This window comes from Strix uralensis, chromosome Z, assembly GCF_047716275.1.
Source record: "Strix uralensis isolate ZFMK-TIS-50842 chromosome Z, bStrUra1, whole genome shotgun sequence".
In the NCBI taxonomy this organism is placed as follows: domain Eukaryota; kingdom Metazoa; phylum Chordata; class Aves; order Strigiformes; family Strigidae; genus Strix; species Strix uralensis.
The window spans coordinates 27,616,333-27,760,511 of NC_134012.1; the positions used below are offsets into that span (position 1 = coordinate 27,616,333).

Below are 144,179 nucleotides of genomic sequence, written 5' to 3' on the forward strand. Positions count from 1 at the left end.
CAAGTAACTACATTCTTGCGGTTTGACTTCAGTATAATTTTAAAACAGAAGGCAAAACCCTCTACAAAATCACTGGCCACAAATGTTCAGAAAAAAAAATCCTTTCATATTGTAAGAAAAGGGTATCAAGGCAAACACTAATCCAGCCAGCCCAGTCAGCAGCAAAACTCAGAGGGGTTTCTTATTTTCTGCAGAGGGAGGAGGTATCCCACAGCTGACTCAAAGGCGTCTCGCTTTGACAAAGTTCTGCAGTTTCCAGCAACAGCATCCTGAACTCAACCTTAAGAGAGCAGCAGCATAGGAAGTGCAACCCTGTTTGTACAGAATATAACAGGGTTACAAGAGGAATTAAGAAACCATAATATTCATTCCACAAGGAGTATTTCAAGGTGGAGCTTTTCACAAGTGTCACCTTACAGAACAGATGAAGCACATTAGCTTCTATCCCAGACCTGTCACCAACTCACAACTACTGCCGCACACAGATGACATACATACAGGACATCACTTCATGGTTGGCTGAAATGACAGACGTGCCAGTCAGCTGTTTTACACTGTTGCTCTATTCTGCTGTATAAAATCCCTTCATCTGCAATGGTTCTCCCTCTTTAAAGGAACACATCCAAAAACTCTGCCATCTCCTCTGCAAGAAAATATGAGCACATTCAAATCATTAAGCCATGCCAACAGAATAATACCTATTCTTGGTCACTTCTGTCATATGACTATCTTGACCCAATAAACTTCTTTTGCACTGGACAATACAAACAAAATTCATTGGAGAGATGATGCCATCCTGACTTCAGCTGCCTTCACCCTTTGCTTGTATCACACTGTGGATCCCCTGGGAACTTGTGGGTTCGGAAATACTAAGTACTGAGCTCAACACGGGTCCTGAGTGGACAAATACCCCGAAGCTTTAGCTCATCGGAAGCAATCAATGTTTTCCATACAGCACTGACTAGAACCATGTTGAAATACAATCAGTACTTCCGACATGTGCTCCCCTGACAAACCAGCTTATAACAGTGTTTCCTGGATATAAAGGTGTACTTAATGGTCCTCTTCTTTGCTTCCTGCAGAAGAACCAATAAATGTCAACACACAGCACTAAATGACTTCTCCTGCTTTTCTCACACTCTCAAGAGTGCTGCTTTAGAAAAAAGTTTTACAGGAATGGCTCACGTCTTTCCTCCATCTGGAGCTTACAGTAACTCAGCTTGACTGCTGGAAGTGGCTGGGAGGGGCAGGAAGAAGAAGAGGATGCACATAGGAAGGAAACACACAGTGCTGGCTATGGATCAGCTCTTGTGCAACCTCCATATCAGAGCGAGGGACTGAAGGAGACACTGTCACATGTACCTTACCATTCACCTCCTCTGTACAGCAAAGAGCTGCTCAGCTCCCCAAAAAGCAGGATTCCCAGTGACCAAGAGGTGCCATGTAGACAACCACTCTCAGGTGCTGAGGAGCAGTGCTACTCTGCATAGCAAGGGGAAGGTCAAACTGCCCAACATCATGAATACACATCATTTCACAGAGAAACACCTGATCTCTTCCTCTGACATCTGTGCCTCTGACACAGAAACCAGCAGGATGGGCATCTAACAGACAAACAGGTCCAGTTTCAGGCATTGCCCACAAATACTGAGCTCACACCAATGTCAGCAGTAGCAGGATTCATCTATACACAGAAAAAATCCTTTCCAGCATCCACTTTAGCAGTAAATTTAATGGAAACATTTATTGTGATGTGCTGCAAACTGGAGAGACTTGCAGCATACATTTCAGTCAAGTAGAGGTAAATATACAAAAAAGAACAAATAATCTTGAAACTAACTTTAGTTAACTTTTTTTTCAATCTACAGTTTCCCTTTAAACCTAGAATCAAATGCTGTTGCCAATCTCCTGACCAGCTCAAGTTATTGAGATGAACACCAACAAGTATTTTGGGTTTTATCAAAGATGCAAAGACATTTCAATAATCCCTCCAACATTTTTCCTCACCCAATACTATATTTATTGGTTGCCAACTATGGGACTCTCATATATCCAATTTCTTTCAACATGACAAATTTTAGCATTTTATAGCATGGTTTCCCAAATTATCAAGACATGTTAGAAGGACCACAATAAGAAAATAAACCGATGGAAAATAAAACGGGTATTGACTTAACTGCATTTTAATGGAAAAGATGTCAGTTATCAAACTTTTTTGCTCTGTACACATGGAAGAAATAAGATAAGGGAAAGCATTATCTAAATCTCAGCAGAAAGGCATTTCTACTGGTTGACAAGGTGACCCTTCAGCCAACACTGTGACTACTATTTGGCTGTTTTAGCACCTATCGTGCTATCATCAGCATTTTCCTAAACACAAAAAGACACTTCTTGATCCTACATCAACATGGCTTACAACTCACAACCTGACTTTCTCCTCTTCCCTGTAAATAAAGGATATAACTTTGGGAAAAAGACAGAGAAGGGGAAGACAGGATTCTGGTTTCAATGCTGCTCTGTGATCCAGAAGCCACTTGTATGAACCTCTCTTAACTCAAGGCTCCATTGCTGCCGTAATGCAGCACCTGATCACAGTTTGTGCAAGCCTTGCAAATGACTGCAAAGTATAAGCAGTGGTATAAAACATATATTTCATACTTCTCTTACATGTATCAGTTTAAAGATAACAAAATGTGTGGTCTTTGGACCCTGCTCCCTGTATTCTCCTTTAAGACCATAATCCCACACCTCTGTGCCACAGACCACTACTGCTGTTTCATAAATTGTAAAGCAACTGACTGAATGTCAAAACTGCCAAACTATGTAAATAAACCCCCAATGATGTCTCACAGGTGCCTTGGAATTCAATTCTTCTGTTTTAAATTATATTTCTTTTTGATGATGGTCACATTGAAACTCCTGTCTATAAAATGCTGAGAATTACAGTCTTATTACCACCATAAGACAAGCACATTAAATCTTTATTTCTGATCAGCTGGAACAACAGGAAAGCAAGGATGCATCCCACCCACAGGCCATGGAAGGTAGGCAGGAATCCCCAGAGCATCATTTGTGATGCTTTAAAATCTAACAACTTTGTCTAAGCAAAATGCACAAGACTGCATTTTAAAAATCTAGCAGTACATGCACATTAAGAGGTCTTCTACTGAGCTCTCTTCTACTGGATGACTGTGTTACACATCACCATTATCACTGTTTTATTACTTTTTACCGTGCAATAGTCCATAGGACATAGGTGCTACATCAACCAACAGGACAGCCTCTAAAATGGATTTATTGTACATACTGTGTTTATACTTTTCAGATCTTAACACTCTCCAAAAACAGTGAGATTCCAGTGTGGTGCTCACAGACCAGCCAGTTTCCATTAATAATGTTCATCCCACTGCTTCCTCTCAACAAGCACAGCAACCGAACCAAACTGTATTTTTGAATTTACAGAATTAATCTGAATTAAGTTATGTATGTATACCTAAAGGCTCGCTCACAGCTTCTGAAGCAGCAGGAACCACATTGCAGAGCAATCAGGTCTAATGTGGTACAGAATGTTCCTTTACGTACAGATCCTTGCTCTGGACCTGATTAAAACACCTTGGAAGAATTAAAGGAAAGGAAAAAAGTAGCAAGCCAAAAATACCCACGTAATAAATACTACATTCCCAAAGTCAGATTTTTACACAGCCAAGGATTTTTTTGACATGATCTTTCATTTTTACACTTGGCTCTCCTGAACACCTAGAGCACAGGCGATAGGGAGGGGACACAGTAAAACCCTCAGCTAACAGTTTCTCAAGCACATTCATTTACAGCCTTCTAACAGTATTCAAACTGAGAAGTAAAATAAGCCCTTGCCTATTAAATTTATAATGAAGCAGCTTGCACTAGGGTTGATTACTTCACCACACATAAGTTGCTCTTGAAGGAAGTGAACAGAAGAAATTAATCTAAATGCCTTTTAAAATAGCTCTCTTTTCAACAATTGGAGACAAAAAAACTTAAATCTTCCTCCAAAAAACATCACTTCATTCATGGCTATCGTATTTCTTTAATTTGTTAAAGCCACAGTCATTTTGTGCTCCTTAGCAGGGAAAATATTTAAGGAGTCTCTAAAAATGGGTCACATTCTTTAACCTTTTAAAAATAGATTTGCATTTTAAAACACAAAAACAACTCTAGAAAAATGCCTCTTAGATAGAAGCCTGAGTTTGGCAAAATGTATTCTTTACACATTCCTGTAGTAACATTCCTAATGTAGCATTTTCATTTCAACTAAAAATAAAACAGGGCTCTATATGTTAGAAACCTTAGAAATGTGAAACATGGGTTATACCTTACTGAAAGACAAAAATAAAACTAAATGTTATATGTAAGGTCACTAAAACAAAATAAAATGTTTTGATACCATGGCCAGACATCAGTCTCACCCCCCTTACTCCTTTTAATGCCCGTTTTGACAGAGACAGTAGCTTTCTAATGATTAATTTTTTAACGGCTTTTAGATTTTACTACTTCCTAGTTTGGGCACTGTGAAGCCATGAATCCAGACCAAAAGCAAACGCTTTTAAGAGTTCATATAGCACAGTTGTACAGTTTACCAGCAACATTTGGTTCTCCAAATGCATTCAAATGCATGCTCCAATGCTATCTGTGATGCTTCATCATCACTCAGGCTTGGCCATCCACCAAACTGCTATAACTAATGAAAAAACTTAGGGGATATACTTACTGTGCATTTAATGACACTTTCGTAATTTGTATTCCACCTTCATGAACAGCTAGAATAGCACAACAAACTTCACAGCTGTTAAGAGCAAGAAACAAGTTTTCGATACCAGAAGTCATTAGATATAATTCTGATATTCATAGAAGCAGCTTCCATTGTGAAAGGCGGCGACTATTCCACCTCACAGCCCTTTTCTAATTATTAATGCAGTTTAGCAGTACCCACTTGTCTTAATGATGCTGAGCCTGAAAGATATAACTCCCACAGCTCAACTAGGCAGTAGGAAAATCTCTAAGTTTTTGAAAATTCTGAAATTTTTGAAGAATTTCAGCAGACAACATTGAGGAAAATACCAAAAACATTCATGAGACAGGGGGTGAGAAGATGCTACAGATGTAGTAATATTCAGGCTAATACAGAATGGAACAAAAGGAGTGCCCCAGTCAAAAAGCATGAAAAGTCCTGGTGCAATTGAAGATTTCTGTAGCTTCAATACTTGGGCACAAACAAGGTGCATGGTGATACAAATTCTGCTTACTGTTCTAGGAAGCACCTTAGAACCTAAAAGACTTATCTGTAGAAGGCACACAGAGTGTATGTTCCTCCCCTGGGATTACCATATCCCCCATCTATAAGCAGGAAATCGAGATGTGCAGGTGCCGATTCACAGATGTGTGGCCATGCAGAGAGCTGGTTTTTGGCTGGCAAAGCCAAAAAACTGGAACTGGATCTTCTGAGTCACTACATTAGTCACAGGCTATCCTTACCATATCCTGGTGCAAATTCTCATTCAGACCAAAAGAATGTCAGGCCACTTCACACACCATATCCTTCTGAAACTGCTCCACAAAGGAATTAGTCTCTGGGGAGACAATGGGAACTTCTCCTGAATAACAGCAGCAGTTTCAGATCGAGAAAAGTAATACTCCTCCCTGATATTATGCAACAAAATGTTGGCAGAAATGTCTAATTTACAAGTCAACGGAGAAGGCCAGATGAGTTTCCCAGTACATTGTTATGAAGATACTTCCACACGATCACTTTCTTTGTTGCACTCGATATTCAAACACCACTTTGGAAAAAGAAAAGTAAGTACTCAAATCTTTTTACCTTATTTTGTCCTGTTGATTTTTCACACCGAAGTCACTGCATACAGTTTATTTTTTATCTACCTGGAAAAATTCCTCTTACTCAAAAGCCTCCTGAAATCCTATTTCCACGAATGTGGTAGAAAGCAAATTATCTCCACAAAAGAAAAAACTTGTGTCATATTAGGCTTTCTGTCGCATTTGTGTGCCTTATAATGACTTATCAGAAGAAATACCTCCATTCTTTTATAGGACCAAATACAGAGGCAGGAATAAGACCATAAAAACGAAGAAGGATTTTAGAGCCTTTTTTCTTTATAATAATCACTGTGCAGGTTGAAAACTGGCGCAATTCTAAGCTACACACACCAGTGTCCCAACAAAACACTACCAAGAACTGCTTGTTTCTCAGAATTTTTCCGTTAGAAAAGTTTTCATTTCTTTTACATTTTCCGGTTAAATTAAACAAGTTAAAAACTTCTTTTGCTCCGACTGAGAAAGGCAAGCACACTCATCATTAAAACCAAATACTTTGTCCACTTCGGGACAAGAGCTGTAAAAAAACGCCACGAGCGGCTCTTACGGCAAAATAATGAACAAGAAAAAAACCCACATATGTAGAAAAGAAAAAATCCTCCCTCTCCCCACTTTTGGGACTTCGAAAGGTAACTGACAGCCCACGGGAACTGACAGTCCGGGGACACGCGTGGAGCTGTCCGGGCGTCAGCACCGCGTCGCCGGGCAGAACGGCCGCTGCCGCTCGCCGTCGCGCGCCGAGGAAGCGAAAGGGCATCCCGCCGCCGCCGCCCCCAGCCCAGCGGCCCCGGCACCGACGCCCACCCGCCCCGCGGGGCGGAGGCCTGCCGGGCAGCAGGTGCCGCCGGCCGGGCTCTCTTCTCCGCCTCGGGGAGAGCGGCCTCCTTACCTACGCCGGGCGTCCCGGGCCAGTCGCCGTCGCCGCCGCCGCCCGCGCTGCCGGGGCGGGAGGGAGGCGGCGCTGCCGAGCCGCCGCCGGGGCCGCGCCTGCCGGAGCTCGGCGAGGCGCGCCCGGCCGCCCGCGGGGCGAGGGAACAAAGCCGCGCTGTGATGGCCCCGGGCCACGGGAGGCTGGTGCCCGGCTACCGGGGGGCAGCCCGTGTCGCCCCCCCGCTCCTCCACCCCAGGCAGCCCGTCCCCGCCGGGGACGAGGCAGCCGCGCTGGCAGCCCTCCCCACCGGCAGCCGCGCTTGCTCGACGGGGCGGAGTGGGGGGGGAGGCGGAACCCCCCGCGGGGAGCTCTGCGCGGCCCCGACGGCGCCCCGGCGCCGGGAGGGGGAGCACCGGCCCCCAGCGCCTTCCGCGGGGGAGAGCTGCCCTCTCCCGGACAGAGCGCGGGGCTGGCGGGAGGGTGCGAGCCCGCCGCGGGGGCAGGCGGGGCCGGGGGCAGCCCCTGGCACTCCCGCACCGCAGCCGCAGCTCTCCCCTCGTCCCCAGCCCCCGGCCCCCAGCCCCCAGCAAGGCGCTGGTTGGTCACGCCGCTGCCCAGACGTGTTTCATGCGGCATAGGACTTTGATCCCGACAGACCACGCCGTATTTTGGTTTTTCAGCTGCTACATATACACAATACGTAACTCCAGCTGTTCTTAAAATCATCCTGTAGTGTTGACTCCCTAAACCTATTCTGACAACCTGCTTCACTAGTAAGGGCAGTGGAGCGCTGAAGATGTGGTGTTGAGTACCAGACTGGGAGTAGGGATTTACCAAGCTTCTGCTCACTGCACAGTAACTTAATTCATGTCCTGTTTGCTGTAGATGGACAGCATACTTTCTCTGTAACAGCAGCATTTTGGTATAATGCTGTGGGGGTGAAAAAAGTTTACCCAAATGCTGTAAGCAATGCATGAAAGAATTGGTGTTTTGCTATGAAGCAGTAGCTGGAACAGTATGAAGGTGTGTGTTTCCTTAGTATGCCCAATATCTAGGAAACAGAGGAGACTAAAAGTAATCAGAGGAAGAGAAAACATAAGAAAACTGGATCTGTTCAGTCCAGAATCAGACCTTAAATAGTGTCTAAGTTTTAGTTTATTGAGCAATGCTACCAGTTTAAAATTTACTAAGCCAATAGTAAAAAATGCGGTCCAAGTCCTCTTGAGAGCATCACCTGAGATGAAAGCATGCTCTATTCCCGTACCTCTTTTCCATCCTGTACTCTTTTCCCATACTCACAAGGATACTTTCAGGTCCTGGCTTTTAAACTGAAAACCACTTACAATGAGAATAGTAAACAGATTAACTTTAATAATCTGTGTTGATAGTTTAAAAAATTGTACATAGGAAACAGCAACAAAATTCAGGTTTTCCTTAGCTGATATTCGAAGGCCGGTATGTTTCATATTCAACTAATATAAAAGATGTAGCCAACAAAATGGAAAGCTTCACAGGCAAAGAGGCAGTGAGGTGGTTTCTTGAGCTTACTAATATTACTACTACTTACTTAATACTTACTTAATACTACTTTTACTACTCCTCACCCTCCCTGCCCCCCAAGTAGCACAGCTTGGAGGAAGTTCTTCAGGTGAACTTCTGAAATCACAGTCTTAATCAAAGCTTACTAAAATAAGAAAAATGCTGAAATAATTCTTGTCTGAAGACTAAAGGTGGTACTTGTTGTTGTGGTACAGTAAGCTCCAGAAAGCAAAGTAACTAATTGAAGACATGAAAAAAATGAAGACAAGGCACTTTAAGTCATCTTCCATCAGAATACGTAATTGTAAAGAACGATTAAAATCACAATTTTACACTCGAATCTTTTTACAACACAGTGTTTTGACATTTTCAGTATGCTTTTTCCTTCATTTTTAAAGGGGATTGTAAATTAAGAACTACTGAAAACTACATATTGGGGGGGGGGGGGTGTTTCTTTATTTTTGCCAGATTTTCAAGTGTAAAATGTGATTTTCGCTGAAAATTTGTTCTGTAGCTACAAAATTTGTATTTTAAATCATAAACTGCAGTGTCCTGTAAAATCTGATGCTTTTCCACAAAGCCTCTGACTTCTTTGCTTTGTAGTATTTCAGTAGTTTAGGTTATAGGCTCCAACCGTGGAATGTCAGTGAAAGGTAGACTGTGGTTATCCAGAGCAACTTGAAGACTTTTCAGCTTAGTATTGCAACTGTAACCTTCGCACAAACTCTGAACTCAAGTAAGTATGCAAATCAAAATCACATATTTGGCAAATTTGCTTGTGTTGCACAAGCACCCTTAGAGCCATTAAAAACCCTTTTTGTTTACTTTTAAATGCAGAGATGTGAAAGAGTCTGAAGACTAATGATGGCTATTTGCTGAAAATAGCAATGCCAAATTCACCATCCAGATGGACTTCTGCAGTATAAGGAGGTTGCTGTGTCTGGGAAGGGGCAGAAAAAAATTTTAATCTATGAAGGGATACATTTTATTTGTTTGTTTGTTTTCTTTTACGTAAGGGATGTCTCAGGCTTGCTTTAATATGCTCAAAATTTTTCTTAACACAGCCCACTCCTTCACACCTAGTCAACTCATGAGATTTCAAACCTAAAGCAGAAGTCTTTGGCAGAAGGTTAAATGATCAGAAAGCATAGAGAAACCTATTCTGCATCAAAACCTCAGATTTTAGATGTGTAATGTTTCCATTTCCTCTTGCGAGCACATGAACTGATTTATGCTGTCTCAACTCCAGAATTCCATCAGTGATTAAATAAAAGTGACAACTCTGTAAGTAGGAACCTATTTCATTTGAGGAGGGCTGGAGTAAGCACATACCTTGAGACAGTAAGAGAACTGAACCAACTCTCTTGTGACAGCTCACGCACTAAGACATGGGGGAACTCAGCCTGAAGCATACACAGCAAGAATACTTCTATCTTCTTTTATATCCATTTATTTCCAGCACTTTCTGCCACATCAATCAATCAGAAAGTGCTTGCTTTATTAGTCACTCAATATTACACTTCCACAGCATTGCTCATTCCCTTCACATTTTACTGGTTTCTCTGTCAAATTCTTTATGGTTTGTATAGCACCCTTCTAGCAACCAACATTAACATGACATTGACATTGTATCACTCAGACCCTTCCACTAAAGCCTAGTGATGCACAATGCCAAAATTAATTCAGGAACATTAACATTTTCTGCAACAAAAGAATAGAGTACTAATTTTGCATTCAAATATCATATTTTATCTTATTCAGCAAGACAAGTTTATTTTAAAAATATATATTTATTATATCAAGTACACTTCAAAAATCTATCCCAAGCTCTTATTTCATATGCTGTTGGCACCCTGATGGGAGCAACGATAAAGACAACCTGGTTAGAAGGGGAAACACACTGAACAGAACAAGACATCTGCTGAAATACTGACCAAAAAAGTGCCTGCCAGCCTGGGAACCAGAGTATCCTTGAGGAGCTCATCTTTGAAGTGCAAATGGTCAAGAAACTGGAGACACCCTTGATATGCACAAAACCATGGAAATGTAACAACTTATCAACTGCAAAGGTAAAAAATAGTCTGGGAAAAACAGGAAAAATCCTGAGAAAGTAGGAATTGGTAAATGCCATTGGCTGTTCTAACTGAAAAATCAGAAAAACAGCCTGGAAAAAAAAAAATTGGTCCAAGAAAATAGAAAACATCATTATCTATTGGCTGTCCCACATGATGGCGTCCTATGCCCCCTTATGTCTCTGCAATTATAAAAATGACTTGCTTTTACCCAAATGAAGCCTCTATGAAAACTTCCCATGCACGCACCCTTTTCTATGAGATCACCTAGATAGATCAGGCCCTCGCTGGGGACACTTGTCTGCCTCTAAAGTCCATGACGCAGATCATCTTTGAAGACATTGTCCATGGTCGACCGGTCCCATTTCTGGGATCTGTTTCATTAGCCCGAATTCTGCAATCAGTTTATATGAGTGCTGATAAGTAATTCATCATAAACATATGTGCTTCTTTACTAGTGGTAATTTTGTAAAAAAGCCTGTAATACTGAAATATATCCTTGCTTTGTTATTGATTGTTATTGATTGCTGTGACTGTTGAAATGTTTATTTTCTTTCCTGGTAGTAATTTTGTAGGAACTTGTAATATGTATCTATTTACTTTACTAACTACAAGTACACTTGCTTTATTAGTGGTGGTTTGTAGTAATCTGTAAAACAGTAAAGAAATGTAGGAAATAAAGCATCCGTATGCTTCAATATTAAGGAATCCCGCAAACCCACCGTTGCAATCTCTATGCACCTGTAGGACACATAACCCAATCAGGTCATGACACACCCCTAAGTTTCACTGATTGTTTGGGCTCCAGATAAATGCCCCTTTCCATGCAATCACTGAAATGTTTCATTTGCAATGAGTCATGTCCCCATTCACCTGGAAGTTAGTCTTTAAATAGTGTAAGAAAGTGAACATACACAATCTGTAAAAAAGCCACCTGGGAGATTCTATCTATGACTTCATCACTGAAATTCTTAATGGATTATCAAACACCAGGGGCCACTAATAATGCTAAATAAGAGAGCAAGCACACTCCATTCCCCATCCTGCTTGTCCTTCTCAAAACGTACTGCATTAAAATGACAAACCTCGTATTTTATAAATGGTGAAACAAGGACAGGATTGTGAAATGGTCACTCAACAGCCCCACATTACCTGAGAGCAAGCAAATGCACTTTATGACATCGTTATACAAGTTGCAGATTATGATGGCAAACAACAAGAAAGTGTTCCATTTAGGAAAGAGACAAGTATACCCCATTATTTTCATTTACACAGAAGACTGTAGTAAATTTTGTAACCATCTAAGAACAACTGAGTCTATTAAATAAAACTCTTTCAGATTCAAGAAGTCTTCCAAGACCAAACACCAAGTCTTTAAATGGAACCAGTTCAACTACAGTGCAACAAAAAGAACATGTCTAAGAACTAATAAGGGAGAAAACAATTTTTAATCAGAAGTTCAGAGAAAGCCAGCAATAGAAGCTGAAACCAAATACCCAATCAATACAGATCTCCAAGAGCCAGAGCTGATCATCAGCTATTTTCATTTCATTTGATAGTGAAAGATATGCAGGAAAAGATAGAAATGTGTATAACAGTTTCTTTGTAAGAGCAGCATTAACATCTTTTTGTAAATTCAGATGGTGATGCAACAGATCCTAAGTTCCCTTTCGACAACAGATCCTAAGTTCCATTTCAGCATCATAATTCACAAAATAGTTGAGGTTTGGGACCTCATCTAGTAGCCATCCTTCCCTTTCACTCCCACACATTCAACTCCCTGAACAGAAAGGCAAAGACAGGGTTGACAATTTAATACACCCACGGTTATCTTAGCACTCTACTCCTTCTGTCACATGAAATGTGGAACTACTGCCTCTCACCCACACTGGAGGAAGCATCTTCTCTTTCTCAGTGTATGCTGAGAAACCCAAGACTTACTCATGCAGAGAAGAACAAACTCAGCTGAGTGCAACTGCTGACGAGACCACATTTTGCCTTCTGAAGACCAGAAGGGGTCAGAACGACTTCTCAGAGAGACCACTCAAGGAAGCGTGTTCTCCTGAACTCCATTCCAGACCTTGTTGTGGTCCGACTAACTAAATCTGAGGGAGTCATCTTCAGAGCCACAGTCTGACTACATGTACTTTGTCTTCAGTAAGCCTTAACAAGGTAATTGGGGTAACATCAGTCTTCTGAATCCAAATATAAAGTACACACACAGAGACAACACATGGTTGCACTCAAACTGTTGAGTTTTTCCATAGAAACAAAGAATATCTTAACTTGGGAGGGACCCATAAGGATCACTGAGTCCAACTCCCTGCTCCTCACAGGACTACCTAAAACTAAACCATATGACTAAGAGTGTTGTCCAGATGCTTCTTGAACTGTGACAGCTTGGTGTCATGAGCACTTCCCTGGGGAGTCTGTTCCAGTGACTGACCACCCTCTCAGCGAAGAACCTTTTCCTAATGTCCAAGCTGAACTTCCCCTGACACAGCTTCATTCCATTTCCTTGTGTCCTATCACTGATCATCAGAGAGAGGAGATCAGCACCTCCCCCTCTGCTGCCCGCCTTGAGGAAGTTGTAGACAAGCAACGAGGTCAATCCTCAGACTTCTCCAAGCTGAACAAGGCAAGCGACTTCAGCCACTCCTTATAAAACTTGCCCTTGAGGTCTTTCACCATCTTGGTCACACTCCTCTGGACACACTAACAGTTTGATGTCCTTCTTATATTGAGGCACCCACAACTACACACAGTACTCAAGGTGGGGCCACACCAGTGCAGTGTAGAGGCGGACAATCACCTCCCTTGACCGGGTGGCTATGCTGTGCTTGATGCATCCCAGTACACAATTGGCTTTTCTGGCTGCCAGGGCACACTGTTGACTCATATTCAACCCAAACCCCCACATCTCTTTCTGCAGGGGTGCTCTCCAGGCTCATGTCCCCCAGTTTGTATGTATAACCAGGATTACTCCATCCCAGGTGGAGTATCTGGCACTTTGAACTTGTTAAATTTTACACGGCTGGTGATTGTCCAACTCTCTAGTCTATCCAGATTTCTCTGTAAGACCTCTCTACCCTCAACAGAGTCCACAGCTCCTCCTAGTTCAGTATCATCTGCAAGCTTAATTAACGTACATTTGATTCCTGCCTCCAGATCATTTATAAAAACACTGAAGAGAACTGGCCCTAAAATTGAGCCCTGGGGAACCCAACTGGTGACTGGCAGTCATACCAGGACTTACCTCTTGTGAATCTATGCTGGCTATGACCAATGACTGTGTTGTATCTCAAGTGTTTCTCAGTAACTCCCAGAAAAACCTTCTCTATAATTTTAACAGGCACTGAAATGAGACTGACAGGCCTGTAATTACCAGGGCCTTCCTTCTTCCCCTTCTTGGAAATTGGGACATTTGCCAGCTTCCAGTCAATTGGGATCTCTTCAGACTCCCAAGACTATGGAAAAATAATGGAGAAAGGTCCACGACGACATCCACCAGCTCTTTCAGCACCCTGGGATGAATCTCATCAGGCTGTGCATAGATTTATGTGCAGCCAGCAGTCTCAAACAAGTTCAGGGTCGGCTGAGAGTTTATCATCCCTCCAGTCACAGTCTTTCAACACAGGGCTCTAGAGATCCCAGGGCCCATCATCAGTGTTGAAGACAGACATAAAGAAGGCATTAAATGTTTCTGCTTTGTCTACATCCTTATTTGTGAGGTGACCAACCTCATCAAGCAATGGACTAGTGTTATCTCTGATTCTCCTTTTTAGAAGTTTGTTTCAGGTTCTCATTTTTGAAACACTCTACATTGCTCAATCAAAAAGTTAAACCATAAATATTTCAGTATTTTCTATTTTCTCATCATTAGTTACTCAGCTTTGAACAACTCGAGCAATACGATTTGGTAAATTCTAGCAGCATGGTCTTCAAAGTATATCTGTTGAAATACAAAGTTATCTACCCTCAAGAAGTTAGAATGTGTAAGTGATCTAGCAATAAAAGTTTCACTCATTAGCAGAATTAGTCCAGGGAAAAGAGATCAGTGTCTTTCCTGAGAAATGTCCAGTTGAAGGCTTGATAAAATCAACCAAATGATCAACGAGCTCAACTCCCCTTTTCTCCCATGTAATTCAGGTGGCCACAGAAAAGAGAAGTGCTGAATTTACTATTCTTTTTGAAACGCAGTCTATTTCTGATTGCATTCAATTAGAGAAGCCTCTTTTCTGGCAACCCTCCATGCCAACCATGCTCCTGAGCCATAACAATATTTGGGGGTAGGGATGTGTTCCCTCTTTCCAATAAACAGCTGCAAAAGTGTTTCCTATGAAAAGGACATCAAAAAAGCAGCAGACACACTTTTTGTCTGTAACTATCTGCTCTAGGAAAAGATAATTTATTAACTATATTTCAGAAGACAAATCAACCTGGTAATTCCCAAATGATTTAGAAGTCAAGGAAGATGCTGTGTGCAATAAATACCCACTTCTTTATAGAAGCAGAAGATATAGAATAAGGTATAAAGAATATCCTTTCCCCAAACAGGATACCCTGTTTGCATTACACCCCCTACAATCCAATGCACAATTAACTACTTTAACTACTTCAGTTCACAACATTTCATCTTAATGCTTCAAAACAATAGATTCTGAGACATAAGGTAATGCACTGCTGGAAAAATAATTGTATTTTCATGTAAATAAATTCAATTTTCACCTGTAGAACAAAAATATGCATGCTTGGCACTGCAGTAATGCATTTTAAACATTCACCAGCACAGAGACCACTGCAAACTGTTACCTGAAAGAACTTTTTCTCCTACTAATTTATTCAACCAGCAGCCTATTAAAAAGCCAAAATCTGAAATTTTATATTAACATTATAATTAAACAAAATCAGAACATGAACAACAGGCACCACAGTGGTAATAACAGCATCTTATTCTGGCTCCTCTGTAACTTAATTATGTAGGGACTGAAGAAAAACTTGTGTAATGAAAAAAAAAGTCTTACTAAATGGAAAGAAAAGAAACTACTAATTTTCATAACAGACAAGAGCAGAGAAACAAAGAAGAAGTCTGACAAGCAGACTAGGTGTCACCTGAAAAAATACTGTCTTTCAACACAGAAGTAGCGAATCCAGTAGAACAGGCGTTCTCAACCTTTTCTTCACCACAGACCTCCTTTAAATACCTTTTGTGGTCATGGACCACCAAGACTTAATTCAAGATTTAAAGCACTAGACTGCATCAAATATTTATTTCAATTTTCTCATGAAGGGCCTTCAAATTTGGAGAGAAGGGGAAATAAGTTAATCTGTTAATGCACACACTCCTCTTATAATATCTTTAATTGCAATGATTCCATATGAATTTAAAATAATAGCAACCACACTCTTCTTGCTCAAATGGCCCATTTTATGGTATTTTAACATGCTTATTCCGAATTTGATGCCAATTTTTACATTAAAATTTGATGAAAAGTTTTTACAATTCTTCTCACTTTCCCCCTTGTTTGTCTGTGTTCAGTCACCATATAGCTAAAGTGGGGCCCACCAACCATACTAGCACCAAATATATTATATTAGTGCATCAGGGCAGGCGTGAAGGGTGGAGGGTGGCTTGAGTATGACAGGAGCATTGAGGGGTGGGGGCTGTGGGAAAAGGAGACGCAGTGCTTGCCACGGGACAGACCGAATGTTTCCAGGCTGGACGTTCCCCACCCCTGCTTTAAGTCTTCCCAGACCCTGTGATGACATCACGGCCACCCAGGGGTCTGCAGACCACAGGTTGAAAACCATTGCAGTAGAACTCATAATACAACTGGTTCCTTCTACTCAAGTAGCAGAAAATCAGTTGGCTAGTCAGATAAAAGTTTTCGAAATTTGACTTCAGTAGTCTTGTTAGAAATTAAGATCTTAAATAGCATTTGCTTTTCTATGTTTTGATGAGATTTCCATTTGTGTAGATGCTATCTCGCACCTGCTTCCAGCTCTACCTTGGTAAACTCACTTGGCAGAATAACATGAATAGCAAACATAATAAATCAAATTACCATAAAATCATTAGTTTGTGTTGAAAGGGACCTTTAAAGGTCATCTAGTTCAACCCCCTCTGCAATGAGCAGGGACATCTTCAACCTGATCAGGTTGCTCAGAGCCCCATCCAGACTGACCCTGAATGTTTCCAGAGATGTGTGAGAGACTGAAATGTCCTATGAGTGTCTCAAAGCTTGCTTGTGTCTGTACAAACCTCCAAGAGAAGCTGCTGCAGCCTGTGAATTGGTCTGGGGGATGTCTCCCAGAGAAGCGGGAGTGTATTGAAGGATGCATCCCCCCACTTCTTTGCCGTTGGACTCTTTAGACAAGCCTCAAAGGGGCAGACCTGTACTGAGCTGGCCCCATCCTGTAGCCATCTGTGGCTCTATTGTGTAGGCCAGACCCCATGCCTGCATTGCTAATGAACTGACAAGAGGCAAACGTTCCTGCCCTGAAGCCAGATGCAACAAAACCTGTGGGACCAGAGAAAAAAAAACTAAAGGTGAGCAGATACGCTAATCAGGGGATACGATGAACTTAAGGCAGCAGAAAATTTTGCTCAGTGTGCATCCACCATCGAAGCCAGATCATGAGCACCCACCACCCAAGAACTGAAGACTGAGGACCAAGGGGACGCCACTGGATCCATGGTGGTGACTATTCTTTCAGCCCTATCCCACATCCTTGCTTTATTTCTGTCTTTTCCTTCCATTCTGTCCTATCGCTACCCCTCTTCACTTTTTTAATAATAAAAACCGGGTTTGGGCATACAGCATCTGACCTCGTTTGTGTCTTAATCTCGCTCTTGGGATCATATCGATACCTCCCCCAACACTGAATCGGGACAAAATGGAATGACCTCTCTGGGCAACCTGTTCCAGTGTTTCACTGCCCTCATTGTAAACAATTTCTTCCTTACATCTAGTCTAAATCTACCCACTTTTAGTTGAAAACCACAGGCCCTACTGAAAAGTCTGTCCCCATCTTTCTTATAAGCCCCATTTAAGTATTGAAAGGCCACAATAAGGTCTCCCCAGAGCTTGCTTTTCTCCAGGATAAACAATCCTAACTGTCTCAGCCTCTCTCCATAGGAGAGGTGTTCCAGCCTTATTATTTTTGTGAACCTCCTCTGGACTTGCTGCAACAGGTCTATGTCTTTTCTGTGCTGAGGTCTCCAGAGCTGGATGCAGTACTCCAGGTGGAGTCACACCAAGGTGGAATAGAGGGCAAGAATTACCTCCTGCTGGCCACACTTCTCTTGATGCAGCCCAGGACACAGCTGGCTTTCTGGGCTGTGAGCGCACGTTGCTGGCTCATGTCCAGTTTTTCATCCACCAGTACCCCCAAGTCCTTCTCCACAGGGCTGCTCTCAATCCCTTCATCCCCCAGCCTGTATTGATACCAGGGGTTGCCCTGACCCATGTGCAGGACCTTGTACTTGACCTTGTTGAACCTCATGAGGTTCACATGGACCCACTTCTCAAGATTGTCCAGGTCCCTCTGGATGGCATCCTGTCCCTCAGGCATGTCAACTGCACCACTCAGCTTGGTGTCATCTGCAAACCTCCTGAGGGTGCACTTGATCCCACTATCTATGTCACTGATCTTTATCTTCATATTAAACAGTACTGGTCCCAATATGAAACCCTGAGGGACACCACTCATCACCAATCTCCACCTGTGCATTGAGCCATTGACCACTACCCTCTGGATGCAACCATCCAACCAATTCCTCATCCACCAAACAGTCCATCTAGAAATCCATAGCTCTCCAATTTAGATCAAAGTAATCTGCTATTTTAATCTAACATCTATGTTTCTGCTAGCCACACACCAAACTTTGAGGCACTACAATGGATACATAGTTTAGACATGAATATTGTTAATAAGAACTAAGAATATGTTAGATGTCATGGTCAGTGGTTTTCAAGTCGTGAAACACTAGGATGCCAAGAGAAATGTCCACCTTCAACAACAAGCACTACTGAAGGGTCACGGAATAAGGAGGCTCTAGGAAGAGCCTCCCCCTCAGAAAACTCATTTTGTGTGAAGTCTCCTAAGAGATATTGCCTGATTAAGTCACACAATTAAAAACAGCACACAGATTTCCAAAAAGACAAAAGTTCAGGTCTACTAGCAAAAATAACATAAAAATAGTAAAGTAAGCAGCAAGGAAACTAAAAGTTTAAAGTTTGCATGTACCTTATTACCTATTATCCTCATTATTACCTATGCTCCTCATTATTACCTATTATCATCCTATGCCTTCAAAACCAGCAAATCCCAGTAGCCAGGAACATATATTGCTCACATACTAATTTAAGGGCAGACCAGATACCACGCCACAATTTTCAGTCCAAGATATGTTAAGATTTTAGATAGAACTTTCAAAATTGTTCAGGTTATTTCTACCACTGATACTCAACTTTCACTCCCAAACTTGAGCGAATTCCTTTTGCAAGAAATTCATATTATATCTGAAATAAATTCCAGGCCTGGCGAAAAATCCAAGTCACAGAAAACAGGTTAAGGACAAAAGTTCTACCCTACTGTCACCCTACATGTGTTGAGCAGCCTTTGGCACACCCATTTTTCCAAAGCATACCATCCTTCTCCAACAGTGCTTGAAGTTAAATAAACAGTTACCGCAGCACTCAAATATATACTGATAACAACGTAGACACAAATTGCATCTACTGTACATTGAAAGTGATAATTACACAAAATTGAGTTCTTTTACTTAACTGAGGATATTCTCACTCATGTGCATTTACTTACTCATTACATTAATTTTAATTAATTTCCCTTTAGAAGTAAGAATTGTAATTCATTAAGGTATATGCACTATTTAAAAAATGAAACTAACAAATTTTTCAATATACGTAAGGGTGCACTTGTTTTCTTGAGTGATTTTGCTGTTTCCTATGACTTCATGGAAGTCTGAAATGGAGATGAAGCAGGGAGAGAAAACACAACGTAGTCAAGTTTTGTCAAATGCATATGGGGTTTTATTCCTATGTCCGGTTACATTACATGGGATATCAACTTTAAATAAGGACAATGACACATCAAAATTGAACAGGGTGCAATTATTTTCTCATAAATGAAAATTGCTGACTGTTTCTCTAAATCAAATGATGACTTAGTAATGAATGAATAAAACATTCTTTGAAAGTTACGTAAGTTTGGAATAAAACTTTAAAATTCAATTGCTTGAAAAATATTGCATGGAAAATCTTGAAAACATCCTTCTTTCTCTGCCTTCAGTAATTCAGCCTATTCAGAAACACAGTTTGGAAGACAGAACATCAGCATAGAGGGGCTTATTTTGAAAGTCGCTATTATAAAAAGTTACTAGAACAGGTCATGTATTTCAAGTTCACATTATTTTTGTGACAATTTGTTGTGATGGTTATCAGTCAGTTATTCATATTTGTTTCAATAGTCTCTGTAAGACCATTACTTCTGTTCTCTTCTAGGTAAGTAGCTCTTTTCTTAGTAAAAGTAGCAAACAGTGCATCCATCATTCCTAAAACTTCTAGGAGTTCTTCCTGATAGTCAATCTCCTTTCCTATGGCTTCCTGAAGTCTCAAGAATTGTCTATCAACAATCGCTGACTGCCCAACCACAGGCTGATAAATGTCTGTAAAGAAAAAAGTTACTTCAGAATCCACACATCTATAAAAATGTGAAAATTGTATTAGCTGGTTAGAGATGCATTTAAGGAGTCTGACACAAGTCCAACATTGTGGACAAGTAAGACAACTTTAACGGTGTTCTGAAAATAGTCTTAATTATTGATATGTATTCACAGTAAAAGTCAAACTAACAGAAACAGAAGTTTTTACAACCTCAAATACTATTTTTACCTCACTGGAGAAGCAGAATTCACTTGTACTACGTAAGTATAGAAACATGAAGTATCAAGGGTATTTAGAGACCATGAGAAGCTTCCTGCAGTAAGTGCAAATCAGATACTGGCTGTGGTCAAAGTTATCTGGCCATAAAGGTTTTGTTTCTTTAAAATGTAGCACTTTTTACCTTCTTTCCAAACTAGCTATATGGCTTTCAGAATCTTTTTTGTATTGTACTTACCAGTGATGATATCTGCAACAGTCACCAGTACAGAAGTAAATCTAGGCTCAATCACACGCCTGCAAAATTAGAAGACATCCCAATTTTACTGCTTTTGCCAACTGCACTCCTTTTCCCACCAACAAGAAGCTTTCTCATGCAGGCGTACAGACAATTTTTTCTTCATGAAGAGACGTCACAGAACAGCAGTCACAGATGCAAGTCAAAAAAAAGCTACATATGTGGTATTTACCCTCCTCCTTTCAGTAAGGCAGTGGGGGTTGCAGGACTGGCAAAAGCCTCGGGTACATGAAGACACGAGTTTCATTGAGGAGACAGAAAATAATAGACTAAGGGTAGAATGTCTGGCAAAGAAGTAAAATATACTCTCTCATACTATCAGCAAAATTGTTTTGTGCTAACAGGTAAACTATTTCAGTACTATCCCAGACCTTGATATCAGCAAGCAGAAGACATGTGAGATTTCAAGAGTACCAGTGTTCCACCCACGATCTGTTGAGACTCTATGGCAAAAGCTACTAAGAAATACACATCTCAAAATAGTCAGAGAGAACTCAGGTTAAAGTAATACCTTGCCACAAAGGTAAGAAGGAGATTCACTTGCTTCTCATCTCGGCCTGCAAGTGCACTCCTCAGCGTTCCTCTGCGATGTAGTTCCTGCATGACTGCAACTGTAACTTCAGGACTATAAAGCCTAATGGGTGGCTGGACATAAATAAGAAGAGTTTAGTACCAAAGCAACATCTTTACACACAAAACAGGGCTGATACCAGCAAAACCAAAACAGAACTCACACAAGTTTAATTTCTTTCTAGTTATACACTAAAATAAAATCAGTTTGACATACAGAAAAAATCCACGTCAGATGACAGCACACAACTCTGACAAGACAAAAACCAATGCCTTACCTCCAGTACAGCATCAAGGGCCTTGGAAGACTGAAAGCTCTTCAGCAGCTTGTCGTATTTCCTCAAAACACGTTTTACAGGTTTACTGACACAGAAATCTTCCTAGAATTGAAAGACAAGTTTGGAATAAGACAGACACACACACAATGGATTAGATGTATTACTATGAACAAGCTTATATGTCTTTGTATCTTCCCTCCCCTCCTTTTCTTCAACATAGCACGCTCAAAAAAAAAAAAAAAAAAGTTTTGACGTGTGCTTCAGTATACATTTCCTCACCGCCCTATACCTGTTTTGGCATGTAAGTTCTTCCTTTCACATAGGTTCTATATGCTGGTTGTCTCTTCTTTTGAGACTTGACTTTCCTTTCTTCAGGTTTTCTGTGTTTAACATTTAGTACTCCATTGGTCATGCCTATGACTATGGTTTCATCTTCAGGCTGAAAAGAAGAAATCACAGTTAGGAACCTAGTGTTTTATTTGATGATGCATGCTCTACAATGCAGATTTTTAAATTTTTGTGCTTCATGATAAGGCTCTAATTGCAGTATCACAGAACAGCTTGTTGGAAGGCACCTCAAATACCTGTTCAAAACAGAGACAGATTCAAAGTTATGATTGTTAAGCAACATCACCCATGTAATAAACCTCTGACAAATACCTAGAGGGACTGCAGCCTGAGTAGCGAAGCAAGTTCAAATATGCATTAACATCCTTCTGCAAGTATAATCTATGACAGAATTTGTTTTTTTCAACGGTGTACAACTGCTTTTGGCTATTACATGCCACACAGCAGACATAAACACCATGAAAGCTATCATGGAATAGCAGGATTTTGAGAAAAAAGTGAAAGTTGTTCAAAATACCAGTCACTGGTATAAATTTCACCTACATAACACAGGTTACGTGTATTTGATGCTAAAGGTTTTAATTTTAAATGGTGCACATGAGAAAAACACTTCATAAATAAATAGTGAGTTCTGACCTGTTACTATTAACAGATAATTCTATGAAAACATTAAACATTAGCTCAATGCTCAACTTCTGGTAAGAATTAAAAAAAAGTAAATAAAAAGTGTTAGGAATTACTACAAAAGAAATAAAAACTAGAAAGTCATATCACTGTAAAAATCCATTGTTTACCCAAATCTTAAATCCTATGTGAGTCATTCTCAAAAAACAACAGAAGATTCAGAATAAAAGAATCAAAAAACTCCAAAGAGAATCAAAGATTGGCTTGATTTGAGACAGAATTCTTCAGCATGGGAAAAAAAGACAAGTGAGAAGGGATAAGATAAAAGCCTACAGAATTAGGTCAGGTATGGATAGAGATCAGCTGGTCAATGTCTCATTTAGGGGCATCAAATGAATCTAATAAAGGTTCAGATGGAATAAAAGGAGGCAATTCTTCATACAACAAGTAGCAGAAATGTTGAACTCCTTGTCAAGGATCTAGTGAAGGTTAGAAGTTTGTCCAAACTCAAGCAAAGACTGAGCAGATTTATGTAAGATAAATTATTTGACTTACACAGAAACTACACTCTGATGAGCCAATTTCTCATCTGAAAATGAGTTTGGAAGAATATCAGAAACTTATCATATACATTTGCCCTGTTTTTCATTTGTATGAATCTACTTATGGCTATAGTTGGAAGCAGCATCTGGAATTAGACCAGCCTTAGTTTTGACCCAGTAGAGCCAGTCTTATGTTCTAATATGACCATTTAAAATTCAAGTGGTTTAGTCAATAGGAAACAAAAGACTGTGTTTCAAAAGATATATACACAGCTCTAGAGATGCCAAACTACAGGTACTGCACATTTTGCAGCTGCTGTAGAGCCTTAAAGCGTATGGGTTTTGGTTTTTTTGTTCTGTCCTCTTCACCTCAAGCAAAATAATTCAACTCATTTAGCTCTAGGTCCCTAGAGAACAAGGTAGGCAATGAAGGGAAGATACCCCTTCAACACACACTTTCCTTAGGTTCCAGAAGAGCAGGACAATAGTAAAGTAGTGAAGGTAGTAAAGATCCCTCACAGTCCCTTTTACATGTCCTTCAGAGGTGATATGATTAAAAAGTGGTGCTAGCCTCCAAATTTCTGGCCAGCGGGTCACTTTCCATTGGAACTCAAATGTTTCAGAGAAATTAGAGTCTTTGTTTTCTGTTTCTGAGACAGTAAGATACATGCCTTGGCAAACAAGTTTGTGCTCATACTTCATGCCCTCTCCCCTTTTCTTCCTCAGAACAACCTGACACCAACCACTTTTAAGACCAGTTCACTCTATTTTAAATTTCCCAACAAATGAACTACTTTTTTTCTTTTATCACTGCCAGACAAGAGGACTTACAAGGTTCCTGGAAGGCAAAAGATGAGTACAATTTTCTTAAAGTCAAAAGACTTCCCTTCTAAACTGAATACTTTCCCTATGATATATACCGTCCTTGAAAAACACACAATTTTGTAGAGATCTAATCAGGTAACATCTGGCATCTGAATGTATTATGTTTAAAACCTCCTAATCCATTTTTAACTCAGAAGAAATATATTCAGTCATGCTACTTTGCATGTACAGCATTCTCCTGAAACCCAATAGCAATGAAAGCAAAACCAAATTATTCAGTGACTTAAAAGGTATCAGTAATTAACTTGCCTAGAAAGATTTGTAATGTACTTACCGACAATGCAAGACTAAGGATGGATGTTGCATAGTTAAAGCTGTGGACTACTTTGTAGGAAGTGGTACTGTAAATCTTCACATGCCTATACAGAAGAGTAATGATTAAAGCCTTATTAGTAATGCCTCATTGTAGACGCTTTACAGGAATTTCATCACTCTCAACTTCTATAGATCATTTATGGAAACTGAGTATTTATACAAAGCGTTCTTCAGACTACTGACCTTCTTAGTTATTACCTCGTCTGCAACAGAAAAGTTCCATTAAAAGATACACAAAAGTCAAAAAAGGATTACCCTTATCCAAAAAAGATTAAAATGGGGCCAGAAAAGAAGAAGAAATTGAACGTAGATGTACTGACTATCCAACTTTAGCAATGCTTATTAGGAAACACTAAGACAGCATTTTTTCAAATTTGTTCTTAAATTTTAAATGTGAGATCTATTGACAATTTCTGGAAGTAAAACCATAGATATTCTTGTATCTGATGGCTCTTTAATGATTTGGTTGAAGGTAGGACATATTTAACAAATGGGAAAACAAAACATTATCTTACAAGAAGTATGAACTTTAGTGTTGCAAGCACTGAAAATAGCTGCACAGCTAGTGTGATCCTTCAGCTTATGCTCTGTAATCATAAAGCCTGAGGAAGCCTAGGAAGTACAGGAGGGAGGGAGGAAGAAAACAGACCACTGTCATTTCAGACCACTTCATATTTCTAACATCTCAGAGACAACAGAATGAGTACTAGTACTCAACAACTTGACCCAAACAAACAAACAAAAAAAGCAAGTAGGACGTATTTCACCTGTGCACCTTGGGTACAAAAAGCAACAGCACAGGCTCTTTAAAGGTGAATACTAATAAGCTTTCAGTTATTTAAACTATATTAAAGTAAATTTAAGAACAGCTACTTTACAGAGACTGCAAAGGTCAGTTCAGAGATTCAGAAAAATGAATGCTTATTCAGAAATTCCCCATAAGTGTTCCCAAACAGCACATACAACCCGTACTGACATTCAGGCTAATAAGAGGGAAAGGTTAACGTATATCACAGTATGTACCTTGGCCCCAAGACATGTTTTCAAGTAAGTTATATCTCTAACAGTTAAAAGTGTTTAAGCCCCAAAACCACACACTGATGTGTAATAACTTTCAAAGGAAAAAAGTCCTAAAGAATTTAAATCACAATAAATCCACAAAGTATACTAACCTGTCCAGGGATCCTGACAATAACCTTTGTCCAGAGCTGTTCAGGCATAAACAAGTTACAGTTTTGTGGTGATTTTTAAGTGAAACTAGTAATTGTCCACCTTTTAGTACATCCCAAACTTTGACATAGCGACCTCCTGTGAGAAGGAAGCACACAAAACAGTTTGACATACATACACATTTACACTTCTCTGGGAAGTTTTCACAGAGTGATACAGTGCCTCCTTCATAACACAAGAGTTTTCTGTACCTACTCACCATCCCCATCCATTATGACTATCTCCTGGGACAAGACACGTTACAAGCCTGCTCTTTTTTAGGCCATTCTGTAGGCACAGATGAATGATTTAACATACTCCTTACAAAAAAAAATATAGATACCACTGGGTTACAGGACTTCTGATGCAATGGCAAGAAGAGACTAAAAAATCATGACATCGTTAAGAAAAAGATACAGTCACATCTTTTCAAAATTTCTTAAGTATGTTCACTCCTTCACTTTAGCACTGGGCTAATTAAAGTCTGTATCTTGTCATTCAATTTTTTTCTTTGACCATCTACAAGAAAATCAAATCAGAAGACAAAAAGACCCCTACTTCTCATCCTCCAGATCTTTGAGAAATCCAGCTGTTGCATCACTCACCACTTCATTACCAAATGAAAACACCACACAAGAAAGAAGCAGCTGAAGTATTTCTCAAATTAAGGCCACAGAAAAGAAATTTGATTTTATTAAGTACCTGCAGATACTAGAAGCCCACCAGAAGGGAACAGAAGCACACTCTCCACAGGATGGCCATGTTCTATTGTCATGACACTACTTTTTCTTCGTGCATCAAACAGTTTCACAGTGTGATCATAGGAACCTACAAACATAACCATAAATAGTTTCAGTTTCATAATTTCAATTATTTCAGGAATTAAACCAGCAACATCTTACAATCTATAAAGAGGCTCCTGCCAAACAGGAACAGTTTTAAACCATAAACTTGGAACACCTTGTGGTTTACCTTGATTAATTTACAGCCTTCAGGCAACGTAAGTCTTCTAATTCTAATTCGTGTCAGGCCTTAAAAGTAATTTAAGTCTTAATTTTATTTCCCTTCCATTAATCAAGTGTATTTATAACAATAAATATCAGGCAACCTGATGAAAACTTGTCTGCTGTACCTCCTGAAGTACAGAATACTATTTTTTTCATAGCAATTTACCACAAATTAATAGAAAGCTACTGCTAGGAAAACCAAAAGCAACTGGTTTCAAATAACTCCTCAGGCAACCTTTCATTTTTGAGTCTGCCAGTTTGGGGCTGTACAAACTACAATGGAACTAGTGTTCTCCTCCAGAAACCTGATAAAACACTTTAGTCAATCCCAACTAAAGGATACATTCACAGGATTTTCTCTTTAAAAGGCCAGTCAGAACAGTCCCATTAACTCTAACAGGCTAAAGCAGAAAGATGTTAAAAATCAATTTGCTCAAGAGTTTTCCTACAAACATCACTGTCAAGCTTAAAAAGCAAGCAAGAAGGAAACAACAAAGTAGGCACTGAGTAGGAAGACAGATCCTCCATGTTTAAAATATAATAAACAAGATCCTACTGTATCAAAAAATATCTGTCTGAACTTTTCTTCAACTCAATCCAAAAGAAACATATAAGAAAAATAAAATCAAACCTGTTATAAAGACATCTGCATTCACTTTACTTGCACAGCCGCATCTCACATAGTCATTATGTTCACTGTATGAGACGATTTCTGTAGCACTTGGAATATCCCACAAATTTGATGAATAATCATCAGCACCAGAAAATATTCGGTATTTATCAGACAGGAAGCCCACTACATGAACAGGTCTAGAAACCAAAGTCCACAATATCCCAAGTTAAAACATACTTGTTTCCAGAAGAATTAGTCTGTATGAAGAGCTTATTAAACTATTCACTCTAACTTAAAAGTGAAAAGTGTTTACTGTTGGAAGTTACAAAGCCTCATTTTTGAAGTTAAAAACACTTTAGTTTTTATATTTCCAGCCAGAAAAGGGCCATGCTGACAGATGCTTACCTAAGCACTGACATAATCTGCTTTAAAGGTTTTTTTCTGCATTCGTTACTTAGAGGTCTGTGTACTAGCAGAGTCATTTAGAAAAAGTTTATGAGTGAATTTTAAGTACAACTGGATTGGACACTCTTCTTGACCTTTAAAATCACTATTTAAATTTGTATTACCATTGTAACATCCCAACAGAGAACAACTTTGACAAAAAACACGCATACCCTAAATCTTATTACAGTTAACCTACTGGTTAGGACATAAGGTAATACCCGATCTACAAACACAGACCTCAAAGACAAACACTCTCAAGGCCTGCCTGTGTCCTTTCCAGTGAAAGGGGGCTTGCTGTTGTTGTTCTAGGTAGATACAACACATATTGGGTCTTCCACAGAACAGCAATCTGCTTAAACTACACATTATCATTGTTTTCTCCTCACCTGTACATCAGAACTCCTATTCTAACTTCTTTCCCCACCCCAACCCCATCATCATGCACTTTTTCTGTTATATTTTTAAGGGATTCCTGATCTTCCTGGCATTATTTCTTCACTGGGTTTGTTTAGTCACTTTTTAGAACTCTTTTCCTGACAACATCAAATAAAATGTGCTTATCAGTGCCATGTAGTCACAAGACTACGTCTACACACCATATTAATAAGACACCTACCTGAATTAGAAAATATATTTATTCTTACATGTACCCAATTCATATCTAGAATTTTTTTTTAAAAAATCACTCCAATTTTGAATTCAATTAAAAAAAAATCTACTTTTCAGTAAGATCTACATGAAACAGTTGCAAGCAACATAATCAGTATTATTCAGATCCTCAGCAACATGCAAAACAGACATGTTAATACACCAAACAAGCTTACGCACACAAATTAAAAACTGTCTTACTTAGCATGACCATCAAATTGTCTCAGTGGTGCTCTTCCGCTAACGTCAAAGAGGCGAATGCTACCTTCCTCACTGCCAGCAACAAGCAGATTGCCATCATCTCTGTATGTGGCACCATAAGCAGCATCTTTGAAGCGAGAAAACGTTTTGATTGGTTCCTGAGAGTAACGGCCATAAATGTGGATCTAGCAAAACGAGAAGATATTAAGTTTGCTTGTATGATACCAAATGAAAGACAAGAACATAAAAACCTCAGAAAAGCCACTTACCCTTGAGGAGGCTGTGACAGCATAGTTATATGGAGAAACTGGGGAGAAGTCAATTTTATTTACTGCTCCAAATTCCTTTATCTGAACAGGCGTCTGAAACAATTTCGATAAAGATAATTAAATACGCATAAGCACACCACCAAAGATGAAAAAGCAAAACAAAACCTATTCTTCTTACAGAGAGCTCAAAACTCCATTTAGAACCAAATCATTTTTTAAATACAATCCTGTTGTTTCTCTTCTGCCGGGCTACTTCTGCTCATAGAATTTTTTTCCAATTCACGCATTAAAACCGATTACGTGTTTTGAGGAAAAAAAACCAACCTTATTCACTCACGCGTGTTTCAAAATACTATTGATTAGTCGCACGAAAGCTGTAAAAAAAAAAATATTCTAGGACGACAACTACGTCTGTCGGGCCAGTTTGGGGTGCAGGTCCCCCCTAGGAAGCCGTTTAATAGGTTTCTGGACGGTATCAAGGAACCGCTTCTCACCGAAAGCCGCAAGAGCTGGCAGAACAAGCACGAACTGGAGCGCGGACCCCACGCCGCCCGTCACAGGCCCCAGGGCCCCGCGCCGCGAACCGCTGCCTCCTACCTTGTAACCCCGCCAGTACAGCGTGTCCTGCGTGATCCTCTCCCCGAGCTTGGGGAACGCCTGAACCACCACCGGCTTGTAGGTGGCCATGCCTGACCAGGAGCGGGGGACGCCAGGGGGGTCGAAGGCCTCCGCGACGCCTCCTCAGCGAGCGGTGGCCGCCGCCGAATCGCGCTCCCGCCTGCCGGCCCAGCCAGCCGGGTGGCCCTGCCGGGAGGAGCTCGGGGAGGGCCGGGTCGAACCGATCCACGCTGCCTCAGGGGGCGAGGGCCGCGCTGCGCCCCTCCGTCCCGGCCATCATGGTGAGCCCCACGCCTGCCTCGAGGAGAGTCACAGACCTCGTGGGAGAAGGACGTCATCAACAGGCGACTCTCCCTAGCCAGTCGCCACCGCGGCGGGGCGGCACGGCGTCACTTCCCCCTCTCGGTACGCGACCGAAGCGGCGGTGCTCAGGTGAGGCGTGGCCGCCGGAGCGGGGCCACGGGCCCGCTCTGCCGAAGGGCTTCCCGGGCGGCGGGCGCTCCGCGGCCTCCGTAGAGGCCGTCGTTGCCGGCCGCCTTCGGGCCTTCCGTCCCGGAGCCGGCGGTCTGTAGCGCGGGGGGAGGACCCCAGCAGTGCCCGGAGCTGTCAGGCCGCACTGCTTGCCAGGCGCTGCTGCGGAGCCCGCTCTGACGTGAGGCTTCTCGTGGTGCTGTCAAACAAGCCCCGGTATCGTGGGATGTTTTACTGTCGTCGGTGTAAAAAGGATTTGTCGTTTTCCTACGTGTATGGTGGAAGCCATTTGTTTTACTCAGGTTATGAAAAGATATAAAGGGACATAAAATCACTTTAACTTTTCATTCAGGTCTAATGTTTTTATGAAATAATCTTTTCCTTATAGCTTGTTCCTGTCTTGGTATAAATGTGGTTGGTTGTGGTGGGTTTTTTGTTGCAACCAGACTAATATTCTGAAATGTCACTTAGACGCCAGCTGGCTTCATTATGGAATTTGGCTTAAATATCCATGTGACAAAATTTAAACAGAGGATTTAGTCAATAGCTTGTGACAGCAGTGAGGTTGGTATTTCACCAGTTTTGATGTGATTACGAAAACCAAATGCCGTAAGCTTAAATGAAACCAAGTTTGGTATATTTTTATGCATTACTTCACCAGAATGCTGTTAACCTATGTTACATGTGTTCAGTTGCAGGTTGTTCAGACATCGAGATCTCTTTAGATACAGCTTGGTTGGCTGGAACTGGCTAGAAACTATGAAGAAACCTTTTGCATAAGACTTTTACATGACTGAGGCCATGGCATCTTCAACAAACTTAGATGTTGGGGCCCAGTTAATTGTGGAAGAATGTACCACTAGCTACAGCCTTCCACCCATGCCGGACATTAAAGTGGAGCATCAGCTTGACTCTAGCACAGAGGAAGGCCCAGCTCAGAATGTCGCCATGGGAATGAAATTCATTTTGCCCAATAGATTTGATATGAATGTCTGCTCACGATTTGTGAAATCCTTGAATGAGGAGGACAGTAAAAATATTCAAGACCAAGTTAACTCTGACCTTGAAGTGGCATCTGTCTTATTTAAAGGTTGAACCTTGTACAAATTGTTACGTGTGGACTGTGTCATCGTGTTAAGCTGTTATGTTTTTTTAAAAAAGCCTCTGCCTTATATGTGTGTTAATCAGTGATAGTTTTCTAAGATTTGTTCCCCTAACATTTTTATTATATGCTTAATGGATTCTTAGTGTAAAATTAATTTCCCCAAAGGTTATTTTTTAAATCATATTCTTAATATTTTTTAGATAAAAAAGTAGTGACACAAAAAGTCTCTAATATAATTTAGTAAGAGCTGATGCTGATTATGAAAACAAGTTTACTTCCTTTGTGGAACATGTCCTACAACATGCTACACATTGTTGAATAATGTATGTATCTTCACAAAACACTACTGAAGGCACCACGTGATCATTTCGGCTTCATTAGCTTTCTGCCGCACATTTTAGCTTTTTACTAGTACAATGACAGAATAACATAGATCATGTGGTTGACTGTTTTATCGGTATGACTGTACAAAGCCTGTAGTTGTTGTAGGGACTGGCTTGGCAATTTATCTTCACACTACTTGAAAGCAAATGTTGCTCCAATTGTGGATCCCTGCAGCTAATCTCTAGCCGTTGCTGGCTGAGCATATCGATGGAGAACAGAATTAGGATTACATCTGTTTCTCCTTAACCATTGTGGTTTCCAGCACTCACTGTCATATTTCAGACTGTTACTGATGTATCATTTCATGACGTTGAATTTGACATATTTCCTGTAACAAACACACACACCTATTGTGGATTTTGATGGTTTCTCTGATTTGTATTGTTTGGCTGCAGTTCAGCTATTGTAATTTTCAAACTTTTTTAATTTGCAGGCTATAAGTGGTTACTAGTGGAGCTGCAGATGTGAACAGCAAATTTAGATCCATCAGCAATAGGGTTGTTTTTCTTAGGTAATATTTGTGAACTCCTTAGAAGTAGTCCTGTGGATCCAGGGACTACAGGTCAAAAATCCTTGGTAGGTCTCTTAATTTGATCAAGTCAGCTGTAGCTATTTGAGTGACAAACAAAATGTAATTTAATTTTCATCCTGTTACCCTCTACTTTTCATTCTTTCCCCAGAGTTGCACTTGGGTTCATGATCATATGATCATGAAGTTCTCGATGATGTGAATTCAGTATGCATGTTAATTAGCTTGCAGTTGTTAATTACTAGTGCACACTGGTGTCAAATCAATTTAGCCAATAATGGAGTTTAATCCTTCCGTATGTCTTTCCAGTATTTAATCAGTTAGCATCTTAAAAGTTACTTGGTTTCTCAGCTACTTCTCAAAACCAAAAGCTAGTTTTAAGAATTAGAAGCCAAGGTAACTGACATACTCTGTAATAATATGCCATTAGATTCTAACAGAAAGCTAGAAAAATTAGTACAAATGAACACAGCAGCACTGAATGACTTCTTGAATTCTAAGTGATGGCCTCTGTTGCATTTTATGTAAATTAGTGTGGAATATCACTCTTCCTGCTAGGTAAATATTCATAATGCAGTTACAGTTTTATCCAATGGGAGTGGAAGAAGTCCTGGTGAAGAAAATTAATGAAGGCCATCTTCACCCGTGCAGTGGACTGGTTAGGGAGTAGGCAAAGGGATAAGCTGAGCAGTTACCTCATTGCATGGCTGTCCAGAGCCGCATCATGTCATTGCGCTGGAGAGTGTTAGTAAGGGTATGACAGGCTTAGTGGAGCCATCCTACTTAATAAATCCATGCCAGGCATGTTGAAAATCTAGACAAAGACTTACCTCATTTAGAAACCTGACTTGTCTCTGGGTGACATTACACCAATAATGAACGTGTGGGGTAGGATCATTGTTTTATGCTAGAAATGAATACAACCCTTTATTCAACTTACACAGTAGAAGTACATGTCACAAAGCTTACTTAACATGGGTTTTAAAGACCTTGTGATACTGGTGCTTTCTAGTTTGACTTAAAATTTGTGGCTTGCTTTCAATGCTCTTACTAGTACTAAAATCCTGTCTGTTTTCTCTGTTCGTTGTAGCTGAATGCAACATCCACACTTCTCCTTCCCCTGGTATCCAAGTAAGACATGTTTATACTCCATCAACTACTAAGCATTTCTCACCAATAAAACAATCAACTACCCTAACTAACAAACACAGGGGAAACGAAGTCTCTACAACACCTCTGCTTGTAAACTGTAAGTATCCTACTGCCTTATTGTTAATAATAATTTTTTTTAACTGCATGTTAGATGCTTGACAGATTTTTCCGATTTTTTCTTTGGTGTTGTAATGAACTTTAATATAGGAAGACAACATTGAGATAGTCTTGTCTAATTTCACATGGTTCCAACCATAAAATAGTAATCCACCTGAATACATGACTGAAGCATGTTTTCTGGAAAGGATCCAATTCTTGACTTAAAAAATAATAGGTAAAAATTTTTCTGATCCTTTCTAAGCTTTAAGTTAATGTGCTTCATATACTTGTTTTTAGAATGTTGTGGTTTGAGCCCAGAGGGCAACTGAGCACCACACAGCTGCTCACTCACCCCTTCCCCCCCAGTGCTGGAAGAAGAGAAATTAATCAAAAGGCTCAGGAATGAAGATAAGGATAGGGAGGGGGTCGCTCGCCCATAAGGTCACAGACAAAAGACAGGCTCATTAGGCCACAAAAAAAAAAAGACAAAATGAGACAGTGAGAAGCATTACCACGTCTTAAAAACACCTCCCCCCACCCCTCCCTTCTTTCTAGGCTCAGTTTTGTTCCCGATATTTCTACCTCCTTCCCCAGTGGCTCAGGGGCAGGGAATGGGGGGTGCAGTCAGTCCCGCTGCTTCTTCCTGCAAGGAGGGTGGAGAAGGACTCTTCTGCATTCTTCCCCCTGCTCCACATGGTGTCTCTCTCAGGAGAGACAGTCCTTCACAAACTCTCCCCACCGTGAGTCCTCCCCACAGGATGCATTCTTCTCGACATGCTCCGGCATTGGTCACCTCCACATGTTGCAGTCCTACCAGTGCCAAACTACAACAGTGGGGGCTGCTTCTTGCCACAGAGTCTCGGGGTCTTCCACAGGCGAATCTCTGCTCCTCCAGTGACCTCCATGGGTGACAGGGAGGGGTGGCCCTGCCCTCTCACCATGGGATACAGGGAGGTTTTCTGCTCCAGCACACCTCTGCCCCTTCTTCTGCCTTCCTTCCACTGACCTTGGTGTTCACATCAGTGTCCTTGTAACTCGTCCCCCAACCCCTCTCAGGTTCCCCTTCTTACATACATTATCACAAAGGGCCAGCCAGTGTTGCTAATTGTCTCAGCCTTGGCCAGAGGCATGTCCAACTTGGAGCCAGCAGAGCTTAGGGCCACTGCTGTAGCCCCCTCCCCTGCTACCAAAAACCCTGCACAAACCCAGCACACAGAACTTGTGCATCTTGTAATATTTATTAAAATTAGATGATTGGTGAGTGCTACAGACTACTGCAAATGCCATGATTGTCATGGATCTTGAAAGTCAAGAAGGCAGTATTATTTATGGGGTTTTGTTATTCTTAATTGTCAAGCATTTTCTTTATAAATTAATTATCTGCAATTTACTTCATCTGTAAATAATTTTGTTTATAAATTATAGGTCCAGTGTTTAAAAAAAAGCCCGCTTGCATGGGAAGAATTAATCTGGAGCTGCAACAAAGGCCTTCAAATAAAACACGCAGTCTTTCTGAAAGAAAAAAATCAAAATTTCATGTAGTGAATAGGAAGAGGGCAGTGAACATTTACATATTATGTAATCATTAACTTATTTTGTTATTACATAATGTGGAAAATTTATTATATATTCCCTCCTGAGGGACCTGCTTCAAGTTGTAATTATCAATACCACGCACCTGTTCAGAGTTCACTGTGGGATCAGAGATTTTTTTCTTCATAATATCTTAAGAATTATTCTGCTTATAATGCTTGGTACTTTTTATTAAAAATTTTTAGAAAACCCACAGTCTTTTGTTTCCCCTGTAGATGTCATGTTGTGTATAGTTGTGTAACGTCTAACCTGTTCAACATTGTAGTGAGTGAGTCATGCTATGGGCTTTATTGAACAGCATGACAGGTCTCCTGATGGCATGTGATCTCTTAGATGTCATTTTAAACTATACAGCCTTAATTTATCAAATGACGCTTATTTTCATTTGATAAACATTCTTAATGTGATCTTGGGTTGCTGACGCAGCAGCAGAGAAGAGAGCATGTTGCCTTGTAAAGAGTCAGTGTAGGAAGTATCTTTGTTTTCTAGTATAACTTATACATTGGTTAAAAAATTACCTAAGCCTATGAAACTCTTTGGAAACTTTTCAGTTTTTAAGATAGTGATTCCAGTTCAGAGTATGAGCTAGAACCTTATACTCTGAATCTACACAAATCCAAGTTCTGTACTGCTCAGGCCAATGGATATGTTATGCCCAGCTCCAAATAAAGCAGAACGAAAATTGGTGTATGTAACACATACTTCTGCTTCCCTTTCTGCAGCTTTATCAGTTCACCAGCTGGCTGCTCAGGGAGAAATGTTATATCTGGCCACGCGTATTGAACAAGGTGAGATAGAGGGAGGTTAAATACCTTCCTTTCAAACTTGGGACATTTATACCCTGTTATGCTTGACTTCTTCCCCAAAGTTGTATTTAAAAAAATCCTAACTTCTGGTACAAATTGAAGGACATATATGTTAGTAATTTAAGCCATGCCTCAAACCTGCAATGTAATAGTGCTACTCATTCTGAGTTGTGTAATAGTCTTCAGTGTGACATTTATGTGTCCATAATACATATAAAAATTTCAACTCTACGTAACATATTGAATTGAGTACCATTAATAGTATATTCTTATTGTACTATTAGTAATCAGCCATGCTTTCAGTGCATCTTTGTTGATATGTTTACTGGAAAGCAGTAATGAGTTGCCGAGTCTATATACTTTGTAATGAGCTATGTATATGGAAGGCACATCAGTTCTGGAGTGTCAGTAGCAATTAAAAATGCATATTATGCTGCTATGATAAGGGGATTTTTTAAGTACTTACAATATTAAAAGAAAATTCCAAAATTCTATTTCAGTCAACCAATTGTTAAAAAAAGTTCTTCCTTCTTGCAGCTGCACTAGAAGTAGACCTTAATTGTTTCCACAAAACATCCTATTGATTACATGAACTTGGGGAGAATGGAGTTATATTATCTATATTGCTTTACAGGCTAATTCTTTACAAGATTGTGTGGCTTACGCTATTGAAAAAAAAAACACTTTCTACAGTATAATACAGAATATACCTCTTTATTTTTCAAGCAGTCTTTCTCTTCTTTCCAAAGATAAAGCTCAGATTACAGACAACTTTTAACATTTCTGAGTAAAAACAGAGCTTGATTTCTAGAGCTTAAAAAAATAAATAAACCCAAATCTTAAATTTTACTGGTTTTTACAGGTTTTTTCTTTCTTGGACAAAGATATTTGTGCCACAATTGGAATAGAATTTTGTTTTTAAATTTAAGATAAGAATGACTTTTAGGACACACTGGTACCTCAGTCCATTCACCATGGATACATTAACGCATTTCACCATCTCATATAGTGTATTAGTGAAAGGGATTACTAAATTGCATATTTTTCTTTAAACAGAAAATGTAATCAATCATAAGGATGAAGAAGGATTCACCCCTCTGATGTGGGCTGCAGCTCATGGGCAGATAGCAGTAGTGGAATTTCTCCTCCAGAATGTAAGAAAAAAAACCCACTTCATTTTAAATTTACTTACTTTTTAGTTCAATTTGCCTTCCTAAGTTTGTCAATGCTGCTATACACTTAAAAGTTTTAAAGTTAAGTTCTGTGTAAAGCCTCACACTAAAAAAAAGCAGGGTTAATTTGATTTTTTTTTTATTATTATTTCAGGGTGCAGATCCTCAGATTTTGGGGAAGGGGCGAGAAAGTGCCCTCTCACTGGCTTGCAGTAAAGGATACACAGATATTGTCAAAATGCTGCTCGACTGTGGAGTTGATGTCAATGAGTATGACTGGGTAGGACTCTAGCTTGAATTTATGTCAGAGTTTGCTTTGAAATTTCAAAGAGGGTACAGCGCTGGCTTGTGTTTGAAAATTGTTCTGTGTCTTCTGAAATACCTGAGAGTTTCAAAATTTCCATAGGGTTAAGAGAGGTTGACCCTGCTAGTTCTAACTTCTTGGTAAAAAGAGAATGAGACTAATGCTGAATCCTTGTAGAGGAGTGAACTTACAGTCTAAACAGTAGACAAAAAAAGATGGAAGTTGTGAAGAACCAAAACAGAACCTCAGTTTTATAAAACCTGTGAAGTTTTTTGCTGATACTGGTGTGTTAAGGAATTATGATTGCAGACTGCTCAATCATTAAGTGTCTAAGGCTTTTCTCTGCTTTTGCAGAATGGAGGCACACCTCTGCTATATGCAGTACATGGGAACCATGTGAAATGTGTAAAAATTCTCCTTGGTAAGCAGACTGTCCAAACTGAATTATCAGTAATAATGTACTATCGGTTCTCATTGTCAGAAACAGAGTTTCTTTTCCTGTTTTACATAGAAAGTGGTGCTGATCCAACTATTGAAACAGATGCTGGCTATAATTCCATGGATTTGGCTGTAGCCCTGGGCTATCGGAGTGGTAAGTATTGCAAATGTAAATCCTTTTATTTTTATTTTTACTGCTCTGTGTTTATGTAACTGCTGTAATGACCTAGCAGAGGTTTTGCAGCTGTAAGAATATCCCTATCCTACAAGTCTTAATACACCTAAATGTATCAGCCCAAAATGGGTGTGAGTTTCCGTCCCTGTCTCAGAAAGCCAGGTACCTAGTAAGAAGATGCTGCTGACCTGAATCTGCACCTGTGGACACAAATAATGGTGTGTAAGGACTGATGCAGCCATGATCCAGACAAGGGGAGCTGAGCTGCTCCCCCACCCTGTACAAAGGAGTGTCTGTTACACTCTCCCTGGTGCTCTGTTGATTGACATGATGTGATGTAGTTTGCAGAACCTTCTTCCCCTGTCAGACTAGCTTTAGCTCTAGTTTATCTTGGAGGCAGACAGTAGTAGTGCCAGAATCTGTGAATTAGGCTACCTTACCTGGTTCTGGAAAACAGGCAAAGAAGGGACTCCATTCTTTTTCCCTCATGCTGCCTTCATTTTGAAAGCTGTGAAATGTCTGCCATTACAGAAATGAACTGAATCCAAAAATAAGCCCAGCACTGAACATGTAGCTTCTCCAAGCAGAGCGCTGTGCTTATGGGGGGAGCCAGCAACTTCACAGATGTCTAGATGTAGGACTACCTCAAGAGTTCAAGTAGTTTCTAATAAATGTTTTTGCCTACTTTCCATATAGGCTTAAAAATTTACTTTCCATATGCTATCTGCCTATTCAAACCAGAGAGCAGATCATCACCTTCAAAACCATCATGTGCCTTACTGGGTGTATTGTTTTTGCATTCTGAGGTTTTTATTTTCTGAAGGGATGCAAACTCTCTTCCCAAAGTGAATTTATTCATGTCTGATTTTTATTAAATGATTGTACAGGACAAGCTGGCATCTGCCAGGAAAAAATAGTACAACCCTAAAAATGTGAAAAAACATTGAACATTGATTAACCTGATTTTTTTCTCTGCTTTAGTTCAACAGGTTATTGAGTCTCATTTATTAAAGCTACTTCAAAATATCAAGGAATAATGGTTCGCTGTTCTGCAGGTGTCAGTTCTTGGCTTGGAGATTTGAACTGCTTTTTAGCCCTGTAATCAGTGACAAGGATTGGTTGTTCTGTAGTTTTACCTCAGTTCAACTATTTCCTGGTTTTAGTTAAGCTTTTTAATATTCTTTCTCTTCTTTCATTGTTGTTCATAGAAATATGCAATGTCACCCTTTTCTTAAATGTATTTTATATAACTTTAGAAGAAAAAGTCAGTTGTCATGCATGAAAAACTTTGTAAATAAAACCAGTTTTGACCATCTAAATGTTTACACTGAGTGCAGTGGGTGGCACTATGCCAAGTGTCCTACTTCATCACATCACTGATAAATATTCACAGGAAGACATTTGTTTAGGTACTGTGATATATCACCCTAGAAGATGGATGTTTTTACTGTTAATAATATCAAAATGTGCACTATGTGTGATTGTTTTAAAGATCCTTGGTTAATATTACAGTGTCAGCTTTTGGCTTTGTCCAATTTTTAAGAAGTTGGTAAAAAATTGAGGGACATTGATGGTGGTAGTTTAATTCCTACCTGATTTCTTTCCACCTGCTTCTTCCTTCCTGTTGCAGTCCTGGAACAACTAGGCCAGAGTGTCCTAGGTAGAAGTGTCTCTGGTAGAAGGAAGCCTAATTGCAAGTGCAGAATTCCTAGCTCCTAAATATCATCCCTGCAGTGGCTGAAAGCAGATGTCAGCTGCATGGGAGGAGAAGCCAGAGCCTACTGCATTACAGCCTTCTTCAGTCAAAGTGTCGTCCTTTGGATTATAGAATCACATAGTATCTCGAGTTGGAAGGCACCCATAAGGATCATTGAGTCCAACTCCCTGCTCCTTACAGGACTACCTAAAACTAAACTATATGATTAAGAGTGTTGTCCAGATGCTCCTTGAACTCTGACAGGTTTCATGTCATGAGCACTTCCCTGGGGAGCCAGTTCCAGTGACTGACCACCCTCTCAGCGAAGAACCTTTTCCTCATGTCCAGTCTGAACTTCCCCTGACACAGCTTCATTTCATTTCCTTGTGCCCTCACTGGTCACCAGAGAGAGATCAGCACCTCCCCTTCCGCTGCCCCCCTTGAGGAAGTTGTAGGCTGCAATGGGGTCACTCCTCAGACTTCTCCAAGCTGAACAAGGCAAGCGACCTCAGCCACTCCTTAGAAAACTTGCCCTTGAGTTCTTTCACCATCTTGGTCACCCTCCTCTGGACACACTCTAACAGTTTGATGTCCTCATATTGAGGCACCCACATCCGTACACTACTTGAGGTGGGGCCACACCAGTGCAGTGTAGAGGGGGACAGTCACCTCCCTCAACTGCCTGGCTATGCTGCTGTGCTTGATGCACTCCAGGACACTGTTGGCCCTTTTGGCTGCCAGGGCACACTGCTGACTCATATTCAACTTGCCATCAACCCAAACCTCCACATCTCTTTCTGCAGGGCTGCTCTCCAGCCTCTTGTCCCCCAATCTGAGGGGATGTCCCAGTGTATCTGTTTATAGTTAGAACAGCAATTATGATTTTGAAAACAGTTGAGAAATCAAGGCAATGTTAACCGATTCTGGGACCCTGCACTTTATCAAAACTACATTGAGTGATGGAACATGTGATATTTTTGCAGAAATAATAGATAAGTTTTTGAAAGAGACTTCTCGGAAGCCTTTCCCCTGACAGTACATACGGACCCCCCATGTGGTGTTCACGTGTTGCCATAGGCATTTCTCCATTGTGTCCACTAGAGGTCTGGCAGCTATTCACATACACACCCCCCCCTCGTCACTGCCTTTCTTCCACAGTCCATAGTGAGCTTATCTCCCATTTGGTCCACCTGGAGTTCGCAAGATGTGAGTGGACCCAGGTAAATTAGTATATTCCTCATATAGTCTCTACCATATTTAATCTTTCTATTTGAAAATTATTCCATACACAAAGGAAATCAGTACTTAAAAGTATATGCACTGTGATCCTGACCAAAGGTACTAGAAGGCTGGGGAGTAACCCAACTGAGTTCTTTGAGTAAGAGCCAGAGAAATAATAAATTCAAAATGATAACTTTGTTATTTCAGAATGACTCAGTATACAATACTGGAAAATGTAGAAAAAACCTACATGGACTAAACCTGAATTTCTGGCCAAATTTCTCCCTGACTGTGTACTGAAAACTGTGGTATACAGGTGTAAACCAGATCAGAATTAACCTCTGAAAGGTTGATTGTGTGAGAGCTAGTCCAGAGATCCATTTCTTTCATGCAGCTGAAATCTGAAATGGAATGAACCTTAAGGGAAATGAAGCAAGAAAATGTAACTGATATTGCAAGTGTTGGTGAAATCCTTGCTGCATTTAAGTGAGTATTATCTGTCTCCCAGGCTTTGACACTTATATTTTTATGTAGATTTTACACCAGTTTTACTGTATCATGCATGATTAAATCAGATGAAAGAAACAGTAAATCTGACATGCCTTGGAAGCAAGAGAAGGAAACTGTAATCAAAATCTAGAATAATATATCTTATTGTAAGAATGTCTTATTGTAAGTAATTTTAAAATAACATGAAGTGGCAATTAGTGTAAAGTTGCACATTAGAAATACTGAGATTTAATGGCCTTTGTAAAAACAAATGTTAAACTTCCATGTTTGTTGAAAAGCAATGCAAATAAAATGCAAACTGTGTTTTCTTGAAATATCATAACCTGAGCCATTTCTGGTTAATTTTTAAGACATCTTATATATAGACATGCTATATAAGTATACATAAGGAACAGAATTTCCTTTTTCTGTATTATTTGTGTTATAGGAAAGCACTTATTCTAAATGATGAACCTTCAATATCTGCTTTGTATTTTGTCTTGAACTTCAGTCAGCTTTGAGTTAATATATAGGAAAAAAACTATTGCTTGAAAATATATCCTAGAAAAACACATTTTTTTATTATATGAGAATATATTAAAATAGAAGAATGTAGATTAAGACAGCAAAATGTAAAATTTCTTCCAACTTTTTTCTGTAGAATTTCAAGCAGTTGTCAGTCATCACCACACATACCACAAAAGTGAGTACAAAGGTGAAGATGGTCACCTTTCAGAGGCCATTTCCTGCATTAAGAGCCCTTTCTATATAGCATAATTTTATGCTGCTAAGGCAATGAACACAGAATTCAAGTTTTCTGCAGCTCTTGTGAGGGCTGTTGTGGTGGTAAAACTTTCCCCTCTCCTCCTGGGCTGCTCAGTGTGATCCCCCCTCCTGGGCCATACACCAACCCAAGATGGATTGCAAAAGGCAGCGGACCAGAGCGTTAAGGCCCTCCCTTAACGTACCTGGCTCCTGCTTCCCCTATCTCTTGGGAATGGTAATGACAATCAATCACCTCCTGACAGCCTGGTACAGGGGTCATGGCCCAACAGGAGTGATACCAGAACTTCAAAATCTAACAAGTTCTGGGCCTGCGCAGCTGGTGGAAGTACCAGAGTATTTCCTCATCAGAGTTGAGCTGAAATGGAAAATTACCTGATAAAAGTCAGTTATCTCGGACCCTATAAACAGCGACCCTAAGCGAGACCCTTTGAGCTCTCCTGGATCACAACAGGCTGCGACCAGCACCTCCCCTGAGCTTCTCAAAGTCTGAAGATTGTCTACCCACAAAGCTGACAGAAGGCCAGGGTGAAGTCAGACTTCTTGATTCTCAGTTATCGCCTGTTGAGAAATACTGGTGCATTGTATTTACTCCAAACTCAGGAAAAGGGAAATTTTAACTATAGGCTAGCCTCTTCCATCCACCTCTCTACCTATCTATGTGTTTAACTACGCACATTTGCCTTCACAAGTGTGGATGTCTAAATATTTCACTGGGTCCAAATATTTCTGTTTCTCTGTGTGTATACTTTGTGCTTATACATATGTATGTATATATTTTGAATTAGGGTATCTTCTAGTAAGTTAGTGTGAATCTTGTCATTCTTGAATCTGTAATTAAGTTGCTGTTTTAATTATAACACTCTACAAAATCACCTTGTGAATCTTTAAATTGGTCAGTCATTAAGTGCTGCTAAAATTCAACCTTTTGATCCACCTCACACCATTAAATCTTGAACTGCTGCTAAATCAAAACCATGTCAAATATTTTCATCTGCAACAGGCCTGCAGGGAACAGCCAGCAGTATTTCATAAGCTATGATTCAGAAACCCTGAGGAAAACTTAGAGTTAGCAAACTGGGAGGGGAAAAACATTATGCAGAGAAAAAGCTTTACTCACTGGAAAAAATCACTGTCAAGAAAGCACAGACAACTGTTGATTATGCAATATTAACAGCATGCTTCACTCCACATAGTTTGTGGAGCTATGAAGCACAATGACGAATTTTTGTTTCTCTTGGTGTAAATACTTCTCAGCATTCATTTTTCTTTGTTTATAGGGGTGAAAATTGTAAAGCTCCAGATTCAGCATTGATAAGTGTTTTGAAATGTCAGCCTGCTGATTTTGTTACAGTAAACAATTTCTGTAGCCTCTGATGGCAGGGAGAAGACACTAGGAGTTACCTTTGAACCACACTGTCTAAAGGCACCAGAGTTTCCTTGCCACAGCATGCCACAAGACCAGGGGAGTTTGAAAATTCTGCGGTCCAAATATTAACTCAAAGTTGATTGTAGCCAAACCTTTTACCAAAAGCTCTTGCCAATGTATTTTCTTACAGGAATGTTAATAGTTTACTTTTGAACTTGAATGACAGCATACTGTATTTCAGAGTGTTAGCAAACAAGTTGCTTTTCCTGATTAAATTATTTTTGCCAAATTCAATGTGCAGCATGTAATTGAAACAAAGAGCTTCACTCCACAGTCAGGATTGAGTATAACTGTTAAGCAGGTATTCTTTTTCACAGTGCTGGGCAGCACTGGGGATCGCTCCACCACAAGTGCCGCACTAACAAAACTCTCTGACTAATATACACAGAAAACATACATATGCATCAGATTTCTTAGAAAAGGCAGTCTTATGCTAATGGTTCTTAGAATTCATTTACATAGTCTGAGCATGCGTAGTAAAAACAGAGTGAGGGTCTTCTCCCCTCCTTAGGTCCACATAGCCTTTCTCACACTGTTAGTGAATTTTAGGTTTCTAGTGTCCATATATGGTCATAGAGTGACTTCATCTGTCCTTCAGCTCCTGTTTGTTCCAGCTTTCAGCACTTATCTTGTGCTGGCGTCTTCTTAGGCACTTATTTTCTTTAGGTTCCTGCTATTAGGGATGTACTCAGGGAGTTTTTCAGACCGTCCAAGGTCTGTCTTATCTTTACTAGGCAAGGAGTTAAAGGTTTTAAAACATCTTACAAGTGGGTAACTGGGTAACGACTACAGAGGGTAGTTAGGAAAAAGTATAAATGAAATTATATACATTACAGTAAAATACAGGAAAAATACAGGAAAAAAAGCTAGTAAAATACCAGCGATGTCTAACGTTAAAACTAAATGTCTTATATTACAAGTCCCTGTACATTAGCAATTTCAAGTATACTTGTAGCAGCTTCCCTTCATAATCACAGATGTCATGAACTCTGCCTCACAAAGCAGATTGCCTAGCACAGTTTCGTGTAGTAATAAAAGCCAAATGCTTCAGAGCTGCAGAAAGTCTTTGTCTCATTCATTCACATTTGACTTTGCATGGTATTCTGGTCTATTTAACAAAGGGAGTACACAACAAATGAACTGTAGTCTGCAATGCAGTGAGTACATTTGTCAGGATTAAGATTCATTTACAGCTACCACTGGCTGTAACTGCTTCGAAACCTTACAGTGCAAGACAGGCTTTATCTGTCTGGCAGGGAGGTGTAAGAAAGCTAACAAAGCAAGCAGCTGTGTGCATAGAGGGCAATAATATAGGTGTGAAAATTCTATGAAGGAGAAAAAATTTTACACATCCACTTTGTAATTGCTCAAAGAAATTCTGATTTCTCACAGTTAAACAATGGCTGACATAGAAACTGAACCAACAAAGACAGTGAAGAATAATCATAAATAGATTGTTAATATTTGATTAAAAGAATTTAAGATGCTGTCTGTAAAGTGATTCTTAAAAGGAACTGTGACCAGTACGCCCTGCTCCTGAACTTCAGTAATGTAGTTAGCATAACTAACATCAGCCTAACACCATTTCATAGGGCAAGCAGCCATTCTCTGTGACCAACCAGGTCACATATTCATTCCCTTTCTCCTCATTATCATGCCCTGAAGGTCCTGTGCATCCAGCAGACAAACCAGACAGATTTCTTCCCCTCCCTTCTGGCCTTAAGGTTCCTGGGTGCCAGGCTGACCACCTTACCAGCCTTGAAGGCCCCAGGCACTCAGCCAGCCCAGCGGTCACAAAACAGGGAAGCGTAATAGCAGCCAGAGCACTGTCTGTAAAACCAAGCAGTTACAAGTCCTAAGTGAGAACCTGGACCAGAACTGCAGCTGCACAGTGAGACCCGGGACCCCACGGCAGTCAGGGATGTCTCCACTGTCATCTGGTTCCTCCAAGGACAGAGGGAGTGACTTGTATTTTTTTATATGGTTTTTGAGTTTAGATTATCAAGTGATTGTTATATTGATACAGTAAACCATGTATCAAGATCCAGCCCAATCTGCAAAGGGTCCAGGTGATTAGAAATTATAAGTTAAGTTGTATTATTGTAATGGTTTAACACCAGCCAGCAACTAAGCACCACACAGCCACACACTCATTCCTCCCCCTGATCGATGCCCAGAGAGTCTCCAAGCTCCAAACTGACCCTCTTGCCAACTCCCCCCAGTTTATGTACTGAGCATGACTTCCTATGGTATGGAATATCCCTTTGGCTAGTTGAGGTCACCTGTCCTGGCCACGCTCCCTCCCAGCTTCTTGTGCACCTGCTCGCTGGCAGAGCATGGGAAACTGAAAAATCCTTAGAGTAAGCACTACTTGGCAACACTTGAATGATCAGTGAATTACCAACATTATTCTCACACTAAATCCAAAATAGCACTGTACCAGCTACTGGGAAGAAAATTAACCCCATTCCAGCCAAAACCAGGACAATTATAAATTCTGTATTATGCTACTTATAAATTGGATTCTGCTTGGGGAAATTCTGTGCCATTCTAATAATAAATTCTGTGCTATATTAATCATAATGTTTTGTTAAGGAAAAAAAGCTTTAATTATAACTACAACTTAATCATCATTCTGCCAAGGATCCCTAAAAGAACTGTCTGTCCCCTCAGTGTCAGGTGACAGAAACATAACTTTAAAGCTGTACATTTTCATCTGACAAGATTCAGTCGAGTGAGGAGTTAATCGCATACAATGTTAACATTACTATTTGCATGTAAATTTTATGAGCACTTTGTAACACTCTTCCCTGTCTGTTCTGGTTTTCCCTGGGGCTGTTACTAGTTCCACTCTGTTGCCTTCTTTGTTCATCTGTCTTGTACTTTGAATTCCACACTTGTATTTCTGAGACAGTTACAGAAAGCAGCAAACTCCTGCCAGACCTTCCCAGGGTAGCGCCTCATCTCCCTTCAGCTTCCTGTGGGTTTTTCCTTGATATTAAAATAAAAAATCAGTATCCTACACCTCCTCATGCCACACAGGGAGCTAGTACCCACAGCAGGGAGCCAAGGGGTGGAAGACAGGGCCTCTGCTCTCCACCTTTTCCAAGATCTGTGCAAGGTGATCACAGGTGCCCACTGTGGCACCAGAAGCAAACTCTGTCCCAGGGCCACGATGCAAGGTTTCCTCCATACCACACTTCTCTTCAGAGAATTCAGCAGTTGGTATCCCAATGACATTCCTCCAGAAAGAAATATTACTCAACTCCAAGGAGATGGAAATCAGACACTGAATCTTATTCTTACTTGGCTGAGAAATAATATAAATGTCTACTTATGGCATGCAACAATTCTGGATTTCCAAAGCTGCTTTACTGTGCCCTGGTACTACATTCTTCCAGTAACCTTTAAGAAATCTTGAAGCTCACTTATTTAAACCCTGATGATGCTACTTTAACTCACAGCCTGAACAGACAGCTGTAAACTAGGCTAGAACTACTATTTATTTTCCACAACTGGTTTATAATGGTACTTGGAACAAAAAGTGTCAGGAGTAACCATGAAAGTTTATTCTAATTCTAGGTAACTTGTTCCACCTAAGTAGTTCACATTCACAGCTCTAGCTAATCCCTAACATGAACCAGTTGCAACTCCATATTCTACTGAAGCTGTAAAGGACAAGGGGTAGAAAAAAGAGAAAGACTGTATTTACTGAGATGTTAGACTAAAATCTGTTCTGCATTTTTCACTAGGAAGCTGATTGTTAGGGGCATTCCAGCAGAGTTTTTCCTGAACATTGTGGACCAGACTTTTTTTACTTTACAACAACAGTATAAGTCAATGGAGTGCAGACACAGCCCGTCACTAGAATGATCATCATTAGTATTGTTATAGCAGTTCCGCTTGCATGCACCTCCTGCTGTGCAGCACATAATGCTTTCAGGAAGTACACTGCTCTGTCTGGCAATGAATGTATAACTGGGTGAATTAGAAATCCAGTCACTTGGAACTTTAAAGATCAAAGATATTGTTAGGGGTTAGTCCTAGGAATGACGTCTGAATAGCTTTTTCTGTTGAGGGTGATTTGTCACCAAATTAAGCTAGCAACTCTAGAGGCATACAGGACTGTAAAGCATGTCAGTCAATCTTCAGCAGATGAGCGCTGACGAAGCCAATCATGCACACAGAAATCAGCAGGGAAGGTTGCAGAGCCCAACAGAAAGGGACATGTAAACTGGGCACAGCAACAAGGTGGATTACAGCTGTGAGACTGTGCTGTACAGCTCATCCTTTTCCTGCAAGAAGAAACCTAAATAATCTTTGAATAATGCTCTGAAAAAAAAAAAAAAATCCTGATTTGCATCATGGGGAATATTGTTTTGAGTCATTACATAAACCAACTTGCACGTGCTCTTTCTTTAGCACTGAAATCAAAACATGGCAAATAGAGCCACATGACATGCCTTTCACAGCTTACAAGTTTTCCTAGCACAGAGCACATCAGCATTTCTATTTGATAAATAGAAAATACAGCTTACAGGACAGTATCATTTTCACACATTTTCTAGTATATACCACTTGCAAGTATTTCAGAAGGACCTATCATACCATCCAATGGCTTGACTCAACCTTTCTATATTATCAGCTAGAGGACACTGGATGATGTGCAATCTGCAAGCAAACCTGATGTGCCAGCACTCAGTCAGGCTTCTAGCACAGCTGAAAAATAGGCAAGCTGTAGCTAAACCCTATAAATCCCCACACTCTGTATTTGTAGCCATTAGGCTACATCTAGATTATCTTATATGTTACAACCTAAAGGACTCAAAATGCAGTTGCTTCTGAAAATGTGTCACAAAAACAGCTTGCCTTGCTATTCCGCATCTGTGGTATAATGTCTATCACGAATATGGGGTAAGATTACAGGCATAACAACATTGCCATTGTCTCCAAAAAGACTTTTGTTTAGAAGCATTATGCTTTCCTGCTCACATAAAATATGAACGTTTCAAAAAGATCCACAGCCTCCCAGAAAATATACTGGTGCATCCTTGAAGGTTGAAGTCCCCCTTGGAATTTAACTTACAACCTGTTGACATAGTTTGTCTGTCAAATATACTCTATCTCCTGATGAAACCAGAGAGCTACCGAGATGGGACATAAGTGAAAAAGCAATCATAAAAACAACTCCAGGTTTTGAAACAAATAATAGCACTTAATTTTCAAGGTACAAATAATTAAAATAGGATCATGCTAAAATACAAAGAATATAATGGGAGTAGAGGGTCTATTCTACAAGTGTGAGAGGGCTGACACACTAAAGCAGAATGACAATCCATCTAGTCTACAGTTCCTGACAGAGGTCAGCCTCAACACCAGTGTATACATGCACAAGGTCACATCTAAGCAAGTCTGAATTTTACATGCTGGTGGAAGATGACTCAGTGAATCCTGAGACCTGTAGGTTACTCCAGCTTCTACAAACAGTAAAAAACACACAGAAAAAACTCTTAAAGATCATCACCCCGGGGTAGGAATTACTGGAGCATGAAATGTGCAGATGTACATGGGGATTGTTTATCCAAATGCCGCCCCCAACACACACTGAAGGCAAACCCCCACTGCATGAGGAGGCTGTGCTGGCTTCATGCTGTTTAGGAACTTCCCTCAACCAGAAAGGTTGCACCATCTCCTGATTCCTAACACTAAGAGGTACAAAGCAGCCAAAAGGGAAATAAATGTATTTTCACATTAACTCCTCTCTGCTGCTTTGGAAGCTAACTGTCCCGGGAACAAAAACTTTTAACAGACTCTTCAGATCAATAAGCCTGCCAATCTGCTGCCACAATGGTTTAATTTTTTCACTTCATCTCATTTTTAGTTTAGGTATTGATCCTACAAACTCTCATGTTCACGTTACCTTTACAGGATCAGGAGCCTTGAGGCAGTAGCTGTCTCACCGTATGTTTACATAAGACTCATGCCTGGTGGGGGCAGATGAATCCCCCAACTATAACACAACAAAACATGAGTTGACTGACCTGTATAGGTGAAGCCAAACAATGTTAGAAATCAGCAAACATGCAAAGGTCCTTAAAACCTAGTCGATCATAATAAATGTAAAAATGGCTGCTACCCACTCAAGTCTGCTCACTATGTATCACAGCCATGTTGCTCCCAATTGGCTCTAACGAGGCATTACCACTTTTAACTCCTGCTAGTCCTGCAGAGGCAACAATACTGAAGGGACAAAGATATTAATCACCACATGCATTACCAACACCATTCTATTGTGACTGCCAATTACACTCAACAGGTGTGTAATGCCACAGATGTCAATGTCAAACACTAATGTCACAGATCTAGCACAGATTTTAGCCCACACAACCATCTTTACATTATCTTTGTCCTGCACAGTCACCAGTTAAGAGTGCAAGAAGCCCTCCCGGACCTCAGTTGGGTCCTCAAAGGTGGCAGTAATCTTACTTATGCATAGTTATTAGGAACTCATCACAAGACAGCAGTCCACAAAAATGCTACTGCTGTGAGAAGATCTGACCCTCAAGCCATCCTCAGTTACCTCTGCAATTGCCCGATGCAGTTGCTGGAAATAACAGGAAAGCATAGCAGGACTAGCCACAGTTCCCAGAGCTGTGGCTTAAACCCGGAGTTCCTCCTGTTTCAGCAGATACTTTCAACACCTTCAAGTCTTGCTTAATCTTACTGCACAATTTTAAACCCAGTGCAAACAAATAAGCAGGTGCAAACAAATCCCACAAGTTATATGTTGGTTGTGAAGCAGAAGACTGCTCAGGTATACATGGCTGAAATTTTTGAGATTCCAGCATAAACCCACTAGACATTATTAACACAGGTGCAGCTCCATAAACAACTATATAGGTCTCTAACTAGAGAAAGTAAGACCTGTACAACTCAACTTCCAGTGTCTCCTGAAAACTGGGAAAGTAGGGCACGATCCACATCTAAAAAAACTGAAAAAAACCCTCACCAAAACACTACTCATACTTAACAGAAACGTAGAATAGGGATTTCAAGTGCAGCAACTTCCACCATTATCTGTCAATATCCTGCATAGCACATCAAATCCCTGACAGTGTGAAAAAAGTGTTGCAAATGTTGGTTATTGGCTATCAAAAGCAAAAGCGCTGTGTTGCATGACCAAACTGACCTTCATCCAGTCCAAGATCTGAATAGCAGTAAGATGTCCTAGAATTCTGCTTACGTAATAATAGACATATGCTATAAAAATTAGTGCTTATACCATTACAACACTAATTAACCCATGATTTGTTCAGATTCATTAGTAATGCAAAAGGTTGGGCTGTATCTCATCTGTAAAAGTATTATTAATCCCTGCACTAAACAAACATTGTTAGAATGGCTTTTTCATTCCCTGGATACCTTCACTGCAATGTAAAGGCAATACTAAGTTGCATCTGTTAAATCTAGTTCTCACAAAAAAAGATTATAGCAAGACAGTGCAATAACAGTATTACATAAACTGTCTTCCTTCTATTCATGCATGAAGGTAGAATATTAACAATGAAAGACTTTCATGATGAGACTGCAAGTAGCTTATGCTATCAAGAAACCACTGCTTAAAGTTGATTAGAATACACAGCAATAGTTCTCCTCCTGATTCTCAGAGCTTCTAGATGCACTCACTTCTTATCCGTCTGTAAAGTTATTGAGTTAACTCACAGTCAAACTAATCATGATACTCCCTTGTGCCAAGTAAGCTTGGCTCAGACACATCATCAGCTCCTTTTCTGTACAAAAGGCTTCCTCCCAGAGTCCAGTCTTTGTTACAGGTGAGGATCTTTCAACTACCACATCCAGTGGAAAGCATTTTCAGCAACTCTCACAAGTTGCTGGATGCGGCTGAAACTATAGATCTGAATAGGAACAAAGAATAGCTTAGAAAAATCAGGAGGCACGTTGCATGTATTGGGCACAGCCCAAGACATGTTGAGTACTTGTTAATATTCTAAGATACCTAGCTTAAAAATATCTCTTCTTTGTGTATACGACCATCTTGCCAGTCACCTAAGGCTGTAATCTAGTCATCAACCCAGACTTCCCTATAGGCTTCCATAATTTGTTCAAATCCATTCTCACAAACAGGATGATCAACGAGCTTACATATTCTGGCTTCTCAATCACTCCCCCCACCTCCCTTGAAAAATACTAACTTGCCCCACTCACCTCACACCACTCTAACATTGACACACATGCTTTTTTTGCAGCCACTGTTCTGATCTGCCTCTGACAACAAATACAAGCCATCCTCTTAATTTCAAATGTCCCTTGTTACTCTATCTGCACCATAATGTGCTATTTAAGTTTCCAGCAGAGATACAGGAAACCACTTTATGGAAGGTGAAATGTCTGTATGATGTTTCACCCACAAAACACGTTATTAGCACAAAATTTCACAGAAGTGGGAACTACATGAACTTACCCCACACCCCAGCAAATCAACACCATTATTGAGCTGTGAACATTTTAAACCAACTCAAGTGATCTCCCTTGGTCACGTGTGCTAAGTATGACTGACAATTATGTGAAATTCTCACTGGGAACATTTCCTAAGAGAGACAACCTCAAACTCACAAGGCTTTAAAAAAAAAAAATCTAACCTGTAATAACACAAGATGCCTTCTAGAGCTTTTAAAAAATGCTATTTTAAAACCATAGTATACAGCTTTTGATTTTTATATATGTACCACACTAGCTTAATAAAATATGTATTTTCATCATCTTGCAAAAGGATTGGTTGTTTTACTAGAACATACTAATTTTAAACCAGAGTAAAGCTCTTGAAATGTAAGATTAACAATTATGAAGATATTTCTAAAAATCTGTTGCAAAAATGATGAAAAAAATCTCACTAGTACCCACTACTGCATAGGAGTCAAGCTATTGGAAAGTTTGATGTGAGAGAACCAGATTCCCTTAGCTTTTTAAAAATAGAAAGCTCAAACAATCCTTTGTTTCAATAGGAATGCAGCCATTGGTTTTCATTTCTCTGTTGTCCAAGATATGGAGATACAAAGCCATTTTCCTTGAGTAAGACTACAGATTTGAATCCATAATGGCATAATTACAGCATGGTTATATAGAAGTTCCAGCTAACGAGAAACATCAACACAACTATTTTCAGTTTCTAGCAGTTAACTAGGAAGATGCTAACCAAACTCCTTACTAAGAGAAAATAATCACAGCGTTGAGTCCAGGACTGAGCATTTAAGTGTTTGACATGAAGACTACTGTAAGTTTCCAACAAGAGAACTACTGCCATTTAGAATCTGCTATAATCAAGAATACATTCTGATCGTATCTCAATCCTCAGTCAATTTGGGGACACAGAGATATGCCAGTATTTCCTGATTGAGAGCCTACCTAGCATGTAAACTTCCACAGACATGTCACATGGCTGCTTATCACTGGATTAGCATTATTTTGCATTTCAAAGACACTGTTTTAGCAAGCACCTTACTTTTTAAGCACCAATCATGTCTATTAGTGGGGAAAAGGCTAACACTAAGCAAGACACTATGTCACTTTCTGAGACAGAAACCAGTATGAAATATTTCATAAGAGCTACAGTGGCTTAATGGAAGTATTTCTGAGGACTTACATATTTGAATCACAGAATGGGCAACACATTTATTAATTTCTCAAGAAAATCAGCATTTATTGACTCAACAGGTCACAGGAAGTGTGGTAAACAACTCTGTAAAATTTGGTTTTCACCTTTTACATGTCAATTATCTTAAAGTCACCATCCTCATTTCAAAACTCAAATTTGCATAGTTTTTTTTTTCTACCTTATTGCCACAATTCAATGAATGCACTTTAATTCAATTGTAAAAGTACTTGCAAACTGAGACAAGTAAACTGAAATTGTTACTGTAAGCTCTTGCACCTGACTTCAGGCATTTCATGCTCCCATCAGCCTGCTGTCTTACCTCAAACCACAGGAGTTGCATGGCTTGTACAAGTTCCTCCACCATTTCCCAACGGCAATGACTTACACCATGACAAACACGCTTGGCAAGCCAGGCACAGACCCACCTTTTCCCAGGCACAAGGAGAATTTTGTTGCAGCTATAGCAAAGTTTTACCCTGAATTTTATCCTGCACAAGTCAGGATGAACTTCCAGAAGTATTTTTTCTAGAGACAACCTTACTAGGCTGGTAGTTGAGTGCTCTTCTATCCTAACTTAGCTTCTGTTATGGAAGCAATCTGATCTATCATTAACACCAAAGACTCCCAGACATGAAGTCTAGCCCTCACCACTGGAAGCTCCAGCTATGCAAAGGTCAGGCTGGAATTTAAAAAGTCTTCCTTGTGTCCAAAAAACAAGTTCATTTTTTACTCTGCAACACACAAAAGCAATAGAAAGAACATACTCTTGAAACACCCAAATATAATTATTAGTTAAAAAATCTGAAGATGTTAAATACAGACCTAATTAAGAGCCATTATCAATTCTATTGTGGCTTTTTCCCCTTCTTATGCTCCATTCCTCCCCATAATTGACATTTTGAGATAAGTAAAATTAGAATACTGGGGAAGTATTCTTTAACTCATTAAATAGTTACACCCTGAAATATCTATTGAACACTATTGAAGATAAAAATTTAACATTACTATCTAGCTCCCCCAAGATGTCAACAACTTGCCACTGTTCTTCGAGGCCAAAGTTCTCTCTCAACTTGCACATTTTATATTATATTAAACCGCCAATAATTATTTGTAGAATACAGATCTATTTCTTAAATTCGATAGATTACAAATTGACTTAAGAGTGTACATAGCTCTGATCTGCAAACACTGTGAATTCACTGATTAAGTCCAAAATACTCCATTATGCACAGAAAATTTTTTTGGAAGCCAGTTTTCTAACACAGCAATAGGAGGATGATCTGTAGAAAAGCAAGACTTTATGATTTATGTCCCTTTTCTTCCTGCTTTTCTGACAAGAAGCCACACCAGAAAGTTTCTTTTATATTTTTATTGTATGCCAAAGTTCATTAAAGATGGGGTTTTGCTTGTATACAAGTTACTCAAAAATTATGTCTAGGCAGAGATTCGTTAGCAATCTGACTTATTTCAAAGCATAGGTTTGTTCAATCAGGCCACAAAAATAATATTGTGTACAAGCAGTAACTAAAGAGCTGCAGGTTCAAGGAGTTTCCAAATATCACAGATCTTGAGACCTCATCAGGAAATAAAATCAAAGCAGTCACAATACAAAATAGCAGCTCCATGTAGCTTTTTCAAGTTTTAACTTTATTCAGAAAGTGACACTTATTTCAGTTTGCCTCATTCTTTGAAGCTTCATCGAAGTTTTCAACAAGATCTAGAAAAAGAAGAAAGTTAAAATTAAAAAGTTTGACCCACTTCCACTTTGCCAAACGTTCTGGTTTGGAATTTTTTTCTAAAGTTCTACTTCAAATCAAATGCTTACAACATAAAAAACTTTCAGCTTATAAAATACAGACCAAATAACTTTTAAGGGCCTCATGGTTCATTCTTCTTGCTCAATTAATTAAGTTTCAGATGGTTCATTATAAAGCACAATTCTAAGAGCATTTAACCTCACTATACCCACAACTGGGCAAAGTGACACTAAGAAGAGAATGTAGTTTCTCCCCACCCTTTTTATTGAGTATTAAATAATTATCCTAGCCATAGCTATTACTTCTACACGGGACAAAAATGCTAGCTCAAACCAGTAAGTCTCTCATGGTGTCTGAAAACAATTAAATAATCTGCCCACAGAAATTCTCTGGCAGAAACACCCTTTCCATCCCCAGCCCAATCTTACGCTACAGATGCTTTTGGCAAAATTCACTTCCTTTTCCTCCACTGCATACTCATTCTTACCTGGAACTTCATCATCATCATCTTCACCAGTAGCAAGTGGTGCTTTTCCATCCACAGCTGCAAGAGCAAGTAGTTCAAAAGCATCAGTGTCATGGTTTAACCCCAGCCAGCAGCTAAGCACCATGCAGCTGCTCACTTACTCCTCCCCCACTCCCAGTGTGTTGGGGAAAAGAATCAGAGGAAAAAAAAACCAAAAAAACACTCATGGGTTGAAATAAAACCAGTTTGATAACTAAAATAAAATAATAATATTATTGTAATTAAAGGAATATAACAACAAGAGAGATAAATAAAACCCAGGAAAAGACAAATGATGCACAATGCAATTGCTCACCACCCGCTGACCGATGTCGCAGCAGCGACTCCCCCCCAGCCAACTCCCCCCAGTTTATGTACTGAGCATGACTTCCTATGGTATGGAATAGCCCTTTGGCTAGTTGAGGTCACCTGTCCTGGCCACGCTCCCTCCCAGCTTCTTGTGCACCTGCTCGCTGGCAGAGCGTGGGAAACTGAAATATCCTTAACATAGGATAAGCTCAGCTCAGCAACACCTAAAAGATCAGTGTGTTACCAACATTATTCTCACACTGAATCCGAAAGACAGCACTGTACCAGCTACTGGGAAGAAAATTAACTCTATCCCAGCCAAAACCAGGACAATCAGTCAAGCTCACCATAGGCATCTTGATTAGTTGTTTTGCTTTGTGTTTTCTGAAAACATCAAAGATGCTGAGTTAAACCGCAATGTTTTATCCAGTTCCCCTGCTGAATAAAAATCTTCAGCTAGCCTAGGAAGTTCACATTCCCTTTGTTACTGATAATGTTCAAACAGCCCAGAAGGTTAAGAGGTACTTAAAGATACTACTGTTCCCTGGCAAAGTCAGAGGAATATGGAACTGGATACACAATTTTACACTGCAGTGGTTGAGGTAACCACATGTTCTGGTCCACATCTCTGCTGATTCAGTAACTGCTTAACCATTCTCACTGTACTTGCCAGAGCTAATGAGACTTAACCACGTCCACTGTATCAGAACAATGAGCATCTGTTGAACTACAGCAGTATAATGCTAAGAATAGGTACCTCCGGTCCCTTGGTGCCTGCCACTACTTTTACTGCTATTCTTAGCTGTACTACCAAGGGTAAGCTGTGTCTTACTCTCTATCACCTCAGTCTTATCCTAATTAATCCTTCTCAGTTTTCAAGGGAACCATGAGGAAAGAGACAGGTTCATACTAGACCTGTACCCTGATTTCCAGAGAACCAAAACAGGTGAGTGAATAAACTTTGGTCTGAAGGGCCTTGGGACAAGGTCACTGACAACCTTCCAGCAGAAAGCTGTTACAGCTTAATCGCATCTTAGTTTCAAACATGACACTTTAATAGCAAACCGTTTTATTTCCTCCTAAATTGTCTGCATTCTCTCTCAGTCCTAAGACCAGACTAAGTTTACTTTAGCACCTGCAAACACAATCATCATAGACACTTCACTCTTCAATGTCAGGCTTCCAAATCTAGCAGACAATGCTGAATGGAAAGTTTTGTGCAACTGCTCTGGCATGCACCCAAAGTGGAAAGGAATAGCCATTTTTTAGGTCATACAAAGCAAGCACTTTAAACAAACTTCCCTAATATTAAAACTGCACAATTTAGCTTAATATTAATATACCCACCTTGTTATAAGAGAGATCTTTGGGGATCATTTTAAATCCTTCAAGGTTTCTTTTTCTTTCAAGCCCTACTACTACCACAAGGAAGCCACACAGCTGACATAAGGAAGGAAGGACCTGAGTTCCATGGGGAAAAAAACAGTATACCCCACCTCCTGAAGACTACTTCTAGCAGAACTTTTTCAGTACGAAGTTGACAGGAGGGAAGTATCAACTTCAGGACTTGAAATAGAGGCTGTTTTGTTGGCAGCAAAGCACAGGAAGAAAAAAGTAACAAATTGAGTGCAGAGCTACCGGGAACTGGAAACAATGGTAACTTCTCCCATTTTCTCCCTGTTTAGGATGTTCCATACCCTGGAAGGAATGGGCTTAAGTATATACAGGACAGAGAATGTTCCCAGTGCCAACGAGCCTGTCAGCACCTTTTCCAAACACAACATACTTAAGTCCCTCCTCTACTTTTCCCACAGTTTTAGGAAGAATAAGTGTTCATGTTCTTTTACCAATTTAAGCATAGAATAGGAAGCTGGTGTATCCAGCTTAATGCTCATGTCAGTCCTGTTCTCTACACTATTCTACACACAGAGAAATTATAACATACTTTCTTACAAATACTGTGTGATTCCCTCCTATTTCTCAGCCCATGCAAGAAATGCCTTCACCACACCTGTGAGGCAGCAAAGCAATTGCAAGAGATCTGTCCTCAAGTCCCTTTCCCCATTACTTGTGTCGCCATTTGAAGTGTCAAAATAGACATATTCAAAGTTTATAGTTTTTTAAAACCTAACTCTTTCAGAGTAACTCATCTACCTAGCTTTAATAAATGACATATGTCAAAATATGGTAGCCACATCAAGAAGTAAACTACCACAAAATCAAGCCTGTCTACAGCTTCCCAGTCCTAGACCAGCTGCAAGATATGTTAACAGGTGCCTCTGCTTTACCCAGTTATACTTGTCATTGGATTTGAGCTATAAATAAGATCTAAGAGTTCCATTTCTGTATAAGCATTTTATAATATGCTTGCAGACAGCAAGAGTGCACTGAATTTCACTGCTGCTATACAAGTAAGCCTCATGTCAGCTGTCAGCATGAAACACATTCAAGTTTCAACTTACATTGCTTGGGTAGGGCTTCTGCCAATCTTCTCAGGCTGGTCAGACTGTCAGCTCCGAGCTGGTTTAAGATGCTAGGAAGCATTTCTGTCAGCTGCTTTGTCTCAGCATGGCCGGTGATAGTGAAAGTGTTAGCAGCCAGAGATGCCTGAACTTTAGGGTTATTGAAGTGAATGACTGTTCCTTGGTTGGTAAACATGTTTACCTGCAAGAAAAAAATCCAGTATTTAAAGCAGCTTAGCAAGATTTTTCAATTTAACAGAGAATTAAAGTTCTTAAAGTTCAATAAAGACCTACTGGTAATTTACAGACAAGTTTAGGACATTACTTACCAGGAAATTTATTTTGATAGATTTTCTATTTCTATACAGAAATGTACTTTTTCCTTTGAAGCAATTACCTCCTCAATTCCAGAAATATTGTTGACTCCCAGCTTCTTCAATGAAAACTGAAGTTTCTTGTCATCTGCTGTAGCTGTTCTGTGGACAACCTTCTTCTTTCTGCGGGCAGTACCCTTTACAAAAAAAAAGTTACAAATTAATACTTAAGTAGCTCTTCACAAACTCTAATCCTCAGGGCCATGTAACTACTCTGCAGCCATCTAGAAACCAATTTAACATACAAAGTTCTACTTCTGTATTACAGTGCACACAACCCCACCCCTCCAGCTGCACTGCAGCAGTCTTTCCCTTGCTATAAGGCAAGCTTTGCATGTCTGTGAGAAGCGTGAGGCTTTAGAATCATAGAATATCAGGCTGGAAGGGACCTCAAGGGTCATATGGTCCAACCTTTCTTAGCAAAAGCACGGTCTAGAAGCAGTGCACCAGAGAATGTTTATTCGACAATTCTTGTAGAGATTCTGCGGCATCTTAGAAAAGAAAAATTGCAAGTTTACCCTTGTCTGTTATTGTAGGCGTACAGCTGAAGAATGAGCACAGTTTTAGGTAATTTCTGAAGATGATGACTTTTTTCTCGGATCTTCTTAAATTGTAGACAAATTTTGATAATAGAGGCCGTAAAGTTATCAACACATCATTAACAAATGAATATAAGAAAACTCAAAATACTCAAACATCATTAACAAATGAATATAAGAAAACTCAAAATACTGAATTTTTATTCCAAATAGACATCTCCTATCTTATGGACTTACATATTTGAAGAACACTTATTTTCAAAAAATATTTTATAAATATGTTTTAAAAACATACTTCTACATAGTATTCGAGACCACACCAGTTTAGAAAGGAAAACAAAGAAAGGTTAAGTTCCCCTACAGACACAGAGCTCTATATTTCTCCAGGGAAATAACTGTCCTATATTGAAAGGTATCTATACCTACAAAAAAGCAGAGTGTGTCATTCTGTACTTCCTTGCACAATCACAAGGCTTCAGTAAAATCTAACATAAAATGTCCAGGGATAGGTGAAACACTTTGACACACTAACTACTAATCTAACCCCTCCTACTCCAAGTACCTATGTGCCACATGCTAGCAATAAGAGAATGTGCTGCTGCCCAGCCATATAAATAGCTTCAATACCTTTCGAGATAACTAGTAGAAGTTAGAAAACTGGCTGGGCACTAATTCCTCTAACACAATCCAGTTACAAACAATGAGGAACATTAATGACATGAAACTAACACTTGCAAGACTACAGCTCAAAAGTTTAGTCATCTGTCTAGAAAGCTTGATATTCATTCCCTGCTACTGTCAGGCTAGCACATACAATTTGAAAACCACTAAAATAATAGAAATGGCTTCATTTTAGTCCCTTTACAACCCAGGAATTGAGCCACATAAGACATATGTTAAGTCTCTCTGGACAAAAGACCTCTCAATGAATTTCAGAAAATGATGTCTTGAATCAAAGGCTAGGTAGGTACCTCCTTTTTACCCCTATTAAACATATCAAACTTCAGACAACCTGAGTTAAATTTAAATGAACAGGAGGTTGCTGCTTTCACCTCCACAGATTTAACCTCCTAAAGACTACAGGTTTTTACTATGCTAATTCTATCCTGATCATGCTGAGACATGCTGTTCACACCCCTCTACCTCTATATAAAGAGGAGCGGGTACAGCAGGCCACCAGTGGAATACTACTGACTCAACTGCCACTCCTCTAAAAAAGGTTTGGAAGAAGAGCCACAACATTTAGCTGTAGCTATATTCTACACAAAAATCTCAAATTTCACATAACAAAGTACTATAATAGCTCTCCACCTAAACATATGTAGCTTATTTGTAGTATTTACAGCCTTGCAAGATCCTGCAAATCTTCCAGCAGAGGCAGTGTGCAACCTTTTCCCACAAGAACTGACTCCTCCTCCTTTGCCTCTTCCACACCCATCTCAACTTATGTGGTCACAAAGCCATGAAGAATCCCAGTAATAATTTCCAGTTACAAAATAAATTTTAAATGTCAAGTTCAGGCATTCAAAGTATTTCACAGGCCAATTTTAAACCTGAAGAGCAGCACCAGCAGCATATTGTAAGTTTTGCTTAATGGCTCTGAAAGACCTATATCGACCAGAGAGCTGTAAGAGCTGTAGTCTGAATGCATGCTCTTACATGACAAACATTAAAAGCCTCTATAGTCAATAAACACACACTAGTAACATGCATACAGTCATCAATATAATACAGTAGTCCTCTGCTTAACCCGTAAGACATCCATGGAATACGCAAAAATCATCAAGCCAGTTAATTACTACACTAACCCTGATTTAAGCCTGCCTAAATATCCAGCTAAAGACAAAAAAAATTTCAATGCAGGAATGAAAGCTCCTGGAAACTCTTTCAGCAAGAGTGCTCTTGAATAGTTTGTATTCTAAAATACTGCGTGTACGCTTCCTTAGGTATAAAAAAATTACTAACAAATTCTTGCCTTAAAAACTGACACTGTAATTAAAATGTTTACTACCATACAACTATATTAAACATACTTTCTTATTTTCAGATGATATGTAATCACACAGCCACATATATTCAGATGGCATAAGAAAATAAAAAGATCATCTGAGCATGTTAGTTTACAATTACTAGAGCATGACAAGTACAGTATTTCCAACTTTGTCCTAAAAGGCAAAAAAACAGCCACGGGCATCTTAAAGATTTCTGACAGGAGTCTGGAACATAACCCTCTATAATCTGGCATGAAAACTATACCCAAGCTCACCTGCTGTAAGGTCTACTCACTTCAAATACTGCATGACTTCTAGAATAGCCCACACAAGAACACAGGCTGCAAGTCTGCTGTAATATCTCGTAACAAACCCAAACAGAGGCTGAAGGTTCAGCTACTATATACTGCTTCTACAGAACCGGCTCTATAGAGATCCCTGCAGCAGCACAGCTTCCCCTGAGAACAGCCAAGCCAAGCCGAGTACTTAGGGCTGCCCACCACCCCAGTTTCCAGGACCCCCCATGCTAGGCCTTGTGTGCGCGCAGGGACACGCAGTCCCGAGGGCAGGGTGGGGAGGCGGCTCCTACCTTGCCACCGATGCGCACTTGGGCCTGCAGCTTGGCGAGCTTCTCTTGGTTCATGATCGTTTCTTTCATCTGCAGAAGCAACAAGAGCGCCCATGGAAGGCGGGTCAGGCAGCGCCCGGCGGCAGGCCCGGCCGCGGGGCGGGCGGGCGCAAGGGGCTCCGCAGCCAGCCCTCACCACACACCTGCGGAGACCCGCCCCAGCCCCGCCACAGGGGCGGGAGGGGTCTGCTCGCGCACGGCGCCGCTGAGGCGAGGCGAGACGGGACGGGACGAGACGAGACTCCCCTCAGGCCCAGACCATAACCGCCTTCCCTTCCCCCAGCCGCCGCCACCCACTGACTCGCAGTCCTCGGCCGCGCAACCACCTCTTCCCGGCCGCCCCCCGCCGTCTCCCCGATACCTTCCCGGGGCGGCGGCGGCGGCGCCGGAGCGGAGGAAAAGGCGAGGGCCACGGGCGGGGCGCGACACCGGGCGCAGCACGCGGAGGGGAGCGAGATGGCGGCCGGAAGGAAGGCCCAGCGCGCCGCACAGCGCATGCGCCGCTGCCCGCGCCAGCAAGGGGCGCCGCTCCGCGGGGAGGGGGGGGATGGACGGGCGGAGCCTCCTTGGGCGACGCGGAACGGGGCCGCCGCCCCGGTTTGTTACCGCGACCGAGCCGGGTGCATGGCAAGGCCTGCCGGCCCCCGGCGGCATCCGCGCCGCGCCGCTTCCAGCCTCGCCTCAGGCTCTCCCTGCCGCGGGCGGGTCCGTCCCCCATTTGGCATTACCTTTTTTTTTTTTTTTTCCTAGAAAACACGTAAGATTTGCGTTTTCTTGTTTGCTTCTGTGGCGCAAACCTTCTCAACGTCTCCGCGATTTTTCTTCTCCCAGCTCAGCCCCTCCGTGATTCTCCATTCTCCCCGCTGTCCGTCCCGGGCTTTAGGGCACCGCGGTAGCACCCCGGCACGGCTTTTCAGGTGAAACTTCTCTGCCCTTGTCAAAGCCAAACCGCTGAGGCTTTTTTCTTTTTTGCAAGGCTGTCTCTCACCACAGCCCATGTGGCAGGTCTTGTCTCTTTTTACTTTCCATCTCAGCTGGTTTTTGGTTTGGTTTTCTGTCCTCTTTTATGTTGTAGGGCAGCTGTGTACAACTGCTTTCTGCTGGCCACTGAACACTCTCTGCTTGCACTCCCTGGTTCCCTCAAAGCTTTTCTCCTGTAGTGGTATTTTCCACTACTGAGGTCTTAACATGGCCTTTTCCTGTGCTGTCTGTGTTACTGAATCCTGTTCTGCAAACCAAATGCATGCCTGCAAAGCCCTAACTCGAGCAGTTGCCGCTGCATTGGAGTATTCATAAACCCTGTTCCTCAGCCTGTGTTCCTCAGGCCAGAGATCATTCATAGTCTACAATTTCAGTCCTCCACAGGTTTACTAACGTGTTTTAGTTTGCTCTCTCTGAGAAGTCTGGTGGGACTGATCTCATGGTTATCAGGAACTCACATGTCTGTTTCCAACAACCGTTCTCACCATGCAGAAAGCTAAGCAGTTTTTGTAGGGTCTGGAACTGTGTTGCATAGCAGGGTGCAGGAGCAGATTTGTGGGGGAAGCCTGGTGTTCCCATCAGTGCTACACATGCTCACCAAGTGACACAAGAGAGGAGAAGCCATGTGGCCCCATGGACCTGCCCCCATCACCACTGCATCTGAACCCAGTGGGCTTCCTAGCATCAGTAGAAATTCTACTGACCTTGCCATCTCATCCTGTATTTTAATGCCTTTTTAACTGGTTTGTCTCTGGAATACCCTCATTAAACTGTTCCCTTTGTTCTTGTTTCTGTAAGCCTATGTTAATTAATTTATCTTTTTTACTGATTAATGTTAAGGCTCCCATGTTAGTAATTCCCAGAGCCAAGGCTTTGCCAAGGCAGTGCTTTTCGTGTATGGTAGGTTTTATTTGCTCTTTATTTGTTCTTCACTACACTGGAGTTGAGTATTACTTTGTACAGAAGATTCATCACTGTTAGAATTGAGACTTTTGTAATTAGTGAAAATCAATGATAAACCCGAAGTTACTCCATCTGGTGGTGATAGAAGGTCTCAGGGAGGTGATGGTTCAATAGGTGCTGCTGAAGAGCAACCTGTGCTTCCCACCAGACTAACATCACAGCTTAAAATTAGAGGATGATCAAACATCTATAAAGGATGTTGTGAGGACCTGCAGAAATTTGGTCCAGCATATCTGTAACATTGGAACAGTGAGTCAGTTTGTTCAGAAAAGAATGGGAGAAAAAAAAAAAGCAGCACCCATATTACTGTATCTGAATTAGCAAATCCAGTATCTAACTCAGAAGGAAAGAAACAAAACAGATTTGGGAGAAGGGGGGACCTGGGGAGAGATTTGGAGAGGACAGAGTTTCTTCTGAACTAAAAAGAAAGCTTATAAATTTATTGCAAGATGAAATTGGCAATGTACCTGCGACAAAAGGGAATAGAGCCAAGATGAAAAAAAAAAAAAAACCAAAACCCAAAACCAAAAAACCTGAATCACTGCATGCTGTTGAAAGTAAAAGCAATAAATACTTCAGCTTCAGATTTATCACAGTCTGCCATCAATATGTAAGAAAGATTTCAGAATTACTAGGCCAACTGATGTTTCCAAACATGCAAAATGTTTTAATAGGCTGAAATACTGAAGTGAAAATGAGTCACAGATAATTCCAAGATAGAAGCTGTAGAAAGTGCCATCCCAGCTGTCAGCCTAGGATTAGCTAGGCTGGATGTATGACCTCATGTTCCCTCATGTGAGATTTCAAAGACAAATTATCCTGAAAACCACATCACTGAGTTGTATCAGGAATCAACTGAAGCAGTTCAAGAACTGCAGTTCAAGGGACTCTGTAAGATTTGGTTACATTTCCTGGATCAAACAGCAGACCTTCAAAAAACAAACTTTGCATCAGAGAAAAAGTATTTTAGAATGCTAGAATAGTATTGGCTTGTTTTCTCCAGTCCTTTTTGTGTAATTACATATGGGAAACATAAACCTAAACCTGGATTTAGTTGTAGCTAAGAACTTCTGTTGAATAATGAAACAGATCCAAAGCCTGTAGCACTGAAGCAGAGCCTGAGCTCAGTAAACATCTTTTCAGTTCTGAAAAAGGGTAAGTTAGGATCTCAGAAACATCAAAGAATATACATTGCTAAAGCACAGAAGCAGCATAGAAGTGGAAAAAGATCATTAAACTGGTTACTCGGGAAAATTGTCCCCTAAATTATGTGGAAGTTTAAAGGCAGAAGAATGATGACATTTGCTGTCAAATGCCAGTGGAAGAGCTCTCCTGAAACACATGGCCAGTGCTGTGTAATAACAGGGTACGCTGAGGAGAGGTGTTAAGTTAGTATCGTATTCAGGAAAAAAATCACAGGTTATAAACATAAGTGATCAGGCTAAAGTGAAGTAATATTTGTCCTGATTGCTAGTGACCACAAAGAACACATAATCAGTGTATTTTCAGGCAGTGAAGGAAATCTGCCTCATATTTAAAATATCATTAGGAAATGTTAGTTCAAAAGAATGCCATATTCAGCACGCAAGAAAGCAGAAGTGTATGGCACATCAGCAGGGTACCACAGGCAATAATAGTGTCATCGTTCCTAATGTAGATGCTGCAGGACATAAGAGGAAAAGTGCTAAGTTATTTGGAAAAATATGCATATATGTTAGTAATTTAATGGAGGAAAGTAGCGGCATGATGAGGTACAGGAGAAAAAGTGTTGTGAGAGATACGAATGGAAAAGAAACCATCTCCCATAGTACAGACATGACTCACTGAAGAAATCTTAACTTTTTAAGAGCAACTAAATATATAAACATTGAATTGGAGCCCAGGAAGACTGAACTTAATTGCATTGCTGTTTTCATCTTATATATTACAGTGTTGTACCATGTGCCAGTGAGTTGTATGAAGTAATCCATAATAGACTTCAGTGTCAAGGAAGAGAGAGTGCTCCTCATCAGTGTCCTTTTCTCACCATGCCTGTAACTCTTAAACTCAGCAACCCAAAATACCTGGGCTTCAAGCCACATCACAAGCCTTTCATGAGCTGTGGGATGCCTCCCTCTGTTTATAACACCCCACAGAGGCTGACTAGAGAGTAGCTGGAGAATTGCTACGTGAAGAATTCCCTGCCTTCACTGAACATGGTTCAAACAGGCTTTGTCAAATACTTGGGAGTTCGTGTTAACTGGACAGGTAAAGGCTCGCCGAGAAAGGCTTTCATGTAAGAAAGGCTTACTAGAGAATAGGTAAAAGTCAGAAGTCACCATACTCCTCACTGGCTGTGTGTGAAAAAGACGGCACCCTAAATTTATGCACAGATGTCAGAGACTTAAACAAGCAGATTATACCTGTAGACATTCTATACACAGAATTCAAGAGAACTTGATCATTTAAGCCACAGTCACAGAAGTGTTTTGACCCTGCTAAGACAGTTCGTTACAAGTCAGAAATGTCAACCCAAAATCAGCATAGTTCCACCCAAGGATGGCATATTTGGGCCAGGATGAATCAGGACTAAATTTGCCCTGCTTTAGATATGTAGCTGTCAGTGTGCCACCTTTGACAAATGTCTTGTCAGCTGTGAAGGTGTGAGTCATTCTGGATTTTGCCTTTGGCTTTCTAGGGCTCATGCTCCAGCTTGGTGCTTGGCAGGAGGTAAGCAGTGAGTGCAGGTGGCCAGAGGTGAGGAGGCTGGACTGGGTGAGGGCCTTCCTCCTGCAGCAGCTAGCTGTTATTTCCGCTCAAGCCCTGGCAGGAACCCAGCACCCCCTTTGTTTTAGATGGAAAAATCAATCTTCTCTATCTTTGATCACAGTACAGCTTATCCCTAAGGATTTCTAAGTGAATGAAGAGCATACCTGCCAATATTCACTGCATGGGTTCATTCTCCTTTTGGGCTTACTTGCATTGCTACAGAATTAAATGGGAAATATCTCAAATATCTGAGACATTAATTAAGGGATCTCCCTCCTAGTTTCCCAGAGCTTGTCTACAATGAAGAAATCAGGACTTACGTGGAGAATGTTAGAAAGGTTTTCAATAGTCAGTGGAGTCATGAAGTCAAATGTAACCTAAACAAACATGATTTGTTCATGTGACAAGTACCCTGCTGTATCAGCTCTGATGGCCAGTGCTCCATTTTGAAAACCGGATATCCCTTCACTAGCATTGAGAATAGACACTGGCTTAAAAGAGTAGAAATAATACACTGAACTTAAAACTGGAAAAGCAAATTTAGGCATCTCATGCTGCTCTGGAGGTTTATTACATGAGAAAAGGTGAAAAGTATGGCAAGGATTGTCAGGGGTACAGAACTACTTCTGTGCTAATCCAGTGATTCCGAAGCAGAACTCCTCAGCCTGAAAAAAAGAGCTGACCAATGAAAAAAATTGTCATAAAATCTACAAAGTCGTGAATTGCAGGGAGAGGGTGGTTAACAACAGTTTTTACTCGCCTCTTCTAGTACACAAATGAAAGTGCATCAGATTAAATGAACAGGTGACTGGCTTAAAGCAAACAAAAAGAGACGCTTCACACCATGCGTGGTGAAAGCTGGGGAAGACTTCACCGCAGAACATGTTCAGTGATGTAAATGTACATGATTTCAAGAAGCGACTGGCCAAATTCACAGAAGAAATTCTGTCATAGGCTATTTAATTCAAATGTTATCTCTGACTTAAAAAAAACCCTGAAAACTAGATTTCTGGCAGCTAGGAATAAATTTTACACACTTACCGTGTTCCTATATTCTTCCCTAAGCATCTGGTATTGGCTGATGTTGAAGTCAGCTTATGCTGCTAGTTGGGTCTTGGTCTAACTTGGTATAATTTCTCCTTGTGTTCTGTTAGACGAGAAGTGCAGAAGGGTCCTGAGAACATTTAATCACATTGTATAGAAATTAAAGGCCCAAAAGGACCTTAAAGGAAGTGGCTTTTACCTGTCACAGTAAATGACCTGCAAGAATTATAGAACAGATTATAGAAGAAAGGGGGGAAAAAACAAAACAAAACAAAACAAAACAAACATGGACTTGGTTATGAAGAAAAATAAGTTTGACAATGCAGGGGGGTGGGGGGAAGGGGTAGGGTCATCTCCAGGGGTGACAAACTTCTTCAGCAGTAGGCATGGCAGGAAGTCCCACATTTTTCTTCAGCTTTTCAGGTGACTACTGCCCCCCCTCACCAATACATTGCTTTTTGTCCTGGTCACACAGACACTGTTTGTAATCTCAGCCTCTGCAGAAGGCTCAAGGGAAGTGTTACCTTCCTCCAAAACTACACAGCAAGGGAATAGGGGGATAAACCCACAAAAAAGTGGAGGTAAAATGGTGATCACTGTGATACTGGACAATGGAGATGACAGCTATCGCTGCCATGGTCCCTGTCATGAACGCCACTATCCTGTTGCAAGGTCATTGCCAGAGGATTTATTCTTTCCATGTCACAAGCAGCTCAGAATCCAGTCCAAGCTTTGGCCCAAGGAACAACAGTGCCAGAAAGTGTAAATTATTCAAGAAATGGTTTTATTTCAATAACAGAAACTCTGGTCCTCCAGGTAAGACTCAGACCTGGGTGTGAAGATGTAGGAGGCCATGCCAAAAGACGTGCAACCTTTGGTGTTGTAGTCTTGCAAGGTGCAGCAGGCCCAGGGAAGTGTAGCTGGTGGCCAGACTCTACCTCACTTTCCACAGGCTAAACCTAGTCAAACAGTCAAATCACCCAGGGGTGCACACAACCACCAGGCACCTGTGGTGATGAAGGCTCTGGCATCCTTCTGCATGGTCAGGGTCAGCTCTGGAAAACTCAGAGCACCTCAGCCAGTATGCCAGTGTGGCTGCTTGAAAGTGCCCTAAATGGTGCCCAGGGTGATTTTGAATAAAGGGCCATGGAAGGCCTGTAGGTTCATCTGTCCCCTGTCCCAGCATGGGCTTCTGGGTGCCTTGCTTGGGCACAGTCTCCCCAGCTGTAGAAGGGTGTGTGGCCTTGGGTGCTGTGGGGGTCCCACAGCATTGTCCCTCAGAACAAGGGAGACATCAATGGGAAGTGATGGTCTTGTCTGGCTCCTGCCTGGGGGTCCCTGGACACACCATCCAAGCCAGGATGCCCCTAGTATGGCCAACTCCACCAGCAGAGAGCTGCCAAAATACCCAACCCTTTCTCAGATTTGGATCTGTGGGATGAGGCTTGGAGGGGAAGCTCCTGTCCTTGCTGCCCTGCAGGAGCTGTGGACACCAGGGGACCAACCTTGCTGCCGGGGGAGGGCCGTGGGCTCGGATGAAGAGCAGGAGCCACCAGAACTGCTTGTCTGGATTACCAGAGCACTTTCATCCCATGCTTGCCCTGCACTGATAAAATGTGGGGTGTTCTGTATATGCATGCAGGAATTGTGTGTATAAGATATAATTAAAATTTATAATGAATATTAATAAGCCCAAGCAATAGAAAAATAAACCCTACCTGTGTACCTGTGTTTCACATCTCGCTTCTGTGAAACTGTGGTTTTAGGTGCATGTTATATCACATCACACAACCAGCAGGAGACCGTGGAAGACAGCTCCAGAGGTCCCGGGACCGGGGTGGCCATTTTGAGGGTGGGTGTGTGGCCCAAAATGGGCGCAGCCCGGCTGCCAACTGCGGGGTGGCAGAGCCCCAGGGCAGGGGTGGGAAGGTGGTCGGGGGAGTTCCAGCCTTTCCATGGAGAGGGGTTTCTCAGGTGTCCCCAGAACGCCGCTTTTCTTCAGGGTCTGGGGGTGCCGCTCAGTCCCCGGACGGGGTGGTCCTGCCCTGCCCTGCCCTTCCCGAGGACTGCTTTGGGCAGGAGGCCGCGCCGGGCATCCTGTCCCGGCACCCGGCGTCCCGGAGCCGGCCGACCCGCCTCCGCCCGGCGCTCCTTGCCAGTAGGTGGCATCCCCCGTCCGCGCAGAGCACCGCCGGGAGCGGAGCGGCGCGGGGTCGGCGGCGGGGCGGGCGACAGGCAAACGCCGCGGCCCCTGGCGCGGCGGGGTCCCACCTGGGGAAACGCCGCTCATGGCTGAGCCGCCGCTGCTGGCCTTCCTTCTTCCCTTTCTTGCCCTTCTGAGAAGGCACCTGCCGGGCTGTGAGGGGAGCGAGCGGAAGATGCGCACGGACGAGTCGCGATCTCCAGGGGCTGCAGTAACACCAGGTCGTAATTGTCCGCACTGGGGGCTGGCTCAGCTGCCCCCCAGAAAGCAAGGTCCTCACCCCTGCCCACCCCCGCGGCGACAGACGAGGGCTTGCAGTGTTGCCCGAGCCTGTCAGGGGGGTCCCCAGCACCCCCCCCCAGGCCACTTCGGCCGGCCACGTCCAGGAGGACCCTCGCTCCACGCCGGGGCCCTCCCGGCACGCCGGGGCCGCGGTGCTCCCGGGAACCCGGCGCTGCCGAAGAGCCGCCGGTGTCACACGCTCGGTGAAACACCGGTGCGTCCTGCGTGGGTGTTAGCAGGAGATCGCGGACAGATGTAGCCTCTCCCGGTTTGTTGCTACAGTGCTTCTTCAAAAAAAAAATTTTTAAACTCCATCGTTCTTCCTATTTAAGAGGTGGTTGTTGTTTGTAAGATCGGTTTAAACGTTCAGGCAAATCAGAAAGTACTAGGAGAAGAGCAAGAGTAAAAGGAACAAAAGGGAGTAAGATGGAAAAATACTAACTCTTTGTAATGAGGAGAAACCTCTCGAAGAGGAAAAGTCCTTTTTCTGCTTTCCTTTTAGTAACTTGCCCGAGGACCCCAAAACTAATTCAAAGAGGCATTTTACGTCCTGTGAACTGTAAATCTCTAGTGACATTATCAATCTTTCTACAGGAAAAAATAGACATTCACTGGGATTGGGGGTTCTTTTTTCTTCTTTTTTGTCCCCTCTTTTGTAACTTTTGGTGGTATTCTCCTGTAGGCGCCTTAGCAGTGAACAAAATGTAAATAGGATTATTTGGAAATAGTAGAAAGGATTATGTTGTAAATCCATGGAACTGGGTTTGAAACAGGGTGTCTTGTAGTTTTGGATTAGGACAATATATCAAAAACGTATTTCGAGAAAATGGTGTGTGTGAGATGTTTGAGAAGCGAGATTTGAGCAGTAAGGACGCTAGACATCAGTCCGCCCTTCTCAAGACGATTTCTGCCGGAGCACGGAATGCTCTCTCTCCTACTCCTCCCATCTCAATCGGATCCTGATCATGGGTTATCCTGCCAGAACTGGGAGCGATGGGAATTTTCAAAGTGTTTCTTTTTAAGACCACAAAGATTTATTTCATTTATGTCCAAGTGTGTTTGGTTGGTTGGTTGTGTTTTTTTTCCTCTGCCAGACCTTGCTTAAAGGGGATCCCCGCTCTTCTGCTGTCCTCGCATGTATCACCTGAAACTGAGAACGGTGGGACTTAAATTAGGAAGCAATCTTTTGTGTCTCTTTTTCGGGGGTGTTGCTCCTACACTTAGATCAGAATTCGCATTTTAAAGGCCGGTGGATTGTTTTCCGTTGCATACAAAGGAGGTAACGCTAATTCTCAGTTAGTGTTTCCCATAATGGAGGGAGCTGCTTCTCTCCCTTTAAAAACAATAGCCTCACAAATAAACTGTGAGGTTAGCCGTGTATTTTGGAGGCGGTTCTTTGAGAGCTTGCGAGGTCGACATCGAGAGATCTTTGATTTCATTCTTAAATGAAATAAACTCCGGAGGGGGGAAGGGCGGGTGGGAGAGATGTCTCTAAACCATCCTGTGGACAAAAGTCTGAAGTTTTAACTCACCACCTCCCTCTCCGGCCTGTTTTTTGTGGTTTTTTTTTTCCCTCCTTCCCACGGGAAGCAGGACCCCCTTCCTGGGGGCAGCCCAGGAAGACGCAGAGCTCCCGACACCCTCCGGGTGGGTCCTGGGAAGATGCTCCATCACTTTGGGACAGACTTGCACTTTTTTTTTTTTTTTCCCCGGGGGTGTTGGGGGGCGTGTTGTCTTTATTTCCCCCCTTTTCCACCAAAGACGGCCCCGGTCGCCCTGCGGCCCCCCGAGCCCCTCCTGGCGGGGGGGGGGGGGGGGGGGGCGGGGGGGCGGCGAGGCGCCCCGCGGCGTGCGGGGGTGGGGGGTAGACACGGCGCCGCTCGGGGCTGCCGCTCGCCCCGCCGCGCTCTGACGCTGGAAGCCATGTGATGCCCCCCTCGCTATAAGGCGGGGAGGAAGGCCGCCCTCTCTGGGATTCGGCCCCAGCCTTTTCACCGTATTTCTTAAGGCCCGGCAAGCCGCCCCCTCCGCCCTCCCTCCTCGCCAGCCTCCTCCCCTCTCCTCCTCCCAGGACTAGGCGTGCTCCCTCCTGCCCCACATCCATTAATGTCTGGGGGCTGAGGTGAGGAGAAAGAAGGGGGAACTGACTTGCAGGCGCGGCGGCACAGCCCCCCCGCCCCCCAACCCCTATCCCCCCCCCCCAAAGAAAAGACCCAAAAAAGGGGGGAGGGGAGGGGAAAAGAGACAGAGAGAAATCAAAAAGCAGCAAAAAATACCCCGAAACAAGCCCCAAATCAGCCGCCGCATCCGAGCGGGCGGCGGGAGCGCTCCCGCGGCGCGGCAGCGGCGCTGGGGACCAGCGCAGCTCGGAGCGGCCCGCCTGCCCGCGGCGGCGGCGGCGGCGGGGCGGCTCTCCGCGGAGCGGCGTGGGGGCCTGGCGGCGGCGGGGCGGGCGCCCGCCCGCCCGCCGCGTCGCGCCGGCCGCCACCGATGCGCTGCCCCGCCGCCGCGCCATGACCCTGAGCTCGGAGATGTCCGAGGCGTCGGCGCTGGCTGAGGAGACCGACATCGATGTTGTGGGCGAGGAGGACGACGAGGAGGACGACGAGGAGCCGCAGCCCCGCCGCCGCCGCCGCCGCTCCTACGCCGAGGACGAGGAGGAGGAGGAAGAGGACGAAGAGGACGAAGAGGATGTGGGCGACCTCCACGACGACGCCCTGCTGCCGCGGTCGCCCGTGCGCGGCGGAGGCGGCGGCGGGGGCGGCGGCGGAGCGGGCGGCGGGGACGGTGCCGGCGGCTCTCGGTCCCCCTCGCGGGGCGGCCCGCAGAAGGCGGTGGCGGGAGGCGGCGGGGCGGGCGGCGGCGGCAGCGGCAGCGGCAGCAGCGGGGTGGGCGGCGGCGGCAAGAACAGCCTGGTGAAACCGCCGTACTCCTACATCGCCCTCATCACCATGGCCATCCTGCAGAGCCCCAAGAAGCGGCTGACGCTGAGCGAGATCTGCGAGTTCATCAGCGGGCGCTTCCCCTACTACCGGGAGAAGTTCCCCGCCTGGCAGAACAGCATCCGCCACAACCTCTCCCTCAACGACTGCTTCGTCAAGATCCCCCGGGAGCCCGGCAACCCGGGCAAGGGCAACTACTGGACGCTGGACCCCGAGTCCGCCGACATGTTCGACAACGGGAGCTTCCTGCGCCGCCGAAAGCGTTTCAAGCGGCAGCAGCTCCCGGCGCCCGAGCTGCTGCTGCGCGCCGTGGACCCCGCCGCCTTCCTCCCGCAGCCCCCACCCCAGCCCCCGCAGCAGCCGCCCTGCGCCTACGGACCCTACGGCTGCGGCTACGGCCTCCAGCTCCAGCCCTACCACCCCCACTCCGCCCTCTTCGCCTTCCACCACCCCTCGCCGCCGCCCCGCCAGCCCCCCGCCGCCCCCGGCAGCGCCCCCGGTGCGGCGCTGCCCCCCGCCGCCGCCGCCGCCGCCGCCGCGCCGCCGGGCCCCTTGCTGCCGGCGGCGGAGCTGGCACGGACGCCCTTCGGCTACGCGCACCCGCTGGGCCCGGCGCTGGCGGCCTCGCTGCACGCTGCCAAGCCCGGCAGCGGCGCAGCGCTGGCCCGCTCGCCCTTCTCCATCGAGAGCATCATCGGGGGAGGGCCCGGCCCCGGCCCCGGCCCCGGCCCCGGCCCCGGCCCCGGCGCGGGCAGCAGCTGCGCCTCTCAGTCGGCCGCGGCGCCGGGGCTGGTCCGCTCGCTGGGGAGCGCCGGGGGCGGCCTGCCCCCCGCCGCCGCCCTGCCCGCCGCCCCCGGCTTCGCGGCCCGGATCTCTAACTGTTAAGGGTTTGGGAGTCTTTCCGAAGGTAGGATCTGGGGTATCTGCTTTTCCGCCGCTCGGATGCCCGGCGGACGCTGCCCGAATGACTGTGAGCTTTGCGTGGGGATTGCGCGGTGGGCTCGGGGGGCGTCCGCCGCAGCCGGCGGGTCGCCCGGGACCTGCGTTTGTGCAAAGCCGGGTCTAGATGCTGCACGGGCAGGCAGTCACGCTATCGGAAAGTTACTCGTTACTCCTTAGAAAGAAAAAAAAAAAAAAAAAAAAAAAAAGAGAGGAAAAAGGTGATAAATAACGTCTCTAAACTGTTAAAGTTCAGAGATTCTCAGGTCTAGGAGCTTGAAAACAGTAATGTACAGGAAAACAAAAAGGCTTGAGGGAGGACAGCAAAGCAATACTTCTTCATTTTAGTACACTTGTCTTATGTACTTTTATAAAAGAAAAGATTAACATGTTTACACAGAAGAAAGTCAAGATTATAATTTCTTATTTTAACCTGTGTTTTGTATTATAATAGACTTACGGAGTTTTTTATTTTGTACTTTATGCGTATTCTTTACAAGGAATATTGTTAAAAATTACTGGCAAGTATTATTGTACCATTTTAATGTAAAATTTTTACACATTTTCAAAAATAAAATTTTTAATTTTCAAAAAAAAGAAGCAAAGCCAAAAACAAACCCAAAGACCAAAGTAGCCCAGCCAAACAATTGGCTTCGGATTCTTCCCTCCTTAATACTTCTCCCTTCTTGGGACATTGATATATTTTTCTTCGGGATTAATAGCCCAATAGCCAAGGAATTTTACAGCTTGAAATTTATTATGTCTGGATTTGACCGCGAAGAAGAAGATCAGAATATGGTCTTTGCAGTCAAACCATTGTTAACCCTAGCAGAGAATGAAAGACCAAAAGAAAAAAAAAAAAAAAAAAAAAAAGAGCAAGGACTAAAGAGGGAATAGAAATAGGTCTCTCTCGCGGGAGTAAAGTCCAGTTCTGTAAGGCACCAATCAGGGCATTGATTAAAAAGCCGGTTTAAAACTATTTTTATACTTTTGGATGTGTTCTAAATCACAACAGCATCGCAGTTTGGTTTCCAAGAGGCCCAAAGGAAAATGCTACTAATAAGGGGCACGTACTGAACTTCAGAGAGATTTATCCTAGACACTTATGTTTCTATGACGATAATAAGGACATGTGTTTCTACTTTTCAATACATATAATATAAAATGAACATTGGAATACCCTCGTGTGAAGAGCTGATTAAGTGCACGAGCTGTTGAAGTATGGATATGTAAGTGTACGAAACAAACCGTGAAAGCAGCTTCTCTTTTGAACCCTCTTTTTAACCCGCATAAGGTCGATAGATATGTATTTCATAGACTAAAATTGGTTTTTTTTAACCAAAAAGGCCGCCTCAAATATCCGGAGTTTAGGCATGAAAAAAGACTCGCAAGTTATAAAGTGGGTGTGAGGTTGCGTGTTGTGAACTAAGGAACACGCGTTTTTCAAATCAGGGAGGGTCTTTTCAAGTACGACTGTATTTATAACAATTTAGTAGATTCATGGAAAAATTATGTGAATCTTCGTAAAAAAGAGAAGGAAAAAAAAAAAAGGAGGGATACTTTCAGTGCTTTTTTGGAGTGAGGAGGGGAAGGTTGTGTGGTTACACGCTTTTACTTATAGAAGTACCTCGTCGCCTTGGTTTTAAGTATTCTCGTGGATAGAAAAGTGATGCTTTTCTGTTTTGTTTGTAGCAATGCAGGGTTAAATTGATAGTTTTCAATAAGATGAAAGACTGGACTTAAGATCTCTGCCGGGCTCCATTTGCAGTCTGCAGCTGGAGGGCCTCTTTGGGTGTCCCGGGTCCCTTAGAGGACAAGGAAGTGGAGTCCCCTTTCATTTCTATATAACTAAAGGCAGAAGATCCCAGAGGCACGTACCCTTCGGGGAGAGCGCATCCTTTCCACGGGGGACCGATTATCTTGCTTTCCCCGGGCCCGGCCGGGGGGATGCGCCGGGCCGCTGCGCTGGTCCAGCACAGGGTACAGAGCTCGGCTTAGGCGCCCCTCGGAGGTGCGGCTAAAACCACGCAGGGAAAGGATTTGCGAGGGGGCAGGCGGCTGTAGTGGCGCTCGCGGCGGTACCGGGCTCCCCGGGGGGCGATGCCGCTTGCGGTCCGTCCGGCTTCGGGCTGCCAGAGCACCGACCCGGGGCGAGAAGCCGTGTGGGGACTTGCGCCGTCTCCCTGCAGCTGAGATGGGAAGGGCAGGTTCCGACGAGACCGTATTTGTTTCTCTCGGCTTCCCCGCTGCAAACCCGGGGGAACCCGGCGACCTGCCCTGCGCGGAGGCCGGCCCAGGGGGTCAGAGCGTGCCCGCCGCCCTTCCCTCGGGTCTCTCCAGAGGAAAACCCTTCTCAGAGGTGTATGGCCAGGAAACTGCTCGGCCGCTTGTTCCTTCCACGCTTTGTGCTGGTCGTCTGTATCCCGTGCGGACAGGGCCTTCACCTGGGAGTTGATAGGGGAGCTGGCAGGAGCACATTGCTGCAAGTGGCGTAGCTCTGGTGGGTTTTTTTTAAGCGCTGAGGAAAGGGGGCGAGGAAGGGGGTTTGTGGTGCGGGGGGAAGACCGCTTCGCCTGTCTTCGCCGAGTCCGGCCCGACGGTCCCGGTTCCCCGCACCGCTGCCCCGGAGCAGGTGCCACCAAAAAAGGCGCCGGCCCCGCAGCCCTTTGATGGGCTCCGCAGCACCGCCGGGCCCCAGAGCCCCATTCGCATGCAAATGGCCCGCAGTGCCCCCCCGGCTTTCAAGGCGAACAGAGGGGACTAGTAGTTCTCGCAGGGACGGAGCCCGGACGAACAATTCCTCCGAAACAGGCTGGGCCCTAATAAACAAGCTGGTAGGGCAAACAGGATGGTGTCGCCTCCTTCTCCTCCTCCCAGCTACAAAGTGTGGATTCATTAACCCGTCTCCTTTTCTCATCATATCCCTGTAGGGCTGAGAGACGAATTACTGAAGCTGAATTGGGAGGGGATGGATCTACGAGGGGGCTAATGTTTCAATCAGTTCCTCCAGAAGGACCACACAAAAAGAAACTTTTTAGTTTATGGTGCTATTATGCAGAGTTTTAATCTAGGGATAGATTTAGCCAAATGTTATCTATTGGGAATTTAATGAAGCCCTTATGTATTCAATAGTTTTTTATGCCACACACAGTGTCTCTATCCAGAAACGTTTCCCTCCACATATTTCTTTGTTTCTGTTGGGTGATTTATATATTTTTAATTAGGTTTTTTTTTAATAATTATTTATTTTCAAGCATCTTGTATAACGTTTCTCTTAAGCAGGACTGCATTAGGTCCCTTCCCACATCCCCTATAAAAGAAGTTTCCCCTTCCCCGTTTCGAAGCTGATTAGTTTGCACGTCCGCACACTGCGCCCTTCCCGCCGGAGCGCTCCCCCCGCCTTGTGCGGAGGGGCGCGACACCGCGCCGGCTCTGCCGGCACCGGCGTGGGCCGCGGTGGTCGGCGCGGCCCGGGGGTCCGGCCGAGCCGCGGGGCTCCCCGTGCGCGGCTCCCCGGCCCTGAAGTTGGTCTCCTCCCAAACCTTCCCCATCCGCAGCTCCCTCAGGCTATACGTTCGCTCCCGGTCGTTTTTCTGGCGCAGCGAGGGGCACCCCTGGGGGCAGCGGGGATCAGTCGGCTGGTGCAGCCCCCGTCCTTGCAGGCTGGTTTCAGGTACCCAGGGCCAGCCCCGTCCCTGAGTCTGGTGGGTGAAAGCGGGGACGGGGGCCTCACCTGCTCGCAGCTGCTCCCTTTCTCTCAGCGCTGGTGGCGAGGGCAGAGCGCACGGTCGCCCCCGCCGACACTGAGGCCTGTGCGGGGGATCTGTTGGAAAGTGGATCTCGTTTAATTGTCCCTTGGCACGGCCCGCAGGCTCCGCTCCGTATGTAATACTTTCCCTCATTACTTACAGTAAGTACTTCAGTAGTCTCTGACAATACTGTATTTGACAGAAATCATGGAAATTATGATCGTGGCTAAAAGCTCCCTGCGCTGGGACTCGCTAACCAAGGCAGATTCCTTTTCCAGCTTGTTACCAGCGGCTCCCCCATCCGCAGCGAAGTTTCCCCCGCTCCCCTTCCGGCGCGGCACCGGGCCGCACACACCGGCGGGACCCGGGGACCGGCCGCTGCCTGCCCGCCGCCGGGCGCCTCCCGAGCAGGTAGGTGTCCGCTCGCCCTCCGCCTCTGCCGCCCCTCACCCCCACGCCCCTGGTGACCTGCCGCAGGTGGCCGCAGGGCTCCTCCGCCCTTCTCCGTAAGTCCTTTCCCCCCCGCAATCCCCACCGCCAGAGCCACGTCGAGCAGCCGCCGCGGGCTCTCCACTCGCTTCCCCTTCCTGCGCCGCAAAGCACGGCCGAGGTGCGGAGGAAAGACTGGTGCATAAGTGTGTGCGCGTACGCGTGTGCGGGAAAACGGCACTCCCGACGACGACGAGCTGCCTTCGGATCCGTGCTGCGGTAGTAAATGTGCTCCCTGCCTCTCTGCGCAGATGGGTGTCCATCGATCTGGGGGGAGGCGGAGACCTGCAGGCGAGCCCCAAAACTGTAACCCCCTTGCTCCTGTTTTTCTCTTGCAGAAGAGCGCCGTGCCCTGCCGCCGGTCCCAGCCCGGAGGGGTGCTGCGGGCTGCCGGCTCCGCAACCCCGCCGGCCCCCTCCCCGCCGCCCGGCCCGGCTCCCGCGCAGCTCCCGGCGCCGCCCGAAAGAGGAGAGGCTAAGGCTGCGGGGCTGGGGGCGCGGGGGGCGCGGGGAGCCCCGCGGCAGAACCCCGGCTGCAGCAGCGCGGGTGGCACGGCCGCGCAGCGGGGCAGAAGCCTCCGCGCCCGCGGCGGAGCTCCGCGCCGAGCCCGCCCGTGGGGGTGAGGAGGCACCCGGCGGCGGCTCGGCGGGAGTCACCGCGGGAACCCCGCGAAAGATGCGCGTTGTACGAAGGTGTGTCTTCGGTGCAGGGCTTCGATTCCGCGGGCTGCCGAGGCGAGGGGCGGCGGGGCTCCCGCTGTAGTCTGCGCCTCGGAGGAGAGACCTACCGGGTAGGCCTCAGAGTGCCCAGAAAGTAGAAAAAAATACGGACTGGACTGTACGGAAGACATTTAAAATTTTATTTTATTTTTTAAAACGCAATGTCTAGCCAATTTCGGAAATTATATCTCTGAGCCGAATTCAGAGGGAAAGTTATGTGGTTTTTTACAACCTAAATAATTAAACTTGCCCTTTCTCCAAACCACAAGAGACCTGATGAATTGATTCTAAGTTTCCCTTTCGTTGATGGAGCAAAACGGCATGCAGAAGTCTGCGGGGCCCCATATTTAGATGATAAATTATACAATTTATGTTGGAAGCAAAAGAATAAATAGAGATTTCAGTTGTTGCATTAATTCGTTGTCTGAGACTGGGAAAGCCTTATCCACGGCTAATCCGAAGGTATTTGTCTCCCCTCTGCGCAACAGAAAACCGTCTGCATGCATCGAAACGCGTGTGTACGTTCAGGCGCGTGTGCCCGGGACCCGATGCTGCCACCGAACCGCGCCCGCGCATCTGTGGCACTGCGGCGGTCGCTCCGGCAAATGCCCACGCTTTGGAAAGTCCTTGTAAAGCCCGGGAATATGGCTCTTTCTACCGCGGTGGACGTAGGTCTGCTTCTCAGCTTTCATTACGGGAGAGCACATGCTCACCTGTATACACGAAATACATTAAATACATACAATCAAGATGAATGAGGTGTCTTCCTCGGGTTTTCTTTTCGTAAAATAAACACTGTCACGTCTGTTTATTCAGCAACCACTAGACGAAACTGATAGCTTTCTAATATACGTGTATACAGTGAAATTCCACCTGTCGGGTGCACGAAGGGAGGGGTAAAGGAAGGCAGTCTCTTCGAATCAGTAGTTCACGATTAAAGGAATCTTTGGTTAAAAAAAACCCCAATCAACCTGTTCAGCACAGTGCGAGGAGGGGCAGGTATGTCAGGTGACTGGTTTGCCAGAAAGTGTATGGGTTCGGAGATTAGGGACCGTGGAAAATAATTTATACTAGTCATTCCAGCCTGCTTCTGATTGCACGAAATCCCGCCTGGGGCAGCTCGGTGAGTTCTGTCAAACATCCTCCTGGCCTTTCTGGAAGTCCTTCACTTGTCTTTCTCCGTGCAGACGGCACTGCGTGCGGGGCAGCGCACACGAGTGTGTGTCCTCGCACTGTCCCGCAAGCGCTCGGCGGCCGGCGGCCCCGCTAACACCAAACCGCAGACCTCCTCCCCTCCGCCTGCCGCTTCTGTACGAGAAGCCAAAGGACGTCCCTTCTCTGGAAATTAACCTCTTTAGATCGTTTTCAGCACGACTCCCCTCGCGATGGCTCTTTCCCGGGTGTTCAGATATCTGCCGACCGGGACACGTTTTTCGGGGGAGACACCGGTCCCGCTCGCCCGTGGGGCAGATCCCCGCCCGCGCACCGGAGCGGAGCTACCGACAAGCGACGTGGATGTCTCTGCTCTTAACCGACTCCTTTCCCCTCCAACCTCCTCTACACTCAGAGGAAGCCCGCAACAACTTGCTAACACACAGGCAAGACAAGCCCAGCGCTCCCACAAGAGCTTTTGAACCCAGTCCCGGAGCTGCTGCTGCGCCGGTGGCTGCGAGACGGGGCGGTTCGCCCGGCTGAGCGGCGCAAATCTCCGCGGCCGTGCCGGGGCAGTGCAGGGAGCGCTGCGGAGAGCCCAGCAGGAGGGGACCGGCTGCTCCGGGCCGCCTCCCGGCCCCAGGTCCACTGCCGCCCTAGGTCGGCTGCGCTGGACACCAGGCCGCCCGCCTGCAGAGCAGACCACAGCCACCGTCGAGAGAGCGCCCTGGGTTGATAAGCCGCCCCGACACGGACAACCCGCGGCCCAGACCGGTCCTGCTTTCGGCACCCACGCGGGCCGTTTGGAGACACCGTGGGGCGCTGGGGGGCCGGGGAGGGGGGGGCGGGCCGGGGAGCCCGGTGCCGGCGCTATAAATCCCTCGGCAATTGAGTTCTGCACCTTTGATTTGAAAAATCGGATTCCTTGAGTGGAAACAGTTGACAGGAACCTAAAAGGATTAGCTGCATTCCACACAGGATCATTTTTACTGGTAACATTTTGAAACGATTGATCCCTTCCAGACCATAAACAATGTCCAGAAAAATGATCTAACGAGACTTCTATTGTTTCCTTTTGTCTACGAATCCCCCTTCGCCAGCAGTTTGATTAGGGACTTTGACAGACTGCGTCTTAATTCCACTCCCCACCCCCCTTTCCCGAAAGTATTGAATTTGAAATCGCTCACAATTTGGGCCGTAGTCTCTATCTGTCAGAGAGCGTGCAAGTGCAGGGAAAGGCAGGTAGGTAGCGGGGGAAGGAGCAAGGAGAGCAGGCGGGGAGGGGACCGGAGTTTCACTTGCCGCAGGGTGCCGAAATGAGAGGTGGGGGCCTTTTCCTCCGCCGTGCTTCGTTCCTGCAGGCTTTTGTGCCGGCCTGGCGGGAGAGAAGGCGAAAGCCCACCCGTGGACACGCTCACCCGGGCCGTGGCGAGGAGAGGACCCCACACGTGGCCCGGTTTCCTCCCCGTGGCCCGGAGGGACTCGCGATCCGCCGGCCCTGCCTGGTCCCCCCCCTCACCTCCCTGTCCCGCCTGAGGGCAGCAGACTTACCAGGGTGACGTTAGCGGGGGAGGGGGGCGAGGAGGCTCTGCCCTGCGGTGCTGGCCGACCGACTTGTCCTCTGTTTTGACACCTGCGCACACTGGCCCATGCTCCTCTCACTGATTTATAGCTCAATTAAAGGTTCAGCCTTCCTCAAGCCACCCGCGCTGATTCTCTCCGCACCTTCCTCCCTGTGAGGAGGCGGTGGTGGGCTGGAATGTGGGACGTAGACCCCCCTCAGCACCCCGCCTGCCCTTGCACCCCGACCAGATCCCTATCAGGCATCCTTGCACAAACGCAGCTTCGACGAGGTCTCCGCGGTTCCCGGCTCTCCGCTCCTCGGCGTCAGCCTGGGAGGCGATGGGCCGAGGTGGGACCCGAGAGGCAAGCCGCTTCCTGGCTCCTTCCCCCTTTCTCTTCCTTCTTCTCCACGCGTGTGTGATCGCGGGGCCCGGCGTCCCAGAGGCGAGCCGGTGCGGCCCGGGCCGGGGCTGTGCCGTGCAGGGGGGAACACTTCCAGCCCGGGACGGCAAACAGCCAAACCCACTGGGGGAAAACCCCGCCGGGAAAGGCACCTCAATTATGTGTTCCCCTCAATTAAGAGACAGCAGCTCCTGCCCCTCGGATTCCTCGGGACTGGTCCTTCGTGTCAGGGTCCGGGATTCACCTTCTTTCTCTTTTTCTTCTTTTCTTTTTTTTTTTTTTTTTTTTTAAATCCTTTTTCCTTTATTTCTTTTTCCTCCCACAGATAATAAGCTGCTCCCTGACGCAGATTGGCAGCATTGAGCATCTTCCTAACTTAACTCTGTCTTCCTTGAATCTATCAATCCACCTTTCTAATTAGACTAATTAGAGGATATGTGGAGTGTTGCTGGGTCCATAGACTAAACTGCTTAGGGCTTGTGAAAGGAAGGCTGAATGCCCGCCATGGGAGGTGGCCATTCAGGGGGGACGGTAACAGTTGCTACATTTATCTCCTGCCATTGAAAAGAGCTCTGCTTAAAGCTCGATTAAAATGTTTGGAAACTAATGCCACCCTGGATCCCTCTCTAATTAGATGGCCTGGATAGATCACCCCGGGTAGTCAAAAGAAACTCCTTCCCTGGCCTGGCTTTTCTGTTCAGCAGAATTACTTCTCTCCACCACCACCCCGCCCCCACCTCGAAAAGAGAAAGAGTAAAAAAAAAAAAAAAAAAAAAAAGTGTGGGGAGAGAAAGATAACGCAGCTATAAAAATGGAGACGGGAAAAACTGGCACTAGGCCGAAGTCTTCCTCCCCAAGCATTGAGTTATGCTCAGCCCAGGCTTTCCAGCTCGCAGGCCCAGGTTCTCTGTCCTCGGGGTTTCCCAGTGGCCGGGATGTTCCCGACTTCGGCGGAGCCATAGGGGAGGGGGACTGGATTGGGGTCCCCAGCGAGGAAGTAGCTTGGGGAAGGGGAAAAGGCCGTCGCCCTGCTGCCCTCGCCTAGCGCTCCCGCGGCCGCGGTGCGTGCGCAGGTGCGGAGCCCGGCCCCTGGCTTGCCTCGCTGCCCTCCTAGCTGTGCCGCGCCGGCCTGGTTCGGAAAGCACCGGCGGGGTGAAAAAGGGGCGGCGGGTGGGTGGGGAAAGGTCATCCACCGGAGGCGGGGGGGGGGGCTTCTGCCCCAAAACGCGGCCTGAGGGAAGCGACAGTTTCCAACGGGCCGCCGGCCGGGGTGAGGGGAGGGCGGCTGCAGATATCTCCCCGGGGTGCCCTGTGCCTCCGACTCGGATCTGTCGGAACACATCCCGCGCACCCAAACAGGCGCAGACGCGTTTGCATCCCCCGGAGCAGCTTAGAGCCAGGTTTCCTGCCGCAGGGCCCCCGGGATGCGCGCGGGGAGGCCGGCAGCCCTCGGGGCGCTCCGCTCTCGGTGGGGCCCAGCCCCGGCGGAGCGCTGCGGGGTCCGAGCACCTCGTAGATCTGCGGCGCCTCTTCTTCCCCGTACCATAGAGGGATTTGTCCTCATAAACGCGAATAAAAGATTGGTGCTGACGGGGAAAGGGAGGAGGAAAATGTTCTCTTCATTAACGTCAGCCTGCTACAACCAGATGCTTTAATTTACAGGCTAGATATGACCAAAAGTGCCTGAAAAGAGCTCGCACTCATGACTTGGCAAGCAACGAGCCCCCGACAGCTGGTGCCAAAGACGGTGCTCACCCGGAGGGCCGCAGTCCCCCTGTGCCGGCAAATAAGGGTGCAGCGGTGCCTGTGGCCCCGTCGGTGCCGTCGTGGGGACCTGGCGGTGCCCATTTCACCCCGGGGTCTTTGGTGGTTGGATTGCACCACGTGTCAGCAGGATGGGATAAAGTTGGGATTGGCTATTTTAAATATTTTTTTTCTTTTTTAAAGAGCGACCCGATGGGCACTTCTGGAGGAACAGTCGTATCTGCCAGGTGAAAGTATCTGCGTCCCGTTCTCCCTGCCATTCCCCAGGAGAAGCCCCTTTGAGCCGCTGGAGAGTAGGATCTCGGGGGAGAAAGACCTGCGGGAGTGGAAATCATGGAAAAACTAGTGGCATCTTCCCTTTTTATCCAGGCCGCCTGAGTCACTTTCTCCAGAGACCCTCTGCTGGGGAGGGGGAAGGGGGAGAATTGGGAGGGTCTGCTCTGTGTGCTCCTCTTTGCTCCTGCAATCAGACGGTGGCTCTGCCGGCGGGGTAAGGGCTGTCTCTGAGCCCCGGGAGAGCAGGCAGGAGGGAAGTGGGGCGGCCCCAGCCGTGCCCCGGGCCCGCCGCGCTCTTCTAGGCGCGCTGTCCTCTGCCCTCGGCCGGACGGGGAGCTGCTCACGCTGAATCACGTCTAATCCCAGTGAACTCAATTGGACGATTCCGAAGGACAAAACCGATCAAATGTTTCCCTTAGGGACATACGGGGAGCTGCTCACGCTGAATCACGTCTAATCCCAGTGAACTCAACAGGACGAGTCCGAAGGACAAAAGCGATCAAATGTTTCCCTTAGGGACATAGAATCTTTTTTTTTTCTTCTTACCCCCCCCCCCCCCCCCCCCCCCCCATCAAAAGCGAGCCCAGCTAAGAGGACAGATGTGCTGGGCTGCAGAGAGCGCATCTCTCCATTAAATGCTCCCGGAGGATCTCACTCCTGCTCCGCTGGGGTCCGCGGGGCGAGGGGCACCCCGGGGCCCACCTCGGGGAGCGAGAGGGGAGTCCTCTTTGGTAATGAGGGAGGTTTGGCCCTGGGGGACGAGCAGGAGACTTTCTCCCGGCTGCCGAGCCGGGCCTCTGAGGATATAAGGAGAGAGGCCACACCCTCCCGAAAGGCGGGCTTGTCGCTTGTACCCGCTCATGGGCTGTGCCGCTGCCCGTATCCCTCCAGCGCGGACAGCTTCTGGGACCCTTCACCACGAAACCCTGCTCCGAAGGTGTTCAAGGGACAGTCAGGAGAGGGTGCCCGGCCTGCAAGGATCAAAGGACAGCGTGAGGGGTAGTTGAGAGATTGCTGAGTTTTACTCAGTTTTAGAGTTCCCTTAATTTTAGAGAGTGCAGAGTCTTCCCAGGTCCAGTATCTGCATTTCTGGAGCCTCAGGGGAAGCCCAGATGCTGGTGACCTGTTTTTCGGAAAGCAAGGAGACGGGGGCTGAGGATGTTCCCTGTCTAGATCCAGGGGCAGCTGCAGCTGTGTGCCTGGTAGTCCTTCTCAATCAGCAGGTGGTTGAGCTGTTTGTCTACATTTTACATGTTTCACATTGTTTTCCTTGTGGGCGTTATACGGCACGTTTCCTTGGTAGCACTGGGATTTTTAAAAATTATTTTTATTTTTATTTATTTATTTATTTTAAATCCAAATGGGGAATTTCTGGAAATAGCATGAACATACAAACAGAGTTCCCGGTTGAGAGGTTTCTCTGAAACCTGTGCCCCGGCACCGACCCGCTCCTCTACTCCCGCGAGTCCTGATCGTTCCCTCACGCCGGGGGTCCCTTGTGCAGTTGTGCCGTTCACCCCGGGCCTGGCAGGAAGGCAAGAGGTGGGGGATTGGATGTTTTGGGGGTGGGAGAGGCTGAGGGTAGTAGGAGAAGATGGGTTAAGCGTCTTTGAAATCCAGTCCTTGGTGAAAATCCGGCGCGGGGGGGTGGGGGCGTGGCGCATAGGGTCAGAGCCGCCCCGCGGACGGGGAATTTCATACCCGGGGAAGCGGGAATTCTCCGGGACGTACGGAGCTGTGGGCTTTTTTCTTTTCTTTTTTTTTTTTTTTTTTTTTTTTTTTTTTTCCACCGGGTGCTCCAGATAAAAGCAGGCCAGAAAGTGACTGGGCAGTGGGCTGATGCAGGAGGCCCCACGCCCCCCCTACCCCGCTGGGGACGGCCCTTCCCAGGGCCCCGGGGGCCGCTGCCGCGGTGAAAGTGGGGCGCGGAGGGTCAGGGGCTTTACTAAGGGGAATTTCGGAGGGACGGAGATCTGCCCAACCGAAGGGTTTTGCCACGGAAATACACGTCTGAAAACACGCATTCCTCGCCATCTCCTGCCAAAGTGCCCTTGTGATCTGGCCATCTCAACCAGGCAGAGCAACAGCTTTTCCCAGATGTTGATGGCAGAAAGAGATAAAAGGGGAATTAAAATAAATATTTGTCCTTCAGGAATGGAAGTTATTAAATTAACACCCCAAAGTTTGCGCGATCTAATGAGTTTTGTCAAACATTATTTTTTCAAAAGAAAGATCAAAATATGTGAAGTTTTGCCTTTGGCTGGTGCAGTGGAGCGTAAGAAAAACCTATTAACGTACATCATCGAGTCATGCAAGCCACTGCTGGACACGTACAACAGAAGGTAAATAGATTATTTTTTTTAACAATGCTGACAGCTCGTATGGAGCAGAATTGGAGAGATCCAAATATTAATAGATTCGTTCAAGTGGAGCAAAAGTTACAAATCATTAGCTGAAGAAAGTTGGCTTCCAGCCCACATTCTATAGGGGCATGAGAGAAGCGTGGTAACTGTGCTGTTGCCGGCTACAAAAGGGCAATTTCTGTATATAATTTATTTAGATGAAGTGTGCAGAATGTTTTTATTTGTTCTACTTCTAGCTGTCTCACCTCTGTGTGAACTCCTCAAACCCAGATCTACTCCAAATACTTCTGCTCCCCCTTCTGCACACTTCCCTCCAACGTGTTTGCTTTGGCAACTTTCATGTTCTTGCAAACAATTCTTCCAAAGATATCAATCACTCTTGCACCCAAAGAGAAATACTGTACACTCAATGCGATGACAAAATGAAACATGTTTGAAGCAAACCATGTGTTCCAGTGTGCCAGGGATTATGTTATTTGTTCAAGGAACATGTTCGGAATATTTTAGGCTTCTGTTACTCCTGTGATAGTAAATTTTATTGTCTGCTGTTGGGATTTATTATTTCGGAGACAATCCAAACACCTCTTTACACGGGGAGAGCTTCTAAAGTGGGAAGCCTACTCCGCGTCGCGCTGGGGGAATTTAGTGGCCCGGGGTATTTTATTTTCTAATGCCGTTTACACCCCGAGACATACAGAAACCACGGCCAGTGCTCCCGGGCCTGGTGCCGGCAGCGCCCCGCCTGCTCCCACGACTTGTCCCCCCGGGCCCACGCGTGCCCGCCCTGCCCCTCGCCGGCCGAGGGAGCGGCGGGCAAAGCCGAGGACCGCGGGACCCGCCGGCGCCGCCCGTGGGGAGCCGACCAGTGGGTGGGAGCCCCGCGGGCGGTGGCTACGGTGAGGCCCCAGAGGGCTGCAGCGGCTCCCGGCCGGTGCGTGGGCTCGCAGCCCCTGTGCGCGGCAGGCAGCGATGCCCGTCTGCTCTGCCTCCTGTCAAATCCTAATTTCACATCATTCTCTTGCGGGTGGGTTTTGGTTCGGTTTTTTGTTTGTTTGTTTCCAGTCGGCCTTGCTCGTCAGGGAGCGGGGCGTTCCGGCGGGACGGTCACCAAGCGGGTGCTCCCACTCGAAGTTTCGATACTGCCGGGCCGTGTGGGTACCCCTGCCGTCACCCTCTCTCCGCGGGAGCCGGTGTTCCCTCTTCTCCCCTCTGCACCGGCGGCTACGGACAGCCCGGCGCTGGCGCTCCGGCTCCCCTCCGAAACACGTCAGGGCTCCCCGCAAACTTGTCAAGGAGCCTCCCGATACCACCGCGGAATTAATGTTCTCAGCGCTAAGCGGCTTCGCGCCCCTTCCCCCTCGCCCTTCCCGCGTGGGTGGTGGTCCCCACGGCGCCCTCGCCCTGGCGTGAGGGCTGCGCCGGGCCTCCCGACATCGCTCCGGGGAGTTCCCCCGATCCGGCACCCGCTGTGCAGCGGCACGAAGAAGCCGTCGTCGCCGGGTGTTCGTCCCCTCCGTGCGGGTTGGCGTGACGGGGACCTTCCCCGTCCACGCAGACACCCCCCGCCCCGCCGGCCGCCGCGACGGCAGTGCAGTGCCAGCGCGGGCGGGGCTCAGGCTGCTTGAAGGTGGCTGAACTTCCTTAATCGCTGGAGAGGCAGCCTGGCATCTTCACGCAACCCTGACACGCGTCTGCTCTCCGAAAAGGCCAGGCTGTCGGAATAACGGGTCTGCTAGTTAGACGTCATCAAATCATCGCGATTATGTTTGAGCCAGTGCAGGCGCCACCTCATTTTCCCGGTTTGGCATTGCTGACCGAAGTGAAAGTGCCTTGCTCCAAAAGAAGCAGAGATGCCCGGGAGCAGAGCTGCCGGGTGAGCGATGCCCGGATTTCTGACCGGGAGCACATTTCAAGCGAAGAATATACACATTTCCCCGAAAGTCATTGTTACACTTCCTCTCTCAGAACTCTCACTTGGCCTGCCGTCAGGCTGTACAGCGACTGCTCCAAACGGAACAGCTCCGACTGGATCCTTCCGGGAAAAAAAATAGGCTGTAGGTCATTAAAGCAATAAAGAGGCTTGATGGGTGGAACTGACAGGGTGTCGCCCCCCGCCCCCGCTGTGTGCTGTACCCGGCTGGTGGGAACAGGGCGGGCCTGCTCGGGGCAGGAGCAAAGGCATGGCTGAAGGGAGATCTCTTCCCCTCGAGGAGGGCAGGACTGCTTTCCGAGGGTACCTCAGCGCATTAAACGCCCTGAGTGGGAAAAGGGCTTCTCACACTAAGGGACGGTGCCAATGCAGGGGTATCGTCCCCACGACGCTATCCAAGGAAATAACACTTTGTGAAAGGTTTCAACGGGGAAAACGGAGTGGGGCGCAGTTCGGTACTGGAAACATTTTACTTCGTACACAAGTTCCCTTTTCCAGTAAAATCCTTAGATACCTGTATGCGTGTGCGTGTGTTGGCTCCGCAAGAGTAAACTGGGAGGGAAATCCTGTTCTGAAACAGCTGAGACTTTCCTCCCGCACACCTCGGCCTAAGGACACCCCATGTCAGTGTGTGTTACTGGCGCGTTAGACTGCTTTCAGCGGTGAGCCTAAGGCATGGGCCACCGCCCTTCTCAGTATGATGGAAAATATCTTCCATCAATACAGGTTAACAGTGAGCCACAAGGCGTACCAGCATATAAACTAGCTCACGGTTTAGGTCCCGGCCAATTCCTATATTATTAATAAAAAAGCGCGACGAGAAAAATACGTGCAAGGTTGTAAAACAAACAAACGAACAAACAGACAGACAGAACCCCCAGACCAACCCACCGAAGGCCAGAATGTTATAGTAGAAAAACGTTGCAGGGGAAAGTAACCTGCTGCAGATGTCACGCGGGGACAGGAAAGCTAAAAGGAGGCTCTTTCGGTGTTGAGCTCGTTCCCTCGGAGGGAGCTGGCACCGCCGAGAGGAGCCCGAGCCCAGCCCAGCGCCGAGCCGGTGCCGGCACACACAGGAGGGTGACCGCCGCCGCTGTCTCCTGCTAACGAAGAAGAAACAAGGGAAATAGTGCGTGTGCTTATTCCTGGAAGGGCGGCCGGGAGCCGGTCCACCCGGCAGCGGGAAAGCGGGCAGAGATTTCGCCAGGCAGCTGCAGTTACATCGTAGTATAACTGGCCCTTTCTTCGAGATCTTATCGCCGACAAGGCTTTAAAGAACAGAAACGAGAGCCCAGGCCTAGAGGAAAGTACAAGCCTTACTGGGTGCCGATTGCCCAAACCGGGGGGTGGTTCTCCGGACCGGGGTGCGAGTGCCCGGGGAATGAAGGGGCGCCTCCCGGGACCCCTCCGGGGTGGAGCAGCCTAGCGGCAGGCCTCCCTCCGGCCCCAATTCGTGGTTTTTACGATACTCGACGTACAGCTCCTGCTTGGCAGCTGTGCTTTAAACACGGCAAGGATGAGGACACCACGGCACTGCGTGGATGTCCTTGTTTTCTGGATACGACGAGGGCACGTATCTGTCCGCGGGACATTTGTCCTCTCGAGCAATGCTCAGCTTCCTTTGGCTCTGAGGAACACATGGTGAAAGATGCCGGAAAATGGAAAGAGATGTGCTTGTGACTGTTCATTTCATCTACCAAAGAAACTTCTCCCGAATGACGGAAATCCAGAGCCGAGGCAGAATAATCTCAACCACATTTGGTTTTATAGTAAATTAATACTGCAGTCTATATAGTTGAACGGGAAGTCGAAAGCCAGACCAAAACCCTTGTCAAAATAAATACTCATCAGCAAATATTTTGAGTATTTGAAAATGCTTGAATAAGTGTCTAGCATTACAAAAGAAAATAAAAAAAATGACGAGAGAGAAGCGGAGACTCAGAACGAGCGCCACATGCCTCGCAGCTCATCCCCGAGCGAGAGACGAGACGTTGATTAGTCTGCATTGTGTGGGGCTATAGGAATAGACTCATAAAGTTTTATTTGCTATTATCCCGTTTAGCGGCTCGCACGACGCTCCAAGCCCCCAGCTGCTTTTGAGGCTCTGCATTCGGGAAGGACGCAAATTAAAACCGAGGTCCTGAAAACATCTCAGTCTGCCCAAAGCGGTGAAGATATCCTTGTGTGCGAAGCCACGGGGGATTCGGGGTGTCCCCGAAGTGTTGAGGGGGGGGGCTCGGCTGGTGCCGCTACCCCTGTTCCCGGGGAGCAGAAGCACCAGGGCTGCCCACAATTTGCCCCCGGCCGCGCAGGCTGCGGGCACCGGCGCTCTGCCTTTCTAGGGCTGCTATCAACAGCCCAGAGACTTCTCAACTTTCTGGTCTGCAGGGCTGGAAGTCTGAAATGTCCAAAGCTGGCACGGTGCACGAACTGAAACCTTTATAAACTTTTTTCCCTTCAAGTCTTTATTAACTACCCCCAAGGACCAGGGCTGCTGGTGCTTCTGCTCTTGCACGGTGGTGGTCTGGCACCTCCACGAAGCACACATGCTAAACAGATTAACATGCTTCGGCTGACCCATACTTCACAAACCGGGGATAGAGTTTCTCCAGCTCCATGTGGAAATTAACCTACATGTATCAATGGTCAGCTGCAAAGAGGGAGTTCCCAAGCAATCTAAACAACCTACAGTTCTTTGTTACTTTTGGCCTTTCCCTCCCTTTTCATCATTAAATATTTGTTAAAATAGGAAATAAAAGGAAAAACAAAAAAGAAAAAAAAAAGAAAACAAAAGGAAAAAACATCTTCCTCCCCCTTGGCCCCTCTTCCCCTTTCGCTGGGCTTATGCACATATCTGCAAGAGCTTTTTGTGCCAGTGCTTTTTTGTTTGTTGTTTTAGAAGCGCAGGGCTTCTTTTAGAAAAGGCTAAAGTCTCAGTTGCATCGCTTATTAAATGTTCTTGAAGTGCAGGTTAAACTCACAGGTTTGAGAGTGTTATCGTTGTTGGAAAGACTTCAGTCGCTGATGTCACCCCCCACCGTCATTTACATTTGAAAGCACCCTGAGATAGGCCTGTTTGCAGAGAGCGGGGGAAGGACCTTCCAGCATGCTAATCCCACCACTTTCTCTGTAACAGCCTCTTCGCCTTGTGCCTTTGCGGGATCGATCCTACACCCTCGGCTGCAAGCTCCAGGTTTTCAGAGAGCGTAAGAACAAATACAAGTAACTGTTGGCTTGTGTCACACGGGGCTGTCATGGTAATAAACACACGGCTTCTCCTCCAGGAATTCCTAATCCTCCCTGTGTGGCTCTAGCCCTGTGGATAATATCATTACAGGACTAAACAAATAAACAGTCTATCTGAATCAAGCGGGAGGCACTGGGGACCACAGTTCCTCTCTGCAAAGATGATACAAGTAAATTTACACTCACTACTTGGAGAGGGTCCAGTGGCTATGAATAGCTGCTCAGTTCTACAACACTGGCTCTGGGCTGGGAAATGGTGCTGACCCTCCTGCTCTATATTTGCTGCAATCAATGTGAGCTATTCAGGGCTGTGTTTTCTTTACTATCCTCTGCTGGGAACATCAAGGACCACTAACACTTTTATGAACCCGAGCTCGGGGAAGACGCTTTTACTACAAAGTTGGAGTATTAAACCCAGTGACATGAATGAGAGGTTAACGTGCTTCTGCCAGCCAGGAGTTAGGCTCTCTCATGCGACTTCTTGTTGTTCCGGCTGCTGCCTCATATTTGATAAACTCGCTCACGTGCTGGGATGCACAGGCACATTCTTCCTCGTCCTATAAAGATAGTATAAAAATAAAGACGAATCCAGCTGCAATCAAGATACAACACAGCCAAGGCATTTTAATAGCACTCTATAAATTCTGGACTCGAATTGAAATAAATAACTTGAATGGCATATTGCGAACATTAGCATTTATATGCCACCCCTTCCCCCTTCCCCAGTAAAAGTTACATATATCAAACTTATCTGTATGAATCTGGCTCCATGTCATAAAAATTCCTTATCCCTGGACATTTAGCACCCTTGGCCCCTGCAAACGCCAATTAATAAATCATAATTCAACGTAGCTGGTTTTCTATGCACTTTTAAAAAGATTTAGTTATCTAAAGTGCTACACTTTCAGGGAGAGAGATGTTTTATTCCTTCTCAGACAAAGAGAGGAATAAATTATTGTTTTCTTATCTGTACAGTCTCTTTGCAAGGATTCTTCTAAAATCTGTTTTCTACAATTGCAAATGTTGGGGATGTTTAGCTCAAATGAAATCTTTCATTTTTCATAAAAACAATAATAAAAACATTACAGACAAACTGTGCCCTAAAGCATGGGCTCCTACAGAGCTGTACTCTTTCAGATTTTTTATTGATATTATCTTAGATTGTGCTGCAAAAGTCTTCTGTGCTTGCACTTCTTATCCTTTATGGCTACAGCCTCCTTGGGAGGTGCTTTCATAAGTGTACTGATCAGGACATGGTTTATGTGCTTGCCTCCTTGATGGTGCCCACCAAAGGTCTGTGAACAACTGACAACTTAGATGATTGCTGACTGCACTGAGAGTGCCTGGTGCTGAGCCTCGCATCCTGAACTGGAGAGGGAAGGAGCTCCCAGGGATTCTGCACTGTAGTCTGTTCTGCGACTTGTTTGGTGGAGCAAGAAGAAGCCATTTAGCCCCTCTACCAGCTTCTTTCCCAATGAATTTTCATTTCCCCCTTCCTTCTTACCTGCCAGCCAAGATCTGGCCTGTCTTGCTCCTTACTTTGATTTTGCTTCTCCTTAAAGCTGGCTTGGCCACTGAAGCAGAAGATGTCCCCCTGTCACTACTGTTATGCAGTGGTCCATGGAATGGGAATTGTTCCTGCTTTGGAGCACAAGTTCCAGACTTTTGTTGGCAGGGATAGTGACAGAGCAGGGAAGAGAGGAAGGACAATGCCTAGTTGCCTTTTCCACAAAGTGGACTCAAAAGCCCTTCTCCTCACCACACAACCATGCTGAACCTGAGAAAAATGACATCCTGATAAGCTACCTGGCAACCCCATCTCTTGTTAGTGCAGTGACAGACGGAAACACCCCAAAGCACAGCTGTGCTGGATAGAGGGCATAACTCATTTTCTTGGAAACTGCTGAAGATAGGACTAAAATTTGTGTTTCATTGTCCAGGGACATAACTCATCTATTAAAACCAAGGGGTTAGCAGTTCAGTCCCCATGGGAGGGGAGCTCAAAGTAGAAATCAGATTTATTCCCTTAATAAGATGAGTTCAGAGTACAGGGATATTTTCTTAACATGGTTCCTTGTGGCCATCAAATCACATGGGTGGTCTTAAGATCTGCTTTGCCCTCCCCAAGCTGTGCAAGTTCTTAATGTTACTCCAGGGTTTCTTACTGGGGAGCTTATTAACATGGGAAAGCTATCACTGCAGAGGAGATCCTGCAGCTCTCCATCCACCAAGTGCAATATAAGGGGATGGCAGTCAAAGGAATAAAGTTGCCAAAGAGTTACTGGCTCCCACCACCCTTTTCCTTTAATAAAACCCACCATGGCATGATTGGCTCTGGCCTCCTTTCCATCGTCATAAAGCTGGAATCAAAGAACGTGACTGCTTTTATTGGCAAAACTTTCGCTCCATCAGTGACGTCAAAATGCAGGAGGCGACTGAGGGTTCACCAACAGCTCAGCACAGAGCGGGCTTTCTGGGTGAAAGGAACCTTCTGTCAATGCCCCTCCTGAGACACTTAGGTTTAAGGAAATGTTTGTACTGCTCTAGAAAAAGAGCTGGCCTGGTGTTTTTCTTTTGTGCTTAGGCACTCTGAAAGGAATTCCTGTGGGCACAATTATCTCACATATGGCGAGTCAGAAACAAAACAAAACAAAAAAGACTACAGGGAAAGAAAGGAGACAGAAGAAGAAAAAAATCAAAGGTCACTTGGATGCTTTGGCCCAGCACAGGAAAGGGGAAAATCCACCTTGGAGCATACAACTTACTTGAGAAAAGCTGGAAACCCATGATCAAAGCAACAGGAAACTAAGAACAAGCAGTGGCCCGATTAAAACTATTGAAACAAATCGCAGTCTCTGCAAACTGTAGGAACAGGGTGTCAGCATTGCAGATGAAACAGAAAGTGTGTGTGTGTATGGTGAACTTCATGGGACTGTACCTTCTGCACCCAACAGCTTGTCTGGAACAAAACAGGAATTCGATGGGGAAAGAGCTTGTTAAGGGGCAGCCAGCCTTGCCTTATCTGCATTACTCACTGCGCTGCTCACTGCCAGCTGCTTAACAGAATCCTACCTAGACCTTGTGTGATGGTGCACAAAACAGCACTTAGTCCTTGCAGCATCTCTGTGGCAAAGGTTAGAGCAAATTAAACCCTATGCACAGAAGGGAAAACGGCTTTACTGCCAGCCAAACATCTAGTCACAGACAAGAAGAAAATCTGCTGACTTTGCTCAGCCTCCTCTGATAGGAAGCAAAGCAGAATCAAGGAGAGGTGTTACTTCAGACAGATTACCTGTGTAGGGCAGTGGTACCAACTTGAATCTAGTAGCCAGCAGGGGCTAGTTCTTTTTCCCACGAAGAAGCTGTTACCTCTCTTTAAAATTCAAAGACCCCACAGTATCTGGAAAATCTAAAACATTTCTCAAAACTATTTTTTAACCTTAATTTAAAAATCCATTGTAATTTTGTGATTAAGTAATTGTATATTAGGTCATAGCTTGATTCATTAGATGCTCTCACTAATACTTGTGTTCATTCTTGGAGGATGGCTTGGCCACTTCACTACATCTAGTTCGTTATATAAATGAAAGCATCTTGCTGCGTTTGAATTCAGATTTGCCTCATGTCCAAAGTGTTCCAATACCTGCCCACATTTAAGTATCTGTACAAACTCCAGGACTGGGAAAGATGGGAGGAAACCCTGAACTTCCACAGGCTGTCAGTGCTGACCACCATGTCTCTTCCTCCACACAGGCAGCACCATCAGGCTTTTTCCTAGAGGACACTGGCTGTGTGCCACAATGCACTGTGAGGCTGGTATCAACACATGCATGGATCAGGAACCACATCTGAGCCTGTTTCCTGGGCTGTCTTTACAGAATGCATATGAACAAAGCCCTTGAATCAGAGCATGAGCAGATGCATAATGTTCTGTCAGGATATTTGGCCTCAGCGGGAATCACACCAAGGATGAGGTGGTGTAAGGCCAGGAATGGAAAATCATGGTGTATCATAAGCCTTCCTTGGCATTAACTGTGCAAAGGACATTGCAGCATGTTTGAGTTCCCACTCAGAGCAGTAGGGGACAGATCAGAACACCAGCTTCTAAAGCTTCCCACAGAGCTTATTAAATTTTGTTGGTGGGGTATCTAGCACCTGGTAAACTATCAGTTTCTCTAGCATTTTCTTGCCCTGAGTGACAGCAAGCACAAATGAATAGATACAGTAGATTTTTAGGCTCTCTCAATTTTTTTCTAATTGTTTATTTTTTTCTTTTCATTATAAGTAATAGAAAATCATGGATGTTTTTATTTGGAGAAAATATGAAACGAAGAGCTGACACACTTGCTACCTCAAATGTGACAACCTCCCCCCGCCCCCCCCCCCCCCAAAAAAAAAAACCCCAACCCAACCCAACCCCCAAAACCCTAGGTTGTGCTCTCTAAAACCTGGAACATACGTTTGTGCAGGCTCCTCCACTTCCCTGGGTCATCCCCACCTTCAGAGTCATACTCCCAGAGTGTTGTTCCACTGCTGTATGGGCTACAGCAGAGTGATGAGCCCAGCCTCCTTCTTCTGCTTGCCAGCTACTGCAGCCAGGTGAGCAAAGCTGCAGAGAGGAGCAAAGCGGCCTTGCCCTCAGGTTCCCAGGAGATCTGGCATGTAGCATAACAGTGCAGTGCTTGGGCTCTCAGATGCTATAACAGCACTAATAATTCATAATTCGTGGTCAGCTATGCCATCACAAAGCCCTGTGAAAATATTTTTATTAGGTCCAGTTTAGCTATGGCAAACTCCCTGTCACAAGGCCAAAAATAATCTTTGCTGTAACTACACTGACTTTGGGATGTGTGTGGTCAACCCCCAGTCATTGGGCTTGAAGCTGAGATAAAACCAGGTAGCACACTTATTTTTTTGTAGTTTGCTTTTGTCTTGTTTTGTTTTGATCCTTTTTAGGAGTGTGAGTGTCTTGTATTAACTTGATGTCCTAAAGACCAGGGAAAATGTTTATTTTTATTTTTAGTAATAATTATATGACTGTTTTTATTTCAGTCAATTAGTTCCTGATCAGAGGAAAAATATTTCTGTGAGAAATTAAGCCGCATATAAGGAATATAAGCAATGAAGGCTGTGTGAAGAAAAGTCTATGGACTGATTCCTCTTCACTAAAGAGCTCCAGTGTGAAATACATGGGTTTGCACTGAGCCTCTCTGTTAACATCACCAAATCTGTGTACATCTGCTGGAAATGTATTTGCTATGATAGATGTATACAGATGCAATGGAAAACAGAATTTGCCTAATACTTCTGTAGCTTTGATCCTGTTATAAATACAAATTCCTTGGATTTCAACACCAGCATCCCAGAAATCATAAGATTTTGTTCTGCATGTAACTACTGCGCATGTGTAGAAAAGTTGTACTGTTTGTTTTTCTGGCACAGAACTCACTTTAAAATGAGATTATTTAATTGAAGAAAACATTTCCTGACATGCTGCAAATCAATATTTGAACCAAAACTCCTTTTGCGTAAGGAGAGGATGAGTGAACTCTAGCCTGTTTAATCCGTGTGGAACTCAATGAATTCATTTTAACCACTGAGGCATTTGATTAGTAAAACATAATGTAGCACAGTGTGAAGCAACTTGCCATCAGTTAAGGAGTTTTGCTCAATCGGATTGCTTTGATAATTATTTGTCTTGCACGGTGTCTTCCATAATTCCTTCAGAGAGCCTCTACCTCCACAGACAGAGCAACAGACCAATATAGACAGGGAGACTAGTTCAGACAGCACATGTTTTTATAATCACCTATGGTTGATTGTTACTGAGTATATTGCCATTTGGTTATACTCTATATATGCTTATGCCAACTTTATGTGTTTTCTAAGCATACGTAGCTATAAAAACATAAAAACATATATAAATGTGTGTGTGTGTATGAATATATATTTACTAGAATCTCTTGGCAACAACATTTATAAATTTGGAATTGTGTTGGGTCATCTTCCAGACAACAGGAAATATCAAAATGAGCCCAATTTATTGAGATCAGAAGTCTAAACTGTTTTAGTGCTACTAGTGCTAGATTTTATTTTCTCTGGAGTCACTGCCAGTGAGTTAGCTATTTTCCATTTTGAGTTGTAGAACAACAGATATATGTCACAATTTGGAAATTATCTGGAGATAGGAGGTAATGAAAACTGGGTCACCAAAGAGGATTTCAGGGTCCTGAGTCCCAAGAGCATCCCTCGCACAGGGTGATACCCCAGCCTTTCCCTGGGCACTCTTTTTGCTGTTCTTTTTCTGCCCTGTGTTCCCATTTTTCTGAAGGTCATCCTGAGGCATCCTGGTGTCTGAATGATCTTCCTAGTTGAGGGGGACATTTCTGTTTCAAGCTTGCCTTATTTAACTAGTCATAAGATGGAGTCCCCAAGAAGTCACCTCTACCATTTTGTTATTGACTCAATTTTGAAATCTCACCCTTTCTGCTTCCCCACAGGGCAGATGGCAACAGCAACACAGATCTCAGTGAAGGATCTTGGTTGCTTGATTATAATCTTTTCACTAATCTGCTATGCCAGCATCAAAAACCAACTGAAAATATGTGTTATAATTTCAGCACACACCTTGTATTTTCTTCTGTTAACTGTGAAACAAAGATGTCAATTGTTTTCACAATATAGTATTTTTTGTTAGTCACAATGACCGGATTTTGTGAGGGCTTAATAAAGGTTTATGTATAGATTGCTCTTATCCCCACAGAAGAGTCTAGTCGGCATTATTAAGCATCTTCATCCATTTTGTACGCAGAAGCTTTGCAAAGGTGGATCCCAGAAGTCAACTACAGAAGGCAAGGTACACTGGGCATCAGAACAGGTTGCTAATAGCAGTGGTTTCCATTGATTAGGCTACCTAATCAATGTAGGACACCTATATCCAGATTTAGTAATCTACACAAGCTATTTCGTATTTAATTTCTTATAGATATTTAGTTAGGGCTGTGTTAAACATAAAGGGTCTTTCAGCTTTTGCCACAAAGGTTTGGTTTTCAGTTTTCTGTATTCAGAAGTGAATATTAACTTTACCTGATGGTATCATACTGTTTATTTTTTTCACAGAGGCATTCTTTCTACCAGCTTTTGTGCACATGGGCACTTCTATGCACACACATGCACACACACATGCACTCAAATCACTCAGAATTTAGCCAGATGTATGCAGCTACAGGCTGAAGAAAGTATTTTGTTGGAATTCGGAACAAACCAAGAAAGAAGAAGGGATGTTTTGTATTGAAATTCCTTTAATCTCTTCATATGGCATCACTAGTAAAAAAAATACAATTCCTATGCATTAAGTTAATAAAATGGGTTCAGAAATATTCTGATATTCTAGGTGCAAGAGGGAAGATGTAGTGAAGTTACAAATGTTGTCCACAGTACAAAGTGGTAGAGGTTTTGTCTTCAATGTACATATTTTTCCTTTCTAAATTTCATGCTAGATGATTAATTTCCTTAAGCATATTTTATGTTGATAATTCCATACCATTTCTACAGTTTAAGCTTAGAGTTAAGTTTACTGACAGAAACATTAAAATGTTTTACTGTGTGAGCTCACTGAATATAGTACTTGTTTTACCTGTGCGCAGAACATGATTTATACAATTTCCTCTTCCAAACTCTATAAATCACCTCCAACTCTCAGTAAATTTGTTTACTAAAATGTCTTTAGTTGTCTTAGTGCATGAACAATAACTCACATTGAACTGGCTAATATCTCTTTAAGTACTCTAAACTTGACTAATCTACAACATGAAATAATAATTCTTTAGGAGGCTATGATGAAAAAAAGCTGCCCAGTCCAGATTTGTTACACAGATATAAAAAGAAACCTAATTAAAACATGGTGGGTTTTAGTGGTTCTTTTTTTTTTTTTTTTTTTTTTTTTTGTCTCCTGTAACTGGAGGAAATATAATCACTTTTGGCTTAAAATCTCCTGAAATGCTTCAGCCCATCTTCAGAAATCTACACGTACACTCATTAACACAGGATCTGCTAAAGACTGTCATAATAGTACCTTTTTCTTTGGACAACAGAGAATCTGATTTCAGAGAAAGCTAAAAAATTCTGTGAGACTTCCTTTAGATGAATAGTTCTCTAAATAAAAATGTTGAGCTTTCCCCCAGATTATGTACAGCTTATCTGGTCACAGGAATTTTTTAAATTTCTGGAGCAGAGTATAATGGCACTCAGGTAACAGGCTGAAAAACAAGATAGACCAAGGACTCTTTCACAGAAGGCATAATTCAGAGGCAAATGTGCAGCAGGAACAACGCCCCAGTAAGTGTCTCCAAAGACCCAACAAGGTGGTATGGTTCTAGAGAGGATTGTTCATGATGACTCAGATGCAGCTTCTGGCTCAGGAAATCCCCAGGATGCTGGTTACCAGAAGGTAAAGGGTGCCAGAGGAGGACCACTTTACCCTTGCCCTGCTTTTCACACTCCTTTCCTTGGTATTTTCCTCCAGCCAGAAGCAGAGAGAGATTCCTGCCTCAGGCATAAAAACCTGTGGGCTCACACAGTCTTGCAATTATCATATTCATGTATCTAAATAGAAGAAAGTTCTGGACATTTTCCTTCCCTATCATAGATGTGTAACATTTCTGTGGTAAGCAGAGCATTAATTTGCAAAGAAAAGTTGTTTTAGGAGAGTATGTATTTGTAGCTGTTTCTAATGCAGTACGTGTTTTGATACTTCTCTGTATGTTTTCTTGTAATTTATTTTTCTTTGTTTCTTAATTTGCTGCTTTGGTGTTGGCTAATTTGGTTCCTCTGTATATCCCTCATGCTTGCCTTGTTGAATTCCCATTCTCCCTATGCCAGGCCTTACTTTGTGGTGTTTAACCACCCTGCATTCACTGGTGGCTCCACTCCCAAATGTTGGCACCACTCCTGCTTATTAACAATCCCCAAGAGACTGAGAAGCTGGATTCTGTAGAGATCCAAATTTATCTCTGCAATGATGACAGCCAAAAGCACAAAAGACAGCAAGAACTGCATGTTCCACTAACCCCACACTAGCTCTAGCAAGTGACTGGGAGTCACATGCTTGGAAATTTTTGGACTGTTGCTTGATGTCATGGTCTAGTCATCATACCACAAGAAAAAAGAATGTCAAGTACAATCCTTGTTCTTCTACCTCTGCTGATTTTGTAATATGGGGACAGCATTTGTCTTGCTCTGTTTTATTATTTTTGGAGAGTCATTAATTAATTAGGAACTGAAAAATACTAATTAATAATAAAACCCTTTCGTGTTTGAGACTTAAGATGTTTCTGCCAATGAAGACATTTTCAGTTCCCAGCTGTGCCAAAAGCAAAATAATACAATGTCATTGAGAGTCCTCTGATTACAGATACAGTTTTCAGTTTTTATGTGGCACATATTTTATAGGTTTAAGAGATATCAGTAATTTTAAAATGCATTCCTTATTTGTAGTTTGATGGCAAAAACATATGAGCAAATTAATCAAGCACAACCTTTCACTGCAATGTGTTTACTAGTGAAGCACAAACCCGATACACAAACCTGTATAACTCCCATGCAATTAATTATTGTTTCTCAGAGTTATGATGGTATAAGCAGCAGTAGAAATAATTTTCTATAGTTGTCTCATTTTGTAAAATATCATAACTCCATCTATTGCCTTATCCATGCTCTTGCAAGGTGGGCCTTTTGTTATCCAGAGCTTTACTGAAGAGTTATACTTGCTTATTCCATTTTACCTCCATGTTATTTGTATTTTTTTCCTTTCCAGATCTGACACAGAGAGAAGGACTGAATATTCCAGCAGCAGCTGTTGGCTTTCTGCAGTGTCTGAGATCTCTCAAACCTCTAAATAGGGGTTTAGAGCTTTCATCCTTTTGCTAGACACAGGCCAATGTTCACAAAAATACTGCGGGGTTTAATTTCCACCTAAAGTGTGATGCAATTACACCTTTTATCTGAAGTTTGTAGTTATTCTTCCCTCTTTTCTTTCACTGTCTGTAATCTTTCATCCTAATCAGCTAGCTATAATTTTTAGGGCAACACCATCCAGCTGGCTATTGCTTTCTCTTCTAGCAGGCAAAATGGATCTCTCAGTCTCCAACCTCTTCTGTGTTTCAAGGCTTCAGTTCCAAGTCCAATTTCAGTGACTGCAAGAGCAATCAAGCTAAGGTTTGGGAATCTTTGTTTGTACTTCAGTAATGTTTTGCATGAGGTTCTTTCTGTACAAAGGGCTAGCTGCAGGGAAAATAACAGACTTCACAACATTCTGAAACAAAAAGACACTTGTCTGGTTGTTTAGATGAGCATATGTAAAAAGTCAGAAACAACAACAAACTACACCTGTAGCAACATGCTACAGAGCAGATGGGTACCCCAGTTGCAGTATCAGAGGCAATGGCACATGTTACCGCTAAAAGTCTGGGATCTGAACACAAAGGTCCCTTTCTGACTTTGGCAGGTTCTTCCGTTTCTCATGCTGTTGATGAAAGACCCATCTATTACAGAATGACATAACTGAAGCAAACACATGGTTTGCACCAACGTACATACAAGCTGCATACTGTAATTTAGAGATGTCCGCTTCTTGTTAGATAGGCTCTGTTGGATTTTCAAAGTAAACAGAAGGGGAAAATAACACTCCTTTAGAGTTTCAACTAAGAGGGAGGTCTCATACATCATCAGCTGACCAAAGCAAGCAGTTATGCAGTTATGCTAGTGCTGCTACAGCCACTGACCAGATTTATTCCTGCTAAGTTTAACTACCTTGTCATATACCCACTCCTGTAAGCGTCTTGTCCATGTGACTCAGTAACGAGATTGAAGACCTTGGTGCCCAGTAGAAATCTTACAGTTCACTGGGATGTAGGCATTGCCTTATCAGAGGTTTGTCTTTATGACTTTTTCATTTTAACTTAAGCTATAAACATGATAATCGTTAACGTTCCTCTGCTCAGAATACACTGACCACCTTGTTTGTGCATTGTGTGTTTGTGTAAATCCAAGATGCTTGTCAGTAATTTCAGATCTGTACCCAGGGCTGATTACTAGTGAGTACAGAGAAGGTGAGCAGAGAAGAAAGGCATTTTTTTTCATATTTATGAAATATGAATTTATAACAACTCCCTTTAGTTGTTCTCTTTCGTTGAAAAAATGTGAAAGCCCTTTGTAAACCAGAGAAAGAGGACCTTTTCTCTCTCTTGTATTTCTTATCAAGTCTTACTCCAACAGCTTAACTTCCAGACTCTATTTCTGTGTCAGACTGGCCAGCAGTTTGTGAAATCATGAAATAAGGCAGCTTGCTCAGAATTTTCTGATATCCGTCATCAGTTGGCTAGGGACTGAGTTAAAAAAAACAGCCAGGTGAGCCAGAGGTCTAAGCCTCAGAACAAGGAAAGTGAAGGAAACTGGAGTCCCCTGCTAGGGATGGGAGGAGGATTTGCTGCAGGTGTCATAACCGAGCAGTGCAGCCCTGTTATCCATCCAATGAGAGGATCTGCTCTGAACCACTACAAGACAGCATATTGACCTGCCACTGGGGTGCTGACCTTGCCACCATAGTTAACTGGAGAGGTTGGGGGGAGAAAAGGGAAAACATATGTTTATGCATTTACATGCACCTTTAACTTGGCTTTGAAGTGGAGCTTTGGCTTCAGATGTGCCCTGAGAGACACTGATGTGTAGGAGGCATGAATCTAGTTCTAGAGTCACATGATATGAAATAAAATTAATACAATGGAGGTAACTTCCAAGTCCTTTAGCTTTAGTGCCAAATAATGTCTGTAACTGAGTATAGGAGCAGAGAATAGTACAGAAGAGATGCATAGAGACTGCTCTAAGCCATGTTCAAAATGGTTGTTTGGACTTTGTTCCCAAAGACACCCACAGGCTATTGCAGAGGCCAGTGCAGCTGAAAGCTGAGACTGCCTGTGAAGGAGAGGAGAGGAAGTCCAAGCTGAGAGGTGCTTGTTCCCTCTTTCCTTCCATAGGAGTGCTGACAGCATTGCTTATGGATAGCAGCTCAGCCTTGGGCCAATACAGAAAAAAGTTAATTAAAAGATAACTTAGTCAGATGTGAGTGTGAACTTGTTTTCAGAAGTCACTTGGAATATGATGTGTGAAAATAAAATGAAAAGAACAGAAGAGCTGTGGTGTTAGAGGCAGTATGATGCATTTAGCTGTTTTGTGTTCACTGCCTAGGAAGAGGGATTTGCCATAGCTTATCTTTCTTAACGTATCTGCTACACTTGAAGGGAGTTAGGCCCCAACCCAATCTGTCTGGTGGACTTGGGATAAAGTAATGCGAACACAAAGTACAATGCTTACCCAGTCAGATCAAAGTCCATATAGTTTAATATCTTACAACAGATGCTAAGGGAAGGATAGGAAAAAAAGGCAATACTCCCATGTGAAAGCTCCTGCCACCGGGTTATCCGTGGAAGACCTAATGTAAGCCAGATTGGTCTGTGAGGCACTCAGCTAGGCAGCTCACCTGCTAGACTACACTGATCACAGCTTGCCCTGTGTTCAAAGGGTCCTGTTTCTATGGTCTTTACATGCAATCCAATTAGCCTCATGTTCTGTAGTTGCTCTAGACCTTTCCTTGCTCCAGTGCTGTGGGTCCCTTGGTCACTAGGAGTCTCAACATGCTGTTGAGGAGCCTCTGCTGGTCCCAGAGCTGTCTGGGCCCTACAGATTGCCCATATTTACATGAGTCCAAGCTCCTAGTTTTATGAGGGCCACCTGCTGGTCTTCACACACTACTCTTTCTGGCTTTAATGGTGTTTTAATTAATTTAATAAATGTGTTTCAGTGACAGGGTTAATAAGTAATCAGGTAATTAGGGGTTTTCACACAATATATTCAAGGGGCAGAGTTAAGGTTGTGTGACCATTCCACAGTTTGGAGTCCTAGGGTTAGAAACATTCTTTTAGCATGACTTATGCTATTCATTGCTGCTGGATCCTTTCTCTTATTTACTGTATGAGACACCACGGGGTCCATTGTGTCTAATACTAAGAAAGCTGGAAAAAGGAGGCTTCATCGTAATATTTTTCCCTTCCTTTTTCTGAACTGCTTTCCCAAAACTATGATTGTAAGAATGGAATTTGTTTCTTGTGGGATTCCAATAGCAAGCGGATGCACAGCGAGGAAGGCATGGGAAAAAAAACGCCTCCAGCATAACCATCTTTAGCTGTTCAGTGTTTTGCTCAGCATGGCTTTCACTGCATCTGAAAAGCCAACACAAATGAGAAAACCCCTGCACAAGAGCTAATAATCCTACATATGACTTTTGACTGAACTTGTCTGATTAATGTACTTTAAAGCAAAACCCCGTGCTTACCAAATCCAACTTGGAATAGTTTCTTTGGCCTCTAGTTCCCTGGCATTCAAACAGTGCTGCTTAAATATCACACTAAAGAACTCGAGTAATTCTAACTTGCAGTGGTTCCAGGCTTCCAATGACAACATTGTTTTGCATTGATTATTTTTCTGAAAGACTGGTTCTCTAGGATATATTGAGGCCAAACGTTTCTATGGATTCAATCAGCACAGCATCACTGAACCCCGTGATGCAGAGCTAGTTTGCTTCAGCTGATAATCTGGCACGTATGTATTCCTGCCTACTTTTCATGAGATTAAAGTAAATCTAGCTGCTCAGGTTATGGCTGAATGCCTGTAGATGCCAAGCCAGTTGACCATGCCAATCTAAGTCCTAAGGAACTGGGCCCTAAGGAACTAATTGGGGCAGTTTCAGAGCCGCTGTGCAGAGTGATTGAGGGCACAAGGTAATAGACAGTTCTTCAACAACTTCAATTATGAGCTCTTGTCATTAGAAATATATTTGCCTTTTAAAAGCTCCACCTGTAACTTTCTAAATCAAGATTTGCATCCTGTTGGATATGTGGCTAGTGTGAAATTCAGCTGCACAGAAAGAAGTGTTTGGTCAGACATGTCTTGTGAATGACATCATCAGTGGGAACAAGATCTTTGGCTTGAAATGAAGAAAAAGTCAGTCTTCCACCAGATATTTTACAGCATAGACCTGGATGTGGTTTTGGGGTTTTTTCTTCTCTGGCAACTCTTGCTCTAACTGTTTAAGGAGTTGCAGCTCCCAGCTGCTTACTCTGCTCTGGTGCTGGAGGTTATTGCCCTTCTCAAAGAGGCAACAAAGCAAAGCAGAGGATGTGCCCATCCTTTGATAGGTCCCCTACAAAGCCCAGTTATGACACTGATGAAAGAGGGTTTCCATGTAGGGGACACAGCTGCAGCAACACACAGAAAGCTGGTACTACAGCAGTGGTCTAAATTTCTGTGCTGCCAAATAATATCAAAGTTATTTGGTGTAGATATTATTGAAGTATGTCAGTATCTCTGTGGTCAGTCCTGGGCATATTTCTGAGGCCGATTTTGTCTCTTCTGAGGGGCTCACCTCTGCTCTCTCTAGCCCCCATTCCTCTTGATGATTTTGGTGAAATTACTACCGAGAAGGATTCAAGTGACACCACTATTCTCTGTTCCATGCTGAAGAGGAGTGACTGAAACCAGTGCCATCATTTGTCTCTACTGGTTTTGGTGTGATATTTTGCACCAAGTGGAGGAGCGGTAGTACCTTACAACTCCACAACTTCAGAGTGCAGCATCTGGGATGCTGTTCTGAGCTGCTTTCTAAGAGTTGTAGGGAAATCCAGTGAACAGTAGTAGTGATGGACAGATGAGGATCTGGAAGAAAAAAGATGAGAGAGAGGAGAGAAAAGACCTTGTACAGACTAGCGTGAGTAACTTGTAAGTATTGTTTTATTCATGCCAACTATTGGTCTCCATTCTTCTCTTGGGGTATCGCTTATGTAACTGCCCCAATTTTTCTCAAGTTTGTCCATTGCTTCCAGGCACTTTCATGATATTTTCTGAAAGCAGCCCTTGAAGGAAGGTAGTGATCATCTCCACAGTTGTATAATGGGGTTAAATCATCAGATACGTCCTCATTTCTCATAGATTACCTGCTTGCAGGAGTTATGCTCTACTTTACCAGAGTATTTGAAAGGGCTGGAAAAACCAGCAAGATGAGGAGACAGGATCTAGACACATTTCGTTGAGTGGACTGAGGTCCTATGCAAGACCAAGGGAGCCATGAGGAGACAGGTACCAGCACCAGAAGTGCAAGGGTGGAGTGAAACTGCTGAGGTCAAAGCTGAGCCCATGCAAAAGAAAACGGAAGGGGAGGAAAAAAGGGAAGGAAAACCAAAAAAGTAAGAAGTCCATATACTCCTGAAGAGAAAGAGGTGCTGAGACTTCACATAGTCTAAATGTGGTCTGAAAAGCTAATAGTTTTCCCTCCTTTTCCATAAGGTTGTTTTTGTGGGGACAAGGCAGCCAATTAAGAATGAGGGTATGCGCATGGAATTTTGCCATCTCTGGGGAGGAACATAATTCAGAAAACACAACATGCTTTGGGAAGGGATAGCTTTTTCCTGGATCCAGAAGGAACTGTCAGGTGAGACTACACTTCTAGGTGACAGGATCCTGAATAAATGTGTTAAATCAAATCTGGTAGTATCTGCCTAAAGAGAGCAAATGTAGTACATTTTTTTTAGGAGAAAGGAAAGTAGTAATCTGGAAAACTAGTTCTTTTAGTCTGACCTCAGCAGTATGCCAGTTTTGCAACAAATTTCTAAGACAAAAATAGTTACACATATGGAAGTTAGTGAAAAATATGATTTGAGTTAGAAAAAGGCAAAACATGCCAGACTAAAATAATGACTTTCCTTGATAACTACATTACTAAACAGGGGAAATAAGAGTGATCTCTCTTATTTCAACTTCAGAAAAGCATATCACATGGTATTGCATAAGAAATTATCAGTGAAGAAGATATGGGAACTAGTGGAAGTTCAACAAGACAGCCAAAGGAGTTATATGGAAAGGGGAAGCATCTGGCTGACTGAAGGTTACTGAGAGAGCTCTTCAAGGATTAATCTCGAGCTAAACTTGTTTAAGCATTTAATTAATGACAGCAATAATGACTTGGTAGAAAGTATGGGAATGTGCTAATGACATTTTTTATCAAGACAGAAGAAGGGGATATGGTGGTGAGCCCGAATATATGACAAGAAAGCCAGAATTACTTTGGGTTTGAAGTAATAGAAATAGAACAGTCATTAGTGCAAATTGCAAGATCATGCATTTACTGCTAAATAACAGGGATTTTGCAAAAAACTTTAAGCTTGTCAGTTGAAAATAACAGGAATAGAAAATAGATATGGGCATGATATAACAATGACTAAGTCAAGTGTGGTTATAGTGTATGTCAAAAGTGGCATTTCCACTAGATAAAAAGGGACCAATGTTAATCTTGGGTACCAGTGAGGTCCCTGAAATAAAATGTACTTTTCTGGGCACTTCTGTTTCAGGAAGAAGAATTAAAGCAGGAACAGAGGCCAAGAAGGGCTGACTGGGAGCACATTTAGGGGAAGAGAGAACTGATCTTGCAAGAGAAAACTAGAATGGCTTAACTTGCTTAGCCCAGCAAAGCAAAGGCTGAGAGATGACCTGTTTGATGCTCAAGCAATGACAAGTGCTGTCATATAAGAAGGAAAAAGCTTAATGACAGCTTAATGGTATTCTTATCAGGAAGACACAAGTGTCTGAAACAGTTAGGAACAAGGGTAGACTGGGAACTGGAAGAAGTTTCCTCAGATTTGGAGAGTTGTGGTGCTGTGACAGGCTCCTGGCTGGAGCAGGAGGACAGGACTTGCTTTTTGGGGAAACTTGCTCAGATCAAAAGAAGGAAGACCTGAAGTGCATGCCAAGACAGACGAGGTAGTCTGAGGAACTTTTTATGCACTCCTAAGTCTTTTTGTTCCTACCAGCTGATGCCAACTCTTCACCTCCACACATAGGGAGCAGCCCTGGGGAAGAATATTTCTTAGACAGGCTCAATCTCTTTGATTCTTCCTGTGTGGCCTTGAATTGCTCTCTGTTTTGGGCATGTGGTGGAGCACCACAATCTAACCCAGGGCCTGTAAATGGTTTGCAAGAGGTTCCGTGAGAAAATTCTGTGTTTAAAATGTGAAATGTGTTTCAAATTTTGGATGGGCACAGAGGTCATGTGACAACTGCTCTGCTTCCCAACTGGAAGAACATACCTCCTAGAATGGAGTTTCTTTGCAAATACTTGTATTTAGGGCTCCAGCATTCATATTCCGAGAATATTCTGACCTATATTCTTCAAATTTGCTGCTTCCGCAAATATTCCTGCTAGCAAATTCATTCTCTACTCTCAAGCCAAAAGGGTGTGAACACAGCATGAAGTAAAAACATTTTTTGTTCAAATGAATAGCCCTAGAAAAATTTTCAAGGAATACACTTAGGTCCTGGAGGGACACAGGAAACAGAGTGCTAGACAATCAGGAAGAGCAAGAAGAGAAACAGAGAGAGACAAATTGCATGAGAGAGCCTGAGGCATGTCTGAGGCGGACTTTAAAAACAAGGGCAAATTTGAGTTGAATAGGGAACTAGGGAGGCTGTCTGAGGATAATGTGAACGTTGATCACTGACACTTGTGAAGGAGAGAGTCCTGTGCATCTAGGCAAGGCCACACATGAGAAAATTCAATAGTTGAACTTAGAGGAGGTGAGACATTTCCAAGGTAGAAGTGCAGACTCTGGAGTAAAAGGGTGAGGTTCACAGCTGTTGAGAAATAGAGACAGAAGATCCAGAAGAAAGATTAAGAATGAAGAAATATGTCAGTACAGCAGTCAGGAGGAGGTAAACCACAGGTGGGAGCTGAGTGAGATGGGAAAGAACAAAGCTGCTCAAAATTTCAAAGTCAAACTGGAAAGCTGGCAAGATTTGTGTGGTTTCAAATTGAAAGCATGTAAAACCACTTGCACAGGACATGTATCATTGAAGGGTTGAAGCACAAAGCTTTTCAACTCTGAACTGAGTTTTGGGGTTTTGATCAAACCACAGACCAAGAAAAGAGTTTTGAGAGTGGGGGTGGGAAGCTAGGCTTCATTGAGAAAGTTTCTCCTGCCTATAAATGATGTAAGGGAGTGGAAAATTATGCTGTGCTTGTCTCTGATTTTCCTGGATAGGGTTCTGTTTAACACAATCCCTTTTTACATGAAAGCTTCCCTTTGTTTCTGTACCCTCCAGTTATGAAACACTTGTGCTCTGCCCCTATCCCCCCCGCCATGAGCTGGGGAGCTCAGGTGAGCACTCAGATTGCTTTAGTTTTTGTGCAAATCATGAGTACAGGTTGCATTTTACTCCTCCTTGACTCTCTTGCATTAAGACACTGGCACCTAGTTTCTCTGGCCAGCCTCTTTTGTGCAGTGAGGGGGATCTTTGGGGGATCTGAAGAAAGCAAGAGGAGGAAAAAGAACGATGATTAGAGACTTCTGAAAGGGGCAGCGAGGAATTAGGGACTATACTCTTTGAAAATTTGCGTGACACTCCTTAACGGTCCCTGCCTCATTTTCCACTTGGCTGCTTTATGACTGAACTGTAAACTAAAAATGACATGGGCTCATTAATTTGGCAGCAACTGGCAAGATGTGGCCATTTAGCATACCCACAAAGCTATTGTTTAAGGCTGGGTCATGTCAAAGGGCAAGCTAAATATGGCCAAACCTCTGAAAGGCCGAGTCTAGGAGTCCTAGAGACTAAACCTTCTCTCTAACCTCTGCTTGTCTTCATCTGTGTGATCAGCTTAGGTTTTCTGGGGAAGGCTTTACATAAAGCTGTCAAGTTACTAGCAATATTATGTCAGTTTGATTTTTTTCTAAAGGAGGCTCAATTATATCATCCTCTCTTCAGATCTGACAAGTGGTGCAAAAAGTGTTTGCAATAGTGGCTTCAAGGAAATGCTTCGGTTGTGCATTGCTGCTGCAAGTCCAGAGTATGAAGGGAATTTAAGCTCAAATGCCTTAAATTGTCAGATGCCACAGAATCACTGAAAAACCCTTCAGGACACTGGTCTGACTGCATCTGTTTGGTTTAGAGAGTAGGTGGTTAATCCCTACACTGTCAAGGAATTAAAGTGCATGCAACAGGGCAGATCTCATGAATGCAGGCTGAAGGAGCCCATCTGAATTCAGTATTAAAAAGCCACACCACAAACTGCAGACTGAGTATTCACACACGTCTCTTCTTCAGACAAAAGAGGACAATGAGAATGAAAACAAATGCAAGTTAAAAGGCAGCTTCTCCCCTTCCTTTCTCCTATTCCTCTGCACTATTGCCCCTCAGGTGTAGTGGAAGAGATTTTCTTTGTGTCTTTGGTGTGATGGTTTGCTCCCATTTTCCCTTGAGCTGACCCTGATAGAAAAGGATGACATCCCAGCCCACAGTCTCCCTAGCCAAAAGCTGCCATTTATTCAGGGGACTTGGAAGGAAGCCTTTTCCCAGCTGGTCCATTCCTTCTTGGGACATCTACATCTGAAAATAATACCTCTGCTATTTATGCACGTGGTCCTGTCATGACCTCGTCTACTAGGATAGATTAACTGAATTTCTCCAATGTTTTCTTTACTTCCTGATGGCCACCATTGACTTTGCTGTGTGATGAAGGCTTTCGAAGAAGTTAAACATGCATCAGTGCAGGAAACTTGGCGTGTCTGAACTTTGGGGTGGCTTGCTATTCTGAGGGCTTTCAAATGTGATTTTTCCCTTTTTAAAATGAAGTCACACTAAAGGAGAAGGGACAAATAAGTTAGACTGGCATTTCCTCTTTGGTAAGCAGTCCTCTTAATGAATTTCACAGAAGGCAAATCACAGTTTCTCATGTGTCAAAATTTAAGTTTGCTTCATAAACAAAAGAAAAAGAAAACCAGTTTGAAATAATGTTGTAGACTGTCTTTGCTGTGAAAAAATACCTCAGCCAGGTTTCTCATCATTAAGTTTAAACAGAAAAGAGTGTAGTAATAATAAAACAACCTTTTTTTTGTCAACTTCATATTCTGCTAAGATTAACAAGCAAATGTGTTTCCATGTTGATTGGTTAAGTCATCTTGAGAAAAAGCTCTTACTCATTTAAGTACTGTATAACTCAAAATCTCTTTTTCTAACTTCTGTGTTTCCAGTGATATTCCCCTATATATTTCTACTTTTTTGTTGTTTTGTTTTGTTTTAAAGTTCACACAGGATTGATTAATTTTACCAAGTTTCCAAAAATGAACTGTGCTTTTATGCCTCAAGGAATTTTTTTTTTGACATTTAACAGCAAAGAGAACTATTTCCTCTCCCATTCAAAGCTAACCATGTTTAATTGGCCTAGAAGTCTGTTGTAGTTTGGAAATTGTTTGTGATATCCCATCTGTTTTTTCATACAGCCATTTGAGTGGGCCTGTGTTTACTGTCTTGTTGGATTTACATGTACAATGATGTTGATATGACAAGGTATCCCCTTGAAACAACGCTAGATCTTACAGGCTGTGTGACTCTTAGTAATGCTTCGTTACGTAGGCAAAACCAACTCTGCAGTTTTAGTGATGGTTTCATAAAATCTCAAGTTTATTTTAACTGCCTGGACGCATCAGCTGCATGAATAATACACACAACATAGAGACATGCAGTCACACACAGCTGTGCTTTGGGGACCATTTGGAGTACTTAACAGGATCTATTTGTTTGCTTCAGTGGATTCAAATGAATAGTTTTGTATCTTTTGACCTTTGGTTGAAATGAAATGGTTTAATGCAACAAACAACCTCTAAACTCATAGGCTACCATTTGCATCTCCCCCTGCAGATCATTAAGAGACTTTAGACTTTAGGGTGACAAGTAATATATTATGTAAAACAACAGGGATTTAAGATGCAGACATGTACAGATGTTGCGTTTTCCATGCATTTTTGTGGTCAGATAGCAATGTTTGAAGATGTATGTGTGAGGTCATTTGAATTCACTTGGAGATGGGAGCTTCATAGGCACAGAGACCATCTGGCGATCAGATGTGGACTGCAGGTAGACCTATTTGTTTTTGACTAAAGTCACTGAGGAATGAAAATGTCAAGTACCCTAACACTGCAGAAAAATTATAATCGCTAACTATCCAGCACAGCATCTATTTAACCAGTCTCAAAAATGTAATTCAGTCAATGAAGTAGGAAATTGCAGGCATTACAGTAATTTTTCTTTTCTGTGTGTGTGCACGCGTATGTGTGTATGCAAGTGTGTATATTATGCCAAGTCCTTAATGGAGTGGTGAGATTTCTGGGTGTCTGCTCATGGTGGTCCACACAAACAAAAAGACTGGTAATTGGAGAAATTGCTCTAAAATCACTTAGCCTGGAGTGTCTGACAAGCTGCAATCAGTCTCTGACATGTGTGTAAATCCCAATTTTTTGGATGTTATTTGACTCTGGTGGTAAAGCTTTCTGGCTAACTGCTGTGTTGTTGGTTTCAGAATTGGAAGTTAGGCTGTGCAGGGATGTAATTCAGGATGTCCCTCACACTCCTCTGCCTACTCCCCAAACCCAGCTTTCAGTTGTAGGTACTGGCATGGTGGCTGGGGTTATTGAACTCCTGGCACACAAGAGCTGAGATAGGCTTACTTGCTTTCAAGGTGCCAGAGACCACATCAAAGACAAAAAAAGAGTGAAACCACTGTGAAAAATAGGAATGAAAACAGCACCATGTTGCCTGAAGACAGGAACTTCCTCCACAAGGTTTGGACGCATTTTCAGATATAAAAACGAGCCTTTCAGACTTTCCTTGAAAGACAAAAAAAAGGAACCACACAAATTTGTAGAAAATATTCCAAATGATGAAAAATGTATGGCTTGGTGTGAGCGCTTTCTGTACAAAAGTATAATTCAAATCACAAAATCTGGTAGTCTTTTACTTTAAACACCTCCGTACCTTGAGAGCTGCTTGAAATTTGTGTCAGTTCACTAAATAAAGGTGACATATTGAACACCCAGACCTTGTGCCACTTGATGTAATATAATTTTGGTCTTTCTGGGCAAGGATTTCATAGTCACACACCAGCTGCTCATGGAACAGTGTCTGTCCAGCAAAACCTGAGAATGGCATACTGGTGATCAGCCTCGGCAAAGTTCAAAGTTTAGATGAGCACAGAGAACAAACAGAGCTCTCAGACCTTAGACACCTCTGCAAAATCTCATGGGACATGTGTGAAGACCTGAGAAAATGCTGGGCAAAGTCTAAGGCATGCTGTCTGTCCCCTTGTGCAAGATGACTTTTAAAGTTATCTTGTCCCCTGGGAGAAAAATCTACTCACCTTCTTCCTTCTCACTCTCCTAGACATTTGAAGTCCTATGGACAGTTTCTTTTTTCTTTCTTTCTTTCTTTCTTTCTTTCTTTCTTTCTTTCTTTCTTTCTTTCTTTCTTTCTTTCTTTCTTTCTTTCTTTCTTTCTTTCTTTCTTTCTTTCTTTCTTTCTTTCTTTCTTTCTTTCTTTCTTTCTTTCTTTCTTTCTTTCTTTCTTTCTTTCTTTCTTTCTTTCTTTCTTTCTTTCTTTCTTTCTTTCTTTCTTTCTTTCTTTCTTTCTTTCTTTCTTCTTTCTTCTTTCTTTCTTTCTTTCTTTCTTTCTTTCTTTCTTTCTTTCTTTCTTTCTTTCTTTCTTTCTTTCTTTCTTTCTTTCTTTCTTTCTTTCTTTCTTTCTTTCTTTCTTTCTTTCTTTCTTTCTTTCTTTCTTTCTTTCTTTCTTTCTTTCTTTCTTTCTTTCTTTCTTTCTTTCTTTCTTTCTTTCTTTCTTTCTTCTTTCTTTCTTTCTTTCTTTCTCCCTCCCTCCCTCCCTCCCTCCCTCCCTCCCTCCTTCCCTCCTTCCCTCCTTCCCTCCTTCCCTCCTTCCCTCCTTCCCTCCCCTCCCTCTGTCCCCTCCCCTCCCCTCCACTCCCCTCCAGCACCATGAGGTTCCCTCCAACCTAAACTAGAACTTTAACACCGTGGCACCTCTACTTATTTTGGGGGAGGAGCTGTTTTAATGATACTCATGCATTCTGAAATGCCTAACACTTGCAAGTCCAAAAAAATGTATCATTACTTATGCTATCACTTGGTGATAGATCACCGGGTGGATTACTGATGAGCAAAACCCATGATATTGCTCCACAGAAAAACAATCTACAGTATGGTACAGAAATTGCAAAGCAGTTTTACCATCAAAATGTTGATATAAAAAATTTAATTATTGACAAATAGTGTGTGGAAAATGCTTAAAAAAGTGACTATGAAACAAAAGAAAAAATATGAAGTTGATAAGGATCTAGGTGTTTTCTTATGTGGATGTTATACTAACAAAAACCTGTCAAAACTCCAAGCTCTTAAATATTTTAATAATATGATATAATAATATGATTTTCTCTATGTGTAGTTGGCTAGTAACTACTTTAGCAGGAGGACACAGTGAGATGCAAATCTAAGCTGACCCTGTAACACAGTAATCCCTAATGGAGTTATTCCAGATTTATATCAGTATGATGACAAATGGAAAAAGCTGAAAACCATAACCAACATGATGTCAGGCAGCCATCTCCCTAACTTGTGGACTGTGGTCTTGAGGCCTCCTTTCAGCACAGGGTGATGAGCATTGCGATGAAGTTTACAGGGTTTCCAGGCAGATTATCAGACTTGCTGGTCTCTGGTTTGAGCATATATACTGATCTGTCAGCCTAACCATCTGTATCTAATCTTTGTCAGATAAAACTGGTAAGAGAAATATAAATTTGTAATGAACATTGAGACCTAGAAGACTAGATCAAGAATGATTTGGTTTTGATTCTGAGAAATTTGTAGAAAGGGTGTATTACAAAAATTCAACACTTCAGTACATGCTTAAGGAAACAACTCCATCTAGATGCAATAGAAATTATGTATATATCTCCCAGAACACATTAACAACAGTCACAATATATGCAAACATGCCTCCTCACAGGAAGACAAGAATATTATTCCTTTGGGGTGATTTTTGTCTTGCTGAGGTTCAACTTGTATCAGTGCGTCAAACTGGCTGATGCAGGACAGCATGATTTACTTGGGACCTTCCCTTTGCTTTTGTGATGAGAGTCGGGGTTTATATCTCTGTGTTTGGCTTCTATACCCAGCCTTATATAGCAGTGCTCTCATCTGGCACACTTATTTGTACAGTGTGTCTCATTATGGCTTTTTAATAAAGAACAAGTTTCCTGGCATTTTCTTTGCTGTCCTTGGGGTAGGAACAATGGACTGATCCTGAGTTTTCTCCCATCAATTTTTTGCCCATGAAAGACTACTTTCGTTTTGGTGATACCCGGCTTTCACTAGAGTGTGTCAACTGGGACTACAGTCCCAATCCTTTCATTTTCATACATGCTTATGATGGGTTTTAGATTTTTTTTTTAAACATTTGACCATTTTACTTAGTAAAGACATTGAGTTCATGAATAAGCTAATCTGAAAGAAAGTACTGGTTTAGACAAACTGAGAATTAATAGTAAATGACACATGTCAGTTTTTTTCAGGTTTTCTACAGTAATGAACTTTAGGACTGTCTAGTAGAGCAATGATCCTTGATTGCATAAAGTGTGTCAGTGTTATTCATGGAAAGACGATCTGTGTATTTGCAGCTGAAGTGGTGTCTCATCAAATATTTGATGGATAGTACAGAAAAGTAGGAGAAACATCAGAAACATCATTTTCATTAACTGGGAACAGAAGCATTAACATGATCCCCTTCTGTAATTCCTTTGAAAATGATATGCATCTAAGCAAACATACCCATTATTGAAACATTTCCTCTAGGTATATCCACTCTTCTTGATGTGTTTTGGGACCCTACCAGTATCCACCGTTATTTTACCATGCTTCTTTTCCTCTCTTTCACACAGTCTCTGCACTGGACTGCCTTTTCTTTTGAATGAAGTGATATGGACAGCCTGTTTTTGAAGCCCATCAGTTCTGCTGCCTGGATTTGTCAGTGGAGGTTTGGGGGATCATGACACCAGGCCTTTCCTCTGCCTTACTTGGGAGTCAGTCTTGCCAGCAGAGTCCTGTTGTTATTAAGACACAGATGTGGACACTGTCTCCTTCCTCTCTGGCTGTGCTGTTCACCTTCCAGCCTAGAAGAAAGCTCCAAAGCAAGGAATGGTTGAGCACCTCTGGTGAAGTCTGCAAGAAACATGGCAGGGCATGAATGCCAGCTGCTGCAGGCTGAGAAGGGTGTGCAGTCCATCTCTTCTTTCTCAGGAAGTTCACCAACCATCAGCTATCATAAGAAAGGTGGATGTCAGCTTTTTCTTTCAGGCAGGTTCAGGCCAGTCAAGGTGGAAGTCCCTAGTCACCATGAGAGCAGAGCTTATGGGATCTATGCTACACAGCTTCTGCATACTTAGGCATCTATAGCTCCTTAAGAGCTAAACAGTTGGATGTGCTTTTGTGATTAACTCATTTCTTTTTTAGTGCCTAAATTCTACCTAAACTACCCTTTCAGGGCTCTTCCAGAAAGCTCATTGTGACCTCCAAGTTTGAGTCCTGGTCTTGGGCAAGCATTTATTGAGAGAGATATCCCATTGTAACTTGGTGACTTGTTTTAATCACCTATCTGTCCCTTCCAGATAAATACTGGATTACTCTACAAATGAATTCCCTTGAACTCCGCAATGTATAGTTTAGAGGACACTCATAGAAAATTATCCCTCACGGAAGGTTTTGCTATATTCAGCCGAGCACTAGCCTTTTTGCTAGGGAAAATTAGATGCTCAAAACCAGTTTTACTAAAGGATGTATATCCAGAATTTTGAGGAACAAAGCTGCAGAAGGGTAAAACATGAAACACACTATAGCACTAGGGATCCTTCTTGGCTGCTCCAATGTCTCAGCAACACAATGTGGATGGCTAGTTTGCTTCTGCCAATAGACCAGAGCCAGCATGTGCTCCTGCTGTTAGAGGTGGCTACCAGACCAACTGTTCTTCATTGCTGTGTCCCTTCCTGCGCTAGGTGGAATGACTCAGCCTTGTTCTTGCCTTTATCAGGATTTCTTTTCCTGTCATGACTGTGCATTAGAACTCCACACAGGACTGCACAGGGTAAGGTCATTTCCTCTCCCTTCCACACTGAAGTCTCTTGATTAATATTTCAGTTGTATATCTCAGTAGGGACATCTCTGGCTGTGCTCCTTTGTTATAGTGTCATTAAAACGTAGTAGTTTAATGTTGTAAATTATGCATCATGAGAAATATAATTGTATAAGCACCTTCTAAAGACTGATAATATGTAGCTTGTTCTATATGTCTACATATGTCTACATGTGTCATGGATGATGAAAGAGAGTTTTGAGGACGTGCTTGCCAAGATTGTACATTTCCATCCTTCCCCTTCTGCACATACCCACATATGCATATACACACTTCATTAGATTAAGAGAAGCCCTGGGGGACACTGTCACAGCTGCCTACATCCTTTTCTCGTATCTAGCCTTCAGACTTAAATATGATAATACTTTGCACAAGCCCTGCCGTACCTAGAGACTCTCAGATAAAAAATTGTGTGTTCTCCAGTACAAACCATTGCTGAAGACACTAGAGTTACATGGAGAGAGCATGAAATCAGAATCAGACCCAAACTTTCAAGGTTTGCTCTGAATTTCCTGGCTCTTGTGGTTAGAATCCAGACCCTTAACATTACTTTAACATAGGTTTTGCATTTATATTTATAAACACAGAGTACTGCTGCTTATTTGAGTTTAGAATAGATTGTGGTATAAACATATTTCCTCTTTACACATTATAATCAGTGCACAATGGCCTGCTTTATGTAAAACATATCACAGTCTTCGCTTCTCTGCATGTGCTCGCTTGCACATATAGCTTAAATTAACTAACTAAATATTCTCATGATGTGTTCAAAGGGGAGATCTGTGAATGAGGTAGGGAAAGACAGTCTTGCAGTTCCTATTTTGGAGTTTGAGATTAAACACTGTATTTAGAGAAACATTTAATGACGATTCATTTTAACAGACTTTTGGTTGATGACTTATTTATAATTTCATCAACCAAACACTTCCCTTGACAGAGTATGTTTTGGCTCACTGTTGGTTCTGACAGCTATGTAGAACAATCCATAGTAAATGTGTCTTTTGGAAAATTAGCCAAACATCATTCCAATGCAATGACTCTGTAGGCGATAAGATGAAAATGATTAGTTACAGTTCATTGAATATTGCCCCAAACCTGTTTAAAACTACTGCTTGTCATAATCCCTGAGAAGGTGTTTTGGCTTCTTTCACAACATTGCTGAAAAGCAGTTGAAATCAAAGTTGAATTTTGCTTAGAGGGTGAATCAATAAAAAATTGGGGGCTGAATTTTGCAAGTGTCTGCAGAGTCTAACCTAATTCTGCAAGATATTTTGCTTAACTTGGAGCATGTGAATTTATTTTTTGAGGATTAATCACACATTTATGTTTTTGTAGTAAGATTTTTTGGATGATGGCCTTGCACAGTAACTTTACTTTCAGTGCAAATGCACAAACAGCAGCAGTAATGGCAACAACAAAACCACCTAATTCCCATATAGCATTTTCATATGTAGATCTCACAGCATTTGGTAAGGGAAGTTTGTATCATTATATTCATTTTAAGGAGAGAAAATGGAGACAGCAAGTTTCCAAGACACTATGAGATGTATTGTCCAAGAGCTCCTTTCCAACTGGAGACAGCGAACTGAGATTCCTTTAACTTCAGGCCATTTCAAGACACCTTTACTCCAGTCCTACTTCACTTGAGGTTCCCGTATGATGTAACAAGTATGCTGTGCACCAACACGGTTGTTGGAACAGCAAAGTCTGTAGCTGGGGCGTCATCTGCAACACACAAATGATGGCAGGATTGTGCAGTACCTATGTCAGGCACTGTGGTGCTCTCAGGAAGAGTAGTTGAAGAAAAATGCAATATCCTGTTGCCCTCTTTCAAAAAAGAACAAAAATCCAGAGGTTTGGGACAAAGTGTTTATTTATGATCTCTGCTGAGTGCCTGTTCCCAGCCACATCTATCCACAGACTATTTGTAAGCCAAAAAAAGAACTGCACACTCTTCCCATTATGCTGAGGACCAAACAGAGAACTGCAGTGCTGGGCGCTGGGCACACAGACAGCTTCCCGCTCAGCTACACCTTCCTCCCGTAGCATCCCCTGAGTCCATGCCATCACCTATGGCAGCTCAGCCCAACTGCAGGCTGTGGGGCCGATTTTGCAGTACCCTGGGCTGCACTCTGACATGACATAGGCTGCCATGGGCACTTTGTGCTCTCCACTGCTTCCAGCAGTGTTAATACTGTTGCTTTGTCCTGTGGATTGGTGGTGATGTGAAGGCGTCAGGACTGTTTTTCTCCTGGATCCTTTCCTACTCAACCTTTGGTGTTTCAGCTGACCTCAGGGACACAGTGTTACTTTGAGCAGAGCATGAAGGGGGAAAGGTGAAGTCACAGAGGACATCACTCCTCCTCCTCACTTTCATCTAGCAGGATAACACTGCACGGTTCTGCTTAACTGCACGAGAATGTGAGGATATATATTTTTTTGTTTAAAATGCAGGAAAGATGCGATTTCCCAAGCAGTGACTGACATGGAAGTCTGCATTATTGTACTTACTTACATATGCTTTTGAAAAGTACTTACTTTGTTATAAACAAACATTTTTTTTACAAAATGCTTCATGGTTTTTTAAGAGCTGCACACTCCCAGTTTATAAAACTTGCAGCACAGATTAGGTATATGTAGGTCCATCTGCTCAGATTCTGAATCATTAGATGAGAGAATTTATCTCAATTCACTTACAATGCTATCTTATTCCTTTACAGAGGCTTTTCTGAAGAGGTGTCAGACTACTTTGGAGAGAGAGATGCGCTATTAACCTCACTTTTTCTTATCCCAAACTGATGGGATTTGTCTGAAATCACTGCCTAAGTCAGCTGAAGAACTGGGGTGAAACCTCTGACTTCTCTCTCCTGATATGAAAAATTATCCTCAAGTCAGCTTTCAAACTCAAACTGGTTTTAATGAAGATAAATGGAAGCCTTAAACCCTCTTAATACATTTCAATAAGTTAGCTGTAAGTCTCAATAGTAAATTTCCACCTGGGAAATTGCTGCTTGCGAAAAAAGTGCAAGAAAATTCCTCTCTGTCCTCTCTATGTCTTGAGTTAAAGGGATATACAGAGATCTACTCAGATGCAACACACCCTGCAGATAAAACATTTTATTAGCAAAAGATATGTTAGTCTCTCTTAGTAATTCACAGATACAACGAACACCTCATGTTTCATATCTGACTTCCCTTTCTAAGACTAGTTGCAAAACAAAGTGTGAATAATTTCACTGGTTTTTGACTTTCACGTACAGTGAGTTAAATTCTGTTCTCTGAGCTGTGCACCCTGCTGGTCCCCACTGATGCAGAGCAGAACAAGATTTGATTTCCCTTACCCTCCAAAATTTAATCAGGGATTTCAGCAACATATGCAGATCTGCCAAATTATATCCCCGCTGAAAAATGTGATTAGCCACTGACTGCTCCCTGCAACTCCCAGGTCCACTCCCTCGCATGTTGGAGGTGGGGTTCTGTGTACTGCCAGGTCCCGGAGGGCTGCACATGGAGGAACATCTTGGTGTGTCTGATGGAGCATGGGATGAGTATGGATTTGCTGGGGATGTGAGAGGAGGCTTGCCTCCTCCTCCTCCTCCTCCTTGGATTACACATGATACCTCACTGTATCAAACAGCTGCAGCTGTGCAGCCTCTTTAGTTAGACTGGGGTGGAAAAAACAGACTAAGTGGGAAGCTTTTAAAATTGCATCCCCCCCCCCCCCAACTCCTTTCCCATCAGGGAAAAAAAGATGTAACACACGCATTATATATACCTGCATCTGTTCCTGGCCCTTCCCTGAGTAGTAATTAATTTAAATCAAGGATGAAAGCTGAGTGAAATATAGTTTCTCTGAACTGTGCCAAAGATGGTCCAAACAGATGCCTGCTGCATTTGTATAATTGTTTAAACAAAATATAATAAAAACTCAAATTAATATCAGATTGATCCTTCCAGTGCTTAATGCAGTCTGCTAGGATGCTGAAGGACACAGAAATCAGAAACCTGGCATTGGTGAACGTAATAAGTAGGATCTAATATTATAAGAGACACCACACCTCTGCCATTTAATAACACAGAGCTGCTTCACAAAGGTAGGAAGTAACAGGAATTTGAGAGAGTCCTTCATATGGTGAAATACACTAATTAGTCTCAGCCAGATTCTTAAACACTCAGCTGTATGGAAATAGCTGGTCTGAAAGAGAGGAGACCAACATTACTTCCCATCTAGATTTTCCCTCAGTTTGCCCATGAAAGTCGGTCCAGGACTTCTTGGTAGTGTAGGCAGGATTGAATTGCTGCCCATGGATGAGGAATTGGACCTGCTTGGGGATAGGTTGCTTCTGCCACAGCAAGGTTGAGGAGAGGAGCAGGGAAAGCAAGCCCTGGAGACCTCAGGTTGTGCATGAGGGAGGAGAGGAGGGGAGCAGGGAAGGGTGCTTTAGCAAGGAGCTTACCACCACCCCTGGCCCATGCCAAAAATCCCACTGCAACAGCTGCAGCAGGAAGCTCACCTTGCCAGGGCTCTTGCATCACTAGTGTAAACATCTTAGCAGAAGACACTTTCTTTCCTAAAGGAGTCTTCTGCGGTGGACAACTGCCTAGTTACCTGTGCTGAGTCAGCCCCATAATGAATTAGTGTTTCTCTGTAGAAGTGTCATTTTTTTTTTCAGGGAACAAGGGGGACAGAGTGATTCCTGTTTAGTTTCTATCTGTGTGCCACTCTTCTGTCAGTACTCTGCTGGTAAAGTATTCCAAGATCTGCCATTGAATATAACCTTGCAAACAGATACAGGAGAGAAGGCTTGATTATTTCATTAGCAACAGGACAGGTTACATGAAAATGTTATTCCATCAGTAAGTTTAAGTCTTGCCACTATATATCAAAGAACCATTATTGGTCAAATAAAGACCATATGCATCATTAAAATCTTGTTTTGTGAGCCTTGAAAAACAGAGTGTTTCACATTTTATTTTGGGGTCATTGTAGTTTATTTACTTAGCTGTAGATCTGAGGGGTTGGTTGGTTGGGTTTCTTTTTGGACAAGCATTCTTCCAGAGGGCCAGCCTTGTGCTGAACTTGACTGATTTGTATAGAAGCATTTAAGTCAGTTCATACGCAGAAATCAACCTCTCATGTGTGTTGGCTTTTTGCACATTGATTTAGCAAAGGTGGATCTTGGCTTTGTTTTGTGCAAGGTCATAGGCTTTTCTTTTTATCTGGCTTATCTTTGCATACTTGTCTTTTTGAGCTGCAAGCTCCTTGGGGCAGGGGTTGCATTCACAGTGTTTAATGTGCCTTGCACAAACCGAGTCCTGAGCTCAGGCTCGTAAGTATCAGCTGAAAGCTAACAAGAATGAATTCCATCTGATCCAGCTCATTGCAGAAGCTGATCCTTAAACTCTAATCTAGCCCATTTTGCCTACAGACTTGCATGTTTAGTGACCACTATGGAATGAAAAGGGGAACATGATTTGAGGAAAACAAAATGTCAATAGGTAGTATTTGGTCTTCTATGCAGAAAATGTGCTGCTTAAGGCAAACCTATTTTAATTATAGTTCTACAATAGGTGCTAGTGTTTGTTAGGACAATAAACTTGTCACATCGAATTATAGTAGTAAAAGAGCAAAGATGCACACAGAGCCAAAATTAAACCTCAGAGTGTTTTAATTCATTAGCTCAACAACTCATGTTTTAGGAAATAAGGAAGATGGAAAATTAGGAAATGGAACAGAGTCTTACGTGAGTGGAAGCTACATGAATCTGAATGAATCCAAGTATCGTTTATAGGGCAAGAAAAAAAATCGTGTTCATTGCCAGATATTAAATCTTGTTTATCCTTCCTTAAACTAACCAGAAACACATTGTGTTCAAGTACTGTTTAACAACTGAGATGCTGTGGTTGTGCTGTAACTCTCCTCTGCTGCTTTCATCTTCTCTGAAAAGGGAGTGTGACTGCCAGGCTTGGAGCCTGACTCCCCCTGCTTTGAAACATTCAGTGTGGGAAGCCCGGAGCGGTTCTGCTTGTGGGCCCCACTCAGGACAGTGTCAGTCTTCAGGCTGAAGGACATCCCAATGTGCAACCAGTGGCATCTGAACAGATGTGTAATAAGGGTTTCTCTGACCAGGGTGCAGCATGGCCTTTTTTTTTGTTAGAAGGCTCCGAGTCCTTGTCTACAAGATCTGAGTACTTCTGTTTACATTGCTGATGTTTATATCACAAGTAAAGATTACACTTTTATAAGGAAGGATCTACAGGGTTTCCTTTGCTTGCTGTACAGGGCTATCTGTATATATTTTCTTGTACAATAGAAAATTGCAGGTGTACATCTGCTTTTGGGTACAAGCTGATGAGTATGTAGTTCAAATCTATAAGCCCCAACATTCAAGACTAGTCCATATGGATTAATATATTGCAGTAACATTTTATCTGAGGTATTGTTAGCTGCATAAAAGAGACACTCATGTCCTTGACTGACTTTGGAGTATCAACAAATAAAATGTGCAAAGCTGACTTATAACCAGTTTGTGGCTGAGAAAGCAGACAGTTATCTCTAAACAAAGCAGCTCTGAGCTGTTTCAGGGACCTGCAGGCGCCTTTAATATTTAGATGAACATCTAGAGGGTCCAAAAGGGAAGAGAGCAGAATGCATGACCACAAAGACAGGGACACAAGGGGCATAAAGCTTGTTTTGTATTCCTTTGGTTTTGAGGCTGGCTTGCACAGTCACAGCTCCTATAAATCAGAGCAGCTAGTGGGAGACTCTGTTTCATGCCAACAGATATAATGGCTACCTCTCCTCCAGCACCAGCTCATACCCTGAACCTCTGGAAATGGTGTGACCTTGTAGCCTTTTTGTTAGCTGTGTGCCAGGGTCATTAAACTCTCACCTTCCATGACAGTCTTGGTCTCCTTGCCATGACACGTGTAGAAAGGCTCCTGTTTACATTACTCATATTTGTAAAGCGGACAAACTAATCACAGTACAGCAAAGATATTTCCTCATATTCCCCAGGCACTTCCTCCTTAGTGCTTCACTGTAGGCTGCAGTTAGCCTATGGGCAGGTTCTAAAGGCAGTGGTTTCATCCGGAGTAACTTTATGGAAAATGGGCTGCCTGGTTAGAAGATGGCTGCCCATCTCTTTCTTCTCCTCCAAGCCACAAATAAGTTTCAGTAAAGACTTGGGAAAAAACCCATCTTCATAAAAGCACATATTAAGGGAAATTATTAAATCTGTTGCCAGCATGAGAGGGGAGGCTTAATATAAGCAAAATTATTTTTAAAAAATGTCTTCCCAAATTTCCCTCCTGGATTATTAGATCCCAGCCAAAATGGTTCAGTGCTTACCCTTTCTTTAGTGTTCAGATCTCCTGTTATTCTAATAAACTGCATATTAGAAAAAGAGATGTTATTTTATCAAAATAAATATTACTGTTGCAGCCTAAGGTTTTCAAGCTCTCCTTGACTGCAAATTTGCAAAATATTTTAGATCACTAGCTTATGCTTACTGGATATAGTTTCTACCATCAGTTTATAGGAGGACCTGCATTCCTTTCATGCTAGCTTTGCAAACTTGGGAGCCCTACTGAGACACATGAGAGACATGTCACTGGGATTTGACTAGGAAGCAGAGATTGAAATAGGTACAGAGAATGGCAGATTCACAGCTCAGTAACGGGCAGCCCTTGTGGTCACATTTTACCATCTTACATTTGTGCTGAAGGGCAATGATGCTATTATTCTAAAAAGTAAAGATATTACGTGTAGACAAATGTGAATAGTTCTTATACAAACATTTTTTTCAACTAGAACAGAGATACATCTTGAAACAACTGTGCAAACAGATTTTGTGGTGTGGGTACTCCTTGTATACTTTGACAACTACTTCAATTACTTCTGAAATAAAGCCAACAGTGAGGTGGAATGTGGCTGCTTTTTTACACAATACAGTGATGCTACATAATCTTAGGGCAGAAAATGAAGAAATATATCACATTTATGTATAAATTTTTGAAAAATTGTACATGGGCAAGTTATAATCGCTTTAACAGGGAAATAGAGTTAACAGGATAGTTTTGGGACACTGTGTTCCAAGGAGTTAAATGATCACAAGTAGTTTGCATTTCATGTTCATGGCTTGTCAGACTGACAGTCCATCCTAATCAGCATCATGAATATCCCTTTTTATCCTATCGAAGTATTAACTCAGTACTGTTTTTGAAGGATTATATTTTCTGAAGAATTAGACCAGGTTGGAGTAAAGTTTTGAGGGGTATTTAGAACTATGCAATTCTAAGAATGACACTGAAATCATTAGAGATGGAGACCAGCACTCTCTGTCTAGGCTGATTGAGCTGTAATTTAGGGACTGCAGTACTTTACAAATGTCTGATTGATAATCTAACTATGTCTGGTTGTAACAGATATAAATACCAGAGCACTTGCATGTAGCAGCTGTAAAGTTTTGTAAACACTTTTAAAAATTAATATATTTACATGTTTTCAAGACTATGTCATGTGAAAGTGTTGGGATTTCAGTATGCTCCTTCCAAGGTAGAAATTTTCAGTCAGCTTGATGAAAAATTGACTTTTTTTTATTTTCTCCTTCTAGCTTCCTCCAGCAACAATCACTGACTGTGTCATACTGAAGAATCTTTTACTATATTTATTTTGCCTTTTCACCAGTTATCACTCTCTAACTTTTCATAAAAATAAAAAAGGTTATTTTGGTTGAACTATTTCAAACAAAATTGTGACTCTCTCAGTGCCATAATTTAGTTTTGTATTAAAGACAGATCCAGAGAGGAGTATTGCAGACTGAATCGCTGTTACCTTCTACTTCTTCCAGGCATTTTTCTTTTACAGATGGTTTCCAAACACTAACTGAAACTACTACTACTGAGCATGCCAGTGTGTCAGTATTAAGACATCCTAAAACATGGCTAAAGCATATCGTCACCTTTACCATGTTTCTGTGTGACATTACCAGATATAATCATAATTCTGTTTGTTATACAGCTTCCCGCACACTTGTATTCCTACTGCATGCTCCCTACAGTTGTTAAAGGGAAGTTGTTCTGGTGAATTAAATGTGCAGTTGCTCCTTCCAGAATGCAGAAATTTGGGCAAGTAGTTAGAAGCCAATGGGAGCTGGGACATGTGAGGATACAGGAAGTGGAAGGACTTTGACGTAAGCACATTACCTGAGTACCTATAAAAAGACAATCCATGGGGAAGTAATTAATATTGAAATATGAATGTTTATAGATAATTTTAAGATTCAGTTACTCATTCAGATGAAGGAGGCTGATCTATACGTCTGACCTGTTCCTTCAGCACTGTATTTACAGGTTCATGGAACTGATCTGTCAAGACTGTACACAACATACCAGCTTTTAAGACTTTCTGAACAATTATGATTCTTAACAAAATCTTGCCTTCTGGAGACTACCTCCACAGCTAGTGCAATGGGTAGACAATCACAGTATATACAGCACTCCAAAATATGGGCCAGTATAATTCATGCTAACTCACCTTTCAGTTAAAGGCACAAACATGAAGCACACATGTAAAGAAAAAAAAAAAGAAAAGAAAATGTCAAGTAATATGCCAAACTCTTACCTGCTCTCAAGGTTTATTACAAACTCCTGATTATTTGTTGGTTTTGTGATATTCAGTGAGATTTTTCAAGCCCTGGGTGCTGGAATCAGGCAATTTGAAAAAATCTATCCTTTCTTTCTCCTCCTTTTGAGAAGACACAGCTTTCCCCATCCTCAACCCCCTTCTCAACTCTTTGTTGAACCAGTGGGTTACATCTTGTCTTAATTAGATTGTAAGCAGCTTCAGACTGCAACTATGATATTACCCTGTGCTACGTACTGGGGCCCAAGCATGAATGGGGTTGCTGAGGGTTTCTATAACACAAACAAATACAATTATTTTTCTTTGTTCATAGGTGTCTTTTCTCTCTAGTTCTTACATAAACACAGTTTTGTGGAGCTGAAACTATAACTTGGCTGTCAGTGTGGGGAGCCAAGGGATGACTGAGCATCCCACGAGATGAACAAATCTCTACCTTATGTGGAGGAAGAGAAAACAGCAGGGTTAACTGGTGCAGAGGTACTCAGAGTAATAAAAAATCTCAGTATGGGTTTCAGGCTCAACTAGGGATGATCAGGAATTTTTTGAAACTGTTTATTGACAGAAAATTGGTGTGCAGCTAAATGAATTATTTGTTTAAATATACTTTCTGTGAACAGTATCTGTTTTTCAACAAGCTTTTTTCATATCCTACCCTGCACACTAATGTCTGAAAATTGAAATATTTCCACACTGAAATGTTGCCACAGAGTTTCATGGAAGCTGTTGTTGGAAGCCATATGTACTGTCTCTTCCCTCTCAGCCAGGATCTCTGGTTACAGTTAATCTGCCAAAACGTGCTGCTGCCTGGCTGGCCTAACTCACTGTCTCCTCCACTCCACTGAGCGTGGTAGACCATCTCCCCATCTCAGCGGGAGGAGTAAGAGAGGTGGGCTTGGATATCCCACACTCTGCCACAGGCTGCCGTAACAGCATTTCTGGGTACAAAGAAATATCTGCCAATACTTTGGTTTTCAACTCAAGAGTTTTCAGGGTAGGAGGAGAGAGTGGTGGGAATACAATGTTGCCCTCGCACCAGTGCTAACCTTAGCCTGTGGACTAAGCATGAGGGTGTGCAGTGGTGTGAGTACTCAGCCCCTGGGGGACCAGAGTAACAACCCTCTAGCAGTCAGCTTCCAAATGGAAGACTATAATATCTCAACTGAGAAGGAGAAAATAGCACGTAGGTCTTAATCATAGTGCTAAATGGTGTACTTATCTTGATTTTCACCTATTAACGAATTGTTCTTTTTAATTTAAGCTCTATCTTGTAATATAGCTTGCATTTTATCTTCCAAGTGTCTGTCTTTTTCTCATCTGTGAGTTGATTCTTGTGAAGATTATGGGCAGATACTTGTTAATCTTGGTCAAGAGTCTAGGTAGTACGTCACTCCACAAACAGTCCCAGTGTTTGCATAGGGTTTTTCACATAGCAACGTCATTTAAAAGGTGATATACAACTCCAGTGTCAGATTCTGGCCCTCTGTCAACGGAAATGAGAGCAGGTTGTCCTGGCCATTACAGTCCATATTATGAGATAGACTGCTGAGTTTATTGGTTACATTGCTTAGTTATAAATACAGCTAATGAAATAATTAAAAAAACAAGTTGTGAACATTTTGTTTTCTTGACACATTAAATGATTCCTACCTGTTTGAGTGTTTGGGTTTTCGGTGGGTATTTGTGAAAACTGTATTAAATATGGAAAGTCGAAATGATCAATATAAATATCAATGGTCCAGAGGCTAGTGAAAGAAATGTGCACTTTGTGCTAAGAGTTAGCACAAGCATGCTTATTCCTGAATCCACAAGCACTCAACAAAACTTTTTGGCATGTCCTTGTAGTGCACTGGATCAAACTTTCATGGAGGTGATACAGACTTGGATTTGGACCCTTGCAGGGGGACAGACAAGGTCTAATTTTTCTCTCAGTGACATAAAGGCTAGCCAGGCTAATCATGAAGATCTGTGAAAGTGCAGAGGACCACAGTGGAAAGGAATGGGGAGGGAACGAGGTGAAGAACTGGTGTAATTTCATAGCACTGTCTGTTTGTGTTGTGCCCCATGGCTCACAGTGTAGTCTGCACTGTGCTGTCCACTCTTCATGCTGGCACCATGAGCTTTGTGGTCCAGCTCAGAGGAGAAGACGTTATTAAATAGCAGTGCCAACTCCACTGATGCAAGGGAAGCTTGAGGCCCCCTGCATTGCTGGATGGGATAGGTTGCCTATCACAAGAGAGAAGAGAAAATTCTCAGATCTCATCTCTTTCAGTAACATTTAACTGTGCCACTCTCTCAGAAGGATACTACTCGGAAAAAGCGAGAGAAAGAAAAGGGAGTGGAGAGTATGGACTTTCTGATAGTTGGTTTCCTACTGGAAATTAAAACAAGACATTAAGCAACGGGGGTTTGCTCTACTCAGTTGACTTAGAACAGCTGCTCACCAATTTCTGCAGCACAGAGAGGAAAAGCAGAACTTTGCCCTGGGTCTGAGCAGCTTTTCAGAAGCAATCCAAGTCAAACTTCCACTCAATGACTTCATTCAAAGCTGGTTTACATCATGAAGAGAAACTCCGTTTATTTATTTGTAATAACTTCAGGATTTTATGGACCCACAAGAGGATGTAATTTAAGAAAACATCAGCAAGCTGTTTCAAATAGCAAGGTTTCAAAATGGGCTGTGCCAAAAACTCATCAATGGAAAGAGTTCATTATTAAAAATAAAAAAAAAAGAAGGTCTTTTGTAGATGACTTTGAAGTAAAAGGTTCCAAAACTTGAATTTCATTCTGCAATAAATACATCTTTTTATATGCCTGAAGTCATACAAAGGAATGGACAGGCTTCCTCCAAGGGCACTGAACCAACCAGTGAACAAAGTTGATAATTGTAAAGCCCATTACTTCGAAGAAATGGCACAGCAACAATGTTTTAAAATATCTCATCTCATGCAAACCAAGCAATAAAAAACCATAAGAGGTAACATAACAACTTTAAACCTGGAAAACAGCAGAGTCTAGTCTGATAATGCTTAGGAACAGTGAAAATTTTCTGCTGAGTGACCCAGGACGAATCACTTTGACTATCCATGCCAGGAGTATAAAACAGGCTTAATAACATTTCCTCATCTGCAAGAGAGTTAGGGGACCCAATGGACCTCTACAGATGTTCCATGACTCAGACATGACTGGAGGCTGCTGACTAAAATAAGGTCACTGGTTTTATTTCTAATCTGGCTTCTAATTCACCAGGTCACATCGCATTAATTACGTCACCGTTTTTGCCCCCTGGTTGCTGGAAAAACTCTGGAAAACCTTTTGAGGTCTTCAGGCAGAAGACACACAATTGGACAGGCTGTGGCAGCCTTGCATGGGGGCAAGGGAAGCAGAGGGTGGCAAGTTGACATGGGAGAGACAGGCTTGGCAGCTGAGCCATGAGGATCCTTGGCCAGGCAAGTGACATGCAGGGGAAGCATCTGCCACCAAGAGGACCTCAGGAGGCCCCTGCACGTGCACACAGCAGAGGAGTGGTGAGAGGGGCAGAAGTGGAGCAGGGAAGAAAGGTGGCTTGAAATAAGCCAGAACCAGGCTGAGGGAAGCTGGACGATGGGGGAGGGAAGACCTTTGGTGGATTTACCAGATCCACATGACCAGCAGCTGCTTGGCTCTGGGAGGTTAAGAGCAGAGGCTCTGAATGTGATCCTGGAGATTATAATGGCCCAGGCTGAAGGAGAATGCTTGGCTGCACAGAGTGTGTTGACAGACGGATTTTGGCTTCCTTAGCCACCAGACAGTATGTTACAAAGGAGAATTGCTAGGCAGAAATGGGATCCTTCTGGTGAAAAGCTTTCTGTAGGGCCAGGGCTTGCACTGGCTTTGAGGGAAACTGCTGACAGGATCTTCAAATGAGCAAAAAATAGAAAGAGAGATCCAGGAAAAAGCTTGAAAGTAGATAAGTGAATGGGGAAAACTGAACATAAGAGGAGAGGAATATAGGAAGATCGTAAAACACTTTGCTGATGCATCTCCAGGCAAATGCCAGGAATTTGAGGAGCACTCCAAAGCAGGTTTCAGTCTTCATACACCACCAGGTTCATGACAGCTGGATTCACAGAGATGCAACATGACATGGCAGAAAAGCGCAGAGGAGTTTGTATGGCTTAGGAAGGACAGAGAGAGTGGGTGCTGAAAAATTGAGCTGTAGTTTGTAATTTATTTTAATTTCTATCTTTATTTTTATTTTAAATTTTTAGATTTGTTTATATTATTTTGCAGATTTACTTTAAGAATATAACTATTAGTCCTGTCAAGTATTGATATAACAATTTATACTGGATAAGTAATTATGTTTAAATTCAGAGAGGTGCATGAGGCAGCACTGTTGACTATATCTAGAAAAGGTAAAAAAAGAAAGGAAGATGCAGCAGAGTTGGGCTACAAACCATCCTGCTGGATGATGAGGAAGAAGTTGTATATATAGAAATACCTAAATGACAGTTTCAACCACTGTTTGCTTATCTGTTGCAAAAGTGAAGAATCATGCTCCCAGAATGTGTTGGAAATGGCAATTTGTCTTCAGAAAATGCTTCAAGGAAAGGGACACTTATGGTGGGAGAACCACTAGTTCTAGGAAGAAGGTGGCTGACACTCTGAAGGTAGAGGAAAATTGACTGTAGGATGAAAAGGAAGGTTGAACAGATGGAAAGAAGTGAGAAAAGCGGCAGAATAAGGATACTAAATTTCAAAAAAGTAGATGATTAAACTGAGAGAACTGGTGCATCAGGAGAAGATAAAGTATGAGGCAAAGTAGTCCAGGCTGATGAAATCATCTTAAAAGCAGACTATGTGACTTCAAAGAAAATATATATATAGGGTGCATTTGATTTGTACTTGGTGTCATATAGGATGCAGTAGAGAAGAGCAGCTGTGTGCTCAGAGTGGCTCCTCAGCTGGAGAAATTGAGGCTGAAGTTGCTCAATAGGTGCTGTCATTAGCACATCCCTTGCAATGTGTATGTGAGGTGGTCAGAACTTCCCTCCCTGCATGTATGATGAGATCCTAGGACTGATGACTGGCACAAATGTCATTGCTACTGAAGACATGATGTGGCCATACAGCCCTGGGACTGTAACAGGTCATGGATCACAGTGTATGACTCACTGGTCCTTACCTCTTTGAACTTTGGCAATTGGTAACTTAAAGCCACTCTTTGGAGTATATGATCAGAATACAAAATAATCTTGATAAATTGAAGAGATGGTCTTCAAGATGAAATGCAATAAAAGCCAGAGAAATGTTATACTGTCTGAGAAGAATCTAAATACACAGAAACAAGATAAGAAAGATTATGACTCTGCAGCAGTATTGTAGAAAGTGATCTGGAGGTCATAGACAGTCACAGGAGCATGACATGCTGATGCAGTATTAGGATAAAAGCATCTTATTCTTTGATGCTTCACCTGGAATGTCTTACCAGTGAAAAAAGTAGTAGGTATTCTGATTTAGGCCTCAGCTAGTGTACTGTGTCCAGCTTTGGGAATCACACTTCAAGAAAGATGTAGACAAATTGAAAAGAGTGCAAAGGAGAGCAGCAAGAATGATCAGAGGTTTAGAAAACATGACCTACAAGAAAAGGTTGAAAGAACTGGGTTTGTTTAGTCTAGAAAAGAGAAGACTAAGCATGAGGCTCAAGGGGAGGGAGAGGAAGGGATAACAATTTCCCAATATGTAAAAAGTTGTTGTGAAGAGGACAACGATCAATTGTTTTCCGTGTTCACTGGGGACAGAATGTGAAAAAGTGCACTAACTTGAGAAAAGAAGATAGGTTAGACAGTTCTTAACTCCAAGGCCAGTGAACAGGTTATCTAGAGAGATTCATGGAAGAATCTTCATTTTTAAAAGGAGTTATCCAAACACCTGTCTGGTACAGTCTTTATGTACTTGAGCCTGCCTGCTTCATTTCAGCTACATGGAGTCCTGAAGTCCTTTCCAAATATTCAGTTCAATCTTTTTAGAATGAATTTGCATGCTAATTTTTGAACCTGTTCAGACAGTGTGTGCTGAACACCTTTCACATGGGAAGCAGGGCTGTCCCTAGCATTGTCACCATACAACCCTTGGAGCTTTATCACCAAAGATCCATATAGTATCCATGACAAATGTCTGCTGTTTGAAGTAGATGAAGACTCCAAAGTTTGTGTATCATGGTATTTTACCATTAAAACTTTGTGTGACAGTGCTTCAGGATCATTTACTTGTCACTACATTGTGGCTTTGCTTCTTGAGAATACCAGAGTATACTCTAACTCCTTTTAAAGAAATACTTGAACACCATTTAAGGATGCTTTCAGTTTTGGTGCTTTTAAGTACATCTGTCTTGACATAACTTGGACAAGAACCTACTTCCTCCAACCCTATTTTGTATCAACAGTGCATTTTTTTTAATACCCTGCTATCTGATTGGGTCTTAGTCTTTCAAATGGATCATCTCAATCTTCATATTCATGCTAATTTTTGCTTCTCTAAAGTGTTTGCCATCAGGGCCACCAGTACAATGGTTATCTCCTGTCTAGAATAAGATGAAGATCAGTAATTTCACATAGTCACTGAAGTCTGTAGATGTTAATGCCTGATCATGAATTACTTGACCTGTATTCCAATTAACTACCCAAACCTGAAAAAAATTGTTTCAGCTCTCTAGTCCATCTCGTCTCCTGAAAGTGTCCTACCCTTATGAAAACTCACAAGTTGTATAAATAATTGGCTGCAGCTACTGTAGCTCAGTTAATTCAGACCACGTGATAAGCTTGTTTCCTCTTATCAGATCAAGCAAATTTTGTGAATCAAATTTAGGTTTCTTGGTAATAGGGGAAGAGTAAAGGGGAATTTGGATGCAGAATCAAAAGAGCAACATTTGTACGTAGGAAGACTATATATGACCTAAGCGGTACGCAGAGCAAACTCTTAATGAATCTTATTCATTGTACAAAACAAATTCGTTAAGCGTGACGGTAACTCTAAGTCAGCACAATGCAAGTTAGGTGTCCAGGCAGAGACCACTTGCAGAATGAGATACATGTAGCCAAATTTAAAGTAAAACCAGATTTTTTAAATCTTATTTTCACCATTCTAAATCCACTACAAATCACTTCACCAACAATTTTTCTTTTAACATTTTTGGTAGACATCTCCCCATTGTTTATATTTTTTTGTTGATTAAATTAGCTGAAAAGCCTCCTATTTTTATTATAACCTGTTAAGGTGGCTCTTACAATTCTGCAGCTAACTTCTTCTAACAATTAATAGCATTTTACCTTTTTTGTGACAAAAATGTCTGAAATGATATATTAATTTTAGATTAATTAAACATTTGTTCTTGTAGTTATTAACATAACTCCAAAATCAGCTTACTGACTGCATGGTATGTGACCTACATGTGATAAAAATTTCAGTGATATAGATGCAATACAGCTTAAGAAAATGGTAATATTGCTAATTTCATGTTTGTTTTAGAATTGCTTCTAAAGCTGGTCTGAGGCTTAGCTGTGGAAGCTGCATCTCTTCTTGCTGCAACTTTGCACAAAATGTTAAATGTAAATAGGATCCCGTCAACTGTAATTACGTCTAAGGACTATTGGACACTGAAATGTTTCCTCTCCTGGATCATTTGTTACAGAATTGATCCTGCCTCATCTTTTAAACTGCATGCTTGACTATTCTCTTCCGAAACTAAACAGGTTTTAAGCGGTCTGGGAATTTTTTTCCACTGTGATAACAGCCAGAGCAATGATGGCACACTGCAGAAAAATGTGCAGGTTGGGCAAAGCCAGCTGAGGGGCTTTGTCCATCCAATGTGTAGCAGCAGCTGTGTACCCTGCCTGCCTGCTTCTATTCTTTCCTGCAAACAGGACACAAAGTGACACTGGGGACCTTTTTCTTTCCTGGCTATAGCATTCCTGATGCATCTTAGATACTCTCGCTGTGAATGACAGAAGCTAAGCCATCTTATAAGGCTTATTAGAGTCTTCAAGGGGCAGGCAACAGATGGGAAATGAATGGGTTCAGAAACACTGGGAGAGATGAGTGGTGATACAGGCAGGGAGGCGGGCGGTAGAAGATAAACACCACTAAACAGCACGATATTTTTTCTTCTGCTTTGTGGTGGGAGAGAAAACCCCAGGACCAGCAGAAGGATGAGTACTTTCTTGCAAATTACTCCCTTAAATCCAGTCAGAAGCTTTACCATAGTGATTTCCACAGCAGCATCACATCAGATTTGTCAAATGCTGGTGCAGAAACCCTCTCTAGTCCTCCCCCAGGCTGCTTGCAGAACTGTCAAAATGCACCTTCCAAACAGTGATGGGACTACTTGCTCTGCACCATCCTGCGTGTCCTGCCAGGCTGTGGCAGATGCTCCTGTGCTTTCCTTCCCAAGCTCGTCCCCTGCTGCTTTGGGGAAAAGTGCACAGCTTTCCCACTGGGATCTGCAAGGAAGCTACCTCATTTGGGTTCGCAGGCAGGATTGTTTCTCCAGCAAAGCCTTGGCTTGGATAAAGCAGCCACATTATTCTTGAGTTTTCTGAGGCTTTTATTTTTCCATATAAGCATCCCTCTGCCCTTGAAAAGCACCTCACCTAGTGTCTGCGAGGCTTCTGCTTCTTGTTTGACATCCCTTATTTACAAAGCAAACAGAATGTTCCTTTTAACACACATCATGCTAAGTTTATTAATGAAGAAAACAATCCCAGGGGGTCAACCCAGGGGACCCTTGAAACCTGCCAGCAAAAACTCTTCAAACGTTCAACGCGTCAGATCCTCCAAAACGATATTTCACACAATGAAGTAAAAATAATATTTTTCTTTTGGCCTTTCCAGCCGCTTTTGTGGAGAGCAGACAGAAATTATTTTCTTACTCTGCTCCCAGAGCAGAGATCTGTATGAAGCTGCGTTTATTTGTTTAACACGATGATTTCATCCTAAATGTCTTGACAGCAAATAGTTGGTGGTTTAATAAAGGCTCTTTGAAAGAAGGGCCTAAGCAGTTATTTGTACAGGGAAAATGTGAAGTATGTGGCTCTCAGGAGGAGAGATAGAAATGCGTGTTGTGAGTAGGGGGTGTGGGGAGGACCCTAAAATCCTCTCTGGCTGCCAGGGTAAGAACAGTGATGGCTGTGGCTCTGTTTTCTTGCAGCTACCAAGCTGAGCTGCTGCAGCAGATCATGGGGATGAAAGTGGTCTGACCTTGTTATTAACAAGTGACTGATAAGCCCTTTGCTCTCCAAAGCAAATGCTCTTACAGAAGATAAAGTATCTGCTGTTTGTGCAGAACAGTTTGATTATGAAAGCAATAAACTAATGATAAACAGACTTGGAACTGGCTGGTGAGCCCTGTATGGTGGTCAGCAGAGAAAAATGTGTACCGAGATGGCTAAAACTAAAGTTTGAGGGGATCTCTTCTTCTTCATTAGCTGAATTTCCCAGAGGTCAAAGAGTCCCTGAAACATCCACACACACCTGCTGTCTCTGCAGAGGCATCTCTCCAGGAATGCTTGGTGCAGAGCAGATCTCACATACACCATGTTGGTGTACGTACATAGATGTACACATAAACTGTAGGGAAACAGTCAACACAGTTTTGGAAATGTGTAGTGGAAATGGGGAGCTTCTCTCCAAAAGGTATTAAATCTCAGATGTATGTGATCCGGATTCTTTTCTTCAGCTTGTAAAATGTTTCACATTTGTTGTTTTGTTTTCAGCTGAATGAATCATTATTCAACTCGTTCTTAATTTAGCGTCTCTGCTGTTGAGCAAATGTGTCTAGCCACAGCAACTGGGCCAAGTTCAAATCTGGATCAGGGGCTTGGGTTAGGCTCTGTTTTTTGTTTACATATGCACTTTTAAGAATGACAGATTCAGTGTAATTTGATTTTGGTCAATATTTCCAGAGTATGTTGGAATTTCCTATGTATAGACTAAGGAGTACAGACTATACTACATACAGAGTAAGACTGCAGACCCTATTTAATGTTAACAGGTTTTAAAAATATTTCATGCAATGTATTTGCAGTTTCCAGTAGCTGATGATAACACTTATAGAGCCATATGGTTGTACTCTGTTACGTATGTGTAAGCATGTAGTAACTCTGATGAAGGTGGAGCCATAGTAGCGAAACTTGGACTAATTAATCAGATGTGAGAATAGAGTTGTCCCACAGGTACCGCCATTGTAACACAATTTTATAAGAAGTGCAAATATTTTTATAATACCAAAGAAAAAAAACTTGTCTTCACAAAGCTGTTTCTAAGTATTTTAATTGCCTTTTCTCATTCTATTAATGATATTACTTACATTAACTGTCACTGAAATTTGAAACGCAAAGTTAACTGGGGGCTTCAGTGGATTCAAGCTTTTATCCAAGGATCACTGGAGCACTTTGAAGTGAAAAATAGTTGTGGGCTGCCATTTATCTTCCTCAATATGGTCACATTGTGCAATGTAGTAGAGTAGGATGGATGGAAGTGAAGAGGTTGCAAAATTCAATACTGACTATGTAATATTCATCAAAACATATTACTACTTATAATTAATTAGTTATGATCTGTACAATAATTGCAAACAGAAAACCAGATAATTAAAAGAAGATACCCAAACAATGTGATTGTATTTAACTTTTAAAATGTGGAAAAATGCTTGATACATGAAATAAAACTGGAAATAGGAGGTGGAAAAAAAGTTTAAAAGATGGCACAGCTAGAGTGCAAAATTACTGCAAGTTCTTTCTAAAGTAGACTGTGGGCTATCTTCATGCTTTGTATAAAATCAGTACAGCAGCACTCAGAATCTGGCCTCTTAATCTGAAATATTTTGTAACATGAGCTATGTACTCCTTCTTCTGCAGAAGCAAATTAAAATCAGAGCTTGCTGAACAGTACTAATTGGGCACTGAGATCAGCAAATGCTGAGGAGGTGAACTGACTTGAAGAGACACTCAGCAACATCTGTCTGCTGTTGAGAAATTCAGAGCATAGCAGAAAGGAGGCATGGGCCACCGAATCTCACAGCCACGTGCTCTGGCTCCCAGCCTGGGCTGGGCTCGCTGAGCCTGGTAAAGAAGCAGAGGCTCTGAATATAACTGAGCCTCTGGTCACCTCAGGTAGCATCCAGGGAAGAAGCATTTTGCACCTTTGCCTGGATCCACTGACAGACAAACAGCAGCCTGAGGTTACTGTCAGCTGTAGGCAATTTTTCACCATCTCTTTCCAGTCTGTTTCCCACAGTGTTAGTAGGTGACTGTGTTTGTCCAGATAATTCATATGACCTCTGAAGCTCTATGAATTGATGAATCTCAGTGAGACAAAATATTATTGAATTGCACAGTGACAAATTTGCTGAACATCCACATCCCCTCCTCCCTCCTGCTCCAGGTATTCCTAATATTGGCATTACAAGCATCTAGGAAAAAAATCACTGCCTGGTGATTTCTACACATTTATTAAGATTTTTAGAGAGAACATCCATGCATAACTGACAAGAATCATAGGGATAGTATTTTTATTAGAGAAGTTGACATTTTGGGCACACAATCCCTTTATCAGACAGTAATTTAAGTTATGATATGTATGACTTCACATGGCCACATCACCCTTTTTACTTAAGTTGTTACCATGCTGGAAAAACAAATCCTGCAAAGTGAGGCTGAGTGATAAGGAAGTGAGACCACATACCCAAGAAACCTAACTTGGCTGGCAGCATACACTATATGTCTTTAATGCCACGTGAAACCATGACTGATCTGAGGAGCACCTGGGAAACCCCATCGTCATCATCATCCCAAACACACACACACACACACACACGCACACAATTTGAACCTTTCAGAAATAGCAAAATTTTGAATAAGCCTTTACTATTGCCCATTTGTAAGCCCAGCTCATATCAAAGTTGTTTCAGACAGTAGTGTTTCAAATATCTTCAATTTTTCTATCTGCAGATACATACTTCATAAAAATAGATTTATCATTTTTTAATGTGAGAGCTTACAAGCACTGGTATATTGATGAAGCCTTTGTAGACTAGAAACTTTTCTTAAAACCTAGATGACTTTTCCTTTGTGAATGTAACCTCTATGGTGATTTCCATGGTGGGACTTACTTCTCTGTTCTCAGCTCACTTTACATTTGAAAATCAGAAATCTTGCTTTTCTGCCCACCCCTGTTTTCCTGAAACGTTTTATGGCATGCTGAAAGGGAGAAAGGCAAAAAACATCCTCAGATCTCCCCTCAATGGTTCTTTAACAAGACATGACCTACGCTGGGAGAAGACACTCTCATCTCTTTGCAAGGAAGAAGGCTGCCCATCAAATACTGCTTTAAATATCACGTGGTTCAGCACATGGACTAACTGATAAGCACATTGCAATAACTCTTCAACTGAGTAATCTGGTAATTTCTCATTTCTGTTACAACCACCCAACTGGTGAAATTTTTGCTCAGAGCACTGGGATTTGGCTTTGAGTCTTTAACTTTACATAATGTGAAATTGATACATAAGTTCCATGTGTAATATAGGAATGAACAAACTAGTGCTAGTGGTTGAAAAGCTGTAAAATGTCACTTATATGTGTGACACATTTGTTCACATGTTGATTGCACAGTCCTACCTAAGAATAGCGTGATTTTCTCAGTAAAACCACAGAAGGATAAGTACTTAGAGCACAATCCAAATTTTTTTTATTGTAATCAACACATTTAATTATTTACAGAGTTTTATGCTGAAGCACATGCTGAAGGACTCAGAAATCTGTTAAAAAGACTGAAGATAATTAGAGCACAAAGAGTATATCCAAGAAGTAACATGAACTATATTTAGGTGGACTAGGTTGCCTGACTTGCTAAATCTGCTTTGCACCACCCTGAAATTAGAGGGATGCCTAATGGCCTGAGGACAAAGGAGTCACAGAGCTGTTGTTGTTCTCATTCCACTGCCAGGCTAGCCCCAAGGATCTGGCACCCAATGCTGAGGAATAGGAGACTCTTTTTTCCATTGAATGGTGAATATCAATCTGCAGAATGATGTCTCACTGTCAGTGTCATCACAGCTCGAGGCTTGCTAGGCCCCAATATCTGTGACTGAAAGAATAAACATACCTCCAGCTGAGCAGATACAAAGACTAAGTTAAGTTCATGTCATCTTAGCTGAGGTTCACTACATTGTAATTTTTTCTGATGAATTCAAAATGTCTATTTTTTAATTATGATTTGAATCTTATAACATGTCATGAATTTTATTGAGTGTCTTAGTGCTAGACCTACTCAACAAAAGCACAATCACAGGATCACAGGATCACAGAATCACAGAACTGTCTAGGTTGGAAAAGACCTTGAAGATCATCCAGTCCAACCATCAACCCAACATTAACAGTTCCCAACTACACCATATCCCTCAGTGCTATGTCGACCCGACTCTTAAACACCTCCAGGGATGGGGATTCCACCACTGCCCTGGGCAGCCCATTCCAACACCTAACAACCCGTTCTGTAAAGAAATACTTCCTAATATCTAGCCTAAACCTTCCCTGGTGCAACTTGAGGCCATTACCTCTTTTTCTATCGCTTATTACTTGGTTAAAGAGACTCATCCCCAGTTCTCTGCAACCTCCTTTCAGGTAGTTGTAGAGGGCGATGAGGTCTCCCCTCAGCCTCCTCTTCTCCAGACTAAACCCCCCCAGTTCCCTCAGCCGCTCCTCGTACGACCTGTGCTCCAGACCCTTCACCAGCTTCGTTGCCCTTCTCTGGACACACTCGAGTAATTCAATGTCCTTTTTGTAGTGAGGGGCCCAAAACTGAACACAGTCATTGAGGTGCAACCTCACCAGTGCCGAGTACAGGGGTAAGATCACTTCCCTGTCCCTTCTGGCCACGCTATTTCTGATGCAAGCCAGGATACCATTGGCCTTCTTGGGCACCTGGGCACAATGATGACATGAAACAATGGATTGCTCTTCAGAAAGTAACTATGACTAGGAAAAGTATCCAGCATGTTTTTTGACAACTGTTGCTGAGAAACCATCAAGAAAGCAGTCCAAGATTTACAGCCTTGGAAAAGGTGTGTCTCACAATTTCTGTTGGATATTTTTGTTGCTTGGTTCCACCCCCATCAAAGAATTGTAGCTTTCAACTGTTCCACAGAGCAAAATCACTGCTGTCAGGTGATTCTTTTGCTGAGCTTATGTTCCCTGATTTTCTGTGACTTCTCAGAAAGCCAAGTGAAGCTTGCAGAATGGGTTTGTGAAAATGACAGAGATTTGGAAGGTCTCAGAAATAGTTTTAGGAGCCTAAAAGCATCTGGACAGCAGTGCTGCATGCCTCAGGGAAAGGATCCAACAGGAGGTCTAAGTCTAAAGTGTGTCCTCAGAACTTAAGACTGCAAGCAGTGATCAGAGCTTACCCAAATTCAGGTGTCTTGGGTCCTAAGTTTGGAATGACCTGCAAATTGCTTAGAGGACTGTTGACAATGATGTGGGTTAAAAGTGCAAACAAACCATATCGTGGATAAATAGCATTAGAAGGTAGAACTATCATAGTCAGCTACAGAGGCATCACATCCATGTATAATTATCTCTAGTGATGATTATCTTTGAATTCTGATGATTTTCATCAGTGCTTGATACATGCAAAAAAAAAAAAAAAAAAGATGTGAACAGCAATTGAACTTGTTGCATCACTTTAAAACTACTGATCATTAGAATAAAATATTCTTTTGGTCCTGAGAAGGAGTTTTGGACAGTCAACACAAATGAGGATTATTCATACAAGTCATTGTGAGATCATTTAACTCCAGGGACCAAAGACTAACACATCCCTTACAAAATATTCAGGCTCTTACTCTACACTCTCAAAATATTGTTTTTACACAGATAAATCAACACTGGCTCTTTCAAAGCTCATGCTGCATCCAACAGTATTCCATACATATACACAAAGGTGAGGTTTGCAAACCTGATGGACTTCTAAAAAAAGGGATGGGATTCACGTCAAAATTAAATAGACAGGCAGAGAAGACAGGAAAACGAAGCTTCTCTTTAGTCAAGCACTTAGAAAGGTAGCTGCCCAAATTATTCCATCCACATTTGAGACCTTCTTAGTCTAATCATTCTCTTCAGAGGTCCCCAAGGTAGTGTTAGAGCAAAATTCAAAAATGAAAAATCAAAAGAGTAAATAGAATATGAATGTTAAAGTGTGATGACTGGAACAACTGTATGGTAGTGTGTATGACAGTCAATAATACATTTTCAAATACCAGTCCAAATGTTTACTATTTGCAGATTGTGCAACATTCTCTGTTAGGCACATGGAAACAACTTTGCTTTACAACGTGTTTTTCATTGAGGTTTAGCTTGATTTTTGGCTGTCATGTAATAATAATAATGTAAGATTTCAGAACTAGTTTCACTACTTTAGCAATGATCATAGTATAATAGACATATAATATATGACAAAAATATATGCTCGTCTAAACTAAAGGTAAAATCATTCTGCCTTGTACAACTCATAAGAAAATCTTTCTGTTTAATGCATTAATGTAGTTAAAAAAGAAAGTTGAATTTTCTTCATTGCCTTGGCAATGGGAGATGAGCTCTGATACTGTCATCTATGCTGCATCACTCTTGATTTCATAGGCTGACCTCTGATTTAACAAGAGTTCATAATATAATAAAAGGCTCAGTATCTTAGCAATCATTGCACAGCAACGTATTAAGACCATTTCTGGAAAAAAAATGACACTGCTGTTTTCAGAAGCTGCCCTTCAGCAGCACACACACACAAGCTGTTAGCATACACCTTGATATAAACAATGGCATTTGCAGGAGAGAGAAGCAACCATCCCCACAGATGGTTTTAGATAGGAAGTACATGCTCGTAGATGTCTGTGCAGAAGTGAAAGCAGGCTGTCATCTCATTTGAAAACAGACCTTCAAAGCATCTACTAGCCAACTGCATAAGAATCAATGGCTTATTCCACCAAGGATGCCTGTCTAATTGCATGTGGATTAAACTTGGTTAAATAAAAGTTTTCACTTTTAGATTGCAATTCCGTACAAGAACAGACTCCTGTGAAGGATCTGTACTGTCTTCTCCTGTTTTTGTTGAACTGTTCCAAACATCATGCACAAAGTTCATCCTCTGTGCTATCATTTCAACAGCTTGAAGAATGAACTAGCTAACAATTTATTGTATTTGAAAATACAGATATCAAGAAAGTGTTTATGTGTTCCAGACAATATCTCTGTGATGAAATATTCACTGCTCCTATTTCCAGGCTACAGAGGACAGAAATCTTAAGGAGTTACTGCCTTGACACCACCGAAATCTTCTTATTTTTGCAGATCTAACCTAGTGTCAGCTTAGTTCCCCTGTCAACCTAACCTTGACATTCAACCCTGCGTGATTATAGGATCTGGGCAATCTGTTGCTTACACATGATGTGGTGTGATTCAGACTTGATGTGTGGTAGAGGGAACCTGGCATTTGGTGCTTGTGCCCCACTTGTGAGTGGTGCTTAGGGTGTCCTTACATGCAGCAGGAGTGTTTTGCCCATGTTGCTCCTCTGTGACCCCAACGCATCTCTCCCCATTGCCCCTGGGGCACAACATACCTACAGTAGTCTATTTTTGTTCATTGTGAAAATTAATGCAAAGCACTTTATGACTTAAATGATCAAACACTCCATTAAGTCCACAGCATGATTTACTATTGTTATTACTGCTATGGTTGGTGGTGTGGTAGTGCTGAGGGACAGATAAATAGAGGGATGAATGAGTCGCTGAAACAACCATTGTAAATGACAATAAAATGAAAGAAAAGTTGCGATTTGCAAAAGGTCAGGGGTGACTAGTTCCCAGAGAAACCTAGAAATCCTTGATAAAGGTTGAACACTTAAATTTACTGATGTGTATATAACCCATCACCAGAAGTCCTTCATGGCAATATGCTGCTGGACTAACAGATCTACTTGAACTTCTTGATTTAGATAAATCTGAGATTGCTATAATTTCAAACATCAGAGGGAAAAAGACATCTCTCAGTATTTGAAACCATATTGTGAATTCCTTCTCATTAGATGCACCTCATCTGTAACCCTTGCTCCCCTCTCTCATGTTCCCCTGGATTGTTTCTACTCTACAGCTGAGACATTGATTAGAACGTCTTTGCTCTTATATTCCCTGTTTTCACAGACAGAAAAGACTAAACATTAGCTGAACCATGGAATTCAACACCCAGGAAGGTAAAAGAACAGGAGAGGGACAGATGAAAGAAGAAGCAGAAGTAAAGCTGTGAAATCACATTCCTTTCCCTAAAATCAATCAGCTGCTTGAGTGTGTAGCAAAATGTGGAGAAACAAGCAAAAAAGTGGTTTAGAGTGGTATAAGTCTTGTCATATAGTGCCATA

At 43.0% G+C, this 144,179-nt stretch overlaps 4 protein-coding genes across 10 annotated transcripts; 2 read left to right on the plus strand and 2 right to left on the minus strand.

The window, feature by feature from the left end:
• Window positions 1-19,383: 19,383 nt before the first annotated feature.
• On the minus strand, window positions 19,384-29,436 carry UTP15 (UTP15 small subunit processome component). The gene is made up of 12 exons (XM_074856294.1): window positions 29,107-29,436; window positions 28,510-28,602; window positions 28,241-28,425; window positions 26,963-27,141; window positions 26,027-26,152; window positions 25,288-25,423; window positions 24,075-24,159; window positions 21,691-21,840; window positions 21,402-21,503; window positions 21,065-21,198; window positions 20,494-20,552; window positions 19,384-20,041 (listed from the first exon to the last, which is right to left on the minus strand). The coding sequence occupies exons 1-12, from the start codon at window positions 29,194-29,196 to the stop codon at window positions 19,818-19,820; spliced, it is 1,563 nt and encodes a 520-aa protein (XP_074712395.1). The 5' UTR covers window positions 29,197-29,436; the 3' UTR covers window positions 19,384-19,817.
• Window positions 29,437-29,496: 60 nt separating this feature from the next.
• ANKRA2 (ankyrin repeat family A member 2) lies at window positions 29,497-41,104 on the plus strand. 4 transcript variants are annotated; one of them, XM_074855792.1, is made up of 9 exons: window positions 29,497-29,559; window positions 30,291-30,688; window positions 32,707-32,865; window positions 35,183-35,248; window positions 36,323-36,420; window positions 36,593-36,718; window positions 37,097-37,163; window positions 37,254-37,334; window positions 38,337-41,104. In XM_074855792.1, exons 2-9 carry the CDS (start codon window positions 30,388-30,390, stop codon window positions 38,390-38,392), a joined length of 954 nt encoding a protein of 317 aa, XP_074711893.1. In that variant the 5' UTR covers window positions 29,497-29,559; window positions 30,291-30,387; the 3' UTR covers window positions 38,393-41,104. The 4 variants fall into 4 exon arrangements, with proteins under 4 accessions (XP_074711893.1, XP_074711895.1, XP_074711894.1 ...); XM_074855794.1 differs by having other exon boundaries at window positions 29,498-29,559; window positions 30,297-30,688; XM_074855793.1 differs by lacking the exon at window positions 29,497-29,559 and adding an exon at window positions 29,572-29,814.
• A 12,896-nt stretch (window positions 41,105-54,000) lies between these two features.
• On the minus strand, window positions 54,001-61,839 carry BTF3 (basic transcription factor 3). Of its 4 annotated transcripts, none has more exons than XM_074855725.1 (6): window positions 61,559-61,723; window positions 61,173-61,241; window positions 58,077-58,190; window positions 57,680-57,881; window positions 54,891-54,947; window positions 54,001-54,363 (listed from the first exon to the last, which is right to left on the minus strand). In XM_074855725.1, the coding sequence occupies exons 1-6, from the start codon at window positions 61,706-61,708 to the stop codon at window positions 54,317-54,319; spliced, it is 639 nt and encodes a 212-aa protein (XP_074711826.1). In that variant the 5' UTR covers window positions 61,709-61,723; the 3' UTR covers window positions 54,001-54,316. The 4 variants fall into 4 exon arrangements, with proteins under 4 accessions (XP_074711826.1, XP_074711822.1, XP_074711823.1 ...); XM_074855721.1 differs by lacking the exon at window positions 61,559-61,723 and adding an exon at window positions 61,818-61,839 and having other exon boundaries at window positions 54,273-54,363; XM_074855722.1 differs by having other exon boundaries at window positions 54,273-54,363; window positions 61,573-61,697.
• Window positions 61,840-71,904: 10,065 nt separating this feature from the next.
• Window positions 71,905-77,378, plus strand: FOXD1 (forkhead box D1). Its single transcript, XM_074855665.1, has 2 exons — window positions 71,905-73,281; window positions 77,265-77,378. Exon 1 carries the CDS (start codon window positions 71,946-71,948, stop codon window positions 73,257-73,259), a length of 1,314 nt encoding a protein of 437 aa, XP_074711766.1. The 5' UTR covers window positions 71,905-71,945; the 3' UTR covers window positions 73,260-73,281; window positions 77,265-77,378.
• Window positions 77,379-144,179: the final 66,801 nt, after the last annotated feature.

Bases quoted from the DNA above. Each gene is read 5' to 3' on its own strand.
- UTP15 (XM_074856294.1), bottom strand. From the start codon at position 29,196: ATGGCCACCTACAAGCCGGTGGTGGTTCAGGCGTTCCCCAAGCTCGGG. The intron at 25,424-26,026 runs GTACTTAATAAA...TCCTTCTCACAG, and splicing joins TGGGCTTCTAGTATCTGCAG to GAGGTCGCTATGTCAAAGTT. The intron at 20,553-21,064 runs GTATTACTTTAA...CTAATTTTGCAG, and splicing joins CTTCTTACCTTTGTGGCAAG to GCGTGTGATTGAGCCTAGAT.
- BTF3 (XM_074855725.1), bottom strand. From the start codon at position 61,708: ATGCGCTGTGCGGCGCGCTGGGCCTTCCTTCCGGCCGCCATCTCGCTC. The intron at 57,882-58,076 runs GTAATTGCTTCA...TTTTTCTTGCAG, and splicing joins ATATTTCTGGAATTGAGGAG to GTAAACATGTTTACCAACCA. The intron at 54,364-54,890 runs GTAAGAATGAGT...TTCTTTTTCTAG, and splicing joins TGATGATGATGAAGTTCCAG to ATCTTGTTGAAAACTTCGAT.
- ANKRA2 (XM_074855792.1), top strand. From the start codon at position 30,388: ATGACTGAGGCCATGGCATCTTCAACAAACTTAGATGTTGGGGCCCAG. The intron at 36,719-37,096 runs GTAGGACTCTAG...CTGCTTTTGCAG, and splicing joins ATGTCAATGAGTATGACTGG to AATGGAGGCACACCTCTGCT. The intron at 37,164-37,253 runs GTAAGCAGACTG...TGTTTTACATAG, and splicing joins ATGTGTAAAAATTCTCCTTG to AAAGTGGTGCTGATCCAACT.
- FOXD1 (XM_074855665.1), top strand. From the start codon at position 71,946: ATGACCCTGAGCTCGGAGATGTCCGAGGCGTCGGCGCTGGCTGAGGAG.